Source organism: Hevea brasiliensis, chromosome 15 (assembly GCF_030052815.1).
Source record: "Hevea brasiliensis isolate MT/VB/25A 57/8 chromosome 15, ASM3005281v1, whole genome shotgun sequence".
Classification (NCBI taxonomy): domain Eukaryota; kingdom Viridiplantae; phylum Streptophyta; class Magnoliopsida; order Malpighiales; family Euphorbiaceae; genus Hevea; species Hevea brasiliensis.
Window position 1 is genome coordinate 63,981,512 of NC_079507.1, and position 136,591 is coordinate 64,118,102.

General features: G+C 32.3%; 18 protein-coding genes, 3 long non-coding RNA genes and 2 pseudogenes across 34 annotated transcripts; 15 read left to right on the top strand and 8 right to left on the bottom strand.

Annotated features, from left to right (window-relative positions):
* The first annotated feature begins 4,527 nt into the window (after positions 1-4,527).
* On the top strand, positions 4,528-6,205 carry LOC131174088 (leucine-rich repeat receptor-like kinase protein CLV1B). Its single transcript, XM_058137146.1, has 2 exons — positions 4,528-5,981; positions 6,087-6,205. The coding sequence occupies exons 1-2, from the start codon at positions 5,048-5,050 to the stop codon at positions 6,203-6,205; spliced, it is 1,053 nt and encodes a 350-aa protein (XP_057993129.1). The 5' UTR covers positions 4,528-5,047.
* Positions 6,206-7,969: 1,764 nt separating this feature from the next.
* LOC110670328 (putative receptor-like protein kinase At3g47110) lies at positions 7,970-12,828 on the top strand. Its single transcript, XM_058137296.1, has 4 exons — positions 7,970-8,624; positions 9,258-9,329; positions 10,162-12,165; positions 12,298-12,828. Exons 1-4 carry the CDS (start codon positions 8,357-8,359, stop codon positions 12,651-12,653), a joined length of 2,700 nt encoding a protein of 899 aa, XP_057993279.1. The 5' UTR covers positions 7,970-8,356; the 3' UTR covers positions 12,654-12,828.
* Positions 12,829-13,175: 347 nt separating this feature from the next.
* LOC110670335 (uncharacterized) lies at positions 13,176-16,907 on the bottom strand. 2 transcript variants are annotated; one of them, XM_058137298.1, is made up of 8 exons: positions 16,516-16,907; positions 15,492-15,608; positions 14,870-14,919; positions 14,681-14,786; positions 14,420-14,567; positions 14,174-14,313; positions 13,903-14,069; positions 13,176-13,805 (listed from the first exon to the last, which is right to left on the bottom strand). In XM_058137298.1, exons 1-8 carry the CDS (start codon positions 16,583-16,585, stop codon positions 13,512-13,514), a joined length of 1,092 nt encoding a protein of 363 aa, XP_057993281.1. In that variant the 5' UTR covers positions 16,586-16,907; the 3' UTR covers positions 13,176-13,511. The 2 variants fall into 2 exon arrangements, with proteins under 2 accessions (XP_057993281.1, XP_057993280.1); XM_058137297.1 differs by having other exon boundaries at positions 14,870-15,063.
* A 573-nt stretch (positions 16,908-17,480) lies between these two features.
* On the bottom strand, positions 17,481-26,133 carry LOC110670337 (vacuolar protein-sorting-associated protein 33 homolog; annotated as a pseudogene).
* A 999-nt stretch (positions 26,134-27,132) lies between these two features.
* LOC110670387 (V-type proton ATPase subunit D) lies at positions 27,133-31,670 on the bottom strand. 2 transcript variants are annotated; one of them, XM_021832430.2, is made up of 3 exons: positions 31,487-31,670; positions 30,909-30,980; positions 27,133-28,070 (listed from the first exon to the last, which is right to left on the bottom strand). In XM_021832430.2, the coding sequence occupies exon 3, from the start codon at positions 28,056-28,058 to the stop codon at positions 27,273-27,275; it is 786 nt and encodes a 261-aa protein (XP_021688122.2). In that variant the 5' UTR covers positions 28,059-28,070; positions 30,909-30,980; positions 31,487-31,670; the 3' UTR covers positions 27,133-27,272. The 2 variants fall into 2 exon arrangements, with proteins under 2 accessions (XP_021688122.2, XP_021688121.2); XM_021832429.2 differs by lacking the exon at positions 30,909-30,980 and having other exon boundaries at positions 31,487-31,668.
* A 2,669-nt stretch (positions 31,671-34,339) lies between these two features.
* On the top strand, positions 34,340-36,927 carry LOC110670290 (uncharacterized). Of its 3 annotated transcripts, none has more exons than XR_009144280.1 (4): positions 34,340-34,568; positions 34,647-34,794; positions 36,048-36,144; positions 36,617-36,927. XR_009144280.1 is itself a non-coding variant. In XM_021832269.2 (3 exons), exons 1-2 carry the CDS (start codon positions 34,496-34,498, stop codon positions 34,784-34,786), a joined length of 213 nt encoding a protein of 70 aa, XP_021687961.1. In that variant the 5' UTR covers positions 34,340-34,495; the 3' UTR covers positions 34,787-34,794; positions 36,048-36,371. The 3 variants fall into 3 exon arrangements, 1 of the variants encoding a protein (XP_021687961.1); XR_002497857.2 differs by lacking the exon at positions 36,617-36,927 and adding an exon at positions 36,252-36,371; XM_021832269.2 differs by lacking the exon at positions 36,617-36,927 and having other exon boundaries at positions 36,048-36,371.
* A 2,721-nt stretch (positions 36,928-39,648) lies between these two features.
* LOC110670386 (mannosyltransferase APTG1) lies at positions 39,649-45,783 on the top strand. 2 transcript variants are annotated; one of them, XM_021832425.2, is made up of 9 exons: positions 39,649-40,187; positions 40,655-40,772; positions 42,639-42,743; positions 42,907-43,196; positions 44,047-44,328; positions 44,423-44,624; positions 44,946-45,097; positions 45,199-45,361; positions 45,462-45,783. In XM_021832425.2, the coding sequence occupies exons 1-9, from the start codon at positions 39,940-39,942 to the stop codon at positions 45,540-45,542; spliced, it is 1,641 nt and encodes a 546-aa protein (XP_021688117.2). In that variant the 5' UTR covers positions 39,649-39,939; the 3' UTR covers positions 45,543-45,783. The 2 variants fall into 2 exon arrangements, with proteins under 2 accessions (XP_021688117.2, XP_021688118.2); XM_021832426.2 differs by having other exon boundaries at positions 42,910-43,196.
* Positions 45,784-46,951: 1,168 nt separating this feature from the next.
* Positions 46,952-51,846, top strand: LOC110670339 (tubby-like F-box protein 7). Of its 3 annotated transcripts, none has more exons than XM_021832342.2 (5): positions 46,952-47,457; positions 48,623-48,710; positions 49,505-49,634; positions 50,562-51,130; positions 51,390-51,846. In XM_021832342.2, coding segments are annotated over exons 1-5 (1,140 nt in total). In that variant the 5' UTR covers positions 46,952-47,106; the 3' UTR covers positions 51,392-51,846. The 3 variants fall into 3 exon arrangements, with proteins under 3 accessions (XP_021688034.2, XP_021688035.2, XP_021688033.2); XM_021832343.2 differs by having other exon boundaries at positions 46,953-47,457; positions 51,283-51,846; XM_021832341.2 differs by having other exon boundaries at positions 46,953-47,457; positions 50,562-51,846.
* A 1,022-nt stretch (positions 51,847-52,868) lies between these two features.
* Positions 52,869-54,996, bottom strand: LOC110670389 (multiprotein-bridging factor 1a). The gene is made up of 4 exons (XM_021832431.2): positions 54,655-54,996; positions 53,856-53,939; positions 53,370-53,452; positions 52,869-53,285 (listed from the first exon to the last, which is right to left on the bottom strand). The coding sequence occupies exons 1-4, from the start codon at positions 54,794-54,796 to the stop codon at positions 53,166-53,168; spliced, it is 429 nt and encodes a 142-aa protein (XP_021688123.2). The 5' UTR covers positions 54,797-54,996; the 3' UTR covers positions 52,869-53,165.
* Positions 54,997-55,448: 452 nt separating this feature from the next.
* On the bottom strand, positions 55,449-61,519 carry LOC110670343 (uncharacterized). Its single transcript, XM_058137147.1, has 6 exons — positions 60,492-61,519; positions 59,599-59,751; positions 58,299-59,284; positions 57,676-57,774; positions 55,973-56,134; positions 55,449-55,848 (listed from the first exon to the last, which is right to left on the bottom strand). Exons 1-5 carry the CDS (start codon positions 61,378-61,380, stop codon positions 56,039-56,041), a joined length of 2,223 nt encoding a protein of 740 aa, XP_057993130.1. The 5' UTR covers positions 61,381-61,519; the 3' UTR covers positions 55,449-55,848; positions 55,973-56,038.
* A 178-nt stretch (positions 61,520-61,697) lies between these two features.
* On the bottom strand, positions 61,698-67,406 carry LOC110670342 (putative disease resistance RPP13-like protein 1). 3 transcript variants are annotated; one of them, XR_002497865.2, is made up of 3 exons: positions 63,697-67,406; positions 62,972-63,121; positions 61,698-62,007 (listed from the first exon to the last, which is right to left on the bottom strand). XR_002497865.2 is itself a non-coding variant. In XM_021832349.2 (2 exons), the coding sequence occupies exon 1, from the start codon at positions 67,398-67,400 to the stop codon at positions 63,735-63,737; it is 3,666 nt and encodes a 1,221-aa protein (XP_021688041.2). In that variant the 5' UTR covers positions 67,401-67,406; the 3' UTR covers positions 62,947-63,121; positions 63,697-63,734. The 3 variants fall into 3 exon arrangements, 1 of the variants encoding a protein (XP_021688041.2); XR_002497864.2 differs by lacking the exon at positions 61,698-62,007 and adding an exon at positions 62,557-62,870; XM_021832349.2 differs by lacking the exon at positions 61,698-62,007 and having other exon boundaries at positions 62,947-63,121.
* Positions 67,407-68,252: 846 nt separating this feature from the next.
* LOC110670378 (polynucleotide 3'-phosphatase ZDP) lies at positions 68,253-76,168 on the top strand. 4 transcript variants are annotated; one of them, XM_058137318.1, is made up of 12 exons: positions 68,253-68,677; positions 70,523-70,582; positions 70,897-70,950; positions 71,081-71,140; positions 71,362-71,433; positions 71,627-71,683; positions 72,156-72,232; positions 73,305-73,386; positions 73,509-73,625; positions 74,549-74,670; positions 74,893-74,939; positions 75,947-76,168. In XM_058137318.1, the coding sequence occupies exons 1-11, from the start codon at positions 68,345-68,347 to the stop codon at positions 74,903-74,905; spliced, it is 1,047 nt and encodes a 348-aa protein (XP_057993301.1). In that variant the 5' UTR covers positions 68,253-68,344; the 3' UTR covers positions 74,906-74,939; positions 75,947-76,168. The 4 variants fall into 4 exon arrangements, with proteins under 4 accessions (XP_057993301.1, XP_057993299.1, XP_021688100.2 ...); XM_058137316.1 differs by having other exon boundaries at positions 68,254-68,677; positions 74,870-74,939; XM_021832408.2 differs by having other exon boundaries at positions 68,254-68,677; positions 70,523-70,552; positions 74,870-74,939.
* Positions 74,946-75,703, top strand: LOC131174166 (uncharacterized). The gene is made up of 2 exons (XR_009144416.1): positions 74,946-75,257; positions 75,376-75,703. It is a non-coding gene; the product is annotated as an uncharacterized LOC131174166 (long non-coding RNA).
* A 1,414-nt stretch (positions 76,169-77,582) lies between the features above and the next one.
* LOC110670348 (uncharacterized) lies at positions 77,583-79,386 on the bottom strand. Its single transcript, XM_021832378.2, has one exon. It carries the CDS (start codon positions 79,384-79,386, stop codon positions 77,659-77,661), a length of 1,728 nt encoding a protein of 575 aa, XP_021688070.2. The 3' UTR covers positions 77,583-77,658.
* Positions 79,387-79,633: 247 nt separating this feature from the next.
* LOC110670349 (uncharacterized) lies at positions 79,634-86,113 on the top strand (annotated as a pseudogene).
* Positions 86,114-87,846: 1,733 nt separating this feature from the next.
* LOC110670306 (peptide-N4-(N-acetyl-beta-glucosaminyl)asparagine amidase A-like) lies at positions 87,847-90,516 on the top strand. The gene has a single exon (XM_058137315.1). The coding sequence runs from the start codon at positions 88,147-88,149 to the stop codon at positions 90,019-90,021; it is 1,875 nt and encodes a 624-aa protein (XP_057993298.1). The 5' UTR covers positions 87,847-88,146; the 3' UTR covers positions 90,022-90,516.
* Positions 90,517-91,640: 1,124 nt separating this feature from the next.
* On the top strand, positions 91,641-94,391 carry LOC110670379 (uncharacterized). The gene is made up of 3 exons (XR_002497875.2): positions 91,641-92,736; positions 92,848-93,088; positions 93,917-94,391. It is a non-coding gene; the product is annotated as an uncharacterized LOC110670379 (long non-coding RNA).
* Positions 94,392-94,695: 304 nt separating this feature from the next.
* LOC110670299 (peptide-N4-(N-acetyl-beta-glucosaminyl)asparagine amidase A-like) lies at positions 94,696-97,012 on the top strand. The gene has a single exon (XM_021832290.2). The coding sequence runs from the start codon at positions 94,954-94,956 to the stop codon at positions 96,760-96,762; it is 1,809 nt and encodes a 602-aa protein (XP_021687982.2). The 5' UTR covers positions 94,696-94,953; the 3' UTR covers positions 96,763-97,012.
* A 5,191-nt stretch (positions 97,013-102,203) lies between these two features.
* LOC131174141 (uncharacterized) lies at positions 102,204-104,365 on the top strand. The gene is made up of 4 exons (XR_009144383.1): positions 102,204-102,402; positions 102,932-103,266; positions 103,444-103,525; positions 103,702-104,365. It is a non-coding gene; the product is annotated as an uncharacterized LOC131174141 (long non-coding RNA).
* A 6,857-nt stretch (positions 104,366-111,222) lies between these two features.
* LOC110670383 (protein LIGHT-DEPENDENT SHORT HYPOCOTYLS 7) lies at positions 111,223-113,455 on the bottom strand. The gene is made up of 2 exons (XM_021832422.2): positions 112,776-113,455; positions 111,223-111,566 (listed from the first exon to the last, which is right to left on the bottom strand). Exon 1 carries the CDS (start codon positions 113,351-113,353, stop codon positions 112,814-112,816), a length of 540 nt encoding a protein of 179 aa, XP_021688114.1. The 5' UTR covers positions 113,354-113,455; the 3' UTR covers positions 111,223-111,566; positions 112,776-112,813.
* Positions 113,456-123,884: 10,429 nt separating this feature from the next.
* On the top strand, positions 123,885-125,496 carry LOC110670285 (epidermis-specific secreted glycoprotein EP1). The gene has a single exon (XM_021832263.2). The coding sequence runs from the start codon at positions 123,998-124,000 to the stop codon at positions 125,282-125,284; it is 1,287 nt and encodes a 428-aa protein (XP_021687955.1). The 5' UTR covers positions 123,885-123,997; the 3' UTR covers positions 125,285-125,496.
* A 2,614-nt stretch (positions 125,497-128,110) lies between these two features.
* Positions 128,111-129,577, top strand: LOC110670311 (epidermis-specific secreted glycoprotein EP1-like). The gene has a single exon (XM_058136953.1). The coding sequence runs from the start codon at positions 128,138-128,140 to the stop codon at positions 129,422-129,424; it is 1,287 nt and encodes a 428-aa protein (XP_057992936.1). The 5' UTR covers positions 128,111-128,137; the 3' UTR covers positions 129,425-129,577.
* Positions 129,578-130,460: 883 nt separating this feature from the next.
* On the top strand, positions 130,461-136,234 carry LOC110670367 (uncharacterized). 2 transcript variants are annotated; one of them, XM_058136324.1, is made up of 8 exons: positions 130,461-130,783; positions 131,488-131,580; positions 131,775-131,842; positions 132,229-132,301; positions 133,625-133,737; positions 133,870-133,974; positions 134,726-134,825; positions 135,849-136,234. In XM_058136324.1, exons 2-8 carry the CDS (start codon positions 131,497-131,499, stop codon positions 136,023-136,025), a joined length of 720 nt encoding a protein of 239 aa, XP_057992307.1. In that variant the 5' UTR covers positions 130,461-130,783; positions 131,488-131,496; the 3' UTR covers positions 136,026-136,234. The 2 variants fall into 2 exon arrangements, with proteins under 2 accessions (XP_057992307.1, XP_057992306.1); XM_058136323.1 differs by lacking the exon at positions 130,461-130,783 and having other exon boundaries at positions 131,479-131,580.
* The last annotated feature ends 357 nt before the right edge of the window (positions 136,235-136,591 follow it).

Genomic DNA, 136,591 nt, shown 5'->3' on the forward strand with positions numbered 1-136,591 from the left:
TATAAGAATAAATATAAAGTTGTATTATATGATATTTTCATAAGCATTTTTATTTAATTAAATGGTATATTTTTATGAAATTATTTTGAAGAGTTGGCTTCAAAATTCAATTTATTCATTACACTCAACTAATGAATAATTACTATCCATTTTGATTGAGTGAATCTTCTAAATGAACGATATTATCATATATTATAAATATTTTATACACATCCTTCTCATAAGATTAATCTATTAGCTGAATTTGATATATTGATTTTCCATTCATCACTCAAATCAACCAAAAATAAAGAAAATCGGCAAAGATAATCATTTATCATCTTGACCCAATTTTTAATATCAATTAATTGTGCAATTTTTAATAAAAATTAAAATTTTGAACATCATTTATTTCATAGAAAATATTATTTCATATTTTCTGATATTTGAGAATATTTAAAAAAAAATTGATTAATGAAAAATATTTTTTTATTAAAAAAAATTAAATCATTCTTAAGAAAAATAACTTTTATCTAAAAATAAATTAATTTTTACTTTTTAAATTTTAAAATTTTTTTTTAAAAATAAATAAATTTATATATACATAAAATAAATAAATATTATTAATTTAATATTATAATTAAATAATAAAAAATATTTTTATAATAAATATTTTTTTAAAAATTATTTTTTACGTACATATTATTTTTTGTAAAATAAATGGCACTTTATTAATTATTTAAAATTAGAAAAATATAAAAATATCTAGATATTTTTATACAATTTGACTAATCGAGGCAGGACAAGACTTTTATATGGGAACCATATTACACTCAATTAACGAATAATATTTTTAAGAATAGTAAAAATTAATTAAAGAGTTTAAAAGATATAATAAAAATTATGAAAAAGAGAAAGAGATGAAGTTTTAATGTTCTTAGGAGGAGTAAAATTGCACTCTTTTTAATATGTTAATAATATAATATAATATGAAATAAAATTAATTTTTTTAGAATATTGAAGTATGTATATAAAAAAAATATTTTTAATTAAAAATAAACATGACATAGATTTTAACATTAATAATTTAATTTTTAATAAATATAAAAGAAAATATTTTTTATTTTATCTTAAAAAAATATATTCGGTATTTATTTCCATTTGGTAATGCGCATCTACTTTTGAAAGAGAGTTCAAATTGATGGTCGTTGCAATAAAAGGAGAAATCCATACGCAGCTTCGCTTATTTAATTTTTTTATGATTAAAAGGATATTTTTACATTAAAAGTGTGTCCAGAGTCAGTAATGTGTAATAATGAAAATATCTAGATATTTTTTTATGCACATCAGTCTAAGAATTTGTTTGTTGTACAGGCGATAACAAACAAATTAAGTCAAGAAGTTGATTGGTTGATTAGTCATACGCAATGCAGATGTTAAGCCAAGAAGTTTTTGGTTGATTGGTTGATTAGTCATACGCAATGCAAAAGATAAGATTGTAGCTATATTATAAGATTCCTTTAGCTAACACTACTAGCGCGTCAAACCTTGTCTTTGTTTTTTTCTTTTTACGGGCATATGGTGGGGCCCTGGCTTTTCTTTCAATTTTTTTTTATTTAGATATTTTATGGTGTATTTTATAGTTAAGTAAAATTATTTTGTTATAAAAAAAATAAAATAATTTAATAAAATTTTATAATTTTTATGAATTAATATTATTTTTCATAAAGTTATTAATTACAAAAAAAAATTATTAATTTAATGAAAAAATTGAACCTTTTTAACATAAAAAAAATACATATATTTTTTCAAAAAAATAATAGACAAATAATGTATAGCAAATTTTACTAAAAAATATATATATATAAAAAAATTACTCATTCATTATAGCAAATTACAGTTAAATCAAAATAATTAATTGCATTACATATAGTTCAACAGCACCAATATTTTTTTTTCTTTTATTCATAATTTTTTGATAAAATATTCCATTTAACCACTGTAATTATTAAAAAATTTTAATTTAATCTATTTTTAATTTTTTATCTAAATTAATTTAAAAGTCTCAATTTAAGTTTAATATAATTTAAAAATTAAAATTTAAGAAGTAAATTTATTGATTTATTGATTTAGATATAAAATTAGAAAGTTTAATTTTTTAATTTGAAAATTAAATTTTTAAATTTTTTTATTTAAGTCTAAAAATAAAAAAATTAATTTTTTTAATTTTTAAATAAATTAAATTAAATTAAAAATTGTGAATTAAATTAAATAAAAAATAAAAAATAATTAAATTAAAATTTTCCGATAAATGAACATGCGACTGAAGCTTAAGCCGTACTTTTTCAAAGAAATTTACTGGAAAATGTTCTGTAGCCACGGTGTCAATGCCCGTCACTTTCTCCAGTATTAATTACAGTTTCCAGACGTTTCCCATCAAACTTTGCCTCTGGATCTAATAATTTATTTTTTCCTTATATATATATAATTTTTTAAACAGACTTCCAGGACAGTGTTTTGTGTCACTTCCATGAAAGGAACCGTACGATTTCAATTTGTCTTAAAAAAAAAAAATTATACATTGAATAATGAAAGTGCTATTTTTCCTTTGGCCTTCTTATTTTACTTTTTTTTTAATTTATTTATTTCTTCCCTTTTTATTTATTTATTTATTATTTGGCCTTCTTATTTTTTATTTCTTTCCTTTTATTTTTTTTATTTTTTTCATAAAATTAAATTTATTTAATATTTGCAAAAAAATAATATTATTCAATTATTAATATACAATTCAAATAAAATCTAATTAAATTATAAATTGAGTTTTATCTTTTTTTTCTTTTCATAAATAAATACTTTAAAAACATGAATTTAAACAATTTTTTATTTAATAATAAACTGAAAATAATTAATACTATTATTATTAAAAAAATACAAATTACACTATTACATAATTAATTTCACACACATATAACATTGTAAAAATTTTTTAGGTGTTTTATTTTCCTTTTCCTTCTTATTTTAATCGATTGAACTCTCTAAATTTTTACCTTTATTTTTTGTTGTCGTAATATATAACTTTAAAATTTTATTTTAATTATTTTTAACTGTTAAATATATTTCAATCACTGTACATTATCTTTAAAGGAAAAAATATATCAAAAAAATTGCACAATAATTATAATGAATATGCAAATTAAGATGAACTTTTTTTTCCTAAAAATTATCCATAATTGTTCACTTTAACCTGCTAATTTATAAGATCATAGCACTATATTTTTTTCTGCCAAGCTATATATAAATTTTTATGTGTATGAAAAATAAAAGTAATTAAACAATTTTTGCATAAATTTTAAATAATTTTTTAAATGTATTCAAATAAAAAAAATTCATTTAATAATAATAACATAAAAATTTTGAATTAAAAAAAAAATTATACCCGCTGCATGGCGCTGACAGTGTAACTTGTATGTATATGTAGTGCTTGGCCTCCCTTGTCTAAAGAAAATCAGATGTATTGTCACCTTAATATTGACTCATCAACGACGACGACAATAATAATAATAAAGAAAATAAAAAGAAGGACAATAGGAAATAATAAATAAAAAAAAGACCTTGGAAAATTGCAGCATCCTTGGGAAAAAGGATAAGAAGACTTGAAATCCAACAAAACGACTTCATACTTATGTGAGCAAATTAAAAGTGAAAAAAAAAGGCACAATTTATTTTCTAAAGATTTTTTTCTTTTGCAGAAATTGCAAAATGGTAATATTAATTGATTTACCGTGTAATTTTTTTTTTAGCAAGAAGATCAAACATTTTTAAGTAAAATTTGAAATAAGCTTTCTTCAATTTTTGTATAAATTTCATTGATAAAAATTTGATTGGAAAGCTTGGTCTCTATGTGGATACAAATAATTTTAAAATTTTAAATATGCAAATAATTTTTCCCAGGATTGCCATTCTTCTAATTGTGACTGCGCATTTTGACCCGTTAACAATTGAATAGAATACTCGTAGAGAAAGTAAAGAAATCAATTTCCTGCAAGAACTTAAAAAATTAAAACTCAGTACAATTGAACATTTAAGATTATAGCTATAATTTATTATTTTATGAAATATTTTATTATTATTTTTAATTATTGTTACATATTGAATCACATGCATTATTATGTTTTTTCTTTGTAGATTATTTATTACTGCATGTAATTTATTTTTCTCTGAATTGAATGAAATAAATTTTGTTGGCTTCATTGGTTCAATTTTCAGGCTCTATCCTCATAAAAAATCGAATTGCTTGATGATTAAGTTATGTGTTTTTTTTATATCTCTTTACGTGTTCTTTGAATTGTAAATCAAATTTTAAATTATAATATTTAGGTTGTTAAATACATGTTTTTAAAAAATACATAAATATATGAAAAATAAATTATTTTTTTAATAAAAATACTAATATATTATTATCACAGCAGGTTTTATAGGTTTAAAGCCGGAAGACCTTCTCCTTGTTCATGCTACACGTAATATCGGGTGAGAATGAGGTTTAAAAAAATGAATCGGATGCATAGTAGAACGAATTAGAATGGAAAACAATTTTCACCCTTAATTTTGGTCTCCTCATATCCTGTGTCCGTCCCACTTGCAGTGCTCGACATCAATGAGTGACAAGTTTGGATCTTTCGATCATGGGTTTTCAGGTATAGACTCCAAAATTTTTATTTGATGCAATTATTATATATATAACAATTTAATTATAATTGGTCGTTTAATGATAGAAGCAATAATGGGACAAGATAGGAAAATGCATTTGATGCTGATTATCGAATGAAATTAAAAAATTATTTTCCTTCTTAAAATAAAATTTTTAAGCTGAAAATTATAGAGTAAAATAAATTTCAGTTCTTGGGAGGAGACTATATCTTTCCTTTCTCATAGACAAAGTCATAAGTCTTCTCCTGCCTCTATAGCTTTTTATATGGCTACATGCCAATGGTAATATAGAAACTAAAATTGTTGCACCCCAAAACAACAAAACTTGTTTCACTAGTTTGTTAGCTAAGTCTCTTCCTTCATGGGTGGCAGACCTGGACTTTCCATATCTTTCACGGTGCTTTATGTTTTGGCCTGCTTGACGATAACAAGAACCAATATCACCCCAGATTTTCATTCGAGAACGAACACAACCACCGACCAATATGCCCTTCTTGCTCTCAAAGCTCACATCGCTCGCGATCCTCGCAATTTCTTGGCGGAAAATTGGACCGCCAAAGCTTCTGTTTGCTATTGGGTTGGCGTGACTTGCGGTGCTCGCCAACAAAGAGTGACGGCGTTGGATCTTTCGTTCATGGGTCTTCGGGGCACCATCCCTCCTGAAATTGGAAAATTATCTTTCCTTTCTTCGTTCACAATCACGAACAACAGTTTTCATGGCTCTCTTCCCAGTGAATTGGCTCATTTGCCCAGGTTGAAAATCGTTGATATCGCAAACAATAACTTCAGCGGAGAAATCCCATCACTGTTCAACTTTTTGCCAAAGCTCGAAAGGTTGGTTCTTCATGGAAACAATTTCATGGGCACTCTTCCAACTTGGCTCTTCAACATTTCCACACTGAAGCATGTTAATTTGTCCCATAATCTTTTACACGGGAATATTCCAGCACCAGCAGAGTTTGGTAATATAGAGGAGATTGATGTGAGCTGGAACCAGATTTCAGGTTCCATTCCATCAACTTTCTGGAACATGTCCACGTTGCGGCATATAGACTTCCGCTACAACAGGGTGTCTGGTAGCCTTCCTGATGATTTGTGCCAAAAACTTACTCTTCTTCAGGTACTCAGAGTAGCTGCTAATGAGCTTTTTGGTCCAATTCCATCCAATTTATCTCATTGCAGAGAGCTTAATCTGCTGTCTCTTTCGAGGAACAAATTCGATGGAAGAATACCAAGGGATATCGGAAAGCTGACCAAGCTAAACCGGCTATATCTTGGCTTCAACAACCTGATAGGTATCACCGTATAATAAAAATTGCTATCCTTGCAACTTAACCTTTTTCATACACCAAGTGTAATGCTTATGGAACTTAATTTTTGTTTGATTATAATATTCACAGGAAGAATTCCAACAGATATTGCTAATTGTGCTCTGCTTACGGTCCTATATATCCCTCGTAATTACTTGAAACGTATCATTCTGCGAGTTAATTTTCATAATCTTAATTACAATGCCTAATAAAAAATGCAGTTTTTTTTTAATTATATTCAAATTTCCTAATTTTGATAATTTTATATTATTTTAAAAAATTAGTTTCAATTATATTCACTTACCAAAATTAAATAGAAATTATTAGATTATTATTTAAAAAAAATAATTTTCATTCATTTTAATAACTATTTTTTTTCATTATTTTAGACGTTTTAATTATTTGAAAATTTTTATCAAACAAGTTATTTGAAAAATTAAAAGTGATCAATTTTGACCAATTTGATTTAACTGAAATTAAAGTTATTAAATTTTGAAAACATAAAGATTTAACTTAATATAATAATTGAAAAATCATAAAAAAAAATTTACCAAGAAGTCTTGATTTACATATATATAAAAGTTTCTTTGTATACATATATTAGAAGTATTTTCAAGTCGGTTTTTGTGCACATATGGTTAACTTTATTTTCAAGTCATATCCATAGTTTTGAAGTAATTCTTTATCATACCTATTTGTCGGTATGAATATGAAAATATTGAATAGTTAAAAAAATGATTTGACTAGAGTTTGGATAAAATAAGACGAGAGAGGGATTACTGAGAAAAAGGAATATCAAATTTAGTATGTGTTTCATAATTTTTTTTTTAGTGCTGCTAATAGTTGATGGATATTCAATTAAGTGAATTAAAATATTTTAATAAATTTTAAAAAGTAGAGTTGATAACCGATAGATAATTGATATGATACTCATCAATTACAATTTATATAAACTCTATTTTTAAAAATATCTTTTATCGATGATTGATTTAATTATATTCTTTATTTAAATTATATTATTTTATTTATATAATTTAAAAATTAATATTATTAATATTGTTTGCTTCTATCTTTTTTGTTTACAATTCTTACGTCTTAATCAATGCATTGCAAATATATTAAAATATAAAATACTTATATATTATAAAAAAATACATTTTTTCACATCTAAAAACTTAGAATTTTAAGATTTTTTTTATCAACAATATAATTACTTTATCATTTTATATTTACATTTTTAAAGTTATTTAATTATTTTCTTTTTTAAAGAAATTTAATTATTTTCTTATTTTGATAATAATATATATAATATAATAAATTAATAATTATATATTTATTTTAATAATAAAATAAATAATATAATATAATAAATTTATAATTATATATTTATTTCAATAATAAAATAAATTATATAATATATACTTTTATTAATCATTATACATATAAATAATAAATTTTATTAAACACTTAATATAAATAAATTATTATCAAATATCAGTCATCAATTGACAATAACTAATATCAACTACCACAATATTTTATTTTCTTTGATTAATCAGAAATTGGATTGAATTTGAATAAATAAACTAATTTATTAATAAAAATTAAATCTCAAAAAAACAATCATTAGATTTTAAAAAACTCTCGTTACATAGCCGAGGTCGAGGAGACTAGCTGCTTAAAAATTAAAAGGAAAAAGAAAAAAAAAAGGATAAGCTCAACCTGCCTCCGCATAGCCCCATATTCAGTTGAATCTCATCTGCTATTTTATTATTTTTGGAAAAGTATACTTTTTGTGGGTTTCCTTGTTTTATTAATAGGGTCTGAATATATTTTTTTAAGAGTTTATATTATTACTAGTTTAATGGTATATAAAAATTTTTCATTTCAGTATATATTGATATTATTTAGTAATTTTTTTTAAATATTAGCGACATAATAATATTGATAGTCTCCTATTAATAAATTAGATAAGATATTAAAAAGTATATTTTTCCTTGTTATTTATTATTTTTATTCTTTATTTCAAGTGAGAGGGATTGTGAAACACTAAAAAAACTTTCAATGAGAGATTTGGAAGTGTAGTGATACATCGAATCCTAAGCATTAATTTTGTGACAGGTGAAATACCAGATGAGATCGGCCAACTAGGTAACTTGCAGTTCTTGGTTTTGGAATCAAACAACCTTACTGGCACCATTCCACCTTGGCTCTTTAACATTTCCACACTGAAGCTTGTTGATTTGTCCGATAATCTTTTATGTGGGAATATTCCAGCACCAGCAGAGTTTGGTAATATAGAGGTGATCGATGTGAGCTCGAACCAGATTTCAGGTTCCATTCCATCAACTTTCTGGAACATGTCCTCGTTGCAGCTTTTGTACTTGGGATACAACAGGCTGTCTGGTAGCCTTCCTGATGATTTGTGCCAAAGACTTACTTTTCTTCAAGTGCTCGTAGTAGCTGATAATGGGCTTTCTGGTCCCATTCCATCCCATAATTTATCTCGGTGCAGAGAGCTTAATACTCTGAATCTTTGGGATAATAAATTCGATGGAAGAATACCAAAGGATATTGGGAAACTAACCAACCTAAACTGGCTCGATCTTGGCTTCAACAACCTGATAGGTATTATCATATAAATTGCTATTCTTGCAACTTACACCTTGTTTGTTTTAATTCCAAAATATCAAATTTTGTGAGATTTAATTAAATTTATTATTTTGTGTGTTTAGTTTAGGAAAAAAAAATCAGTTTTAGAAATTCAATTTTAGAAATTGGTTATAACTAAAACTAATTTCTATCAAATGATGAAATTTGAAATTTAATTCCACCAAATTTATATAACAACATTTTATGGATTTATTTTGTTATATAAATCTTTTATATTATGAGACATGTGAATTTATTTTATATTTATTATTATATTAATAATTGGTTTATATGTTTGTTAATTGTTATAAATTTGTAAGGTATAATTTTTTTTTTCAATTTTGTAAAAAATTATAATTTTTTAATTTTACTCTTAGAGTAATTTAGAAAATGAGTATAAATGAATTTCAATTCTGAAATTATACTAAACATGAATTATATAAAATTTAATTAAATTTTATATATTAAATTATGTCATACTAAATAATGAAAATCATTTCAAATGAATTTGAAAAATTGTGATAGAATTAAGCTAAACACTATGTTAACTTTTTCATACACTTTGTCTGTAGTGTGGAACTTAACTTTTGTTTCATTATGACACCACAGGAAGAATTCCAACAGATATTGCTAACTGCACTCTGCTTGAGGTCCTATGGCTCCCTCAAAATTACTTGACAGGTATCATTCTGCTAGTTAATTCTCATTATCTTAATTATAAGGCCTAATAAAAAATGAGGTTTTTAATTATATTTAAATTTCCTAATTTTGATAATTTTATCTTACTTTAAAAAATTAGTTTCAATTATATTCACTTACCAAAATTAAATATTATATTATTATTTTTTTAAAAAAATAATTTTCATTCATTTAAATAACAAATTTTTTATTATTTTAGACATTTTAATTATCTGAAATTTTTTATTAAAAAAATTATTTGAAAAATTAAAAGTGATCAATTTTGACCAATTTGATTTAACTGAAATTTGAGTTATTAAATTTGGAAAAATTAAAGATTTAAATTAATATAACAATTAAACAATATAAAATTTTTTTTACCAAGAAGTCTCATTGCAAATATATATATATATATATATATATAGACAGAAAAAAAGCAATATCAATTTTAGGGTTTTTTTTTTCTGTCTTTGATTAACAGGAATTTAGATTGATTTTGAATAAATAAACTAATTTTATCAATAAAAATTAAATCTCAAAATACAATCATTAGTTTCAAAAACCTGATTACACAGCGGAGGTTGATGAGAGTAGCTCCTTGAAAAAACTAAAAAAAAAAAAAAAAAGATAAGCTCAACCTGAGATAAAGTTGGAGACAAGAGGCCCGATCTGCCTCCGCATAGCCCAAATTCAGTTGAATCTTATCTGGTATTTAATATTCATTTATTTGTTCTTTATTTCAATTGAGAGGGGTTGTGAAACACTGACAAAAATTTCAATGAGAGATTTGGAAGTGTCGTGGTGTATCAAATCCTAAGCATTAATTTTGTCACAGGTGAAATACCAGATGAGATTGGCCAACTTCGTTATTTGCGGTTCTTGTCGTTGGGAGCAAACAACCTTACTGGCACCATTCCATCCTCAATCTTTAATATCTCGGAATTACTAGTCATTGAACTGCCTATCAACTCTCTTTCAGGCCGTCTTCCACCAACCGTCGGCCGCTGGCTTCCAAACTTGGAAGAACTTTTTCTATGGGAAAATAAGCTTGATGGACCAATTCCCAGCTCCATCTCTAATGCTTCTATGCTTACTACCCTGCATCTGTCTTGGAACTCATTCTCTGGTGTTGTTCCTGCCGCGCTTGGCAATTTGAGACTCCTACAGCACCTCGCCTTCAAAGCGAATTTTCTGACGACTGAATCATCCACATCAGAAATGAATTTTCTGGCATCTTTGACAAATTGCAAGTATTTGAAAAACTTATGGATTTCAGAGAATCCGATAAACGGCCTCCTTCCAACTCAAATTGGGAATCTTTCTTCATCTCTAGAAATTATTTATGCAGATTTTTGCAATATCAAGGGCAGCATTCCAATGGAAATTGGGAATTTAAGCAACCTTATTGTGTTGAACCTCTCGAATAATGAGTTGACAGGACCTATACCGAAAACCATGGGGAGGATGCAGAAGCTCCAAGTTTTGCGTCTTGAAGGCAATGAATTACAAGGATCAATACCGCCTGAGCTTTGCCAATTACAAACTTTGGGCAGATTATCATTGGGAGGGAATGAGCTCTATGGACCTTTACATTCATGCTTGTCAAATCTGACTTCTCTAAGGTATCTAAACTTGAGCTCCAACAAGCTTACTTCCACCATACCCTTAAGCCTGTGGAGCCTAACATATATCCTGGAAGTGAACTTGTCATCGAACTTCATTGGCGGTTGCCTTCCATTAGAAATAAAAAATTTGAGGGTCATGACTAAGCTAGATATATCAAGGAATCAATTGTCAGGTAACATTCCATACACCATCGGAAGCCTCAGAGATCTTTTTTACCTCTCCCTGGCACATAACAAATTGCAAGAGTCTATACCTGAATCATTTGGTGGCTTGATAAGCTTGGAGTTTTTGGATCTTTCCAACAACAATCTCTCAGGAGAGATACCGAAGTCATTGGAGAAGATCTCATATCTCAAATATTTTAACGTTTCCTGCAATAGACTTCAGGGGCCAATTCCTACACAAGGACCTTTTTTGTACTTCTCAGCTCAGTCATACATGAGGAATGATGCTCTTTGTGGTGCTCCACGTCTGCAAGTCCCACATTGCAGAAATGGAAAACAACATCCGAGAGAAGTTATGCATCTACTGAATTATATTTTGCCCATTGGAGCATTGGCAGTACTACTTCTTTTGGTTATCATTTTTGCATTGACCAGATGCCAAGACAGGAATAGAAGATCTTCGGTAGAAGCAAATTTATTTCCTCTGTCCATGACATGGAGAAAAATCTCATACCAAGAACTTTCACAAGCAACTAATGGATTTGATCAAAGCAACCTGCTTGGAAGGGGAAGTTTTGGTTCTGTTTATAAAGGAACACTTTCGGATGGAATGAATGTTGCTATAAAGGTTTTCAATTTGCAACAAAATGAGGTCTGGAGGAGTTTTGATGCTGAATGTGCAGTGATGAGCAATTTTCGTCACCGAAATCTTGCCAAAATCATCAGCAGTTGCTCCAGCAACGATTTCAAAGCCTTAATACTCGATTACATGCCTAATGGAAGCTTAGAAAAATGGTTGTATTCTTACAACTATTTTTTGGATATCCAGCAGAGACTAGACATCATGATAGATGTTGCATCCGCATTGGAGTATCTTCATCATCATCAACCTGTTCCTGTAATACACTGTGATCTGAAGCCCAGCAATATTTTGCTAGATGAGGATATGGTTGCACATGTAAGTGATTTCGGTGTTGCAAAACTCCTAGGTGAAGAGGAGCAGATGATACATACAAACACTCTTGCCACAGTGGGGTATATAGCACCAGGTTTTTTCTAGTTCTATATTATACTTCATGCTCAGATTTCCTTCTTCTTCTTCTTTTTTCCCCCCTGTAGAACGATTTACAAGCTGCTTCTTTTTTTCTTTTTTTTTGATTAAATTATATTATCATGCGAAGAGTATGGAGCACAGGGGCTTGTATCTACAAAAGCTGATGTTTACAGTTATGGTATTATGCTGATGGAAGTGTTCACAAGAAAGAAGCCAACCGATGAAATTTTCAGTGATGAGATGAGCCTTAAACATTGGGTGAGTAACTCTCTGCTTCAGTCAAACTCCGAAGTTGTGGACAGTAATTTAATGGGAAGGGAGGATAAAGATTTTGCTGCCAAGGAGAAATGCATTGCATCTATCTTGAGTTTGGCTCTGGAATGTACCTCAAATTCACCTCAGCAGAGGATCAATATGGAAGATGCGGTTACTAGACTCAAGAAAATCAAATTCAGGCTTTTAGCAAATATAGAGATGACCTGAAAGTGTTAGCAAGTATATAGTTCTATAACATATTTTGTTTATTGATTTATATGCATCACAGCATCAGGAACCTTGTTTAGTAATGAATGTTTTAAGATAGCACTGATGATGTTCTGATCTTGTCTAGTTTTGTACATTATTTTTGGAGATTATTACGAGGTTAGGGATTGAACCATCTCTCTTGCATTGTTGAGGCAAGAGTTTACTAGTTGTGACCCTGCCATTGCTTCAGCGGCTTTGGGTTCCTGATGGTTACTGTTTTCATTTTGCTCTGTCTAGTTAGTGTGAGAAAGGTAGAGCCTGTTATCTTGTCATAATGAAATTTTGGATGCAAAGTTCTGATTCTAATGTTAGGCTCACGTGATACTCAAATCATCCACAGATATGGAGGGTCATCTCCTTTTTGAGTACCAATTCACGATGCAGCCATGGATCAAAAAATGAACATGGTTAGAAGGTCGAAATTTGTTTGATTTCTCCATAGAACTGTGCAAACATTTTGCCTAGTAACCAGACGACCACTTCTGGGAGCTCTGCGTCCACCTAAAACTTTATTAAGAACTGTTCATTTTTAAGAGAGTCTTGTCGACTTGGTGTGTTTCTACATACAGTGAAGACCATCTCGTCAACGAGATGGGCAAATTAAATTTCCTTCTCGCACACAGCAACCTAAGGATCAAACTGCTATGATAGATTTGTATTTCAACTCTAGGGACCACTGCAATATATCTATGTAAATAAAATGACCTAACGGCTCAAAGATGCACAACTCGCAAATTATCAAGAGATGCTTTCTGTTGAAATTATCTTGTACAAAGTAGTGCGGAATGGTTTTGTTATCGTCTGCTATATTGACTGTTAGTCCTCCTTGTTGCCAGCAACGCTGATGAGGTACTGATTCAAATGCTGGCCAAAAATCTTTGTAGAAAATGATTCAGTGGCATGCTTCCGTGCCTGTTCACCCATTCTCTTGGCAATCTGGGGATCCTGAATGAGTTTAGCCATAGGCAGAGAAAACGCTTTAGGAGTAGAATCACAAAGAAAGCCTGTCACTTCATCCTTTACTGTTTCCACAGGACCCCCACTGTTGCATGCAATAACAGGTTTATGAGCTGCCATTGCCTCCAATGGTACGATTCCAAAGTGTTCATCCTACATTCATTACAATTTATTTATTAAAAAAAAAAACCTTTTTTTTTCCATCCTCAAATATGGTAAATTTCATGAGAACATTCATCAAATCTCGCACCTTTGGCGTATAAATGACACACAGGCATTGGGAAAGAAGAGCATTTCTTTCAGCTGTTGAGCAAGATGTGACAAACTTAACTCGATGAGACACACCTTCCCTTTCAGCTAAGCTTTTAAGTTCCTCCAAGTACTCAACATTTTCTCTCAGTCGTTTGTCATATCCACCTGAAACAAGAATTTATGCAGTATAAAGTGAAGTAATGATGACTGATGAGGCTATTTTAAAGAGGCACATGCCAGTAGAACTCAGCAGCAGTAGCCAGACTTGCCTGCAATAGTCAAAGTGGCATCAGGTAGATTATGATTTTCAAGAGCATGCTTATCAAGGGTGTGAAGCATAGCAAATGCTGAAACAGCCAACTCTATGTTCTTTTTCCTTTCAAAGCGGTTGATGGACAGAAAATTCAGGCTATGCCACATGAAGAAGGAAAAATATAATGAAATAAATTATTATATGTCATTTTAAAAGCATTCCTAAAGCTAAAGATTCAAGAGATACAAAACATATCAGTTACTTATAAGAATGAGATTCATCAAACTGATCCACATTGACAGCTGGGTAAAGAACAGCAGGTTGAATTCCTCGAGAATGGAGATGATTGAATGTATTTGCAAAGGTAGATGCAGTAAATTTACTATTAACAAGTATCATATCTGCCATTCCTGCACACCCAAAAAGCAATATGACAAGAATCAGTGCTCTTGGCAAGGAAAAGGTTTGTGGTAGCAAACATATTAACATGAACAGCAGGCAACCATAGAATGAGGAAACAAACCAGTTGTAATTTCTTCTACAAAGTCAATAGGTTTTCTATATAACCTCCGAAGAAAAGTTGTGTGTTGAGCTAGTAACAGATCCGGAAAATGACAATAAAATACCACCTGTATAAATGGGACTATTGTATGAAAATCCACAAGGCCAAGAACCTTAAACAGCTATTCACATAAAGATATATAGCTGCTACCTTTGCTGATTTTTTAAGTTTCAACAGTGGGATGACAACAGAAACCTGATCTACCAGTATGACATCAAATGATGGCCACAGGAACAGCAAGCAAATAGCAACAAAAATACACCGTAAGTATGCACATACAGCATGTAAACGGTAAAATATATGCCGAGGTAGAAAAGAGCCATATACAGTAACTGGAAAGGTACCTGTACAAGTAATTGACATTAACAGGAATACAGTATGATTTCAGCCAGACACAGGATGTAAATGGTTGTAAGACAAAAGCAGAAAGAGGCACAAAGGATTTTTTTTCTTCCTCCTTTTCGGGAAGCCACAAAATACAGTAATGTAAATCAAGCAATTGCAAATTTCACTCCTATTTGACTCGTGTTTTTGTAATAATTCATTTAAAATCCCTGAATAAACAACAAATTAAAATAAAATTATTAAAAAAAATTGTACTGATATACTAAAGATTTTTTTTTTTAATGAATATCCTAAAGATATTATTGACCAACTTAAAGACTCTGATAAATAAACTAAGAACTATACTTCTAAATCCGCCAATATGCAACTTAAAAAGACAGACTTAACAAAGACTTATGGAGTGATAAACAAAATAAAAGCAATGTACCAGAAACAGTTTCCTCAAAGCATCGGTTTTTATCATGGTGAGCTGTAAAAATATGAACATTGTGGCCATGGGAGCCAAGTTCAACAGCCGCATCAACAATCAATCTTTCAGCTCCACCTAAAAATTGTTATAATGTACCAATAAAATAAGTTTGAAATTAATAGGTGATCCCTAGAAAACCTGAATACAAGAAAATTTTCATGTATGCTGTAAGAGATTGGAATTAATTGCAAATTATAATGAGAATTGTATGTTTTACCAACAATTAAGTATGACATTCAACTGAGGTAAAATTCACTAAAAATGAATAGATGTGCTATGAATATTTCAATCTAACAGTCTTGGTAACATAAAATAAAACAAGGTTTCTTCCCCATTATTGAGGGTAGAAAAATTCTTGGCTTCTGGTAGCAAATTGCAAACAAGTGACATAATTAAATGCAAAAGATGGGAGGAAGGCCTCCCTTTAATATTGATCGGAAAAAATGAAAGCTTAGTTCAGTGTTGTCATCTTTGTAAGAGAGAAGGAGGTCAGAACAGGGGCTTGATCCTCCAACAGACTGGATTAGAGAGTATATGACCAGTAGCCTACTTGGCTTACTGCACATTCCATTATGTTAGCAACAAAGTTGAAAGCAAAGTCACTGCCACAATCAACTCCGCCTATGAGACAACACCTACGACCGCCACCACTCATCTCTCCATCAACTCCAATGCCACAAACAGTCAGCCACCCACAGTGTCCGCGGAAACATAACCAAAACCATCATAAACTGATTCTTTCCGCCATGCTAGCAATAGATTCATTTCTTTCTAAAAAGAAAAATGAAAGAAAGAAAAGATTCCTACTTTTGTCCCCAAAATCCAAAAACGAACATTTCACATCACACTAAATTAACTAACAATTTCACTTCTCAAATTAAATCTGAGACCTATTTATAGTTCTTCACATCAAACTTTATCAATATCTGTATATATAAGGAGGAGGATGAAGCGAGTGAGAGAGGGTGAATGATAATATTACCTATACCAAGATCTGGGTGTATGATTGCGATATTCAATTTTGGGCTCACTTTTCTCTCCATCTTCTTCATGCTTCTATGAATTCTGCAATCAAACAATGGTCCCCCTCTTCAACTATACGTAGATTGGGCATTCAGTCAAAACAAATTGGAAGAGTTGAAGAAGTTGAAGGTACGATGTAACTGCGTTAAGAATTAGGTATTGGGGAAAAAACAAGAAGGGAACGTATAGAGGGTAGAAAAGGGTTAAGAATAAGCTTGTGTGGTGGTGGAGGAGAGTGTTGCCGTCGACGGAAGTTCTGTCGCCGCCAAGCGGGGGAGAGCAGCTCGACGCTGGGGGTAATCAAACCTTAATTTAGCATATCTCTCAACTTCAGCATTTGTAGTAACAAATCATCAAAATTTTTGGACCCCCTTATTTTCATTAAAAAATAGTAATTTATATTACTCTTTATTTAAATTGTGTAAATGTTTATTATATTTTATAAAAATAAAGAATAAAATTTTAAAAAAAATTAATTTTTTTAAATGTGATCAATAATTTTAAATAAAATAAAAAGTTAAATATAATTATTATTTATAAATAAAATGGAGTGAGTATATTATAATTAAATTCAATTAAAATTTTTAATGTGGCACGCATGTAAAACATCTTAGAAAAATATAAAAAGGTTGGTATTTAATTTTTATTTTTTTAATGAAATTAATTGTTTGTTTTTAAAATATATTATTTAATTTTTTATTTTTTTAATTTATTAACTATTTAATTTTTATTATTTAAATTATAAGAAGTGAATATTTGATAAATTTAAAATTATGAGAATTAAATAATTGCAATAATCATATTATAGGAATTGAATAATTGAGTTAAAAAAAATTACATTAAAATAATTTGATTAATAAAAAAAAATCTTTAAAATAACTAAAGAGAGCAGATAGCTCACGAATTGAAGATAGAGAGACCAGATAAAAAGAAGGTTATAGGAATATGCAACTAGAAGCAAGATTTGGAAAGTATCAGTAAACAAGAAGCAAGATTTCCCCAATCTTGGTTAAACATGTGTGACTATATGAGCAATATATGATAGCAGTGAATGTTGATGCTGGGATTTGATTGTGAACTTACTAAAAGCTTGTTATTCGTAAATTAAAATAATTAAATGATAGCGTGTTTTCCATGCAAAGGATGACTGCTAATCAGCCATGAAATCTAATAAGATGAACAAGGTTCCATTTACGAGAATTCCTTGTTAGGATGAATATACTAGGCAACCCCATGAAAGGGGAAAACTGTTTGACCACAAAATAATCTCACTTCAAAATCTCCCACTAGTGTTTTGACCCTGCCGTTAACAAGTCTGGCTTTCCAGCTCTGCTAGTCGCCGATCAATTTTCACCTCAGGATATGAAATTAAAAAGCAATTTAGAATCAAGTAATCAACCCAAATGCTCCTCGTATGCCTCTACCAAGGTATGGCCATTGACAATATTTGTTGTTCCAATAATTAAATCATATGCCATCCCTTCCTGCAAGACAAACGGTTACATAATAAATCAAGGCAAACAAACTAAAAAATCATGAAGAAAAATCAAGGCATAGACGTCGATACATAGACTTATACAAGAAATTATTAACCATGTTGCTTTTGGAAGTTCAGAACAGATTAAAGATTTGTATACCACCAAAATATTTGACATACCTGAGCGCTAAGAAATCGGAGGGCAGAAATTTCTGCAAATGTAACCCCTCCAATGAATACAACAAGTACAAGGGAGCGCCATCCATCAGCTAATCTGAAATATGTTTACTAGTGTTACAGTGATGGAAAAATAAATGAAGAACTAATGTTGCATGATACAAGTTAGAAATGAATTTGATATAAAAACTTCAAAGGGAGGATTGACACACTTAGTTCCATGAACAAAGGTTTCATGGTTCAATAACCATTACTGATAGTTCTTACTAGTCATGGGAAATGGATATTCTGAATTTATAGGGAATTTTGATAATAAGACCCACCACAATAATGGCAATATCCACAAACTAGAAATGAAAAGTTAAGCAGAACAAAAGAAAATGGAATGAATTTGGATATACCTGTCTGCAGCTTCTGAAGCCCCGTGCAATGTGTCAGAAGATGGACTGCTTAAGAATCCAACCTGCAAAAGTAGTACAAGATATTGATAGTAACAGATATCAAAACACAGAGATAAGAGAGAAGCAAGATGAGAAATTGCACCGACTCTCTTTGATTCTGAGCGTGGTCCAGGCAACAGCTTCAAAATTTCTTCCATGTGACGCCTGTAAGGTTCAATTTATCACATTTGACAAAGATGACAACACTTATAAAGTCCATAGATATATTGCAAACTTGAAAATAACAGCATTTAAATTAAAAAGAAAATGCAAAGATAAAATCATGCATCAGCAATCCCCAACATGAATTTGCACTTTGCACCGAAGGGAAAAATGAAATAATGCATGTAATTAGGCCACAAAGTAAATTAGTAACACAATTGTTGTATGTTTCTAATGATGATCTAAAAGTTGATAATAAACAGATGCTGAGAGAGAGAGAGAGAGGAGGGATGGGGAGTGGATCCATGTTGAGAAAACCAAGTAGTTTGAGACAGACGCTCAAAGGATTGAGACAAAAAATGTGAATGAATGTTTCAATCAATCATACCTTACATTCCTAAGTCATTATGTAACCAGATGCATTTAAATTAGCAAGCAAGATTTTCATGGAAAGTCACAAGGCCTAGCTGCTACATTGGCAAAATTCAGAAACATATATGAATACATGAAATAGAACACGTCAAGATCCTTGGCTAACAAAGTCAAAGAATTGACAATTCTTATAACCAAATATCAAGATATGATCAGGGTTATACTTTCGCAAGTATAAAAACTGGATTAGTATCACAATGAGGATGGAAGTCCAAATGTGCAGCAACAAACTCTCTTATATTATAAAGTATTTGAAATGTTGAAATTTAGAAATATATAAGCCTAACTAAAACCAGTAAGGATTGAATATAGAACATTACGTCTAAAACTATTAGTGGGATTCATCAGTCTACATTAGATGATTATGCTTAATGGAATGGCCTCCATCTATTACATTAAACGTGCAATGATTCAAACTTACTAATATTTCAGGGTTTTCTATGATTTTCATATATAGAAAATTGCTTGCTTTCTAAAAATATGAAAATCATAGAAAACCTTGAAATATTAGGAAGTTTGAATCATTGCATGTTTAATGTGATATATACAAGAGCAAGAGTGGAATTGTATGATTTTCATATTTTTGGCTAACAAGCAATTAACTGGCAAAAGAAAGTGCAAGAGCCAAAAACAGACATATAGAATTGAACTAACCATCCAGATCGAACAGCATGCTGAACAAGACAAATACTTAGTGGTGCATATCCAGAAAAGACATAGGGAATGTCATTTGGGCTGTTGCATATGAAATCACTTCAAAGTTAGGAGGAAAACCAACAAGAATTTAATAGGACACCCTGTTATCATTGTTAAAGTGTGCTTGAGAATTAAATGTAACCCATTTCCCAAGCTAAGATATCAAACGGCTAAACACGCTCCTTTTGCCAAACTTTGCATATGCATTCAGAAGCTAAAAAATTAAGAAGGTAAATTGATAAAGGAAAGGCATTGTTTGTTGTGGCTGGAAAAGGGGGAAGAAAAAAGAAGAATTAATTGACATGTATGAAATATAAAATGGGCTAAAAATGGCATGCCGAAGCCATACTTAATAGTTTCGAATGTATATTACAATCAACAAACACGGAAAATTTGGAAGAAAAAGAAGGAAAACACATTGATGGGAGAGTAGATCTTTTGGGTTTTTCATATTGTCAAGGAAGCCTGAGTACATTATAGGAGAAAAATTAAGTCAAACTAAATCTTATTTCTTTCTGACCACGAGATATTCATTTCAATTTTATCATCTGATGTTAGTTGTCCTTCAAAAATCACGTTATATTCCAAATTATTTTGAAAACAATTTTCTGAAATGATTTTTTAAGGAAATAGATACACGATTTAGAAACTCCTCTCATAGTAATTATGTGTTTGTGATTAATGCTTAGTTATTGTAGTTAATGTTGTTTGCACTGAGAGCATGATTAAGATTTTCCCTCACTGAATTTCCAACTTCATAAACATAATATTATTCTATTATGTTGCTGTCTAGCACATGAGTCTCCTGTAATCTCCTCAGTTGGCAGTCAAAGAGTGAGGCCCGTTTAGCTTATGCCATATGAAGCAGAACTGAAAAAGGCAAACTTACAAACATTCTAAAGTCTAAACAAGAAAACATGAACTTATTAGAAGAAACCAATTTGATGATTGAGAACTATAATACATGGCAATATCAGTATCTTCAACCACAAGTTGTAAAGCACGCTTGACTGTCAGCCAGTTGCTTTTTGTTTCCTGCGAAGTCCAGGTAATGCGCAAAGCATTCAATGATTTGACATAATCCATTTTAAATTTAATTATATATGCACACCAAAGAAACACTTGACTAAACGATACAAAAACTGCTTTTTAAGCAATCCAGCTTTTTCTAAATTATTCAAAGTTGGCATGTGCTCAAATCCATAGCTGTGGAGTAGCTCCCTCCTAAACCAGAGTACAGAAATATCAAATAAACATGATACAGTATAACTAGATAAGGTACATGATGAAATGGACAAAATCATTACACAAATCTAGAACCCAACGACTATGATGTGGATTAGGCTATGCTTGCCTCAAGTAATCAAAATGCTTTTTGGGCAACCCAGAATTTGTAACAGAAAGCAAGATGAGAAGCCACAGAACACTGACAAGAGGTTCCTGCTTATGGATTAATTCTTCAATGTGCTCAAGGCAGCTGTGCATACAGAAGCTTCTTTAGTCAATAAATCGAAATGCATAGAAGCATGTTATGAAAAGTGGAAAGGCATAACAACTCCATAAATTGACAAACTTAAAAATGAAACGCTTGGTGGTTTTAATACCAAGTTAAAAAATAAAACAAACACGTCAAAACTATAATCTCACAATACCAAATGTTTTGACCTAAGGAATAATGAAGAAACATATGATAAAATGTTTTGACCTAAGAAAGCAATTCAGATAAACATATATAGGGTACAGAAATCACTATCAGAGAAGAGCAACCAAAACAACATGCATGTAACAGGGAAATCAAACATGATTCTGTTAAGTATTAAATAACACTATGGCCTTTAGTACTCAGCCTGGAGTTTTAACACACCGCAAACTGTTGATTATCAAATAACACAGCACAATAGCAACATCGTTACACTTATTTTCCTCTTTATGCATATACAGGTTATAATGGAGTGTGATATGCATTTTATCACTTAGAAAGTTATGTTCTCAAAACTTGGAGGTAAGAGTTCAGATTAACTTACATGTCATAACTCTGAGACTCAACAATAGTATGTTCCATGTCAAGCCGTGCTAGAAAAGACAGCATGGATGTAAACGTTGACAGATGCTGTGCGAGATTTATATGCCTCTGAAACAATTAGCAACAAATTAAAATCTATGTTCATCTTAACTGCATTGGGAGATTTCATGGAAGATAGAGAGAGAGAGAAAGACAGAGAGAGAGAGAGAGTTTCAGTCATTTCTGGCAATGAGTTGAGCTTTTTAACGAAATCCTTCAACTAGGAAACTGTCTGGTTCTGCATGTTTTACATTGGCACCCAGTTAGAAATTGCACATAGAACCATTCAACTAATCCAAACTTTGACAACGAATCAATGATAAAGATAGATTACATAATCATTTCTGATTAACAGTAGCTGTATTTATAAGGTTTACATGCAGCTATAGATTGAATTGTTGGCGTAAATAATATTAAGGCTACAACATTGTTTGACTGATGTAGTTACAGGTACTTGAGTTAACAGCAATTAAGTATGAAAGACGTGCATAGGGAGTATTTAGAAGCCAAACAATGTACTAACTGTAGTTGTCATGTCTGTGTAGTCCTGCTTCATCTATGTCACTTTTGTCGAAGGACCTGCAATCATACTGCAGATGGCAACTAAGACGATAGAAATCCAAGGGAATGATCTCAACTTTAGGGACAATGAACAGATTAAGGCTTGGGGGAGAGGGGAGGAAATCAAATAAACTTTTGAACAACCTGGAATAAAATGGAATTAAAAAAGATCAACCTGGACAACAACTTCAAAATTGAGATCCCTTATCTCCTTGAACAGCTTGTTGCTGAAATTAAGACACATGCATTATATTAATATGCCAAGATAGATGTAAAAATATATATGTGATACAGTGGTAAAGAGCACGAGTTATTAGGAAGGGGAACAGAGTTTTTTTTTTATTTTTTTATTTTTTATTTTTACCGAGAAGGGAAGTGTATGGGATCGGAGGAGAAAAACTTTACCTCATTATGTTTGGAATTAAACAGGAGATAAGAGGAAAATAAGGAAGCATTTTTGTTTTGTTTGAATGGATGGGAGGGAATGGAAATTTAATTGTAAAAAGGCTAAAAATTTAATTGTTTGATAAGAAATATTCTTTTTCCTGATAAGCTAAAAGCAACAATAAGCAATATTACACATTTTAGAATGCATTTCAAGGATAGTTATATCTAGCAGCAGCCATAGTGATCTACCCAAATCTCACAATATATAGGGATCCACTGAAGAGGAAAGGCAAATAAGGAAACAAATATTATTGAATAAAATATTTCAGCCAGATACTTCATTCTACCTTGAATTAAGTGGAACTTTCATCTTTTTTCCTTCTTGTTGTTGAGTGCCCATTATTGATGCATCAAGCTCCACAGAGCCATTATTGCTGTGCAAAAACTGCAGTGGATCTATTAGAGATTGCTTACAACAAATCTGGTTAACTAGAAACAAGTATCATGCTTTTCATCCATTCAGGATGGATCATAAATGTAACACATAAAGATTCAGCTTCCAAATGATGGAAACTAAAAATCCCCAATCCTCATGCTAGAAGAGGTTCAATACCCTTACAAGTCAAGGTATGCATATCTACATAAAGATGTAATGTTAACTGCTAATCAGTTTTGGTAAACAATTAGCAATTAGTAAACTTGACTTCCATAAAGCTATTCAAAATGGAACATGGACGGTCAGGGAGACAAAAGCTTAACCCAATATTCCACAATTGTCAAATAACAAGGGATGACAACTCATGAAATCTCATTTCACGTCCCAAGATGTAATAATGTAACTCTTTCTTTAAAAGAAGTTGATCACTTTTGCATCAGATTACCTCATCCAGTAAACCTTCATATGTTAATTGAGAACGCATAGGAGTAACCATGTCCTCCTGCAGCCAAGGATTAGTAAGTTTCTCTTTTCTCATTTAATTAGAAAGAGTAGTAAAGTTGAAAAACAAAATTATCTAAACAAGCAACAACATCATAAATCTGCAAAGCATAAAAATAAATATCTCTAAACAAGAAATTAGTTTCTTTATAAGGCATATGGGACTATTGGAACCTTCCAATCTCTGTATGTAGTAACGCTAACTTGTAAGTAAAATATCAGCTATGCCAATTCACACAAGAAGCTTCAGCTTTTTTAGCTCAAGCTTCACTCGACCAAAGAGTGGATTAAGTTGTTAGCTTGCAAACTCAATTTTTTATATTCTCTACATGAAAACTTTCATGATCACAAGTTTTATATTCTCTACATGAATACCTTCATGATCACAAGTTTTACAGATGTTGCACAGAAGCAGTATATATCAGGCAACTTCTTTCTCATAATCAATATTTAAGGGCTATGGTCTGTCTTTTGGGATTATTATACAACATTGCACGCCAAGATTTCCCCCTTACACCAACATTTAATTATTGAAACTGATGCTCTCCATTGAAGATATAATGAATGTCCCATCTTCCAACTTATTATAACAGCTTAGATAGCTCATCTTGTTCAAACAAATCGCACTCTTACTAATTTTTATAGGCAAATGCAAGACTAATATTGTTTATACCTATGTGTGTGTGTGTGCCTGCAACTTTTGTCACATAATCACATACAAAGGTACAAGTTGAGAGACCACATACCTCCCTATCCAGAAGGATGAGCGTATTGATCTCTGGAATACCCATCCGAAGTAAAAAAAAAAAGTAAATAATTAGTTGGCTGCAAAGCATTTGCAAATGTACACACAACCCCAAAATAAAGAGCTAATAAGTAAAGCTAATTTGCTTAAATAGGTGTTTTGATGAACAATTACATCAGAGGAGCTGACTGGTTCTCCTGTTTGCATGTGACTAAGAATGTCAGCAACACGTGCTGATGCTTTGCCTTTGGCCCTCACATGTGGTATCACTCCAAAAGAAGACTACAAGACATAACTCTCCCATAAATACAAAAGCGTGTGACTATGGTAACCACTTTTTGATCTCAACATATTTTGTTTAAAAGAGATTGGATCCATGAAGCCATGCACACCTCAAGCTTGTGAATGGCGTTAGCAATATGCCAAAGACAGCTTGTATCACCATCAACTTGGCAATCCTGCCATCAACCAAAAAAAAAAGTTCATAAATGAGGAATGATGTTGATGAGGAGGAGGAGAAGGAAGAAAAAGAAAGAAAGAAACAAAATTCTCCCATACTTTGTTACTGAAATCAATTTCAAATGATAATAGATCCTCGTCTAAAGGAACCATGTAGAATGGGTATTCTCCTATGGTCATCAAGTGATGAACTTTCTCCTCCTCAAGCACCTGCTTGACCATAAATATTCATCACACCATCTAAGTGATGAGCGCATTTGTATTTTATGACCATAACATCAAAATCCAATGTGATCCAAACAGATTGTACCTTCTCACAAACAACCTCACGGCGAGGCACAAAACAAATATAATACTCCCTCTCAAGTCCTTTAGATGTATCATTATGAACATGTGAGCATATGCATCTCATCAAATTAAACCGAGAACAAACAAGGTAGACCACTTTGGTGCAGTTTGAACTAGGTCTGCTGAAAGATGCCTCAGTTCGACACCATCTTCCTGTTTTAAAAATAAATAAATAACAACAATATCTTGAATCATCATTAGAAATTTAGAATACAAGTTTGGATTCATCAAATCAGAAAAGGAGAAAAAAAAAAGGGATTCTTTTATTTTGAGGTATTTTCTATTGGATGCTAAAAGAAGTAAATCATTACAATTAAAAAAGACTACCCTTAGTATTGATGTCTGGATGATCAACGAAAAGGGAGCCACTAAGCTTTGGATCAATGACCAAGCACTTCTTTCCCCGAATCTATCAAAAAATCCAATCAATTCAACACTCCTTTACGATCAAATAAGTGAATAATTCATCAGCATAAATGTACTTGGGGGAAAAAAATTAATAACATTGTGATATAGATGTTCCAACCTTCCACAAAATTAGAGCTCGGCCTTGTTGTGGTAAATTTTCAAAATTTAAAAAACATTCTCTTCCTTTCAAGTTTTCAATGCAAATGACAAAAAGAAAAAAATCGCAGTGAATGGAGAATGAGCTTACGTTCTTGAGGATGTTTAGCTCTCTGTGGGACTGTTCCATGCACATACAAATCCATATAAAAATGACAAATTAAAATGTAAAAATTAAAGCAAATTATAGTTCTAATCATATGTAGCTGAATAAGTGTGGTCATCTGAGTGATTTGAGATTCAGAGGAGAGTTATCTAAGTTTGGAATCTGAGCCATTCAATTTGAAGTACAAAATGAAGCCCAATATTCGTCTCTGCAACACGGTAAGTACAGTACAGAAGCTAAACAGATAAATTTGCAAACAGTAACCACTACAAACCAAACCAAATTTAGAGAATTTATCCCAATCTAAGGGATTAGAAATGGGAAATTATTGAATCTCTCCCGAATTGACTCCCTTAAATTGGGTAATTTTTTTTGAGTCGGTGAGATCGTGAAACTCTAATAAACAACAGCGGTGCCGGCGACAGTGAGGGAGAACGGCAATGGTGAACCAAAATGGCAGGGCAGTGGTGACTCAAATGTACGAAAGTTCAATTCTTCAGTACAAATTTGTTGGTGGAGATTGAGCTAAAATGAAATTTCCTTAGCTTTATTTAGAAAAGCATTTTAATATCAATCTTTTTTTCAATTAACTGTGTTTGTATATTTATATAATTAATGTTTAAAATGTTGATTTATTATTAAATATATAATTAAATATTTTGGCTCAAAAAAGTTTAACAATTTGTTCGTCGAGTATTCCACGTAAAATCACTTGATACTGGAGTTCATGTACAGTTCCATTTTATCACATTAAGAACTAATCCAATTGTCAATTAGATAAGTTTGTTAAAATGAAACTCATAAAAGCTAAATAGCAAATGAATTCACCAGGGGAGATGGTCCAACAAATGGTAATTGACTCATAATCATGTTGCAAGCTCAACTCCAAGCACCAGATGTTACCAAAATGTACACACAAAAACATAACTTGTCCATCAAAATAAGATGAAACATTCAGCCAATGATTGGCAAACAAATTTTTCTTTCAGCATCATTGTGATGAAAGAAATAGCAAACAATAAATAGAATAATACATAAAGCTATATTTTATTGAACAATGAAAAGAAATATAAAAACTCGTCTACAATGATAGAAATCCTCATCGAGCAATAGGCCAAAGCCATACATCCTAAGAACTAACAGTAGTTAAACTAGCCTCCACATCAGAAAATTATATCCTCATCCTTCTCCATTGATGGAGACAACAAGTTGTGGGCTGATTTTAGCGATATCCCCTTCTGTAGAGAAATTTTCTCTGCAAACTGTTCCTCGGCAAACTGCTTGGCAGCAGCAAGCTGTTTCTCAATTTCCCTCTTCTTATAACCTTGTATCTTCTTCAACCTGAAGAAATCTTCCCTTTCAAGCTCATCCAACTCCCCTTTAATGTAACTAATGGTATTTTCCAATCTTGGCTTCACAACGTTCTCCAGTGCATTGACCCTACGATTAGTGGTCTTGATCGCCTCATCAAGTGTTAAAAATGATGTCTGAAGTGAAGCAAGCTCAACAAGAAGCTCAATTGCTTTGACATAAGCAGCACGGCAGGCCTGGACCTGTTGGCCACCTCGGGCCAATCCTGTGAGGTCATTCCTGGTCCCACCATCTGTGAAATACTCGAACTTAGGAAGCTTCACACCAGCAACATTCTCCTGTCGAGATCGAACCTTAAGAGATGCATTTTGGACATTCTCAAGGACAACATGCTTGATGTTTTCACCGGCAACATACTTTGCTTCAGTTAGGGCAAATGAAGAGGATTTCATGATCTCTCCCATTGATTCTTTTGTCGTGACAATCTTCTTAAGAATTTGACGGAACTGCACAGTCAAAGCATCACTCTTCTTCTTGAGAAGAGCATGACCCCTTGTAGCACCAACAAGGCGAGCTTTAACAACAGCAAGCATTGTAACAGTTGGAACTACATTCAAGCGCTGGCCTTGGCCTGACATATTTCAGAAAATCTAAACCAGAGAGAGGGAGAGAGAGTCAACAAATAAATACAATAAAAGTATAGCTTCACACTTGGATAGGAAGAAAAAGAAAGATTATTTGATCCAGTAAAAGAAAATCACTATCTTTGAAGACAAACATAAAATTTTAGCAAAATCAACATGATGACAAAGAAACGCTACACCACAACCTTATTCAATGTACACAACCATATGCGTCTTGTTTAAGTTTGTCTACAAGCTCATCAACTCGCTCATTTATAGCTTGTTTGAGGATTGATTAAAACACAAAAAAAAAGGCTTAAAACTACTAATATTTGGAGAGGTCAGAAATTAATTGCCTAAAATGAAAACTTTTACCGGAGTTTTGATTTTCTGAGTTGTAAATAAAATATTATTCATTAAGGCTCAAGAAGAGCCCACTGATTAAGGCTTGATTAATAAAACAGCCAAGTATAAGCCAAACCAGGCTCGACTTAGTCAAACCTTGAAAAACTAGGCTTGTTTGCAGCCATATCAAAATCATAAATGCATGAAACAGATAAATCTAAAATGAACCAATACCTTGTGATACAGTGAGTATTAACTCAACTCAACTAAGCCTTCATCCCAAAAATTTTTTGTCGGCTATATGGATTCTCTTTTTCCACTCTAAACGATTTTGGGTTAAATCCTCAGAAATATGTAATGCTTCTAGGTCATGTTGTACTACTCTACTCCAAGTCAGTTTAGATCTACCCCTTCTTTTCTTTCTATCCTCTAACCTAATGTGCTCTACTTGTCTAATTGGAGCCTCCGTATGTCTATACTTCACATGACCAAACCACCTCAATTTCCCTTCTCTCAACTTATCCTCAATTGGCACCACTCCTACATTTTCTCTAATACTCTCATTACGGACTTTATCTAGTCTAGTATGGCCACTCATCCACCTTAACATTTTCATCTCCGCAACTCTTATCTTAGACACATACTACTACTTCAGTACCCAACACTCACTATAATATAACATGGCCGGTCGTATGACTGTATGGTAAAATTTTCCTTTCAACTTATTGGGAATCTTGCGATCACATAAAACTCCCGTGGCACGTCTCCACTTCAACCATCCGGCTTTAATCCTATCACTAACATCCTTCTCACATCCCCCATCTACTTGAAGGACTGAGCCGAGATATTTAAAGTGATTACTTTGGGACAGTATCACTCCATCCAAACTAACTCCTTCCCTATCACCAGTTCGACCATTACTGAACCTGCAATGCATGTATTCTGTCTTCGTTCTACTTAACTTAAAGCCCTTTGACTCTAGAGTACTTCTCCAAAGCTCTAGTTTTCTATTGACTCCTTCTCGCGTCTCATCTATCAGAACTATATCATCCGCAAACATCATGCACCAAGGGATACTCTCTTGTATATATTTTGTCAATTCATCTAAAACTAATGTAAAAAGGTAAGGGCTTACGGCTGAACCTTTGATGTAATCCAACTGAGATAGAAAAATCTCTTGTGTCCCCTCTCACTGTGCGCACAATAGTAGTTGCTCATTCATACATATCTTTCAACACTTGTATGTACCTAATAGATACCCTCTTTTGTTCTAACACTCTCCATAAGACATCTCTTGGAACACTATCATAAGCCTTCTCCAAATCGATAAAAACCATGTGTAGATCTTTCTTCACATCTCTATATTTCTCCATCAAGCTTCTAATGAGAAAGATCGCTTCCATAGTTGAACGACCGGGCATGAAGTCAAATTGATTGGGAGAGATAAAAGTATCATGACGTAGTCGATGTTTCACAACTCTCTCCCATAACTTCATAGTATGGCTCATGAGTTTAATTCCCCTATAGTTTGACTAACTTTGTATGTCTCTCTTATTTTTAAAAATAGATACTAAAATACTCCTCCTCCATTTATCAGGCATTTTCTTTGAGTTTAGAATCTTATTAAACAATTTGGTTAACCATGCCACTCCCATATCTCACAAACACTTCCACACTTCAATTAGTATTACATCGGGTCCACAGGCTTTATTACCCACTTTCATTCTCTTAAATGCTTCCTTTACTTCTAAAGATCTAATCCTTCTAATATAATTCACATTCTTTTCTATTACTCTGTAGTTTATATTCATGCTATTACCATTTTGACTATTATTGAAGAGATCATCAAAATAATTTCTCCATCTTTCTTTAATGTCCTCATCTTTCACCAACACTTTTCCTTCTTTATCCTTAATGCACCTAACTTTATTGAGATCTTGACATTTTTTTTTTCTCTCCTCCTTGCTAATCTATAAATATCTTTCTCCATTTATTTAGTTCCAAGTTTCTCATATAACTTTTCAAAGATCAACTCCTTACAAGTAATCTATCAAGCACAATGAAGTTAACTGCAAAAAATCTGCTGAACTATCAATATAGCTGAAAAAATGCACCACCATTTCTCAATTATGAAACTAAGATTGCAAAAAAAAAAAAAAAAAAAAGGATTTAGAAACTTCTCCTTTTCCATTGATTTTCTCAATAACCAAAGAGGTGGTTCACTTGATACTCTTTCTGTTTTGCTGTTTTCTCAATCCAGAAAACCATCTACTGTGTATGTTTTCTCAAATTCTGCTTTCAGGAAACCATTTTTCCTTTCCCATCTTCTAGAAACTCTTGTTTTAATCACAAAATACCGTAAGTTCATATTGGAAGGAAAAATACCATCAAACTCAATAAGCTTGATACATCACTAAGCTACTATCAAGACCAAAACAAGATTTTCGCTCTTTTCATGCCAGATCAGTATACTCAAATGTGACAGATATCAAGAAAAAATTGCAAAGTTGATTTTTCCACCTTTTTGTGCCTTTACGTTGATGAATAAGTACTGATCAACCCCTTTATGTTGATGAATAAATACCAATCAACCTACAGGATAAGATCAGATTCTTTAAAACAAACAAAAAGTGCTTTCATTATTGCCAATAAGCTTTTAAAATTGCAATCTGCAATTTCATTATGACCATAAAAACTAAAAATTCATAGAGTAGAAATAAAAGTAGGTGAACAGTGAATTTATACCCATTTCACCATACTCAGCCGATCAAAAAAAGATGCAAAGAAACAAACATCTAAAACAGTCAAGCTTGCTCTTTTATAGTGGAATCACGTGAAACCTAATGAGATTACCCATAGAAACTAAAATTCAGCTAAAAGAATGAAAAGGCAATACAGTGACTCCACCAAAGGCACAAAACAAAAGGAGTGAATTTATACCCATTTCAAAGAACGAAAGAAACGAAAAATCCTCGAACAGAAGGGAAATTAGATTGTGAAATTAAATGGCAATCGACAGTGAATTTGCGAACCGATCGGAATGGGGAAAACAAAAAAAAATTAGAGTGAAGAATTATTGATTTCAGTTGAGTTTGTACCTGCAAAGAGTAAGGGCTGATTCAACTCTCCTCTATCTCCTTGATTCAACTCTCCTCTCCGTCTGGCAATGGAAACTGGTTTTTGTGTCAGCTAGTTGCTAGGACATAATTGATTTGTTCCGCAAATTATTGATAATTTTTTTTTATTGTAATTACTTGATAAATTATTAAAACCTACTGTTTGGGGTTTTTTTTTTTCATGCTATGATTTATTTTTAATATTTCTAATTTTATTGCCAAATTAAATGAATTAATTTTAGCTTAAAATTATTTTAAAATTATAAATTCTGGATTTCAAATTTTATTAATATTTTAAAAAATATAATAATTTAAAAACTAATTTCAACTAATTTACAACTATTTATAAAATCCAGCTTCATTATTACTTTTATTGCCAAATAATTCTTAATTTTCTTTTTTTACTCATAAATGATGCATTAAAATTTTAATTATTTAATTATACTATACATTTTATTCTTTCATTTTTTTTTCATAATAATATTCCTAAAATTAAATACATTCTTTTTACTTTTTAAACTATGTAAACATATGTGAAATTTATAATTTAATTCTTAAATTTTATTTTATATTATATTTTAATTTTTAAATTTTAAAAAATTAATTATTTAATTCTTAAATTTTATAATATATTATACTTTACTTCTTAAATTTTACAGTGTAATAAGTTTTAATCCCTATAATTTTAGTATATAAAAAATTTAATTCTTCTATTAATTAATAAAATTATTGTAAATATTAAAATTATAGAAAATAAATTATTTTATATATTAAAATTAAAAAATTAAACAATTTATTTATCAAAATTTATGAAATAAACTATTATATAATATAAAATTTAAACACTAAATAATTAATTTCTTAAAATTTATAGACTAAAATGTAATATAAGTGAAATTGAAGAATCAAATTATAATTTTATCTAAAAATATTAAGTTTATATAAACGATTATGGATTTATGTGAAAAATAAATTTTACAAACATCACGTTTTAAATAAGATAAGATTTAAAACTCAGATCTTAAAATCAAAACAACTAGTTTATCTAAATAATTGGTAATATTCTCTTTATTTTAGCTCTATTGTCTTTCATATATTTTATTTGCATGCAATGTAATTTATTTTTATCAAAAGTTTATTACAGAATGATAACAAAATTTATTTTAATATATAATCTAATTTTTGTTATTTTAAATTAATAATTTTAATCATAATTCAATAATTTTACTCTTAGTTATAAAATTATATTTTTTTTATCCTTTTTAATTTTAAAAAATTTAAATTAGATTATAATTTTCAAATTTTAAAAAATTTATTATACTTTAACTTATAAACTATTATATTATAAAATATTTTAATCTCTCAAAATATATATATTTATAATATAAAAATTAAATTTGTTATTTTAAAATAGTAGATATTAAAGTATTTTTATCTAAATTTCAATTTTTTTTTATAATATTAACAAAGAAATACTTCAAAGCAGGCATTTTTTTTAATATTTTATTAGTAAATAAGAATTTAAAAAAAAAAAAAAAATCTTTCAAGGCTCAACTCTAGGCACGCCCATGCTTGCAAAATTAAAATATCAATATTACTCATGAAATAATAAAATTTAAAATTTTTGGGGTATTACACAACTATTTATAAAATCCAGCTTCATTATTACTTTTATTGCCAAATAATTCTTAATTTTCTTTTTTTACTCATAAATGATGCATTAAAATTTTTAATTATTTAATTATACTATACATTTTATTCTTTCATTTTATTTCATAATAATATTCCTAAAATTAAATACATTCTTTTTACTTTTTAAACTATGTAAACATATGTGAAATTTATAATTTAATTCTTAAATTTTATTTTATATTATATTTTAATTTTTAAATTTTAAAAAATTAATTATTTAATTCTTAAATTTTATAATACATTATACTTTAATTCTTAAATTTTTAAAATTAATTATTTACTTCTTAAATTTTACCGTGTATTAAATTTTAATCTCTATAATTTTAATATATGAAAAATTTAATTCTTCTATCAATTAATAAAATTATTATAAATATTAAAATTATAAAGAATAAGTTGTTCTATATATTAAAATTAAAAAAATTAAACAATTTATTTATCAAAATTTATGAAATAAATTATTATATAATATAAAATTTAAAGACTAAATAATTAATTTCTTAAAATTTGTAGACTAAAATATAATATAAGTGAAATTCAAGAACCAAATTATAATTTTATCTAAAAATATTTAGTTTATATAAACGATTATGGATTTATATGAAAAATAAATTTTACAAACATCACGTTTTAAATAGGATAAGATTTAAAACTCAGATCTTAAAATCAAAAAAACTAGTTTATCTAAATAATTGGTAATATTCTCTTTATTTTAGCTCTATTGTCTTTCATATTTTTTATTTGCATGCAATGTAATTTATTTTTATCAAAAGTTTATTACAGAATGCTAACAAAATTTATTTTAATATATAATCTAATTTTTGTTATTTTAAATTAATAATTTTAATCATAATTCAATAATTTTAGTCTTAGTTATAAAATTATATTTTTTTTTATCCTTTTTAATTTTAAAAAATTTAAATTAGATTATAATTTTCAAATTTTAAAAAATTTATTATACTTTAACTTATATACTATTATATTATAAAATATTTTAATCTCTCAAAATATATATATTTATAAAATAAAAATTAAATTTGTTATTTTAAAATAGTAGATATTAAAGTATTTTTATCTAATTTCAATTTTTTTTATAATATTAACAAAGAAATACTTCAAAGCAGGCATTTTTTTAATATTTTATTAGTAAATAAGAATTAAAAAAAAAAAAAAATCTTTCAAGGCTCAACTCTAAAACCACGCCCATGCTTGCCTAGGAGGGCCGGAACTCGAAGCTCACTGACTTTGTTCAAAATCAGGCTTGATTTGAGCCAACTTCTCGAGAGAGAGTGAGAGGAGATGACGATAGAAGAGGCAGCAGGCCCCGCCGGACCAAAGGTTCTCCGATTGCTGTATTTCGTCGGCGCCGGATGTGAGTTATGGATGTAATTTTGTTAGATTTAGCATATATATGGTATCTAATTAAAAATTTCTTGTTAAAATTTGACAGTTATATGCACTGTGGCCATCAACAAGTGGAGAGAAGTTGAAAGGAAATCCATTCAGAAACAGCACCAACAACAATCCCACCTCCCTCCAAATTTGTTGCCCCAAAGCTCTCCAAATGCCGTTCAAAAACCCACCAAGTGATCTCTCAGGTGCTCTCTCTTTCTTTCTTTTGCAATGATTGGCGTTTGTAGCAACTGTTGTAATATTGAGGTTCGTTGTGAGGCTAGAGCTCATAGAATTGTTTCAAAGAGAAGGCTGGGATAAGAGGCCAGCTTAATTGTGCTAATAAATATTCATCTATTTTGTGGTTAAACTAGAATTTTGTCAGAATTTCTTGGCTTTTCATTTTTTTTAATTTCATATTAATTGTATTGAATTTTTTACTGAATTTGTTTTTAATTTTCAATTTGCAGACATTAGATTTCCGGTTCTGTTATGGAGGATTTTATTGAATTTTGTTCTGAATTTTATCACAAATAGACTTCAATTGACATACCAATGGCTTTCCATTCCTGTTATATTAAATAATTGGACCATGATTTTTCAATTTAAGTGGCTAGTCATTTGCAGTGCAGCTTTCCCATTGTTGGTTTTCACTTGCTTGGTTTTTTCAGCAATTGTTGGTTTTGCTTCCCTTGCATTGTGTCATGGGTGTGGGGTTGAGTTTATTTTGTCTATTTATCCCTTCATGACTTCGTTATTTTTCTATATTTTTGAGCTTGAGATAGGGCAATAACATACTTGGGGTTGTAAACAAGCGAAGCCAAGCCAAAGTACCATCACCTTCAAGTTTGGTTTGTTTGAATATTTTTCTAGCTCAAGCTTAACATCAAGCTCAAATATTGATTCAAGCTTTGTTTATTAATTTGTCAATGTAATTGGCTAAAAAAAAAGTAGATTTTTGTTCTATTTTTTATTTTAATAATTACTAAATAACATGCATTCATAGTATTTTATATTTTCAGAATTTGTTTCCAACCTAATGTGTGTTTATTGTTTACCTGTTTCTATAAATTATCAAATAAAAGATATTTCAAATAATTTTAGAAAACATTTATGTTAAAAACTAATTTCTAGATGCTTACAAGCATTCAAGTCAGAGCGTAGAAGTGGTTGAGATTTTTTATTAAGACAAATTGAGAAATCTATGATCGCCGTTAGTTTATCTAGTTTACAAATAATTAAGCTTGAATGAGTTAGCATCTTAACAAGTGGAATTTGAGATAGTAGTTTTTACTATCCTTCTCACATGGTGTTTTCTTTGTTAGCTATGTGTTTGTGACAGTGCTTATATGAGTATTATTGTGTTCAAAAACTAGCTTTATATTGGAAATTCATTGTTGATGTAAAATGATACAATATAAGAAGTCCTGACTCCTGACTGATTGAAATAACGTTACAGCTACAGGAATTAAAAACATGCTTGGATTGCAGGCTTGAGCCCCCAAATGTCAATCCTAAGAGAGAAATGCAGAACTAACTTATCAGAAATTGAAGTGGTAGGAGAATTTCTTATCTTTAAATTCAGCTCATCCATCAATGCCACCACCCTTCAAGTACATCTTTTGCTTGCTTTGTTACATATTTGCCTACTTCTATATGATAGTTGTAGCCATTGATGGAAGACTTGCTATTATGACTTGAAGAAACATGAATTTACACTTGGTGCAATCAACATTCAACCTTCCATTATCACTCTAATGTCATGTTTGGATTATTATTACTATTTTTATTATTATTATTATTATTATTATTATGCTAAAACCCATCAGTCTGTTACTGTTCATAGAGCAGTATCTTGGAATTTTTGTCCCCTCAAATTAAACTCTTTTGATGCTTCTCTGTCCATGTTTATACTTTTCCTTTCATATGTAACTTAATTTCCAGAGGCATGATGTTTCGATTTTTTTATTTTTGAGAATTCCAATTATATTTTCTGTATATTAAAGCATCCAAACATGAACATTTCAGGTATTAAACATAGATATATGCATGGGAGATAAAAATAATGTTGAATCAAACATCACTGTAAAGTTGAAGCAAAAGCCTAACCTAACCACTATTCTTCCTAGAAAGTGCAATAAGGTATTTGAACAGGGAATTATAGGCTTTATTGTCTTCTTGAGTCTGTCCTTTTATAATGTACAATAACATTTCTACTGCAAGACAGGAAAAGTTCAATTTTTATTGTATAAAAAGTTATTATTTGGGAGTTTTGGGTTGATTTCAATCTCCCAATACAGAAAATTTCCATAGAAATTGCCTACCGACATTTACGATTTCTTATTTTTCATATATCAACAGTTCATTAAAAAAAAAAAAAAAAAGCCAGCTTGTTACTTTTGCCTGTGTGTATAAATATTATAGAAGGCGATGTACTCTCAATAATACACACCCGGTTATGGGTGAACGCAATTAATTTATAGTTTAAGAAATTACCTGATCAATCTAAGTGGATTTGGTGTAACAGTGAATGCGCACGACATCCCATGGAAATGTTCAATTCATGAAGCCAATGGCTTGAAGAGAGTTTAACTTTGCACATCCAACACTCGAGGGAATTAATCTTTTGTCAGTCCTAAAATGGGGAATGGATACTCTAATTAATGCATATCTATTATATGATTAATTAATAGAATGGCACACAAATTAATAATTTCTGAGTTTCGTCACTTAACAAGCAATAAAAAGAGGAAAAAAAATTGAAGGAAAAAAAAATTAACTGCAAATGATGCATTACGATTTTACAAGGCCAAGAAGGCATTCAAGCAGATTCGATGGAGGCATGACAGATGGAAGGCAGACTATGTTTACAACTCAATTTAGCCATGCTATCAGGCAGTCATATTTGCTTTCCTATTCACTAGAGAAAAATTGATTTCCAAAAAATTAGGAATAAAAGAGCAAATATGAATTACAGCTGCCTTCCAACTGTGAGGATTTCAGACAGCATTCATGACGATGGAAGAGTCAGATTCCACAATTTAGCCAATTAATAGCTTCTAACATAGCAAAAAGAACTTGTGAAGGAAAATCTATGCATACACTTGCTCCTCTCCAAGCTCACATGTAGAAGTTGAAGACTTGAAATCTGTGCAAGAATTGAAACTATTTCAGCATTTTCTCCATATTAGGCTATACTTTGCCCTTTTTTTATTTAACTTTTTTTTTAGTCCACTAAAACAATGCTCGTTTTTTTTATCTATCCCCTCTAGTATAGATCATGGGAAATTGCAAAGACCATCGGCTGGACCAAGGCAACATCATGAAGAGGATTGTGATCATCAAGATTATCAAGAGAAAATTATTGGAGGGTGATTTTGGGAAGGTGATTGGTGATTTTGATGAGAAGGGTGGCCTTATGGTTGTTATGATTGTGCTTACAAAGGTGGAGCTGGAGTGGGCTGATGTTTCAATTGATGAAGGAAAGAAGCTGCAAGATGTTTTGGAGGAGATTGAAAGAGAGAGGGAAAGTTAAAGCTCGGAAAACTTCTTTAGAGAGCCCTGAAGATTAAATACATTTAAGCAACTATTTTTATAGATTAGCAAAAGCATTTTTCTTTTATTTCATTTGAGCAATTATTTTTATAGCTTAGTAAGAGCAATTTTCTTGTATTTCATGATAAATTTCAACAACTGTCCATGAACTTATATAGTTATAACACTACAATCCTTCAACTTTAAAATGTAATATAAAATCCTGTAAACTTGTAAATTTTGCACAGTAAAATTTCTATAACTTTCAATTACTGATTTTTAAGTTAGAAACTGACATAAACAGTTTTTGCATGGCCCTTAGTCAATATTTCCCTCTTCTCTCTTATGCAAAGTGTAAAATTATTCTCTCCACACGTGAAAAATTATTCTGTCTACAAAGAGAAAAAATGATTCAATTTATATATAACTTGAAGAGAAAAGAGAAATATTAACTAAGTTCTATACTGAAACTGATCAGGTCAGCATTTAACGAATTTTACTGTGCAAAATTTAAAAGTTGATGGAGTTTTATGTTACATTTTTTAATTAGGGACTGTAATGTTACAATTAGATAGGTTTAGAAACAATTGTCAAAATTTATCCTTGTATTTCAAACTGCTAATAAATAGCATCTACAGCACAATTAGAGGATTCCATAATTCAACATTTCTTTGTATTGGTTAATGGAAAATTGAATGTATACACAAGTAAACCGCTAGCTTCTCCTTCTTCCTCCCTATCCTCTGCCATTTGCATTCTTTGGAATTGGATAGATCAGCAAGTATTAACTCCTTTTTTGCAGCTCACAAACTATGAAGTTCTTCAATTTTCAAGCCTCATAAAGCTAATACTGTAAATTCTGCTGCAATTCCAGAGTTTTATTTAATGAATTTGGATTTTGCATGACAAAAAATTATACATAAAACAAAATGGAAATTCAAGAATTTAATTAGATATAAATTAATTTAACTAAATATGATGTACTCTATAGTTAATTGATTTGATACAAAGTAAAATTTTTTTTTTTTACAAAAAATAAGATAATTTAATATAAAATTTACAACTCATGTTGTTCTACGTTGTATTTGTTACATATAAGATTTGAGTAAATCTTTTCTTGAGTTAATTTTTGGAGTAGAATTAGATTTATTCTATTTTTTCTACAACTCATCTCATAATATTTTCATAAAATAATTTTTTTTTCATAAAGTAATTAAATATAAAAATTTCATTAACTTAATAAAAAAATAAAATTTTTTCATATAAAAAATACATATAATATTTTTTAAAAATTTAATAAATAATATTTAATAAACTCTAAACTTGTTTACATAATTTTTGTTGTTCCTATAATTTTTAACAAAATTTATCATCTCTTTAATTTAAATATTATATATATTTTATGTGAGAAAATTTTATTTTTTTTATTAAATAAATAAAATTTTTATAATTAACAACTTTACGGATATGTTTTTTACGAAAATTTTGATGTAAATTTATGTTAAATTGCATTCTACCCCGTAGAAGGACCATCCCACATAACCAAACGAGTTTTGCCCTCTTTCTCCCACTTAACCGAAAAAGGGTCACTTGTTCCTCATCCACCGCACTCGTTACTCAGGTCTACCACGTTCGCCACCGTCAATCATTGCTTCATTTCATTGATTCTTACTGCCCGCAATTACATCCCACCAACGGTTCTCCTCTTGCTCTCTCTCTCTCTCTACGTCATAGTAAAAGTTAAGGAACAAAATACCTGCTTGGTGCATTAGAGTAGATTCCGGTCTTCGTTTCTCCTGCTGCCAGTTGTGCGAAGAATGAGGCAGAGACACAGTACAGCTGAATCACCATCCGCTAAACTCACACCTCAAAACCCTGATATCTCCAAACAAGGAGGAGGAGGAGAAGAAACAAAGTCCCAGAAATCTAACATCTTTTCCTCGTCAAAGAATATCTTTGCACTGTGTCTAGCTTTTCGAATAGCAAATTCTCTGCTGATACAAACATATTTCAATCCAGATGAGCACTGGCAAGCCCTTGAAGTTGCTCATCGCATTGTATTTGGGTAAGAATTTTAACTTTCTGTTCTGTTTGGAAGATACATGCTTGATTGGTGTGTTGTTTTTTTTTTTTTTTTTTTTTTTTTTTGGGGGTGGGATGTGGGGTGTGTGTGTGTTGGTGTACATAACATTTTGAAGTAAATTTTATTTGGACAGAAAGAAGGAGTCTAAGATGTTCAGATAAGGTGTCGTTCTAAGTTCTAACCTAAACAATACAAAGCAAATAGACAAAATGAAAAATATTAGTAAATAAAAAAGTAGTGCCATCCGTTCAAGCTGAGCAACATTTAAAGATGCTTGCCTGAAAGCCTCTGAAGCACAGGCCTACAAAGACATTTCACTGAACTTTTTAACTCAATTCAATTTTGGAAGCACCGTTTTGACCCTACAACATCATGGTTTAGCCAAAATTTTATTTGAAAGTGGTGGAAATGCTTTAAAGGCGGTGATTAAGATGTGTCTAAAATGGCAGGTACGGTCACTTGACTTGGGAGTGGAAGAAGGGGATTCGTAGCTATTTGCACCCATTGGTGTTTGCTTTGCTGTTCAAAGTTCTTGCATTGTTAGGTCTTGATACTCCATGGTTTATGGTAAAATAAGCTATGTGCTTTTTGTGTTTTAATGTTTAATATGAAGTTAGCTATAGGTTCAATTTATGTGTATCTTTAAGCTTGATTAATGTAAGTTTTGCTAAAGCAATTTTCAAGAGTCTTATGGTATTTCTAATTTATTGGTATGTTTTCATTAATTGCATTTGTAGAAAGTAGTTTGAATTATCAGTTTCTGTGATGTACATTATGCTAGTATTGTCAGTAAAGTAGATTCAATAGGAAGTAAAATAAGGGCATTTAATATTTGGAAACTGGCAATATGGTGGATTGCAGCTTATTGTTTTGAACCTATCAGTGATTGAAAACAAAAATTATATACTGGAAAATTGAACTGGTGTAGATATACTATGGAATATAGAATAACTAGATTTATAGAAAAAATTGAAAGAGGAAAATGGTTATACGAGGGACTTTTGTAATGTGGAGAAGGTCTTTGCTACTTTTGCATGCTCATGCTGAACTTCAAAAGTTTCTGCTAAGAATAATACTTAGAATACTTAAAGCTAGTGGAATTTACTTTATTATGCTATTTAAAGCTAGTGCAGTTTTCTTAATCATGCTGTTTATTTTAATACAATATTGTTTGATGAAAGAAGTAATCAGGTTGTTCAACTTCACTGGTGGCATTTTCTTAGATAGTTATATGGTTTGCATACCAATAAGAATAGTATTTTGGGACATGAAGTTGCTTGTGAATTCTCAGCAGCACTTCACATCAAAAAATACTGCTTCAAATTTCTTTGGTGAATTCAGATTCATTTTATGCTTGAGATCTCTTACCTTATTGAATGATGGCTAGCAAATTGATTCATTTTGTTAAGATAATTATGTACTTGAAAGTGTGCTCTTTTTTTTAGCTATTTCTTTGTCTAATTCCTTTTTTATAAAATAGTTCAAGGATCATTCGGTCAAGCATGGTCTTGGCATGATGAATTCATGTGATTCTGAGGCCACAAACATTATTGGTCTCATGGTTTATAGCCTGCTTTTATTAGTGCCACAAAATGAAATTAAACTAGGGGATGCTTTTCATATTTATGGCCCTAGTGCAGGACCATGATCAGGTAGGCCACTGGTTCATGTCCTGCCAAGTTGATTCTGTTACTTAATGCACATTTATGCGCATGATCTAAGCTTGGGTTAGGTGGTATAGGGTGAAATTTGGCAGTGCTGTGACATGTCAAAATGAAATTTGTGATGCTGCAGCTGCATGCCACATACCCTTTGCATTTATAGTTTGCTTTTTATTAAATTGGCGTGCCCATCACCCTTATTATCATTTATAAATTTCTCTGAAAAATTGAATGCAAGTACAATTCACAAGGAATAGTGCAACAGTTGCTTTCTTTTGCATAATTCATTGTTTTCACACTATGTTCGGACCAAATGAGAATGGAATTTATTTTATTTGCAAATGCATTTTAAAAAAGAATGTATTTGTGAATGAATTCTCATGTTTTGCATCTTATTCATTTTAAAATTGTAGTCTTATTAATTTTTACTTTTGTTTTTCCAGAATTTATTTGCAAATTCTGTTAATTCTCATAGAGTTTGGCTCAAGCAAGCTTAACAAATTCCCTAGAATTAAAAATGTATAATTCCAAATGACCTCTATGCATTCCAAACATATCATGTGTGGATTTGTAAATGAATTTTTTGGAATTCATTTAAACCAAACAAGCTCTTAAGCAGATATTAGCTAGCTATTTTTTCTTTTGTTGCTTCTGAAAGTGAATAAATTTTAGGTGCATGGAATATCTGTGCTTTTTTTTGTTCCCATTCAAATACATAGTCTGTTGTTATTATTCATATGTGTACTTATATCTTTCGTCTCATGCTTTGTAGACCAAGGCTCCACGATTGCTGCAAGCACTGTTTTCTGCAGTTGGTGATTTGTACTTGTACAAACTTTCTTATGCTCTCTTCAATTATTCTGTGGCAAAATGGGCAGTATCCTTCTAATATGCATCTCTATTTCTGTGTGTATCTTTGAGTTTCAGATTAAATTATACTTGGTTTATATTTCTCTTCCATATCCTGCCTGAAGCTTCTTATCCATGATTAATACATATTAAAATGATGTTTATGAAAGATTATGCACTTAACAGTACAGCAGCTTTTCTCTCAATTATCAAACTGGTTCATTTTTTTCTGCTTCAATCGTACATTGTCCAATAGCTTGGAAGCTGTTCTTACACTGGTGGGGTTGTACCATTGGCCCTGTATGAGAGATTATCCTCATAAAATACCATTGCTTTCAAGGAAGTGGGGTTTGATTGTAGCAGCACTAGCTTGTGCAATTCGACCAACAAGTGCTATCATTTGGGTCTATGTTGGCATTCTTGAGCTTTTTGTCACTTGTGATAGACTGAGATTCATTATTCTGGAGGTGGTTCCAATTGGGTAGGTGTTAATGCATAATTTATCACTTTTTCTCTTTTTTTTGAATGTCTAACTTTGGACTTCCGATTTTCTCATACATATCTTATGATGACTTTTCCCGGCTTTTGTGTAGAATCATGGATTTAGTAATCTAGTTAATTTGATTGCACAGTTTGACAAGCCATACTCATATTTGATGAAATTAATCAAGAAATACGGGGACATAATGCCTACCAACCAATTGTAACATATAGGATAAATATAAAGAAAACTAGAAGGATTAATGCTATCCTTTAAAGACTCAATTTACAGCTCCAAAATAAATATAAAGAATCATGTAAAGACATGCAAACAGCCTTTCCAGCACAACTAGTTGCCTCTGCTTCCTAGAAAGATAAAAAAAATTGCTGCAATTTCCTGCTTAAAGAATATCAAAACAAAACTGTTAAGTTGAAGTTCCCAACTAAGCTTCTATTATCAGGCTTTTGCCCAATAATTCCTATGGGACATTTCGACCAAAACTATACTCTTCTTGAGGTTTTAAATTTGAATTTTCACGAGTTCCTTGTCTGCATCACGCCATCACTTGAACATACTTGTTATGTGAACAGTCACTGCATATTACTTTGTTGGCAAAGTGTTGCATTTAGGTACCAATACCATATATTTGTTTTTCTCTTGATTTTATTTGGTGGGGGCTAGATGTTTAGACTTTTGGGGGATCATGATTCTTTGTAGCTCAAACTAAATTTGTGTGGACTAATTCTCCTGCATGACAAGATGCTTTTTATATCAATAAATTACGGAAATTACCTGAAATCATTTGTGTGGTTATGGTATTGTTTTTCTTATATTTTGTTAATGGTATCAGGGGTTTGGTGCTTGGTCTTTCATGTTTATTGGATCGCTTGATGTATGGCTCGTGGGTCATAGTGCCTCTTAATTTTCTTAAGTTCAATTTTCTTTCCTCTGGCGGAGATTATTATGGAACTCACAAGTGGCACTGGTACTTCTCTCAGGGATTTCCTGTCATGCTCTTCACTTTCTTACCATTTGCCATAGCTGGCAGCATCAAGTCTAAATATTGGAAGCTTTCTGGTCTTATTGCATGGGTTCTAATTCTTTACAGTGTATTGGGTCACAAAGAATTCAGGTATTGTGCTGACGTTTTTTTTTTCTGCATGCAATTTTTAGTGTATCCTTGATCCAATAACTCAAGCTCATCTTCTAATTTTACCATGCTATAGGTTTGTCTTGCCTGTGCTGCCAATAGCTTTGATCTTCTCTGGTTATGCATTATCCGTTATGGCAAGACCTGATTCTCCACATGTTAAGAGGAAAGGTTCTTCAAAGTCTCATACCAAATGGCCTTCAAAAGTAGGATTCGCTGTCATCTTCTTGTTAGCAACCAATATTCCAATGGCGATCTATATGAATTTGGTTCATCAGGTATATGGAATGCCTCTTCTCTAGGCATGAAGCTGATTAGAGGCCATTTAATGTAACAGCTTCATATGGCTCATTATTTTAATGTTAAGACTTTCGAATTAAGAAAATTTTAGGATTGATTTTATTTTTGCTGTTCTTTTTATTTCCCTTTATCTGCACAATGTTATTTGTGCAAAATGGGAGAATCTTCTATTCTTACCTAGAAAGAAAGAACAGAGAGAAGATATCTGGGGGAAGAAAAACTTCAGGAAAATTTTGGTATGATACTATTCCTTTTCTTTATGGTTCTCTTTTTGTTGATACTTTCAAGCATCATGACAGAGGGGAACTGAGGATGTAATGATCTATCTATCCAAAGAAGCCCGCAATGAGAAAGTGAAGAGTATCCTATTCTTAATGCCCTGCCATGCCACACCTTACTACTCTACTCTCCATCACCATCTGCCAATGCGTTTTCTAGACTGCACACCAAGGTTTGGACTTCTTGAATTTGATTGGAGTATATTTTCTCTCTTGCTGTCTTGTGATGCAGTTATTCAAAAATTTCATTTTGGCTTGATATCTCATCCTCCAGTGAAGAGAAAGAAATCCCTGATGAGTCAGATCGTTTCATGTTCGATCCTGTTGGTTTTGCATCAGAATTGGCAAAAAACTGGTCTCTGCCGAGTCACATTGTGTTATTTGAATCTGAGGAGAGACTGTTGAAGGATTTCTTGATTGCACATTCTTTCAGAGAGGTAAGCGCAAGCTCTTACTTATGCATTGTCTATACAGTTTTCCTTCAATCCACAATGTATTTCTCTTTTTTTCTTAGCCAAGTGTATGATATAATGGCAGATAAGGAGGTTTTTCCATGCTCACTTCAAGGTTGACCGCGATCTTCAAGCATCAGTTGTTATCTATGCTTTAAAAGATTAAATTCAATTGTTTCCTGCAACAAATCTTTGTATCAGAATCTGCCTTCTGAGAATTCTCTACTTCTTTCTTTTTGGTAATTTATTTTTTTCCAATAAACCAAATTACTGTTAAAACTACTAGATTTGAACAAGTTGATATCCAAAACAGCTGAGGTGCGTCGCACTACACTAGGGGATTTTTGAAGTTGGATTTGCTGTACATTGCTATTTTCTGATAATTAGATGACTATTGTTTATTATTATTTAGTGCAGTCTTAAATTGAGATGCCACAGTCTAGAAAATGAATCATTGTTTAAAAATATTTTCATGGACAAGTTTTACTAAACAATCTGGTCTCTGCCGAGTCATGTTAGTGGACTGCATGGCCAAGAAGCCTGACCACGACGTGCGTGCCAAATATCTGGGCTAGCTTTGACTCCAAGAGGCGATGGCATTGGTGTGAATGTCATACGGACCATTTGAGCAAGTATCAGTCAGTACAAGCCCTGTAGAGTTTGTTGACAATAAAGTCATTAAAAAACATTAGAAAATGACAATTATTATTTTTTTTTTGTGTGTGAATAGAAAATAACAATTAATTATTGTCATGACAGAATCGACTGATGAAAACGAGATTTTTTAAGACGAAATTTATTGTTTTGAAAATGAAAAATCACATTACCAGCTTGTGAGACGGGCAATTTATGACCGTTACCAGCAAGAATAGAATCAGCAGCTATTACCAAAAATCTCACAAACTGGTAATTTAAGACGGAATTCTATTCTTGTTGAGTAGAGATTTTTCTTGCTTTGAAGATTATTATATTTTATTGTGGCAGCAGAGCTTAGAGAACTCGAGATGTATATTAAGAAGAAGAGAGAACGTGGCCACGTTTAAGCTGACATGCAACATGCATGGCGACACCTGTTCGCTTGAAATAAACATGCCGATTCCCTTTTAACACAGCCCGTTCGTCATCTACGCATGCAAGTAGGGGCTAAAATTGGTCGCCACCCATCAAGCCATCGTCATCCACCACCTTTAGCTCAAGGGGGAAAAAAAAAAAGAAAGAAAAAAAATATTTATGTTTTTGTAGAATTTTTAATAAGATTAATCTTAATTTTAAAAAATAATTTTAATAACATGAAGTATAAGTCACAGTAAACATTCAGCAGAAACCCGTAAAATATACGCTTTTTATTCCAAGTAAATTCAAAGCTGTACTCATAACTATAAACTCACAAGCTTGCGCTCTTCTTGTTATTATTATTATTTTTTTAATTATTTTTTTAGACTCGGTCAAATCTCCCCAACTACAACCAGCACACTACTCCCCTCGCCCCGTTCTTTTTCTCCGTCACCCCCACTCTATTTGCGCCACCTGTTCTAACACATTCTCTCTTCTCAATGCTTATCTCACAGCTCTGTCTCTCTGTTTCACGCTAACCCTCCCCTCGCCCCCACCCCCGCAACCCCTTCTCTCTCTCTCTCTGGAACACAAAATCGAGAAAAGGACCAAAAGGCGAAAACTCTCTTCGGCTCTCGGGGGAGGAAAGAAAAAACAAAGGGGAATTTATCACTCTAATGTCTCTGCGGAAATCTATTCTCTCTCGAAGGTTCTCCAAGTCGTTCAAGTCTGTTAACAATCATAAAAACGACGGTGCTGGAGGAGTGGTGGTGCCCACCGGTCTCGGTGGCGATGTATCCGGGGAGTTGTGGGCCGAGTCGGACCCTGTCGATGGCTGGGCGAGCATGTTGCCTGAATTGCTTGGGGAGATAATAAAACGAGTGGAGGAGAGCGATGATCGGTGGCCTCAGCGACAAGACGTCGTTGCTTGTGCTTGTGTCTGTAAAAAATGGAGAGAGATTACGAAGGAGATCGTTCGGTCTCCACGCAACATAGGCAGAATCACTTTTCCTTCTTGCCTTAAACAGGTCAATTTTTATACTTTGTTAAAATTTATTAGTTTTTTTTGGGAATAGTGAGTGATTGGGAATTGTGTAATGTTAGGGTTTTGATTTTTTTAGGGAATTCCCGTTTTGTGAAGTTAGTGTTTTTTTTTTTTTAATTTTTTTTATATAAATAGTGCTTGAAATATAAACCTAAATCTATCTAATTGAATTATTCTTTGATAATTAAACTATTATGTTCCATTTATGTGATTATTTTTTGATAAGTTTTCGCGGAGGAATTCTTCTAATTATATTAGTTAATTAATGATTTGCATTAGTGCTCCGGGTTATTGGAACTTTCAGGTTTGAATTTATATCTATTGTGTTTTCCCCCCGAGTGAATGATGTTTTGGTGCCTGGAGTTTGAATTTGTTCTTTTTGTTTTTTTCCTTGGTTATTTCTTTGCATATTTCTTCAGTATTGTATGTGCTGTGAATTTAATTTTGCTAGGTTCTGCAATTCATTTTCTGTGTATTAAAATATCAATAATTAGAAGATTAATTGAAAATGTGGGAAAATGAAGTTTCAGAAAATTTTGAATGTTGAAAGCAAATAATAACTTCCTTTTTTTGAGCGCAGAACAATTCTTGGAGGCCCTTGTTTATAAATTATTGGTCATCAGGAACAAAAATCTTGTTCCATTTCAGGCAGTGTAATTGTTACATGATATAAACTGCCTAGATACACAGAAAATTTTTTCCTCATTTAGAAAAAGAATTAGAGGTGTTCTTTTCTAGAAACTTGCTTTTATATGAAATTTTGTGGATTTTCTTAGATTAAGCTGAGATGTTCCTCGGGTAATACTAGATTTGCTAATAGTCAAGTTGTGCCTTCCATCGTGTAAATTTAGAATTAGAAGTTGTACATGCATAATTAACTGAGCCGAAAGGTGACTTTATTATGAGAATAATCTTTTATGCGTAATTGAAGTCTTTGCCTTGAAATGATTTCCTTTCCTTTTCTTTTCTTGATGCTGTCATTTCCTTTCCTGTTTACAGTTCCAGACAATATGAAATTATTGGCAATTAAATTGCTTAGGATTGTTCATTTAGCTTGTTGATTTATTCCTGTGACTTGATGCAATTGTTGGTCAAATTTGTCTAAAATTTTGAAATATGTGGTCCTTCTGTTTTTATTGAAAATGCAGCCAGGTCCGCGTGACTTACCTCATCAATGTCTTATAAAACGGAATAAGAAGACTTCAACGTTTTATCTCTCTCTTGCTCTTACTCCATGTAAGTAGTTATTGGTGGACTTGATTTTAGAACCAAAAGAGGAGCTTCGGGGCTTCTTCAGATTTATGCTTCTTCTGCAGCTACATTAGTTTGACATAATCATTTATGCTTAAATTTTTAGTATTAAAACTGAAAGGGAAAGGATTCATTTTGTCAAACCTTTAGATTGACCTTTGTCTATATGGTGATATGATATTTTATCACACATGGCATTCCAAAGTCAACTTGACTCATTCTAAAATTGACAATATTCAGTCTGTAAAACAAAGCTTGTTCCATTTAAGAGTCACACCTAAATATTGACTAACATGATAATTTTAAATTAAAAAGGAAAGACAATTTTTGGGATTGAGAACGGTTATGTAGCACATGAAAATTTTTTATATTAAAACTATTACTGTTAAAAGCTTTGATCTTTTTGTCTATACACAACTATTTTGTGGTGATGAGTGTAGCATCAAACACAAAATGTTCAATGGTTTGGAAAGACTGGTGATTTTATTTGGAAAGTTAATGCATGACATATCTTTTGTTAACAGTGAATTTTATAAATGTGAGAGGTTTATCATAGATTATTGAATTTATGTTTCATCTTGCATGGACTTGATTATCAAGTTTGTTATTGGCCTTCAGTTCTGTTAGCATATATATTTTATTTGTTTTCTGTTTGTCCTATGTAACTTTTGTAACGTAAGTTATTGAAGTCTGGCTCATTTGAGGTTGTATTTTATTCTTCTTCCTAGCATTAATTGAAGTCTGGCTCATTTGAGGTTGTATTTTATTCTTCTTCCTAGCATTAATGGACAAGGGAAAGTTTCTTCTAGCAGCACGGAGGTTTAGACATGGTGCTCACATAGAATATATCATCTCACTTGATGCAGAAGATCTATCCCAAGGAAGTAATTCATATGTTGGAAAATTAAGGTAAGATATACATATTGATACAGGTTAAGTTGGGAATTCTGGAAAATGCTACTCTTATTTCTGGACGTAATTTGAGATAATAAGAATCTAGATAGTTTCTTATGATTTTATTATTCTTTGTTACCTCCTTACATATTATCAATCAAACTTACCATTTTTATATTGAATTTGTAAATATTCTGTGTCTGTATGTAACATAAATCTGCTGTGTGGATTGTTTCAAACATGATGATTGCTGACATGCAATTTGCAATGTATTATGACAACTCCCTGTATTCTGTCATGGACTAGCTGTTGGGTGATTGTGATGTGTTTTCTGTGATATTACTGTGGGGCAGATGTGGCTCGACTCAATTAAGCCTTAATCCCTAAGTGGTTGGACTCAGTTTTATGGATCTGTTTCCATCTGGTTTAGGGTATGGGAGAAACATTGAAAGTAAATGGCTTCAGGTCCTAGGTTAAAATTTGTCATCATTAACTGGAAGATGATGCAAATTTGTTAGTTTTATGTCTAAGTTATAATGATACTGTAGCTATATCAGGAAACGAAAATTGGCCCACCATGGATTATATTTATGGACACTTGTGGCACCTACATGTGATTTGCTGTTTCTTTGTAGTCCATGGTGGGCTAGGTTCATGCAAGATTTTCTTTGTAGTTATGGTGGACTAGTTGCTTTGGTAGCAATGCCTAGTTTTGGTGCCGTAGAACTAATGCTATGACCTGTTCATGGTCTAAATCACCATGGTGGTTGGATTTAGCAAATCCTAGTTGTACAAATTAGTATGTAGTTGACAACAAAAGTGCAATTATTCTGTTTCTGTGCTCATCTTTTATATTTTGGGTGAGAATGAGGTGGGGGAGCATTGTTGGAGCCTTTTTTACTGTAATAAAAAAAATTTCTAATGTTCCATCAAATTTTACAGTTCGGACTTTCTTGGCACCAACTTTACAATCTACGACAGCCAGCCACCACACAGTGGTGCAAAGCCCTCAAGTAGCAGAGCTAGCCGCAGATTTGCGAGCAAACAAATAAGCCCCCAAGTTCCAGCAGGCAATTTTGAGGTTGGACAGGTCTCTTACAAATTTAACCTCTTAAAATCAAGAGGTCCCAGAAGGATGGTGTGCTCACTGAAGTGTCCACTATCACGAGAAACTATTAATGAAAAACATCTTGAAGACTCCGTGATGAAGGGACCAGAGTCTTCAGTTTCTGGCTATACAGTTTTGCGCAACAAGGCCCCGAGGTGGCATGAACATCTGCAATGCTGGTGCTTGAATTTCCATGGTCGGGTAACTGTAGCATCAGTTAAGAATTTCCAATTGGTTGCAACTGTGGACCAAAGTCAGCCAGGAGGAAAAGGAGATGAGGATACTGTCCTCCTGCAGTTTGGGAAGGTAGGAGATGATACTTTCACCATGGACTATAGGCAGCCATTGTCAGCTTTTCAGGCATTTGCAATATGCCTTACGAGCTTTGGCACAAAACTGGCATGTGAGTAGCTTATATGCTGTTATTATAATTATTGAAGTTGTGAGTTATGTTGGATGCTTTAATATGAGTAGTTCGTTTCACATCGCCTTTACGATGTTGGTTTGGTTGGAGGAAACCAATAATGTAAATGTTGTTTATTGTATTAATGACAGGACTCGAAATTATTGGTTCCCAACAATTTTACGTTTACCAAGGATGGTTTTTGTTTTCTACATTCAAGTCTCTGAAAAAAATCACTGTCAACATTCTTCATATGAAGGATTTGGGTTGTAGATGCAAGTTGGATTCTATGGAAATAGTATCCTTTACTAAACTCCTCCGATTGTGATTCTGCATTAACTTATTAGCAGTCTTGATATTTTTTTTTTTATTGCTGAAGATAAAAAATACCAGTTCTTGTACGTAGTTTTAAATGCCCGTAACCAAAGCCTTGACCACTCCATGTCCATGGATGACTATTGCAACATTTGGAAGATATCACTCAGAAATTTTGTGGAGTAGCTGCTATCTGTTAATCCCACGAACTGACTTCCGATCATAGCATGTTGCTAATGATGAGAGGGGGCTGTATTATTTAGTTGATGGTTATTAGGTTGATTCTGTTTTCATCCTTGAACTTCAAATCGTTGCTTTTGGTTCCTTTTGTAATTCCTTATCTTTTAACTGTTCTTTGTAATTCCTTTTTATTTATTGAATTTGGAGTAAATCTTTGATTATACATATTTTATTTTAAAATAATGTTTAACGATATGAAAAATTAAAAATGAAGTTATCTTCGATTCTAGTTTAAATTCTAACTGGAGTTGAATGAAAAAAACAAAAAATACCTAACGACTTTAAAAAATTGACATTTACATGAATATGTAATTTAGATCATTTAAGTCAATTAAATGTAATTTTATTCAATTAATTAAAATTGGTAACTACACTACATCGCGTACAAGAAATTTCCTCGAGTCATTTATTTACGGGCCTCTCTACCTTCTAGAAACCTAAACATATTTGTGTCAATTCTCACCCAATGTGGTTCCAAAACTCCAACAGGCTTCAATTTTATTTATTTATTTGGATTTAATTGAAACTCGAGATTTATAATTATGAAAATAATTTTAATATTAAATTAAAATTTTATTAATATGTACTTTTTTATGCATAATATAAGAAGAGAAGAAGAAAAAGAAAGAAAACAATAATATAAAAAAATAATAATAATAATGCTAGGGTTGTGGAAACATGTGATTTGAACTTCTAATGACTAGAAATGTTTAGGACGTTTAGATTCTCTGTACTAGAAATGTTTAGGACGTTTAGATTCTCTGTATTTTTTATGAATGACAGAAAATTGAAATATGCTATACATATGATGTTGTATGTTTGCACGTATGCGGGCACTGCCAATCATGCAGTTCTACAAAGAACAAAACACGTTGGCCCGAGCCCGACATTTTGTATGGATCTTTGATGCTAAACATGCACCAAAACGAGAGCAAACTTGTAAATAACTTTGATCAATAGGCTATACTTACTTTCCTTTTAGGTATAAGTAGATTGTTTCCTCGCCAATTTGCACAACTTATATCAAATTTGAGAATTGAAAGAGATGCATAACCGTGCAGGAGGTTGAAAGGGATGGTATGCGGCAAGAATCGAACCTTTCATTTCTTTTCATTTACCTTAACCTTAGCAGCATCAAACGTACTCCACCAGTAGATCTCAATAAATCATGGGCAAAACGTCATAAAAATAAACACGATACCTTGATTTAGAAAATTTAAAAGCAGTTGCTCGACCCATCTCAAACACATACAAGTGTGCAGAAACAACCGTAAACTCATGAGGACAACATCATGCACGCATGAACAAAGGCACAAATCAAATTCCAACTCAACATATCACAACTCTCCACACAAATCAAGACCATGGATTTTACATGCAAGCCATAATGATGGTAGAAAAAGTTCATTTACACCACCAATTTTAAGATCATAGACACTTTCGTTACTTTATAGCTCCCATCTGTGTTCAAAGTCACAGTTTATTTCTTCCCTCGCAGCTTCACACCAAGAGCTCTCTCCAGTTTGCCTATTATCTGTTGATTTGGAATTGCTTTTCCAGACTCGTACTCTTGTATTATCTGGGGCTTCTCATTGATCAACTGCAGGAAACAAAATTATGTTACTAAAACCTCATGCTCAGAAGATAAAAAAGTTTTTTACGAATATGAGAGAGAGAGAGAGACTTGAGCAAGTTGGGCCTGGGTAAGCTTCTTGTCCGTTCGAGCCTGCATGATGGCTTTCTTCAGTTCGCTTGGCACTCGATCGTCTGAAACAAAACAAGACAGGAGATTTAGAATACTGTCACCAGTCATCTCATGCAAAGAAATCATACATCATCTACTAATTTTTTTACATGGAAAAAATATGGAAGGTTTAACCCAGAAACACATTCTTCCACTCATTAGCATTAAGATTAATTATCACACACATAATTGTCCAGTTGATTGCATTGCTCACAATGAAACAAAAATGGAAAACCAAAAACACTTTCTCAGCACAGTGAGACAATCATATGGATGTAAAATACATCCTTTTACTGCACAGGAAGAATTACTAAAACGCATTTTTCTTCATCCATCTCAAGGTTGGACAATTAATAAACTGATTGCACATGGCCCAATACAATATACTTCATGCAAATAACAATTAAAAAAAAAAAATCTACTCACGAGTTAGGTTCTCTGTTTCTTCATCAAGCTTTCTTGTGTTTAAAGAAGTGCTGCTTGAGGCGGCTTTGTTTGTACCAGCATTTGCTGCAGAAGAAATTGAAAAACAAAAGACTTTTTAGTTTACACAAACAGGTATAAAAGGCCATGCAATAGTCTAAGCAAGCAAATGTTTAAGTAGGACACATCTTTTATTAACCATCATTCCCTTATGATTTAACTTCCACTGAGACCACAAACAGGCATAATTTGGTCATGGTCTCAGAACAGTTTAATCAATAATAAAAAAAAAGCAACCATGAAAAAGAATTCATGCTATAATACATCAAATATATATTGATTACAGTTTATCTAATTCAGAATCACCACCAAAATAAGATGTGTATTGTTTTGTTTTCTCCTATGGATATAGCACTAGGGTTTCTGAGAACATATTATTTTTCCTAGTAAAATTCGTGCTAGATATGGCTGATTAATAATTATCAGAAAAGAGTAAGAACCTCATCACAATTTTTTTTTTACCGAAAGAAAAAAAATCTAAGTAAGAAACCCTAATTCCTGGTTGGCCGCCGGCAAAAATCAATACCATAAAGAGGGGGAAAAAAAAAAGAAAGATTGCTGCCTATCATTATCAAAGCAAAAATTGAATATTAACAAATCGTTTTTCCCAAGCAAAACCACCGCGTAATCATCAACGAGAATAACAGAAATCACACAGAAAATATTTTGTCGATTTCACTGATCAGTAAAAGTAAATTAATTAATCAAACAATTAAAAAGACGAAAAAGCAAAAGGGTGTACATTTTTTTAGAGTTTCAATCTCGGCACCGGAACGGCGAGCGGCGTTGACAACCTTCTCATCCTTCTTCGCGGCGGCGTTGGGAGCCTTCTTGCGGATTACCACTGGTTCCCAGTCCTGTGTGATTGGTCCAACTCCAGACATTTCCTTTTTCTTTCTCACAAAACAATTATCTCAGATATTGATTTTTGATGATAGCTTGAGACGATATCGATTCTATCCCTTTCCTCTTCCTCGTTATATAGGGTATACGGTACGCCGCCATGAGCTTTCGGCCCTAACTAGTAATTATAACTCCAACGCCAATGGTTTGAAGCTTTTTGGTTTAGGGCCTAACACACTGATCTGATCTGAAGCCCATATGTACATATATATACATATGTGTGTATGTTGATGAAATGACATCACTGAGCTAATTTAGAAATAGCAATATGACGCTAGCCAATTCTCCTTGTATCCGTCCATTTTTCTTTCAAATCGGAGAGAAATATTTTAAATTAATGAAAAAAAATTAAAAAATATAAATTCTTTTCATTTCTATTTGCTTTTCTTATTTAATTAAAGAATCTCTTTTCTTTTTTTTTTTCTTCTCTTCTCTCCATTCTCATCGATCCAGACATAGGGGCAGTCTACTAAAAGGCTTCACATATGGTTATATTTAGTTGATTAAATAAAAAAGAAGTTTATAAAACTGTATATATTATAATTTAGCTATAACTATTCTTCCAACATTTTTGAATTTTTAAACACATGCACATGACAGATTACACACAGAAAGAGAGAGGAAAAGGAAGAGTTTGCTAGCAAAACTTCTCCTTTTGCACATCTACATTACCAGAAGGTATCCATGTAACAGAATCACGCGAATATACAGACAAACGTTTCTTCAGACTAATGCACAGAATTGAAAACCATCTGGGGTTTCTTCATGACATGAAGAAGAGGAACTATTCTTCACAGTTGAAGTTTCAGAATAGAATTCTGAAACCGTAAAACTTCTAATTAGATCAGTAATAGATTCTCACTCTCAGAGTGCCTAAATAGCCATTTCTTGCACATCAGTTTACTCGTCATTGATGCTCTTCTCAAATAACTAATTCAAACACTCTCATTCTTCCATCAGCTTACTTGTCATTCTTCCAACTGAAAGTAGAATCTCGTATGAAAATCTTCCAGCAAATCACAATGTGATCCTCCTAATATGTAGGATGCAAAAGAAAATTAGTAAACCATGGTCACAACCAGAATCAGGATCTCCAACCAAAATACTAGTGAACCACATAGGATGGAATGACTCAAAATAAATAAGAACTATCTCACCAGCGACTTTATCCTGCAACATTTACTTCTATTGCCTCTGTATGCTTCTTAATGAAAATGTTTCTGTTACCGACTGAGACCTCCCTGCACATCATCAACACCAGAATTCTCTCCTAGAATATTATACGCTTCGGTCCCAATGTCAACCTCGTTTAAGCTTGTCTGCAATGTATGTTTTATGAAACTAAGAACAAGCAACTGTAGCCAGTGATGCTGCTCAAATTTATATTATCTAAAGAATGCAATTTAATTTGGGAGAAGCAATTTTGAGAAGTGCAAAAAAGAAGTGTTGAAATGCTATGTGCTTTGGTAGGATATTCGAATAGTCTAATCCTCATCAAATTAAATAAATAAATAAAAAGAGTTCTACTGCAGAAAACAAATAACACATTATTTGAATAGTCTAATCCTCATCAAATTAAAAATGTGTTGTACAAATTATTAACCTTAACCTCACATCGTAATGCCATTTTCCTGATGAAAATCAGAATTCTCCTTTAAAGTTAATTCACTCTCATTACCACAAAAAGACCCAGCATTACCAGAATCATCATTTCCATTGCCAGCATTTCCTCTAGGCTCACCCCACAATGTCTGAGTCAAGCCATTCAAAAACTTTTGGTATTCTGTTTAAGGACCTGAGTATCAGTAAATTTGAATAGCAAGACAAAAAAAAAAAAGATGGTCCTCCATGCATTTAATTCTTTCCCGATGGAAGAGAAGAATAAAAAAGAAAGAAAGAAAGGGAGAAAGGGAAGCAGTTGGAACCCCTCCCAGATTTGATCCCCCTATCAAGTAATTATTTTGCTTTAAAAATCCCTAAACTATTCTTTTTATTAACAAAATTAGAGAACTAAGTTTCAAAAGTAAGATTCTTGACAACTAAAAATATTATTCCAAGAATAATGAAACATAATTCAAGGTACCATACAAAAAGATCCAGAACAACCATCTTGTCAAGCACTCAATTCTCTCTTCATGTGTTCCTAATCAGGTACTTTATTTCCAAGTTCTTCATTTACTTTATTGCCATCTTCTTACGCTAGAAATTTCTGAAAAAGAAAAATCCAGAAAGAGGAAAGAAAGAGTATAAGCAATGCCACATATTAAGATCTTAAACCCTCTCACAACTCCACAATGCCCCGCGATCACATATAACCTGAAATGATATGCACAATTAAAGCTGCAGGCTTTAACAAGAGAAAAATTGTTAACTGGAATTTGTTTCTTCATGTAAGTTGGAGAAAAGGAATTGTCCAAAAAAGGAGTAATAATGAAGAAGTGAGATAATAAGATGAGATAAGGTCACAGGAAAGCATTTTGCCAAAAAGGTTCCTCTCAGATATTAGAAATGTTTTGCTATAAACTATAAAAACTTTGTGTACAATTGGAACTATCACCATAGCTGATTCAGAGTATGTAATGAACAAGTGATTTCCAGTCAAATTAATCACTAATGTTACCCCCTATGCAGGTGATTGATATAAATTAGATATATTTTGGCCATGAAGCGATTTTGGTTTTTCTTTTTGCAGCTTCCTTTGACAGTATAAGCATGATCCTAGCTTTGTCTTGTTTAGGCAAAAAAAAAAAAAATGCTTGTTATATACACTCTGCATAAATCATGATGCTGCAGAATAACAAACTAACGACAAGACCCTTGGTAGCAATTAACATCTCCAGTTAAAGAAAAATCATCTCACCTCATAATCCATGACTCCCTCTTTACCTCCTTCCATATCAGAAACTCCATTGTCTAGATCTTCCACAACTTTCTTATTAGCATCTTCCTTCAAACAACTCTGAAACGCATCACAATTAAAGCACAAAAGTGCCAATTATAAAATTCCACAGTTACAGTACAATTCCATAGAACTCACAAACAAAAACACCAAATGAAAGAAAGGAAAGCCTAGCAAATCACCGTTGCACCTTATTTTCATCCAAATCACAAACCTCCTTCTCAAATCATAACCGACTCATCATTCTTACCATCAAAAGCAACCATCACTATTTGCAGAAAATATCATAAAGCTCATACTCAATCATCCTTATTCCATCCACATAACACAAATTTAACTTAAGTCCTAATTCAAAGAAAAATTATCAGCAAACACTTCATTTATGAACACACACACAAACACACTAATGCATTAATATAGACACACATACCAATACATTTTCCATCCACATTCAGCCACATTTTTTACCAAGTTAATTCATATACCATGAAAATCAAGAAAAATAATAAACAAATACGAGATGCCCAAATTTATATGCATTCACCTTGGCAAATAAATATATACAAAATTTACTGATTATGCACCAGAGTATCGCCTAAACTTGCCAAAGACTGACTGAGAGGCTCATCCTTCAACACAACCACAGGAAGTCTACCAAAATCCCATCCAAGAACCCTGCAAATAACCTGACCAAGAGCCCTATGGGCCCTTTTTCTCTTTGTTCTCAGAATTGCTATGGCATGCTGAACAAGGCCCAAACAACCCTTAAACATTTTCCCTACTTTCACTCCCATCCCTCCACAAACTAAGCAATAAAAGTCCCCAGTTTCCTGGTTTTTCTCATAAAAATCCCTCAGTTCTCGGTGTTCCACAAACAAACCGAAAAAGAACTTGTATTCGTCAGTTTCTTCAACGTCATTATCATCACCGAAAGAATCATCTCCTTCATCTTCTTCCTCGAATTTGTTATCTTCTTCACTATCCAAATCAGCCTTTTTGCCAAAGAACTCATTACAACATCTGACTATCTTCTGCTGCATTTGCATTGTGGCAATTTTGGCTTCATGAATGCCTGGAGTGAATTGGGCGGAGGGACTCGGTTTGACCTTAAAAGAAGGCCATCCAGAGCTAGAGTTAGGAGGAGAAGATGGTGGTGGAGGGTTGCTAGGCCATTCAGGACCAGGGTCGGGTTGGCGGCTGGACCCAGAACCTGAAGGGGTACTGTTCTTGGCATTTTGGTATCCGTGCTTGTTTCCCTTGGTTTTCTTGAAGGATGTGGTGTAAGATACATGGAGATTTCTTGATGGTTTGTTGTTACTGTTATGAAAAGGTTTAGGCCTAAGACGATTAGGGCTAGGATTCAAAGCTGGAGGGCCTCTGTGCCAGAGAGAGTGAAGGTAAATGACCTCATCTCTGAGCCTCTGTTCATAAGGCGTCAAGGGTTTTTCATAGGGATTCATGGCCAAGAAATTTGATTTGGGTTTTGATACAGAGGTCTGTTTCCGCCTTTGTAGTTTCTGAAAGTGAAAGCCAAAGCAACGGGAGAAACTGTGGCAGATGAGGTATCGAGCTTTTTAAGTGATGTACTAACAATTCGTAGCCATCTGGTACTTGTACTATGCTTTGTGTAGTTATCTCGTATCTAACTACTGCTTTTGCTTATACTATCACAGCCGTTCATTTTTATCAACTGCTACGTTTGTAAAATTACGTCGAAATTGATGTAATATTATCACTGCCATCTTTATTTTGCTTTTATGAACCCAATAAAATACAAGGTCTCATGTGGCTTGGTTTATTTTCCAACGGGAAAGCCCTCTGCAAGTGTCTAAAAAGCAGCCCCACTGAGTCAAAGCTCTGAAACATCATACAATCACCTATCACATGTTTCTTCCCCTCTGAATTCCTTCTTCGACTCAGCTTCATCTCCAGATTCATTAAGTGTCGGAACTGCTGAATCCAGCAATATGGCCTTTGTTCGCAAGTATAAGGGTTCTATGTTTACAGGCATAGTAACAAACTCGACTTCTGTAGTGCCTGACATTATTGCTCCCCAAGGAAAGTCTCTGTCCCAATAGGAAAAACTCCTGCAAATTGCATCAATGCATTAATTTAATTACTTTGTGATTTTGGTTTCTACATCATGTGTGTCTACTTGATATAAAACCTATAGAAAACCTTAACAACCCAAGACAGAGTAACTCAAATTTGTATACTATAGAACACTCTCTGAAAACTCTTATTAATGTTTTGATCCTTACTAGTGACTTGACCCATTTTTAGAGTTTTTATCCCATCATTTTTTTGTCCCAACAGGTGAAGAGGCAAAGAGCGTAGGGTTTTAAGGGGGAGGAGTTGGGGGTTTGGGTGGGTGATTAGAGGGTAATTTTACTGCTCCATGTCAATTTTACTACAATTATTCTGTTTGCAGCCTTGAGCTTCAACACGTTGCATATAGTGTCTTTGGTCCAGTTGGAACAGTGAGTTGAAACTTTGATTCCAATGCTGGTATCTGTTTTGCATGAACAATTTCAGGCTGCAGTTCTAATTTCTAATGTAATTACTTACAGTTCTATTGTTTTCCCGGAAATAGATAAATTATTTGACACTAATGCATTAATATAGACACACATACCAATACATTTTCCATCCACATGCAGCAACATTTTTTTACCAAGTTAATTCATATACCATGAAAATCAAGAAAAATAATAAACAAATACGAGATGCCCAAATTTATATGCATTCACCTTGGCAAATAAATATATACAAAATTTACTGATTATGCACCAGAGTATCGCCTAAACTTGCCAAAGACTGACTGAGAGGCTCATCCTTCAACACAACCACAGGAAGTCTACCAAAATCCCATCCAAGAACCCTGCAAATAACCTGACCAAGAGCCCTATGGGCCCTTTTTCTCTTTGTTCTCAGAATTGCTATGGCATGCTGAACAAGGCCCAAACAACCCTTAAACATTTTCCCTACTTTCACTCCCATCCCTCCACAAACTAAGCAATAAAAGTCCCCAGTTTCCTGGTTTTTCTCATAAAAATCCCTCAGTTCTCGGTGTTCCACAAACAAACCGAAAAAGAACTTGTATTCGTCAGTTTCTTCAACGTCATTATCATCACCGAAAGAATCATCTCCTTCATCTTCTTCCTCGAATTTGTTATCTTCTTCACTATCCAAATCAGCCTTTTTGCCAAAGAACTCATTACAACATTTGACTATCTTCTGCTGCATTTGCATTGTGGCAATTTTGGCTTCATGAATACCTGGAGTGAATTGGGCGGACGGACTCGGTTTGACCTTAAAAGAAGGCCATCCAGAGCTAGAGTTAGGAGGAGAAGATGGTCGTGGAGGGTTGATAGGCCATTCAGGACCAGGGTCGGGTTGGCGGCTGGACCCAGAACCTGAAGGGGTACTGTTCTTGGCATTTTGGTATCCGTGCTTGTTTCCCTTGGTTTTCTTGAAGGATGTGGGGTAAGATACATGGAGATTTCTTGATGGGTTGTTGTTACTGTTATGAAAAGGTTTAGGCCTAAGACGATTAGGGTTAGGATTCAAAGCTGGAGGGCCTCTGTGCCAGAGAGAGTGAAGGTAAATGACCTCATCTCTGAGCCTCTGTTCATAAGGCGTCAAGGGTTTTTCATAGGGATTCATGGCCAAGAAATTTGATTTGGGTTTTGATACAGAGTTCTGTTTCCGCCTTTGTAGTTTCTGAAAGTGAAAGCCAAAGCAACGGGAGAAACTGTGGCAGATGAGGTATCGAGCTTTTTAAGTGATGTACTAACAATTCGTAGCCATCTGGTACTTGTACTATGCTTTGTGTAGTTATCTCGTATCTAACTACTGCTTTTGCTTATACTATCACAGCCGTTCATTTTTATCAACTGCTACGTTTGTAAAATTACGTCCAAATTGATGTAAAATTATCACTGCCATCTTTATTTTGCTTTTATGAACCCAATAAAATACAAGGTCTCATGTGGCTTGGTTTATTTTCCAACCGGAAAGCCCTCTGCAAGTGTCTAAAAAGCAGCCGCACTGAGTCAAAGCTCTGAAACATCATACAATCACCTATCACATGTTTCTTCCCCTCTGAATTCCTTCTTCGACTCAGCTTCATCTCCAGATTCATTAAGAGTCGGAAATGCTGAATCCAGCAATATGGCCTTTGTTCGCAAGTATAAGGGCTCTATGTTTACAGGCATAGTAACAAACTCGACTTCTGCAGTGCCTGACATTATTGCTCCCCAAGGAAAGTCTCTGTCCCAATAGGAAAAACTCCTGCAAATTGCATCAATGCATTAATTTAATTACTTTGTGATTTTGGTTTCTACATCATGTGTGTCTACTTGATATAAAACCTATAGAAAACCTTAACAACCCAAGACAGAGTAACTCAAATTTGTATACTATAGAACACTCTCTGAAAACTCTTATTAATGTTTTGATCCTTACTAGTGACTTGACCCATTTTTAGAGTTTTTATCCCATCATTTTTTTATCCCAACAGGTGAAGAGGCAAAGAGCGTAGGGCTTTAAGGGGGAGGGGTTCGGGGTTTGGGTGGGTGATTAGAGGGTAATTTTACTGTTCCATGTCAATTTTACTACAATTATTCTGTTTGCAGCCTTGAGCTTCAACACGTTGCATATAGTGTCTTTGGTCCAGTTGGAACAGTGAGTTGAAACTTTGATTCCAATGCTGGTATTTGTTTTGCATGAACAATTTCAGGCTGCAGTTCTAATTTCTAATGTAATTACTTACAGTTCTATTGTTTTCCCGAAAATAGATAAATTATTTGATTACATTATATTTTATATTAACCGTGAAAATTAAGTTAAAATTTTGGGCATCAAATAGCTATGGGCAAGAGGCTGAATAGCTAATCTGACTATGCTATTCTTCGTTTAACATAAAAGAGAGAGAAAAAAATAGTCCGTTTCATATTCATGGCAATTACAATCTTGAATTGATCATATAGAAATGACTCAACTTCAGTGATGTTTTTCATTTGGTGCAACCAATATTTTGTCAACTGAGATATTAGTCTTAATATTGCACTACAAATTCTGCTTGGAATTGCTATAAAACTTAGGTAGCTTGGCAATAGGCAATATAAATAGGCTGCAAAACTTCATTGATTAACCTGTAAGAAAACATAGCATTAAGATGCTTGGTGGATAAATTAAGAAAAGGAAAGGATAAAAAAATATTAAAAAATGTGAAGGAACAAATCAGAATTTTTACTTGATCAGGCAGTCAACAACTGCTCAACGAGTCACCTAAATTTGGGGCTAATCTTATACAACATCTTAAGACTAAAGCTGGCGTGCCTTCAGGGCCTTGCAGACTGAAGTATCACATGAGTATAAAAAGACCTCTGCTTGATGGATCAGGCTGCAAAAAGTTAACCATTTTCAGTTGCCAGAGCTAAATGTAGAGAAGAGAACAAATACAAGCCTGCCTAATTTAAGAATGTAAAAAATTTTGGACAGATTGAATCTTGCAGCATATGCTAGTATAAATTGCCAAAAGATGCGTGAATTTTGATGCTGGTCTTCTATACTTCTGTTCACAACCTACATACAACACCACCCCCCCCGAAAAAAAAAAAAAAAAAAAAGAAAATAATAATAATAAAATAAATGACTTGACCTTCAACAGTAAAATTGCTTGTGAAACAATTCATGTAACAAAGGGTGTAGGTTTCAACGTAGTTTCAGTACAGTAATGATTCCCAATACATAGAAAAATCATGCAACTTCTAGTTCAAGATATTATTTGGGGTAGAGCTAATTTTGATGATGTTGATTGTGTCAATTATTTATTTTCTTTCATCCACAAATCTCTAAACTAATCCTATTATCATGAACACATGAATCATAAATTCATAATCTAAGCTTGTTTATCTATGACTATCTAATACACCAATAATAAGAAGCAGAATAGTTATAGAAAGGAGAAAAGAGTACCAGGAGTCGAACTCAGAAGAGGCATGACTTTGTTTAGCTCATAGCATTATCACTTCTTGGTCAATCTTTATGCAAGGAATATGAGCGATTCTGTTCCAGATTTCCTTATTCTCCTTCTGGTAGCAATATTTCAGTAAAGGGCATTTCTTTATAGATAGGTAAATTAGAGAAGCTGGAAGCCTCTCTTCTGGGAAGGACTGAAGTTGAAGACAGTTCTTGATCTTAAACTCTTGAAGAGAGGTGAGATGCTGTAGTCCATTCTTATTCAGGACTCTGAGACTCTGAAGTTGACAGATGGAAAGTGTGGTCAGAGTGGTGGGCAGCAACCCCTCCTCAGGAAAGGACTCCAAATCTTTACAACCTCCAAGACAAAATATTTTAAGAGAAGGGAGTCTCTGTAAACCCCATTTTCTCCTGTTGGCAATGAGTTTATCGCACCTTGAAATTAAAACCATATTTAAATTGGAAGGCAAACCTCCCTCAGGAAGAGATACCAATTTTGGGCAATTAGATATATACAAATCGCGAAGAGATGGGAGAAGTGTGCTCATATGCTCTGGCAGAGAGATCAAATTATTGAAATTGCATACTGAAAAAATTGTTAAGTTTGGGGCACGCAGTCCTCCTTGAGGAAACGATTGAAAGTTAGGGCACCCCCTTATTCGCAGGAAACTGAGATATGCGAGATCCCGCTGACCATCATCAGGAACTGAAAAGGATGCAAGTTGAACACAGTTCTGGACACTGAGAATTTGAAGCTCAGGGAGGAGGTCCAGTGGAAAGGAGCTAAGTAGAGAGTAATTTATGGGCCCTTTAATAATAAGCTTCTGCAGTGTTGATGGAAGTTCCTGATACATCAACTTATCACAATTTCCTGTCTCCAATTTGCGAAATGAAAGGGCCCCTAGAGTTGAAGTGCTAAGCTGCTTGCAGTTATTCAACACAAGTTTCCTTAAAGAAGGGAGGTAGCTGGGCAATGTACCAGTTAACTTGGGACAGTCTTGTAAATACAGCTGCTGTAGACGAGGGAAAGCTCCACCTTCATTTTCACTGTTCAGAGAAATCCATTCCTGCCATTCCAACATATTCTCAAATTTGAGGACTGTCAGGGATCTAAATGTCCTACTTTGAGAAGTCCTTCCATAGAACTCAGGACCTACCCTCTCGATTCCTTCACATCCTGTGATACAGAGTTCTTCAAGAGATGGCAGTTGCCCAAGGGGTGGCAAGAAGAAGCAATACTTGCAAAAGCTAAGATTCACTGATACCATGTTGGAGAATGAAGGACTTCCCAACCAATCTGGAAATCTTGTCCCACCATAAAGCTTAATTGAGAGCCTTTCCAAATTTGTGCAAGGCTGGAGATTTTCAAGCACACGTCTTTCGTTTTCTGAATCATCAAAGTTAGCACTCCATTTCAAGGATAACTCTTTAAGGTACTTCCTGTCCTTCAAATTGGCTTCCAAAGCATCCTGAATATTAACAACATTTTGCAGCTCTAAGATGTAAAGCTTGCCCTGAAGATGCTTAAATTCCTTCAAATCTCTGATGCCAAGGCCATCATGTCTGCTCACAATAAAAGTACTCAATTCTTGGAGATTTTTTAGCTTACTTATTTGTGATGGTAGCTCTCTCAAGTTTGTTTCTCCAACATAGAGCAGACGCAAATTGATTAGCCTTCCCATGTCAGTTGGCAACTCATCAAGAGAAGAACAACCAGTTAAGATCAGTGCTTGTAAATTAAGCAAATTACATAAAGAGGCAGGCAGTCTTTTGATTGAAGTGAAACTGAGATTCAGATAGCGTAGATGTTTCAAATTCCCAATTGAATTGGGCAACTCAGTAAAATTTTTGTAGTGTGAAAAAGAGATTGCACGTAAGCATCTCAGTGTTGGTATCAGATCATGTAGTACCTTATTACTTAGAAAGTGCCCACATTCTGATGCCAGCTGCAATGGCAAGAAGGTACGTAAACGCTTAGCTTCATATATTGGCTTGAATCTCATAGAGGCATCATATCGCGTTCTGGAATATGATATGTAACGAGTCTTTCTCATACTGTCATATGAATTCTCATTCCCCATTCTACAACAGAATTCTCCAGATACAAATTTGGCTAAATCATTTATTAGTTCATGCATAACAAAGTGTGACCTTTTGTAGCTTGATTGTTGGAAGAATGACCTTGACAGGAGATCCCGGAAGTATTCCTCTCCCACTTTTTCCATTCTCTTTTTTGGATTTGGTCTCTGCAGAAGATCTTCTGCCATCCATAGCCGTATTAACTTCTGCTCTCTGAACTCATAATTCTTAGGAAATATCGAGCAATAGGCAAAGCAACGCTTTAAGTGCGAGGGTAGATAATAATAGCTTAATCTTAGTGCAGGAAGAATGTTTGTCTCTTCATAGGATAAATCCCATATATTGCTCTTAAATATCATATCCCATTCCTCTACATCTGATTTAGAATGCAACAGACACCCAAGAGTTTTTGCAGCTAGAGGCAGGCCATTGCACTTCTTGGCTATTTTTTTCCCAATTACATCCAACTGTGGGCGTGCTCTAGAGTTTCTCTTGTCAAATGCATGTTTTGCAAATAACAACCAGCAATCTTCATCAGATAACTGCTGCAGATGAAGAGTTGATACAGAGCGCATGACAGAAGCAACTCTTTCATTTCGTGTTGTCACAATAATCTTACTTCCCCGCGCCACTGATTTAAATGGAATCAGCAGCGCCTCCCATTCAATATAATTCTCATTCCAAACATCGTCAAGAACAAGTAGAAATTTTCTATCTGTTAACATCTCCTTGAGTTCAAGTTGAAGAAGATTGAAGTCCTTGATACGGCTGGTCGACAAAGTGACTGCATCAAGAATTGTCTTCGTTACCCCGAATATATCATGTTCCGCTGAAACATAAATCCACACTTGAAGGTCAAATTGTTCCTTCACTCTTACATCATTGTACACCAGCTGAGCAAGGGTGGTTTTTCCTACCCCTCCCATGCCCACTATTGTAACTACACTTATATCTTCACCACAGGCATCATTCAACATCAGACGTATTAAAGCCTCTTTATCACGTTCCCTACCATAAACACCAGTTTCTTCCACCAAAGAAGAAGTTGGTAGTGTCTGCAGTGGCTTTCCTTGAACTTCTTTCAAACTAAGGACGTCTTTTTGCTTTGCAATAAATTCTAACCTGGCAAGGATCTGCTCTATATTTGATGACAACCCTTTTTCAAAAGGACTAAGAAAAGTGGATCGCCGCACCTGTCTTGTGCCACTTCGAGATTCAGCTTCTAACTTCTGTTGCAAAGCTTCAGTTGCAATCTCATCCAAGAGGTCCTCTGCATCATAGGCAGCATCTTTAAGTTCGTCGAGCCACTGCTTCACAGCAGGATATGTGATTTGCTTCGCCTCTGCATCGTTGAGCACTGCATCAACACTCAACAGAGTGATCTTCAGCTTTTGTAGCTGTATATCATTGACTTTCCTTCCCCGGAAATAGTCAACGATTTCTTGAGAAGCCAATCGATCAAACAAAACTTGAAGGAAAGCTGAGAGAAAAGCACCACCCACCAAGGCACCAGCCATGTTTTCTTCTTTGCAAATAAGCAGAAAAAGGGGGAAAAGCTCAAGGAGGTGAATGCAGGGCACGGGACGCCACAAGATATTTGCCGTGCAAAGACTTTCCAGCATGTCTTGAAGTAAATTTCACATGGAAAGCACAAGGAAAGGCTTCATAGCAAGTCAACGATGGAGATCAGATCTGGGAAAAAGTCCACAAAAATCCAAAACTCTCTAATCTATCCCATCATGGGCATCGCGTATAGCAATAAAATTCAATTAAAAGTGATAAGGAAAACATTTGCACCTCTGAATATATTTTTTATTATTTATAATTATATAATCTTTTATTATTTAAATTAATTTTAAAATTACTATAAATTTAAAATTCTTAATATACTTTTATTTAATATCTAATTAATATAAAACAAAATTTTATAAAAAATAATTAATTAAAATTAAAAAAATCATATTTTCTAAAAAATTCTTACAGAAGTTTTCAAACAACTTTTGATCAGTTTTATAAAAAACAATTCACTAAGAAATCATAAATTCAAGTTTATTTATAAGAAAATAGTAAGTTTTATATTTTGATTACCCTAAAAATTTGAAGATTTTAATTTTTATTTATAATACTATCATTTTAATATATATTTTTATTTTCTTGTTGAAGGGTTTGTTATTTTTTGATTTGCCAAACTCTTATCAACGTTCATTTATTGTAAAGCTTTAGAATAATTCATTGTCTATAAGTGAGCATGAGAAAATGGACAAATGTATTATTTATTTATTGAGGGAATTTTTGACAAATAAACTATGATTAACTGCCACAAAATATAAAAAGTCACTAATTTTAAATTAAAAACCAAGAAAATAAAATAACTTTTTAAAATTATTTTAAATATTATTAAAAAATTATTTTATTTTGTTTCAAATTTTTTTATTACACATAAAAAGTATGGTTGGCCTGTCCATTAAAAAGCATCCGGATGATAATCCCTCCACCAAATTGGCGGGAAGACGTTAAGCCCTAAACTGCCAATCACCGAAAAGCCCTTCAATCCCGGTTTTTTTTTATGCTCAAACCCACCCGAATTCCTCCTGTCCTTCCCTTCCTAATCTCTCTCTCCATCAAAACCCCAAGCAAACAACAGAAGCACTTTTTCTGTTTCTCCTTCCGAGGTTCAGCAATGCCCCCTTCTTCCAAAGCCAGAATCGTGGCTGAGTATGCGAAATCGAATCGTTCATCGTGCAAGAAGTGCTCCCAAGTGATTTCTGCTAAAGCCTTGAGGTTGGGTTTCGTCACAAGAGACTCGCGAGGGTTTGATATGACAAAATGGCACCATTTGGATTGCTTCTCAGAGACGATTGAGTCCACGGAGGCAATTGGAGGTTTTGCTTCACTCCAGGTTAGTTCTATTTGTGTGTGTGTGGCACATTTTAGGGCTTCGAAAGGGTTTTAGGGATTCTAACTTCCAAGTGTTTTGAATTGATTTCATGCTTTTCTTGTTGTTGTAATAAGAAGTAAGTGTTAGGACTTTTGTAGTTGTGCTACTATAAATATAGAAATCGAGTTGTACTTTGGGTATCAATCAAATAATACAAAGAATTCAATCTCTCTCTAAATTCTCTCTCTCTCTCTCTCTCTCCCTTTCACTCTCTCTCCCTTTCCCTCTCCCTTTCACTCTCTCTCTGTCTTTTCTTCTTCTTCTTCCTTTCTTCCCCCTTTCTTTTATTTTCTTCCCCTTTCCTCTGTTTTCTGTTTGGGTTGTGGCTCTGCCACAACAATTGGTATCAGAGCAACAAGACCCAGAGGACCCAACAATCGCAGAGATTGTGAATTTGAAGTTGGCTAAGAAAAAACAAACCATGGAAGACGCTAGGATCCAGATTCTTGCAGACCACTTGCAATCTTTGGAGCAGAGGTTTCAAGATGTGAACCAAGAAATGCATAATCTCAATCAGGAAATGCATTTCAAGATTGAGAGTCATACAAAGAGGTTGGAGAATTTGATAATAGAGACTCAGGGAAAAAGTCAAGAACAATTGAAACGCAAGTTTGATCAGTTGTTGGAGGTGATTCGAGCGCAGTCCAGGGGAAATGAACCTGTGCTTCCAACTGTTCGTCAGGTAATCTTGGAACCCAATTCGAATGTGAATGGAACTAGGGATATTTCGCCTTTACCAAATTTGGGGGTTAGAGAAGCTGGGGATTCTAGTAATGGGTTTTATCAAGTCCAAGAAGCTACTAATATTGATTCTGGATTCAAGGACGTCGATGAACAGAACTTTGAAGAAAAAATTAATTAATTGTTGCCCTTAAATCTGATGAAATTCTTGAGAATGATCATGCGGTGTTGGGTAAATTTGATTTTACTCCAAGAAACTTTACATCAGAATTTTTTCTTGGTGATGAATTTGTTCTTGATAAGGGGAGAAATGAACCAGTGAAAGGAAGTTGCGAAAGAAGCTATCAGTCTTTTGGTGTATGTGATTTGGAATTGCAATTGAATGATCATTTGACTCTTAAAGAAGATGGGTTTGAAATGTAGAGAAGGCAAAGGAACAAGATGAATCTTGTCAATATAGGACCTCTGCCATGAGGATGTTTGAAAAAATGACTAGGTTGCCTTTCTTGAAGTTGCAGTGTTCAGATTCAGCAATTTTGACAAAATAGGACATGATGGAGCAGCAGACTGCGAATTTTGTTTTTCAATCTCAGTTCGTCCTTGAGGATGAGAATGATCTTCATGGAGAGGGTAATATTAGGATTGATGTAGTTGTGCTACTATCAATATAGAAATTGAGTTTTAATGGATAACAATCAAATAATACAAAGAATTCAATCTCTCTCTAAATTCACTCTCTTTCCCTTTCTCTCTCTCTCTCTCTCAATCTCTCTGTCTCTTCTTCTTCTTCTTCTTCTTCTCTGATCTGCCTTCTTCCTTACTTGCCCCCTTTCTTATATTTTCTTCCCCCTCTCTGTTTTCTGTTTGGTTTGTGGCTCTGCCACAACGGTAAATAGTAAATGGAAATTTTGGAACAGAAAATTCCATGCTTTGCTACTTAGGACCTTAATAGGAGAAAGCATAAATTTTTAAATTTCATTTCCTTCTTTTTTTTTTTTTACTGGACTTGTGTTTCTCAGCAACCAAGCAGTTGTTTTTGGGATTCTTGCATGCGAATTTCAGTTCTATTTTCTTCTCTCTCTCTCTCTCTCTCTCTCTAACTTTTCTGTTTTATTGTTGTGTCAGACACGTGATCAGGAGGCCCTGAAGAAATTGGTGAGTGAACTTAAGAGTTCTGTGACTGACGTACGAATTAAATTTAGTGATATTATTCTCCAATGTGCTTTAGAAAAACCTTTTTTTTTGCTGTTGAACAAATCATTCTAGGACATTCATTCAATCAATCTTTTTGTGATACATCTCTGATTGCATGAAGCTGATCAACCATTTTCTACTCCAGCTTGAGAGGGATTGTTCAGACATTATATACGAGTTAGATGCATTTTCTTTTTATAATTTCTGTTTTTTCAGTGGGAGTGCAAATAGACGACATATCATGTTTGTATAATATTCCTGGGGTTTTGTGAGCATTTTCTAAGCACTATATTCTAACCTCTCAGGTTTCAAATGCAAGTAAAGATGCAATTGAAGGAAGCCCAAAAAGTTTTTCAAAGGTATTTATGGCAAATAAATATATATGTGTTATGCATATAACATCTATATGGTTATATTTTCAGCCCTGAAAATGCCTATCATTGTTCATATATTCCTCATGGCTTACATCTATTTCATAACCAAATTCAGAGGACGAATGAAAATGTGCAAGAGGTTGAACTGGAGGAAAGGAATTTTAAGAAAAATAAGGTAGGGGAATGCTTCTCTCTCTCTGAAAAAAATCCCTCTTTTTAAGTGTTTTTTTCCTGCTCTTTTTTTTTTTTAACTCTTTTATCAAAAAGTTGTTCTGTGATTTTTTAAATTTTTAGTTGATTACCTGATGACTATATGTGACTGGTAGTTTAAACTTTCCCAATACTTTTTGTTACAAAGATGGGTAATTTTCAGTTTGAATTTGTATTTGCTCCTAGTTGGCAATGGCTAATGAGGAAGGTGAGCTGGAGATAGCTTTTTCACCATCTGATATCATGGAAAAGTATAAGGTGTGATACATTCATATATTCATATTTTTCAGATGTTTTGTTCTCACATAACCTTTTGTTGTCGCATGTCTTTACCTTACTAAGAAGAGAGAAGCTATCACAGATGGTTGGTGCATGTGTGGTTTTTATCTTATAATTTTCCTTTGCAAAAGGCTCTTTTTTATTCCTATTTTATTCTTTCCTTTGGATTCAGGATGCTGTGTTATTACCTAAGTGGAAGGCATTCCAGACACTCATATTTCTTGAACGGGTAAGATATTGGCTTATTTCTAGTCAGTGCAGCCAAGACACGGGCACTCCTACCCATGCATTCATATCCTTATATATACTTGTCGTACTTCCAAAAATACATAGCTGATCCCTTACAGTTCTAAGCAGGGCCAATTAGAAAATGGAAAAATAAGAAACAGAACAATGTGTGGTAAAAATGCTTTGCTGGTTGAGTATTTCACATTGCCACTGGTGGATCTACTATGTGGGTTTTATATTTATGATTCTTTAGGTTTTTTTTATTCTAACCACTTCTGCTGGATTGTAAATTTTATTATTGTTGTTATCACTGCTGTTCTTGCTTTATAATGTAGCAGTACAGGCATTTACATTTTTGTGAACCTAGATTTGCATGATTTGCTTGGTATGCACCATTATTCTCCTCAATATGCAGATGTAACATATGAACTGTTCTGTTTTGTCTCTAAATCTTGATGTTGAACATTTTTCAGGATGATGGTCTCCATGATTCAAATAAAATTGCTGCATTTGATTTTGATGGATGTCTTGCAAAAACCTCTGTTAAGAGGTACAGATATTGCTTTTTAGGTGTTAATTATTGAAATTTTTGCTTGTTCAAGATTTCATATTTTAACTTAAAATAGAGTCTAATGCACAATTGTTCTCTATCTATAATATACACTTTAATATATTGCAGTGTGCATCATTGATATGTTATAAGCCCAAGTGGCATCTTGGGTTAGCTTGCAAGCTGTCTTACATCACTTGTGACTATGAAGGTTTTATCATTCATTGAAAAGTAATTAACCAAAAAGGATGCTAGCCATTTACCTGGTTTTAACATGCTTTACATATCATTTGCATGCTGTAGGTACAAACAATTTGTTCTTATGTGTTTGAGCAGTCAAGGCTTGTTCTTCATGTGATGTAGATATGAATCATTTGTTGTTTGCATAATCTAATTACTCCTTGTTCTCTTGGAAATGCACAACTTGTCTTTTCATCGTCTTGAACATGACTAGAAAGTTGTGTATGAAAAATGGCTTCATATGAGAGTGAAAGATTTTTAAAGTGCATGTTCTTTGGTCAATGGAGATCACATGTTCTGATGGTACTTGAGAAAATGAGTTGTCATTTGAGTGGTATATTCAAACCTCTCAATATGTTGTCATAGGTTAAAAATGCCTCATTGTTAGATGATATTGACAATGGATGGTTTCTTTTTACTCGTACTTGCCATTTGCCTACCAATCTAATCTTTTTCTTGATACATCTTTTTTCTCATCATTTGGTAAAACTCATACCCAACTGTGAGTTTGATACTGAAATTTGATATTCCATATTAAACTTGACATCAAATGTTTAATCAATAATTATATTCTGAAATTTGATATTCCATCTAATCATAGCAGAACTCTTATAGTCCTGAGTTTCTCGGTGCATTCTGTTGGACTTGATGCTATCAATTATTCTCCTGTGTTACTTCCCCAGCACTTGATCAAATTTTTGCATCTTTTAAATCTCTTACTTTCTTTGAGTGGCTGCCTCAGTTTTTACTTCTTATGCTGCAGTTGGTTGCATTATAAGTATCAGAGTTGGAGAATTTGACAGATAAACTGATCGTGTTATTTTGGTTCCAGAGTTGGTGCAGATGCGTGGTCCCTTATGTATCCCTCAATACCAGACAAACTGCAAAGCTTATATAATGATGGCTACAAGCTGGTTAGTTTATCTTCCAAAGATTTTCTGTTGTATATTTGCAAGTTTTATGATTCTGGCATCTTGTTAATAAACTTTGTGGTTAGTTTATTGATTTTTTAATTGTTAAAATTTGTCATGATGAGGTTATCTTCACAAATGAATCTAACATTGATCGCTGGAAGAACAAAAGACAGATAGCTGTGGACTCAAAAGTTGGACGCCTCAACAACTTCATTGAGCATGTGAAGGTTCCAATTCAGGTTGTTCAAACTGATGACTTTAGATGATGTTTTCTTGCAAAATCACTAATGACATACATTGCTTTCTTGAGCAGTTACTTAAATGATGCTTCTCAATTTAACTTTTTAGTTCTTTTCCTTACAAGTAATGTTAAGAACATAATTTTACTATGTAGAGATTTGTTTCAATGGTTCTCAGTATTCAAACTCTTGAAAGATTAATGCATGAATTCATTCATCTTTTCTAATCAAAAGGGCTATGGCATCTTTATAATCTCTTTTTTTGGTCTTCTGAGAGGTATGGGAGAAAAATAATCTGGTTTAGTTGACAAAATAGTTTATGCTTTCTAATTTGTTTTATTATTTTGAAAATTATTGAAACTTTGTACTCTGCCTAAATGATGTTGTTAATTTAGGCTTCCTCAACTTTTTCCTGAATCATCTCAAAATATCATAAGCTGTTCCTGATGCTAAGCTACTTCTGAATAAACTCTTGATAAGGTGCCTCTAAATGACTAAAGATGGCATGATTTGAGAGCCCTGATGTTGTGACCTGATAAATTCTCATAGGTACAAGATATCTTAAGCTCATTATGAAGAAAGCACATAAAATCAACATAAACTCATTTTGAATAAAGCACATAAAATCAAATGACTAGTTGTAGAGCAATATCTAGCCTGTGAATGTTTTTATTACACGATCCTTGAAAGTGGTACTGTGTTTTATGGATTTCTGCAGTCCATTTCAGTTATGAAAACATGCTTATGGTTGTAATTTCCTGTAGCCCTTTGCTCACCAGTTCTCGTCCTTATTGTTGCAGCCATGCATGTGTCCAGAGTGAATCTGGGAGTTCTTTGCCTTCCAGAATAGTGTCTCATCCGTCTGACTTCTCCAATATAATGTGGAAATTTTGAAATATTCTACTTTCAATGTCTTTGTGCAGGTTTTTATAGCTTGTGGGTATTCTCATGGTAACATGGAAGATCCATTTCGCAAGCCTAAACCTGGAATGTGGTGGATTATGGAGAAACATTTTAACTCTGGCATTTCAATCGATATGGATAAGTTATTTTCCACCTCATATTATTTCTTTATTATTGTGTTAAACATTTTGGCCTCATGAGATCTATAATGTCAACATGTGATGAATTAGCTGAAGTCTCATCTCTCATCAACAATCTTGTTTGACTGCTTTAATTATGTAATGACTTCATTATGACTGGAAATGATGGTGTGATGGAGGCTTCATTTTCTGAATTCGTAGTTCCTTTTATGTTGGGGATGCAGCAGGGAGAATTGATGATCATAGTGATACTGACATAAAATTTGCTCAGGTATGATTATATTTTTTGGTTATATGTACAATTATGGAGCAAAAAGTTATTAGTTATTATTGTCCTTGATTTGTGGTTTTCTTTGGTTAAATGAAATTCTTGGTATTTTGCATGATTACAGTTTTTTATTTTCCAGTGTCCTGAAAATTACACATCACCTGTCTTCAGTTCAATAAAATAGTGTCTGGTCTAGCAGCTCATAGTCTTCAGACAATATCCCATCTTTGTCCACTGTTACCACCATTTGCCTTACTCCCAGCTTAGCCACTTTCTGCTTTCTCGACATTTTATCCCAAGGCTGATGAAACTCATCTGCAGGTCTCTGTACTCTGAAATTGACTCAGTTTTGCAATGTTTTCTTTCTGTTTTATTCTGCATGGCAAGTTCTGTTCTCAATATGATGCCAAAACTACAGTTTACTTATTTTCTCATTCAGATGCCATCCATCCACTGCTACCACCATTTGCCTTACTCCGATCTTAGCCACTGTGTCTGCTTTCTTGACTTCTTATCCCAAGGCTGATGAAACTCATCTGCATAGCAAGTTCCGCATGCAAGTTTTGTTCTCAATATGATGCCAAAACTACGGTTTGCTTGTTTTCTCATTCAGATGCCAAAATCTATGGATGCGAAAATCTATGGATTGTGTTGGCATTTACATTCTCAATAGACTGTGCTTCACTTCCTGTAGGGTTAGTATAGGTCTCAAAGTTTCAATCTTTCTGGTAGAAACTGAAGAATTTTTTTTTTCTCTTTTTTTTTTTTTTAAAAAAGGCATCACTTCTCTTTCAAGGTGGCATCCATATTGAGGTGATATGGTTCTCTCTCTCTCTCATAACTGAAATTTTTCTGTCTTCACTTAGAGAGAGGTAATAAGTTAGGCCAAATTTGATTGCTGATTAAGATGTATGTTACTTTTAACATCTGCTGAGATTCAAATGCCTCTTTCTCCTCTGTGTCTCTTATTCAAACTCACCAAGTAAATAAATTTTTCCTTTCGGTTGTAGGCCATTGGATTGAAGTTCTTTGTCCCTGAGGATTACTTCGGTAAATAAAAAATCTTGGTAAGCATCTCCTGGTGGCTGGTGCACGAGTTTCTAGCAGAGGTCCAGATCAGAATTTACTCATCTATGATTGTCTGATGTATCTAATTATCATACTTCTGATTTGTTACTCGAAGTGAATCTGGATCTGATATGCTTTGGATTAATTCATATCAAGTTCACGTCTCTCACCCTTTTTTTAATCCATTGAATACAAGTGAGATCACAAGTGGTTGGATTATTTATTTATGTGGTTGGATTATTTATTTATTTATTTGGAAGGGGCAGGGGAAGCTGCAGAAGTCAGCAGAAGAAAGGAGACGAGCTCTAAAAACAGTGAAAAAAGAGAGTTTGCTCTCTCTAGATATAAGTAGAGAGAGAGATGATCGAGTTTATGATCGAGTCTGCTAGCAAGTTAAGCTTATAAACCTTTGACTGAGTAGTCTAATGGTCGAGTTTATGTCCATAGTATTCAGAGTAGTCTAGCAAGTCAAAAGTTTAAATTTTCATTTATTAAAAATTTTCATATTCTCATAATAATAATAATAATAATAATAATAATAATGAGTAATAGTACAGCATAAATAATAACTAGACTAGTGCCTTTTCAACTGGTATCTGTACAAAGCTGAAATCAGGAATTACTTAGACCAAAGTAAGTGTGCCAATGCTCCATGGCTGTATTCCCGAGATAGGCCTTCCGTCTCCACGAGTCAAAGCTGGTACATGGACATGGCATGATGCGTCACTCTCTCCACCTCCCCCTGCCTACAACCAGCAGTGGCATAAAGCCCAAAAGCTGAAAGGGAGAGGAAGGAAAATAAAAAAACAAGTGACTGGGAAGTCTCATCGAGGAAGACGACTTACGTGATCCTTCGAAGAGTGGCAAAGGATTACTGCTTTCCGCTGCAATTCAGCTCTTAATTAAGGTGCCATTCATATTAATTTTAATCCTGATTTCACTTTCCGCTTGTTACTGGTAATTTAATTATTACTTTCTATAAAAATAATTATATAAAATTATTTTAAGAATTAAAATTTAAATAAATTATAGCAAATCAAAATATTGATAATCGAATCAAATTAAAATCAAATTATACAAAAATTTCGATTTGATTTTGATTCATAAGTAAGTTCTGAATCTGGGTACCGCGGCAACAACATTCCTTTAAAAAGCAAAATATGAGATGCAAAGCTAGCAGTGAATAGAACTTTGAAGAATAATTGAGTTGTTTGTTTTTTTCTTTACCTCTGTAGCTGAGTCTGTTTACGAGTAGTTGATCGTTTTGCAAGACTACAAGTCATCTATTTGTGGTCACTTCTTTTTATATTTTGAAAAAAAGAAAAAGTGTCTGAAATTAGGTAAAATTTGTGCTTTGAAGTTTTATCATGACCAATTATTTCCAACAGTTTTGATTGGCTGGCATGTCAATGATGATTAACCAAATCTTGATCAATTTTATCAAGTCCAATTAAGACACTAACAGAAACTTTTATAGTGTAAAGGAAGATCACCTGCATTCTCTTGATGTCTCTGTTTTTGGTTGGTATAATGCTATCATTACGAGGAAAATATTACATCATTCATTTGGAACTCTGATAAAATCAAGAAAACTTAAATATTTTATTTTATTTTATTTTTTTACTGAAACTAGAAATTGAAGACACTCAACGCTTCATTCCTGCCTACCAATTTCACCATCCAAAATTGCATGCCTAGTTAAAACTATCTCCTTGACAAGGTTCCTGTAAGTGAAGGGTCTAACTGCTGCTCGCAAGAACAACTCTGGAGGAATTTTACTCCTACGAATCCTCTTCCTCCATCTGCCAATTCCTGCAACTTTCCATTCTTCTGGACTCACTTTTGCTCTAACACCTCTCAAGGCAGTTTCATCTTCATCTTTATTTTTTATCTTTTCCCGCGTTTCCATTGCCTTTAACTGCCTCTTATACAATTCAGTAGTTGTCTCTACGCTCCATCTAGCTAGATTCTCCATTGCTTCTGCACTACTCACTTCCTTCCTAAACTTCTCTTCCCAGTACTTCTCATCCTCTTCTTCATCATCTTCTTCTTCTTCATTCAAACCCCCCGCTTCAGTTTCCAATTCACCATCATCCCAGCCCTCTTCCATATCCGCGACCACATCTTCTCGATCATCACCATCGCCATCATCCTCAATCCAATCAGTGAACTCATTCTCATTACTATTATGATCATCATCATCATCTGGTGCATCACAGCCCATCTCCATTTCCTCCAACTTAGCCTTCCACTCCTTGGTATACGGATGCAACAACAGCACCGGATGGTTCATGAGCAAGAACTCCAAACACAAAGACTTCTTCTCATCGCTCAACTTCTCATATGCATTCACCACATCATCCACGAACGCCTTCCGACTCACCTTCACAATCTTACACAAGCCTTCAAAATATGTACACATTTCCACATTCCCACCATCCTCTTCATTCCTCAGCTCACACATAAAATCTCTCTCCGTTTTTGGATCCAACAATGGCGTCAAAGCCCTGAAAAAATCCACTTGAGGCTCAAACCTACATTGATAAACTGGCCTCTTGACATAGATAATATCTGGCCTAAACCAAGCAGCACACTGTGTTATCAATTCTCTAGTTTGATTCCCTAATCTAGCCATCAAATTCCACTTATCTATCCTCTGTTTACCAGCCTCCAGAACTACTTCACTCACCAATGTCCACTGCTGCCATGGCTGTTCACTTAGTCTCCATTTTGGGTGCCTAACAAACACCCAATAATGCCTAAAGCCGACATTTTTATCCAATTTTTTCAATCTCTCTCCAAAATCAACCTCCATTTCAAATTGCTCAATCTTCTCCCATTCTTCTTGGTCTCTGACTTCGCTATACATGGTTACCCGCTCATCAGTGAAACGACCTGCTATTGGATCACCAAGAACCACTCCCCGCCAGGAGTAAGGCCCGAACTCGCCGTATTTGTACCAATCATAGGGGTGTTTGAGATTCGGGTCGTCCTTATCCATGAACCTGACCATCCGGTCGTACCCGAGACCAATTAAGTTCAGCTCCTCCTCTGAGAAGTTATCGGCGTAGTTCTTGTTCGGGTTTTTCAGCCGATAAAAGAAGGACTCCGCCAGCTTGCGAGACTTCTGCCGCGCACTGCGCTTAACTTGCCGCAGGTACTCAGGGTTCCCCTCGATTCTACCCGGGGAGGTCCCTCCGGGTTTCTTCTTGCTCCGGCCGGCGAATGCACGTATTTCTCCTCGAGAAGAGGCATTCCGGCGGGAAAGCGATACAGTAGATAGCAATCGGGGTTTAAGGGTTAGGGCTTTGGGTTGGATTGGGAAGGGAGAGAACGTAGGGTTTAGGGTTCTAGAGAAGGAAAGATCTTGAGCCATCAACATTTGTCCGAATCATAGGAGAGACAGATACTCCTTTGGTCCGCTGACACAGACTTTAACAGAGAAATGGAAATCCAAATCGCTAGACGACGTCGTTCCTTCTTGATTATTTTTTGAAATCTCACAAAAACGGCGCGTTTTCAACAGCGTCGTATCATGCTTTTGCAGTCATTATTTTTTTGCGGTCATTAGATTATTCCTCTTCGCAGCAAAGCAAGAAACTGGAAAAACCCCAGTAGACGCAAAAACGATGTCGTGTAAAAGGAGTCACACAACGGAGATAGCCTGCGTAGCGTGCGAGGAGCTGGGCGACCTTGGGGCGGGAAAGGAAGGGTGGCTGGTCGAAAACCCTAACCTTCTCTGCGCTCTAGACACTCATTCCCTTGCCCTCGCAAATCGCTCTCTCATCTTAGTTACAGGTTGGGACGATGGACCACGCCTCGAGATCCGACCCGATTTGTCTCCCATCGAGTCCGAGTCCATCACCGCTCTGGAGTGGCTGGTCTTTGACGAGATTCGAGTGATTGCTGTGGGAACTTCTTGTGGGTATTTCTCGTTATATTCTTTGGATGGCCAGTTGGTTCATAGACAGGTTAGTGAGTTTGATTATCTTTCCCTGACTTTCAGCTAAAATTTGATTTATTTTATGAGAAAAATTGTTACTTTATTTCTAGTGCAGATGGTGTATCCTGGTCGGATTCTGAAAATAAGAGTCCGTGGAACTAAGAAAGATTTGACCCGTCATACATCATCCTCAGAGGAGATTTCTATTGTTATTCCTGGTGTAATTGCTCGTTTTGATGGCTCTGATATTTAGGTATATTTATTATAGTATTAAGAGTTGTAATTCGAGATAATGAGAGAATTCATCTCTGTTGTTAGATCATGATTATCAATTATGCTTCACAATCAGTGCTGAACTGGTTTCTAAATGAGACATGTTTTGTCAGATATTACTCATCTCGATTAAAGTAAGCCTTCATTCCAAAGATTTCTCTAAATGATTTTGGATAACACATTACATCATCTCTCAGAGAACACTATCAAGCTTTTCTCCAAAAAAAAAAAAAAATATGTCTTTCTTTTTTTCTCTCTATCTCCTCTCCATCTCTTAATAGAGAAAGAGATCGCCATAGTTTTGAGCACAGGGCATGAAACCAAATTGATTGAGAGAGATTATTAAAAAAAAAATAAAAAAATACTCCTCTCCATTCATTCGGCATTTTCTTTGAGTTTAGAATCTTATTAAATAATTTAGTTAATCTTAGTATATTTAACATTCTTTTTTCTATTGTTATAGTCTATATTTACGCTATTACATTTATTATTATAGAGAATCATTAAAATAAAATAATTTCTCCATCTACACTTCTTAATGCACCTAACCACCACCATCTTTCTGCAAATTAAATCATCCATCTCAAAACCTTTGTTTACTTCAAAGAAGCATTTTGACATTTCTTTTCTTGCTTGATGTAGAATATGCTGCAAGAATGGTTTCAAGAAACACATTCTCAGTTTTGGGATGAAAAGCCCAACAAGAGGGATTCCAAAGCTTTGGAAAATACATTCAAGAGATTACCTTACCAGTTATGGAATGTTAACAAATATGGGTTATGCGCTGATGCAGCCATCACTGGCATAATGCCGTCTCCTCTTATGGAAATTCAGGTGATAACATATGTTCATATACGTTGTGTGTGTGTAATCAACAGTAATGTTCTCTAATTTATCTTCTTCCCCTTGATGCAATAGTTGGATTTGAATTGTGAAAGCACCCTCATCTGTATTAGTGCCCTTTCTCTTTGTGCTTAGGTAAACACTGGTTTTCATTTTGTTCATTTACTGGTTCTATATCCTTAATATTCCCTTTTTCTTCTTATATGGTAATGCTTTGGTGATTTATCCATCATTTCTGGCATTTGAATTCAGCTACTTTTATTGTTGGACAGTCAAGTCAACCATACTATTGTGCAGTTACTATTGGAGAAGATGCTGTAATTTCAGCTTACAGGTGTGCACTCTAGTATATTCTGCTCTATGATACCCTGCTGATTTTGCACTATTACTCCTCCTTGGTCATAACTTCTTTGTAATGGTATCGCATTTACCAATTTTAATTTCAATCTGTTGAAAGACTTTCGGAAAACAGAAACAAATCTCTAGTGGGAGCTATTCTGTCAAAAGTTGTGCCTGCAACATTCTCAACAATAGCTTCGTTCTCCAAAATGATATGGCGAAGTGAACAAGCATCAACCAAAAAGTTAGAAGCAAAGCCTCAGTCATTTGCTAAAGGTGAATTTAGTTTCTTTATATTTTATTCATTTCAGTTTTTTTTTTTTTGGATGTATTATGATATTCATGCTACATGTTTGAAATATAATATTGAAAACATCTGCAAACAATGTACTCATTTAAGTAAGCATTTCTTTACCACAATTTTGCTTGGTTAATATTTCATGCAATATTCAAGTTTTCAAAGAATCTGTATATTCTAAGTGATTAGGATTCCTAAGTAATTAGGTTTCCTTGTATAGTTAGATTTCCTTGTATAGATTGATTATGTAGCATAATTTTAGGGATTTAATATTATATCAATTTCTCCATGAAATAGTAAGAGAGAATACCTTCGTAACATGGTATCAGAGCATTTCGTTCCTAACAAGATTCAAGAAAAGGTTATCTCATTAGGTCATGTTAAAATCGGAGACCAATTGGGAGATATCTTCACAAAAGCTTTGAATAGAGCTCGGGTTGACTATATCTATAACAAGTTGGGTATGATTAACAAGTTGACTATATCTATATCAATCATATATTCTAAGTGATTAGGATTCCTAAATAATTAGTTTTCCTTGACAGTTAGATTTCCTTGTACATATTGATTATGTAGCATAGTTTTACTGATTTATATTCCTAGTTAGTTAGGAAACTCTTGTATAAATATTGTATCAATTTCTCAATGAAATAATAAGAGAGAATACCTTCATAACAAATCACAATTTTTTATTAATGGAAGCTCATTTTTTCTTAATCAAGAATGGCAAACTCAATTTGGTTGACTAATTTTTATAATTATTGGGAAAGATATTAGTTATAGCTATGTTCACCTTTCTTCTATTCGTATATGATGAAAGAAAGCTACTACGTCAGACATGTTATTTGCGTGGCTTCTACAGATGATGTAATGTATCCATCGAGCTTTCTTATTCTTATATCTTGGCTTTCTTGATTATAAATTTTTTCTCACTCTTTTCCCTTTTTTTTTTATTTTCTTTGTTTCATGATGTTTGCGTATGATATAGTTCTGATAGATGAGACGCGAGAAGGAGTCAATAGAAAGCTAGAGCTTTGGAAAAGTACTGTAGAGTCAAAGGGCTTTAAGTTAAGTAGAACGAAGACAGAATACATGCATTGCAAGTTCAGTAAAGGCCGAACTGGTGATAGGAAAGGAGTTAGTTTGAATGGAGTGGTACTGTCCCAAAGTAATCACTTTAAATATCTCGGCTCAGTCCTTCAAGTAGATGGGGGATGTGAGGAGGATGTTAGTCATAGGATTAAAGCCGGATTATTGAAGTGTAGACGTGCCACGGGAGTTTTATGTGATCGTAAGATTCCCAATAAGTTGAAGAGAAATTTTTACTGTACAGCTATATGATCGGTCATGTTATATGATAGTCAGTGTTGGGCACTGAAAGAGTCATATGTTTCTAAGATAAGAATTGCGGAGATGAAAATGTTAAGGTGGATGAGTGGTCATACTAGACTAGATAAAGTTCGTAATGAGAATATTAGAGAAAAGGTAGGAGTGGTGCCAATTGAGGATAAGTTGAGAGAAGGGAGATTGAGGTGATTTGGTAATGTGAAGCGTAGACATACGGAAGCTCCAGTTAGACAAGCAGAGCACATTAGGTTAGATGATAGAAAGAAAAGAAGGGGTGGACCTAAACTGAAGGAGTGTTGGGCACTGAAGGAGTCATATGTGTCTAAGATAAGAGTTGCGGAGATGAGAATGTTAAGGTGGATGAGTGGCCATACTAGACTAGATAAAGTCCGTAACGAGAGTATTAGAGAAAAGGTAGGAGTTGTGCTAATTGAGGATAAGTTGAGAGAAGGGAGATTGAGATGGTTTGGTCACGTGAAGCGTAGATATACGGAGGCTTTAGTTAGACAAGTAGAGCACATTAGGTTAGATGATAAAAAGAAAAGAAGGGATAGACCTAAATTAACCTGGAGGAGAGTAGTACAACATGACCTAGAAGTATTACACATTTCCGAGAATTTAACCCAAAATCGTTTAGAGTAGAGAAGGAGAATTCATATAGCAGACTTCAAATTTTTGGTATAAAGGCTTAGTTGAGTTGAGTTCCTATATTTCGGTAATGATCTTATGCCTGTGTCTTGTATAATCAATTAACAAATGGTCAGTTGTTCTTCAGGATTATCATGAGAGAGAGAGAGAGAGAGAGCTTGTTTTCATCATGGCTCCATTTGTTTGATAGAAAATATTTTCCTCGAAACCGTTTTCTAGGAAAATGACTTCCTTCATAAAGTGGAAAGCACTTTCCAAACCTGTACAAACTTATTAAAAGGGAAGGGAAGGCACCTATAAGTCTATAACCATTAGTTTACCAACTATCATTGCTCATCCTTGACCATTACTGACCATTTAGTGGCTGCCTCCAGCCACTAGCAACAACCACAGTATACCCTTCTTTTGGTCTAATTTTTCTCATATTCAAGAATAAATGGATAATATGAAATTTTTATAGCTCTAAACATTTTCATAGTTTTATATATTGGGGAAGTATATTTTCCAATGAATGTAAGACGCCAAAAATTAATTTCCAATTGATTTTCAGTATTGCAATCTAACAATACAAAAATAAGTTATTTTCTTAGAAAATGATACCCTCATAAAAATCTTTTCTACAAAACAAATGGAGCCTTAAGTAAGTCGTACTTGTATAATTTATCATGAGCTCTTTGCTGTGTGTACTTGTGGTGTAAAATTATGTATGCTTAATGGCAGTCTCTGAAATCATTTATGTATTCTCTGTTCAAAACTTCTGTTGAATGATTTACTGTCACAATAATACGTGGCAGCTTCTCCTTTGACATGTTTAAGGGATCACCCAAGGAAAGGGGAAAAGCTCACACTATCACCGAGTGGAACATTGGCTGCAATAACAGATTCACTTGGTCGTATATTGCTCTTAGATACTCAAGCACTTGTGGTTGTGCGACTATGGAAGGTTTCCTCTCAGGACTCATTAAATAAAAATTTTCCAGGTTGGTAAATCTCTTCTCTAACGCTAGACATCATTTCCTTCTCAGGGATATCGTGATGCTAGCTGTTTCTTCATGGAGATGCTTGTTAAAAGGGACAATGCTGGGGCTAGCTCCTCTTATTATGAACCATCAAAGAGTGATTATTGTCTCTGTCTAGCTATTCATGCACCTTGGAAAGGAATTATTGAGGTATATTCTCTCTCTCTCTCTCTCTCTCTCTCTCTCTCTCTCCCCATTCTATCATTAGATGAGGTGTTCTTTTCTTATATTTTTCCAAATTAAAGATTTCTCTTAGTGAGGAATGCAGTTTGAGATATTATCTTTGAAATAGTTTTTGTATTAAAAACATTAACCATATTTCTATATACAGTTAAGTCAAAAATCTAAACATAAACCTAAATGAAAGCCCTATAGGAAATCTGCACTCTTTATTGCCTCCTTAGTTTTCAAATACACGCAGCCTATATGGATGCAGATCATACCCTTTCCCAGCATGGGGACCATATGGATGAAATATAATGTGCAGAGCACTGATGACTACACTTCCCATGAGATCATTTTAGATTTTATGTGTTTGTCCTTGGATTTGATGCTTCAACAATGATACAAGTCCCATAGACCTTGCCATTCATTTTTTTCCCAAATTGCTTTTTAACATTGGCTTCTAAAACCAGTCCTCATGAGACATAACCTGGCCATCTGCTGGCCACTGCTGCATGCAAGATGTTTCTGGGACTTATTTTATCAGGGATTTAGTTTTTTATTCTTATGAGGTCTAACTTGCCTCAACTGATCATCTTATTATTTAGTTCCATGTGGTAACATGATCAGTTGAGCCATGCTTATCTGTTAGTTTATTTATTTTGTATTTCCTGTTTAATACATACTTGCAGCCTCAGCCCTCACTTTCCCCACCTAAAATAATAATAATAAATAAATAAAATCCAAGTTGTTACAGCATATTCTATGCATCCAGAGTCTGGTTTGCTTGACTGTCATTCTCCTTCAAGCTGGAGAGTAGCCTTTTATTTGATAGATTATCAAATATATGCAAACTATACTTTGTGATGTTGCTTGTACTATGAATTTTCTGAGCGTGTTCAATATATGAACCTGCATATGTTTGTATTCATCGATCAATACATGCAGGTCTGGCAGATGAGAACTGGACCACGTCTTTTAACAATTCAGTGTGCCAGGGGTAGTAAGTTACTTCAGCCTACTTACAGGTTTGGATCATCGTTAGACTCTCCATATGTTCCTCTGGAATTGTTCTTGTTGAACGGAGACTCTGGTCAATTGTCAGTTTTAAACCGGTCTCTTCATTGAATCTCTATAAGACCATTCTTCGATCTTAATGTTCATTCTTTCACGTCTTTAGACATATATATACACATTTTTGCTATATAATATAGTGGATGCCTAGATGGTGTATAAATGGAAGGTGGGTTTAGAATGAATACCGCATTTAGTGATCAGAACCTTTTCTGTTTTCCCATGTTCTGGTTGGGAGAAAAACAAAAACGTGCCTTGTCAGACATCTAAGAGCAATTTCTTTCTTATTCAGAGAAATGAAAAGGTAACCGCAATGACAAAATTTGATATGTGAATTTGATATGTGAAGCACTCTGGAAAATTACTGGAACTAATAGTCCTCAAAATGAGCTGCTTCGAGTGGGAAATCCATTGAAGAATTGTTTGCCTAAACATCAATGTTCTTCCTTGGTCGCTTGCTGAAACAAATCACAATGTGTTAGCTACGAAATTTCCTCGTCTGAACAAGAAAATGAAATTGGGAAATTTGGGTTGGCAGCCATTCCAAGTTCTAACCATGGTTCAGTTCCTCATGCATGTCGAAGCTGCAAGGATTGAGTTAGTCAAGGGGAGAATTATGCCAAATTTTGAAAACTAGATCAATGTCTATGTTTATTTCGTAAATATAATTTTAAATTTTTTTTTATCAATTTTAAAATATATAATTATAAAATTTTATAATTAAATGAAATACTTAAAAATTTTAAAAAGCATTAAAAACGATATTTATAGAATTTTAATAATTAAAATAAACATTAATTAATATATTTAATATTTTCATCTGGTAAAATTATTTTTATATTAATAAAATCTTTTATGATTATAAAAATTAATAATAAGCTATGACTTCGATAATCTTGTCTTAATTCAAATTAATTCTATTTTTCTTATTTCTTTAATTTTGATATTTCCTAATTCATTGTTACATATATATATATAATAAGAATAATAGAATTAATTTGAATTAATTCAATTTTATTTAATAATTCCTCTAAAATTAATTTATTAAAATATGATTCCACTAATAGTAATAAAGATTTATTTATCAATCTTATAAAACAAATTAAAAACTTGTGAATTCATTATATATATATATATATATATATATATATATATATATATATATATATATATATATATATATATATATATATATATATATATTATGAGACATATGAACATTAAAGAAATAATTATATTACTAACCGGTGTTTGGTATGAGTTGCTAACATTCTTATATCTTAAGTGAAATTGAGTGTTAATTTTCATGGATTAAAAAAATATCTTTATTAATTGAATAATTGATATTCATTTAATTGGAGATGGTAATTTCAGCCTCTCATATGAGATTTACATGCTAATATAAATCTCCCATTTTCTTTTCTTTTTTGGAAGATAGAAAAGGGGATTCCTACTATATTTGGCCCTAATTTCATTCCATTTTAGGAAAAGGTATATTTATAATAATAAATAAAATTATAAAAAATTAAAAAAAAAATTCAGCCTTACCTAAAATGATTCCAATAAAAATAAAAGAACAATTTAAGTGATTGTTGGAGTTATTTTTATAATTAATATTCATAATTATGAAAATTAAATTTATATTTTTTTTATTTTTAAATATTATTATTTTTTAATTAAAAAAAAAAGCCAGCAAAAAATTTGCCAACAAAGCTGGCTCCTTTTTATCCAATTTTGAACTTCTCCCCCCATTTTCTTTCTCACTGGCCTTTTTTAACCCATCAATGACGACAATCTTCTTCTTCTTTTTTTTTTTTTTTTTTTTTTTCTTATCAGGAATGGTAACTGTCATTCAAGAAAAAGAGATTACAAACTATCCTCATCCAACAGAAAGGATAACTTTAGAAAAAAAAAAAAAAAAAAAAAAAGAAAACAGAGGATAACTGATCAGAGGATTTGTGCTCCACCCTGGTACAAGATTTCCAATTCTAACACAGTTTGCACATTTATGAGCTGATCAAGGAGAATGACAAATTTTAATCAAAGGATAGCTACATAAATAGCTCTTGATATCATGAATGACAACAATCTTCATTGTTATCACCCACAGCTGCCACATTTAGCTTTCTCTTTCACTCCAAATTAAAGGTAGCTCTCCTACAGATCCAACAGAAACCAACTATACAACAATCATTCATGACTGCCACTCTCTTCTCTCTCTTCCTCCTCTCCTTCCTCCTCCACCCGCTTCCCTCCACAGCCAACATTCATAAGGCCAACAGCCTCCTCAAATCAAACTTCCTTACTGAACCCTCCTCCACTCTTCCTTCCAAACCCCACAATGAGACCCCACCAACTGTTTTCTTTGAAGTAACTAAACCTATCAATGTTCCCAAGGTTAAATCTTGTGCTTACACTGTTCTCCAGCATGATTTTGGCTCTACCTATGGCAAATCTCCAGTTCTTGCAAACTACACCCCTCCCTCTCATTGCCCATCTCATCACTTCTCCAAAATTGTCCTTGAATGGAATGCAACTTGTAAAGGAAGGCAATTTGATCGCATTTTTGGGGTTTGGTTAGGCGGTGTAGAGCTTCTCAGAAGCTGCACTGCGGAGCCAAGAGCAACTGGAATTTTTTGGTCTGTGCAGAAGGACATAACAAGGTACTATTCGTTGCTTGTTAAGAATGAGACTCAAGAACTTGCTGTTTATATTGGTAATATTGTTGATAGTACCTATACTGGGGTTTACCATGTGAATATAACTCTTCATTTTTATCCTGCTGAAGAGAGAGTGAGATATAATGGGGATGGCTTAAATAATATGAAAGGTGCACATGTTTCTAAGCCTGATTTGATCTTACCCTTTTCGAGAAATCTGCCATTAAATGATGGGTTGTGGTTTGAAATTGAGAATTCGACTGCTACGCAATCTAAGGAATTTGAGATTCCTCAAAATGTGTACAGAGCTGTACTAGAGGTTTATGTTTCTTTTCATGAGAATGATGAATTTTGGTATTCAAATTATCCCAACGAGTATATCATTGCGAATAATCTTACCGGTAGCCCTGGAAATGGTCCTTTTAGGGAGGTTGTGGTTAGTCTTGATGGAGAGATTGTTGGTGCAATATGGCCTTTTACTGTAATTTATACGGGTGGGATCAATCCTCTCCTGTGGAGACCCATTACTGGCATCGGTTCATTCAATCTCCCTTCTTATGATATTGAAATAACACCACTTTTAGGGAGTTTACTGGATGGAAAGACCCATGAGTTAGGTTTTAGCGTCACCAATGCTTTGAATGTTTGGTACATTGATGCAAATTTGCATCTTTGGTTGGACCACAAGAGCACAAAAATTAAAGGGAAGGTTTCGACACATGGGAGTAAGCCTCTTGTTTTTTCTTCGGTGTCCAATTTCAATGATTTGGATGGAACATTCTTATCAACTGCAGGGAGGTTCATATCCTCAAAAGGATGGGTGAAGACCTCCTTTGGTAAGATCTCTTGCCGTTTTAGTCAACATCTCAGTTACAACAACTCAATGGAGATGGGTGAGGATGGGAATTTGCAGGTTATGAATCAGAAAATTAATTTTAATGACACTGTTTCTTTCAGAAATCTCAACTCTTCTGTTCATTTATTCAGATCAGTAAAAGACTTCAGTTTTGACTTGTACTCTAACTTTTCTGATCAAGGAAATGGCAATTCCTTTTATGAATCAAACCTTAAACTGGGATTCAATGAGAAGAAATTAAAAGATGCTGGTTTTGGATTTGGGACCAGCTCTCTAAAAAATCTGCAGAGTGGGCAGGGGTTTATCGTTGTAAAGAACAACTTGGTAGTCAGTGGACTGGGAAGTACACAGCAGGCCTACAAATATGATGATGGTAAGTTTTGCTACTTCAGGAATGTAAGCAGCTCAAACTACACCATTATTAGTGACTTGGTGAGAAATAAATGCAATAAAAATGAACAGTCTCACCTTGGTTTCGGGTTGAGTAGAAGGTGGCAATTTCCTACTCGAAGGGGTGCTCTAGCATCTGAGTTACTGAATAACAATGTAGTTTAATGATTTGGCTCGATTCTTTCTTGATAGCTTCAATGTAGGAATTCATCTTAATAGCTGCTCTAGAGGTTTCTGATATATGGGTAATCTGCAAACCAAATAAAAGTGCAGTCTCTATTTCTTTTGAAGACAACTTTGTGTATATTCTTTGTCTCTTTTCTCTCAATGATCTGCTTTCAAATGGACTGGATTTTTCTTGAGTATGAATGGGGCCGAAAATTTCCTTCTTGTTTCAGCATACATTTCCCCCAAACATGTGGAAATTTAATGGAGGTTTTGGCGTAAAGCTGAACTTCACAAATAATTTAACGTAGTAACCCGTGTTTCAGTTTAAAGCAACTGATTATTGTCTGAACTGAAGCCATTAGGCACTGTAACGATAGAATTTGGATAGTTCTCCTAGGCAATTCTTGGTGTTCTTCGGAGCATGATCTTTATAAATGCAACTGACGTTGTTAATATGCAGAAAAATTTGACTGCTCTATACTTCTGCCAATGTATCTCAATTAATGATAGTTAAATAAGTTACAAAATGCCCTTTTATGTTTGACATAACTTATACTTGAATTCTTATTTTTTAAGAAAAAAAAAATTAAATGAACATTTTTTTTATTTTAGTACATTTTAGTAAATAATATACTATAAATTTGAAAATTAAATTATATCAATGGGATGAAATTTAATTTATTTAATAAACAATAAATTTGAAATTAAATTTTAAATAAATATTGTTTATTTAATTAATTTTTAGAAAGTCCAAACAAACACAAGCTTAAGAATTAAGCTTTTAACAAGAACAGGGATAACTAATTTTGAAATGAAATATTTTTTAAATTAATATTCTAATTTACAATATCTTATGTGTGAATGATGGTTTTCTAAAATAAGATAAGAAAATTGAAGATAGAGTATAAAAACCTCCAACTCAAACTCACCAAATTAAGTGCTTGCAGTTCGTTATGATGGAAGGCCTCTTCCATCTCTTCACTACAGCTAGAGTTTCACTTTCACAATTCCCTTGGATTTTCCATTTCTTCTCCTACCCGAAAATTCCAAGTTGCTTCTACTTCTGTTATCTTCTTTTTTTCCTTTTTGAAGTTCTTGTTTATTGCTGTGATATCTCTAACCGTGCCTTTCGCTGTACTTCCTGCCCAATTTACTATGACTGGTGGTTGCTTGAACTAACTCTTTGATTCTTGGTGGAATTACATAGTGTACTTATTTCTACATGTGCATGCCAGTTTACTGTGTTGTTCCTAATTAACTGCTCCTAACCAAGTAATCTAATTTTCTATGAATAAATTTTAATAACTGTTCCTAAATTTATATAATCGTAACATTACAGTCTTTTAATTTTAAAATGTAATATAAAACTCTCTAAACTTTCAAATTTTACACAGTAAAATTCCTCTAACTTTCAATTACTGATTTTTTATTGGAAACTGATGTGAATAGCTCCCGCATCACGGTTAATCAATATTTTTCTTTCATCTTTTATGAAAAATGTAAAATTATTCTCTTTATGCATGAAAAATTATTCTGTCTATAAAGAGAAAAATGATTCAATTTACACATGACTTGAGAGAGAAAAGAAAAATACTGACTAAGCTCCATGTTGGAACTGTCCAGATCAGCATCTAACTGAAAAACTGATAATTGGAGGTTAGAGGGATTTTACTGTGCAAAATTTGAAAGTTTGTGGTGTTTTATGTTACATTTTTAATTTGAGATACCGTAATGTTACAACTAAATAAATTCAGGGATAGTTGTCAAAATTTATTCAATTTTCCATCAAGGGCCTCTGCCTGGTTTGGAGTTTCTAGAAACAGTGTGATTGAGTATTTTGGTATTTGCCCAATCTGATTTCAGTATTTCAACAGCAGCAGCTGAGATTGGTATTGTTGTTGGCGGCAGCAACAGTGACAACATAGATGGTGGAGGAAGTAAAAAAAATAAATAACAGTAAATAAAGTAATAATGACTACATAAATTTCTGTATGTAATGGAAATTTCACTAAGTAATAGTTTTTACATTGTGTAGTAGACGTTACATGCAATAGATTTTCTTCGTGCAACCAAGCAAAGTAGCGAGTCATGTAATGTTTCCACAGTTGTATTACAGTTTTGATTACATTCTAGTATTGCCTTAAGCTATTTACGGGTACTGATGCTGCTCTCCTTTGATCAATCTTTATACCTTATCGACCTGTGCCACAAGGAGAGAAAGTGAGGTCGGTGACTTATTGATCAACCACTCCGATGCTTAAGTTGGAATTTAAAGTTTGATTGAATTTGAATGAAAGAGATGATTCAATAGTGACTTTGATAGAGTCAGCTTACTTGATTTATTGTAGTTGATTCCGAGGATCTTGATATGCTCGGCGGCTGCATCCATTATTGACTTGTTCTTCCAATGCTCGGCTAGGTGTAGCTCGGGGATGTTGGGCGAGCATTCTGTCCGGCTATTGGTCGAATGTGTTCACTCATGTTAGTGCTTGTTCTGGACCTGGCCGAGCCTACGACACTCGGTCTTGTCTATCCGAGTCTGATGATGCTTGGACTGTTTAGCCTGAGCCATTTGATGCTTGGAGTGGTCACTTGTCATGACTTCTTCTCTGTTGTTGACCTCTTGACTGAATGCTTGACTTTTTGACCGGCATGTTGGCTCTTTGACTGAGTACTGGCTCGTTGACTTGGTTTTGGGACGGGCTATATCAGGTACTATTAGTTAAGTTCTTAAGGATTAATTTCTTTTTACTACTCTTATGCGAAATATAGACTTTACATTACTCTTTTTTATGTTTTTGTTGTTTGATGGGCGTGCTGCAGTTTTGGGTTTTGTTGGAGAACCTTGGACAATAGCTACATCTATAGTGGAAGAGGTACAACTCTTACATACACTACCATAAAGAGTATGTGCCATACAGCACCACATGTATTGAGTGCTCCTCTCTCATTCAACACAGGCAATATGGAGTCTGGGGCACATTGCATACAATATTTGATTCCTGGGGTGGACCAGCTACCACCTTGCATTTGGGACTGTTGGTAAAGGCCTTACATTGAAGAAGTAAGTTAGATCTGGTTCTTTTACTTTGAATAAAACTTTCTTTTATATTCTATCTTATCATGACATACAGATAACGGAACTGTTTCCTTTTAATAGTTCAACCATTTATTTCATCTTGTTAATGACATCAGATGACACTGTGAACAGTAGTGCAAATAGCACGTAAAGAATTTGAACTTCACACTTAACTTCCATAGGCATCACGCCTATGATAGTATTGCATCACAAAACTCAAAGAGGCAAAATTTCTGGAATTTTTGACTGAAAAACTAAGAAGTGAACATTACAAACATACGTATTTAGACTCAAAATTAATCCCAAACTTTCAAGACATTGGACTACAAAACTGAAACTAATAATATTATCCTAAACTAACAAGGACTCTAAATAATACTTAAAAATAAATATGAAGACTCTTAAAGACATCTGGACAGATTTTCCGGCAAAGTTGGAAATCACAATTTTTTTTATCAGGAAAAAAATTACAAAATTACTCCTGAGACTTAGAAGTTGTAAATTATTAGATCAGCAGCAAACTTATTTGAACAAGCATAAATTTATGACTTCTGAAGGACTAATAGATAATGTATGGTATTCTTCTATGAAATCTGGACCATAATTCTAAGCTTCTTGAGTCTTTGAATTTGAATTTTCTTGAGTTCCTTATCTGCATGCATTAATGTCATAATTACCTTCTAAGGACTGCCTTATCTTTTGATTTTGATAGAAATATCATATGCTTTGAACCTTTATAAGTGTACAAAAACACTGGATATGGAATTGCATTTTCTGCTTTTTAACCATACATTGGCATTTCTGAAATTGCAGATAATCCATATATGCCCTGAAACACCACTTGTTCTCTACATTAATGGAAATGGTGGCCTTGTTGAGCATATGAAAGGAACTGGAGTTGATGTGATTGTGCTAGACTGGACGATGGATATGGCAGATGATCGAAGCGTTTGCAACATTGCGTAGTGGTGGTGGGATTAGTATAAAAGGAAATGGGGACCATGCTTCACCTCTTCCTGCATTGTCCGATGAAATTCATTGGTTTGGGAAATAAATTAGAATTTTCTGATCTAACTACTTCCCCCACCATATTCAGTACTGTTGACATACGAATATTTGAATTTCACTATGTGTGAGCCAAAGCTTGCTTGTTTATAGGAATGAAGTCCTTAGTCTTCAAATCAGTTTGTTGAAAGTCTTTCTGAATTGGAAATCCTTTTTAATATTTACTTCTCTTTGTCAGTGTCATAATAATGAATATTCAATTAAAATTTTAATATTTTTTAAATATTATTGGAGCTTTTTTAATTAAAATGAAATTCTATATCAATTATATTTGTACAATAGCAAAATAATAATAATAATAATAATAATAATAATAATAATAATAAAGAATGCCAGCAAAATTCACGAACAAAGGCAGCCAGCTTCTTTTTATCTAATTTTGAACTTTTTTTTTTCTGTCTTTCCCTTTTCTTTCTCATTCACCTTTTTTTAACCCATTTATGACAACAATTTTTTTTTTCTTTTTTTAATCAGAAAATGGTAACTATCATTCAAGAAAAAGAGATTACAAACTTTCGCGGCTAACACAGAGGATAACTGATGAGGAGGATTTGTGATCCACCCTGGTACAAGATTTCCAATTCTAACACAATTTGCACATTTATTAGCTGATTTATGAGAATGACAAATTTTAATCAAAGGATAGCTTGATAAATAGCTCTTGATATCATGAATGACGGCAATCTTCCTTGTTATTTCCGACAGCTGCCACATTTTGCTTTGTCTTCACTCCATGGTTAGGTCTACTACAGATCCAACAGAAATCAACTACACAACAACCATTCATGGCTACCTCTCTCTGCTCTCTCCCCCTCCTCCTAATCTCCTTCCTCCTCCACCCTGTCCCCTCCACAGCCAACAGCCTACTCAAATCAAACCTCCTTACTGAACCCTCCTCCACTCTGGCTTCCAAACCCCTCAATGAGACCCCACCAACCGTTTACTTTGAAGTTACTAAACCTATCAATGTCCCCAATGTTAAATCTTGTGCTTACACTGTTCTCCAGCATGATTTTGGCTCTACCTATGGCAAAGCTCCAGTTCTTGCTAACTACACCCCTCCTTCTCGTTGCCTATCTCATCACTTCTCCAAAATTGTCCTTGAATGGAATGCAACTTCTAAAGGAAGGCAATTTGATCGCATTTTTGGGATTTGGTTAGGCGGTGTAGAGCTTCTCAGAAGCTGCACGGCAGAGCCTAAAGCAACCGGAATTTTTTGGTCTGTGCAGAAGGACATAACAAGGTACTATTCGTTGCTTGTTAAGAATGAGACTCAAGAACTTGCTGTTTATCTTGGTAATATTGTTGATAGTACCTACTCTGGTGTTTACCATGTCAATCTAACTATTTATTTTTATCCTCCCGAAGAGAAATTGAGCTATAATGGGGATATCTTAAATAATACGAAAGATGCGCATGGTTCTAAGGCTGATTTGGTCTTACCCTTTTCGAGAAATCTGCCATTAAACGATGGGTTGTGGTTTGAAATTGAGAATTCAACTGCTACCAAGTCCAAGGAATTTAAGATTCCTCAAAATGTGTACAGAGCTGTACTGGAGGTTTATGTTTCTTTTCATGAGAATGATGAATCTTGGTATTCAAATTATCCTAATGAGTACATTATTGCGAATAATCTTACTGGTAGCCCTGGAAATGGTCCTTTTAGGGAGGTTGTGGTTAGTCTTGATGGAGAGATTGTTGGTGCAATATGGCCTTTTACTGTAATTTATACAGGTGGGATCAATCCTCTCCTGTGGAGACCCATTACTGGCATCGGTTCATTCAATCTCCCTTCTTATGATATTGAAATAACACCATTTTTAGGGAGTTTACTGGATGGAAACACCCATGAGTTAGGTTTTAGTGTCACCAATGCTTTGAATGTTTGGTATATAGATGCAAATTTGCATCTTTGGTTGGACCATAAGAGCAGAAGAACCGAAGGGAAGGTTTTAGCACATGAGAGTAAGCCTCTTGTTTTTTCTTCGGTGTCCAATTTCAAGGATTTGGATGGAACATTCTTGTCAACTGCAGGCAGGTCCATATCCTCAAATGGATGGGTGAAGTCCTCCTTTGGGAAGGTCACTTGCTGTTTTAATCAACATCTCAGTTACAGCAACTCAATGGAGATGGGTGAAGATGGGAATTTGCAGGTTGTGAATCAGAAAATTAATTTTAATGACACTCTTTCTTTCAGAAAGCTTAACTCTTCTATTTGTTCATTCAGATCAGTAAAAGACTTCAGTTTTGACTTGTACTCTAACTTCTTTGATCAAGGAAATGGCACTTCCTTCTATAAATCAAACTTTAAACTGGGATTCAATGAGAAGAAATCAAAAGGTGCTGGTTTTGGATTTGAGACCAGCTTTCTAAAAAATCTGCAGAGTGGGCAGGGTGTTATGGTTGTAAAGAACAACTTGGTACTCAGTGGAGTGGGAAGCACACAGCAGGCCTACAAATATGATGATGGTAAGTTTTGCTACTTCAGGAATGTAAGCAGCTCAAACTACACCATTATTGCCGACTTGGTGAGAAATAAATGCAATAAAAATGAACGGTCTCGCCTTGGTTTCGGGTTTAGCAGAAGGTGGTAATTTCCTACTCGAAGGGGCGCTCTAGCATCTGAGTTACTGAATAACAATGTAGTTTAATGATTTGGCTCAATTCTTTCTTGATTGCTTCATGAAGGAATTTGTCTTAATAGCTGCTCTAGAGGTTTCTGATATAAATCTGCAAACCAGCCAAATAAAAGGGCAAGTGTGTAGCAGTCTATTTCTTTTGAAGACAACTTTGTGTATATTCTTGTCTCTTTTCTCTCAGCAATCTGCTTCCAAATGGACTGAATGGGGCTGAAAATTCTTTGTTGTTTTAGCATACATTTCTCCTAAACATGAGGAAATTTAGTAGAGGTTCTGGCGTAATGCTGAACTTCACAGATAATTTTACTCTGTAAACCGTGTTTTAGTTTTATGAGAATCCTTGTCTGCTGCTTAGAATTTGTTTGGTTGAATTTCATGTTTTATGTGTTTGATTTGAATAAAAATTAGAATTTAATAATGTGAAATTAATTATAATTAAAAATAATTACTATTAATTTAGATAAAATTTAAAATAAATTTCACATAATTTATAAAAATAATATTTTTTAAACTAAAATGTCCTTAATAAAAAAATTTCACTCAATTCTCCACTTTCTTATATTTATTAATTAAAAAAATTAACCAAATACCATTAACTATTAACAAAAAATTAAAAAGAGACGTATATATTTTAACTTGTTATTATTTTAGCTTCTTATTAATTTTTTTGTACTTACTCGCTTTCTACTTTGTAGAAAATATGCTCACTTATATAAAATGAAAAGTTTTTCACAATAAATCTCTTATATTATGAAACACTAACGTAATACCGTGCTACGAACAATGTGTGTATATATATAAAACAAAAGAGATAGAGAAAATTTATATTAGATTTAATTAGGTCATTAAATTATTATTAATTAAAAATTATTATTTTGTAATTAGAAGAATTTTAACATTGTTATTTAAAATATTAAAACTCTAAAATAGTAACAATAAACTTTGGCCAAATAAATTGATAAATGCTTTTAAATTAATAGATTTAATGGCTATATGTTATTCTTTGTTTATAATAATAATAATTATTATTATTATTAAATTATTTTAAAATAATAAAAATAAATTAATATTAAAATAAATTAAATTTTTTTAAATATATAAAAGAGAGAGAAAATTTTTAAGTACTGATTTTTCTTCAAAATAAATTCTTATTTTACTGTCATTTATGTTTTTAAATTAAAAATTATATTTAGTAATTATATATCATAGATGTTTAGGAAATACAGAAAAAATTTAATATTGACTTTTTAAAAAAAATAAAAATTAATGGATAAGTATTACTTTTAATAATTAAACATATTTAAAAGAAAATTCAATCATTAATTTTTTACAAAAATTCAAATATTTCCTTATATTTTATTCTAATTTAGAGCAGATATATTAAAGAAAATTAAATTTTCAGTTATGACAATTATTGGAGAACTATGATAATATCTATTAAATTTTGAAATTAAATGTCATGAGTTGATAAATTATCAATAATTAAATACCACTTTTTCTTTAAAATAAATGTGAGTCTTAATTTTACTAAAATTAGAAAATTTCATATCGAATGACAATTATATTTAGTAATTAATAATTTTTATTATTTAAATTTGAAAGATCAAATTAATTAAGGAGTGTATTTAGAAAATTAAATTATATAATAATTATATATTATAACTGTTTAGGATATACATAAAAAATTGTCATCAATAAAATTTAATTAAAAATTATCACTTGGTATTTTTATAAAAAAAAAATTACTTGGCATAAATGTGATAAATTTAAAATTTTATTTTCTCTTGAATTTATTTTACAACAATCTACAACACCTCTTTTTCAGGAAGTTAAAATAGAATATATATATATAAAATTAGCATACGTGTTTGTTAGGTATAATTAATAAATTATTCTAATTAATTCTTAATTTTTATTATTTTTAATTAAATTAAACTTCTCAGATAATAATAATAATAATAATAATAATAATAATAATAATAATAATAATAATAATAATAATAATAATATTAATATTAAAGTATAATAATTAAATAATTTGTCATATATATATGCCAAGTAATTTTATTAAATTTTTTTTATTAATTAATTATATAATTTCTTTAAATTATGATTAAATTATTAATTCCTTAATATTATATATATATATATATTGAAAATATATTTTCATTAAATGTGTATTAAAATAAAATAAATAAAAATAAAAAAACGTTAAAATAAATTAAAATTTATTAAATGTATAAAAATGAGAGAAATGATGAAGTATTTAATTTCATGTGAGTACTTTTATATTATAATTTAAATTATTTTATTAATTTTAAGATATATAATTCTTAAATTTTTATAATTAAATGAAATAACTAAAAATTTGAGAATCATCAAATAAGAAATTTACAAATTTATTGAAATATATCTAATAATTTTAATTAGTTAGTCATGAAAATTATGGTAACAATGATAATAATAAAGATATTTAAGAGAAAATTAAAAAGAGAATTAAATAAAAAATAGAATTAAATATTTCATAAAAAAAATAATAATTATTATAATTATAAAATATAATAATTTTATACGGTAAGTACCACATGACAAAGTTAAGAGAAATTATATTTCTATGGCAAAAAATTTTTTTTTAAATGTTATGTGGTAGCAAAAAAAAACCTTTCTTTTTTTATATATGTATATGTGAATTTATTTTATATTTATTAATATATTATTAATTGTTATAAATTTATCACGTGTAAGATTTTTTTATGGTGAAAATTATAATTTTTTTAACTTTATTTTTGAGAATAATTTAGAAAATGAGAGAAAATAAGTTTAATTATGAATATACTAAATATAAATGATATGAGATTCAATTTTTTTAAGTTATGTCAAATTAAATAGTGAAATTTATTTTAAATAAATTTTAATTAAAATTTTATAAAATTTTATGGAATATAATTAAATGTTAAGTTTTGACTATTGTCTAAGTTGAAGCCGTTAGGCTTGTTGGATCAAATACTGTAACGAAGGAGTTTGGATGGTTCTCTCCTTGGCCATTCTTGGTGTTCTGCAGAGCATCATTTTTATAAAAGCAACTGACGTTAATATGCAGGATTTTTTATTTAGTAAGGGAATTTGGAGAGTGGAGAGCTGCAAAAACTCCCATGTTTTATTATCAAATGAACCATTCTCATTTTCTGTTAAAAGAATCTAAAGAGTGAAGACTTGAATTCTTATTAAAAAAAATTAAATGAAGATTTTTTTTTTTTTAATTCTAATACATTTAATAAATAATATACAATAATTTTGAAAATTAAAATAAATGTTGTTTATTAATATCCTTAAAAAAAAATGATAACTTATAAGATAGTCTCCCACACATCTCTCTCCCTCAATTATTTTTCCATGAAAATGAATTTCACTTCTCATCCCAAAAGGTAATTTCGCATTATTCAATTCAATTTTTCTATCTATGCAGATTTTGGTTCCTGTTTAATCAGCTATACATTTTTCAGTGCTCGCAGTTCGTTATGATGGAAGACCTCTTCCATCTCTTCACTACAGCTAGCGTTTCACTTTCACAATTCCCTTCGGATTTTCCATTTCTTCTCCTCCCTAAAAATTCCTATTGCTTCTACCTCTGGTATCTTCTTTTTCAAGTTCTTGTTTATTGCAGTGATATCTCTAACAGTGCCTTTTGCTGCACTGTCTGCCCAATTACTGGTAACTGGTACCAACTTTTTGATTCTTGGTGGAATTACATAGTGTACTGCTTCTACATGTGCATGTCAATATGCTGTGTTGTTCCTAATGACTTTTCTAATTTTCCATCAAGGGGCTGGGCCTGGTTTCGAGTTTCTAGAAACAGTGTGGTTGATTATTTCAGTTTTTACCCAGTCTGATTTCAGTATTTCAATAGCAGCATCTGAGATTGTTATTGGTGTTGGTGGCAGCAGCAGTGACAACATAGATGATGGTGGTAAGGGGTTAAGGTGGTGGTGGAAGTAAAAAATAAATAGCTGTAAATAGAGTAATAATTATTACATAAATTTTTGCATGTAATGGGAATTACACTAATTAAAGTGATGGTTTTTACATAGTGTAATTGACATTACATTATAATAGATTTTCTTTGTGCAACCAAACAAAGCAGTGAGTCATGTAATGTTACTACAATTACATTACAGCTTTGATTACATTCTAGTATTCTGCCAAATATGGCCTTAAGCTATTTATGGGGTACTACTAGTTAAGTTCTTAAGGATAATTTCCTTTTATTACTCTTATGCGAAATATAGACTTTACATTACTCTTTTTTATGTTTTTGTTGTTTGATGGGCGTGCTGCAGTTTTGGGTTTTGTTGGAGCACCTTGGACTATAGCTACATATATAGTGGAAGAGGTACAACTCTTGCATACACTTCCATGAAGAGTATGTGCCATACAGCACCTCATGTATTGAGTGCTCTTCTCTCTCATTTGACACAGGCAATAGATGACTACATTGTTTTTTCAAGTGGAGTCGGGGGCATAATGCATACAAATATTTGATTCCTGGGGTGGACAGCTACCACCTAGCATTTGGGACTGCTGGACAAGGCCTTACATTGAAGAAGTAAGTTAGATCTAGTTCTTTTAATTTGTGTAAAACTTTATTTAATATTCTATCGTATCGTGACTTATGGATAATGGAGCTGTTACCTGTTAATAGTTCAACAATTCATTTCATCTTGTTAATGACATCAGTTGGCACTGTGAACAGAAGTGCAAATAGTTAGTAAAGAATTTAAGCTTGACACTTAACTTCCATACGAATCACACCAATGAGGCTATGATAGAATTGCATCATGCAACTGGAGGCAAAATTTCAGGAATTTTTATTGACTGAAAAACTAAGAAGCAGACATTACAAACATATGTATTTAGAGTGAAAATCAATCCTAAACCTTTAAGACATTGGATTACAGAACTGAAATGAATATTATTATCCTAAACCAACAACGACTCTAAATAAGACTTAATAATAAAAATGAAGACTCTTAAAGACATCTGGACAGATTTTCCAGCAAAGTTGGAAATCACAAAATTACTCCTGAGACATAGAAGTTGTAAATTATTAGATCAGCAGCAAACTTATTTGAACAAGCATAACTTTATGGCTTTTGAAGGACTAAGAGATACTGTATAGTATTGTTCTATGAAATCTGGACCCTGATTCTAAGCTTCTTGAGTCTTTGAATTTGAATTTTCTTGAGTTCCTCATCTGCATGCATGAATGTCATAGTCAACTTCTAAGGACTGCCCTGTCTTTTGATTTTGACAGAAATGTCATATGCTTTGAACTCCTTATAAGTGTACAAAACACTGGATATGGAATTGCATTTTCTGCTTTATTAGTTTGCTGATATTCCGTATGGTAAGGAGTCATTGCCCTGAAACACCACTTGTTCTCTAAATTAATGGAAATGGTGGCTCGTTGAGCATATGAAAGGAACTGGAGTTGATGTGATTGTGCTAGACTGGACAGTGGATATGGCAGATGGAAGGAAGTGTTTGCAACTTTGCGTAGTATCACCCCTTCCTGTGCTTGTCTGTTGAAATACATTGGTATGTGAAATAAATTAGAATTTTCTGATCTTACTACTTATCCCACCATATTCAGTACTGTTGACATAAGAATATTTGAATTTCAGTATATGTGAGCCAAGGCTTGCTTGTTTATAGGAATGAAGGCCTTTATTCAAATTCAGTTTGTTGAAGGTCTTTCTGAATTGAAAATCCTTTGTTACATCTACTTCTCTTGGAAAATGTCAATTGCTTGAATTAGTTTTTGTATTAGTGGCTATATACCTGGTATAACAAGAACAAAGTGATTGATAATCTCCAACATGAGTTTAATGTGTTTGATTGAGCTACTACCAAACTATATTGGGTATATTTGATAGTGCACCAAGTTCTTTTCTAGGATTGGTATATGGCTTGAGGGAAAAGCATGCTAAAACAGGATACCATTTGTGTTGATAAATCTCTATGGCTCATGGATCTTGCAGTTATAATTCTGATTTAAAAACAAAAAAAAAATTGAATTTCCATAATTCTAAATCTGATGGAATCATATGTTGTTTTCCTTTTCCAGAGTTGTGAGATGTGCTAGGCCAAGGGGACACATTCCTAATCTTGGACATAGTTGGGACTCCTGAAGAAGCTGTTGCTCATTTCTTTGAAGTTGCAAGAACTCTTCAGGATCATGCAGCAGAACGAATTGGCAGTTTGAGGAGTCATGTCAACAATTTTTTTTTTAAGAAAATGGGTGTTGAATGTGAGTTGATGCCTCGTTCATTTTTGTGACTGATTGAAGTTCATTCGAAGCCGCACAATTTTTGAGGCACTGACTGGAGCTTTGAGGTTCTGTGCCTGCATGTGCTTTGGGAGATATTCTTGCAAGTGAGATGAGAGCTTGCCATTATATTGGTTAGTGATGTCAACTTCCTTTCAATATTGCTGAGGCATCCTCTGGGATATCATGACCCAGGATTGTCTTTGCTAGCAGGGTTTCAAGTAGGATGATCTGGATATGGTCCTACCCTTGAGCATCTCTAATCCAGTCTTCAACATTTCTAATAGTAACTTCTTTTTATTGATTTTCAGATTACCAAGGTAAGGCAAAAATATTCAAGTCTCTACAGATGATGGGCTAGAAGCTCTACAATATTAAGTTTCAAAGCAAATGGTGGACTGTCTACCTTCTTTCTTAGAAGTTTGGGTCATGTATTTGTTATTATTCATTAAAGGAGTGGATTCTCGAAACATTTGAGCTAATAAATCATACTTTAGTGGGGACAATGTTTCCTTAACATGGACAAAGGGTGAACGTCACACTAATATTCCTTTTTTTCCTCTTTACAGATCAAAAGTATTGTTGACTAATGGGCATTCATCAATCTTCTCCTGATGGCGCCATCTCCATCGGCATCACCATTAGGCAAAAACTGGCCATATATACAGCGTATGCTATCAAGTCTGTCACCACCGCCACACAAGACAAAGATAGTGGTGGTCATTTTTAGATTTCATGTCAAAGTTACCCACTTTTAGGTTGGCACTTACTTTTCAAATTTTCTTTTTGATGAATTTTCTTATAGGTTCTGAATTTTAGTTGGGTTTCAACTGAACGCTTCAAACTATTTGAGCTCCTGATCTTGTCGAGATAATGTACATAAATAATGACCTAATAATTGCAGTTTGTTTGCTCTTTGTACTGAATGAGCTGGCCTTGCAGCTAATGACGGTTTTCGGTATCTCAAGATGGCATAGCATAGCATCCAATGTTGCGTCCAGAAAGAGCAAGACACAGGAAAGCTAGGAAAAGATGGTTTTCATCAACCTGCTGCATATGACCTCTCTAAAGGAGCACAAGGGAAATAATTTATCCGGATCCTAGGAAAAGATGTCCTTAAATTCTGAATACTTTGTCTCTTAATTTTCAAATTTGGCCATCCTGTTTGAGCTGTCTGTAAAGCTACAATACAGTGAAAAGTGCTATTGTTAGTAAAGCATATGTTTAAAGCAAGGGGATGGAAAACAAGTATTTCCTGTTAAATAACCTAACTTTAGATGGATGACTGTTGAGCCAGTGATATTGAGACAGACAAATGCAACATGGGTGTGAGTATCAGATTCAGGTATTGAAGTTTGAAGAAAGGATTATTACGCTTATGGTTCAGAGAATAGAGAAACAATCTTAAAATGCATTTTCAGCTGAACAATGCGGAAAATTGATTTAAACTTGCGCACCCTTTTTTTTTAGTTCATATTTCTATAGATTGGATAGGAACAAGGGACTTTGTCTGCCTGTTTTTCCAAAGGGATGATTGATTGCTGCTGCTTTTTATCAGTTGGGCATGGGTTACGCCATGGGATGTTAGGATATATTATTATTTTATAATGTCAATCATCTAATAATTATTATTATTTGGTGGATAGAAGGATTCAAATTCAACACACTACTTAATTGGCCAAAATTTATTGCAAATATATATTGTAAAAATTACAGCCGCATAAATTAAAGAAAATATAAAATATTTAAAATATTTTAATATAAATATATTTCACAACAAATTTACCATGTAAAAAAAAAAAATTACAAATATTAATTATTTTTCCAATCCTCCCCACACTCATAAATCACTTACAAACACAACACGTTGCACGGCACCCTTCTACTTACACGAGCCAAGCCCGTGTATATCACTGCACATTACAATTTTCGGTGGGCCTTGTGCATGGTGCCAACTAATTCCTCTCACTGCTGCCCACAAAGCTTCTGCTCTCGACAACAAATATGGTTATATGGCCACTCTCTTCTTCACTTTATAGCCAACTGATGGACTAAGAGAGCAAGTCCAATTTTGGACTAATTTCATATTCCTAAACTAATTAGGTTTTGACTGAATTCAAGGCAAAACTTCCCCTTTTTTCATTATTATAACTTATTAATATAAATTTATCTTCCTTTTAAATTATACTTTCTAATTATTCTTCAATTCTTAATTCAATTTGAACTTGCATTTCTGACATTATATAACATTTCAATTTTTGAATGATATATTAATTAATTAATATATCTTGTCTTTTATATCCGAAATAAAATTTTTAATTAAAAGAACAAACTTTTTCTTATAGGCTCAATCCACAACTTGATGAGGAGCATATATATTTACTTGTTAACCAACCATAAACACATTTCCATGCTGATTATTCAACCGTTCTTAAATTGAGTGAGATATGATCTCTCATCAATTTGATTTCAAACTATATATCTTATTTAATATTATCATATCAACAAAAATTGGAGAATTATCTCTGGCATTTCTGCTCCCTTCTTCGTTCACGATGATGTAGAAATGTAGAATCTGGCAAACGTGTAGCTCAGCTCAGGCTAGTGACATATTGGTCATCCAATCCTTAATTCCTGCTCTTTTTTTTTTTAATAAAATTTTTATTTATATATTACCTCGTGGGTATGTATTCTCAGTGGTATCTAGAGAAAGAAATTTTTCGTATTAATATATATTAAATTATATAATATACTTGATACAATAAAAAATAATATATTTACCATTACCAGTTAAGTTTTAAATTTAAAAAGAAGAGATTCACATATTTTCTGCAAACTTTGAGTCTTAAATTTGAAAGGATGGACTACCTGACTCTAAGTCTGTAGTGTAAACTTTTAGTATGCCTACCGCAAGGGTTTCAACTTGTCTACTTGAGTAGGTAACATGCATGCAAGACTACGTACACACAACTAGCTAGAAGTAGAAATAATCGGTTCCTCTGTCTCTGTGTACGACTTTATGGTCTCATCTTTTTACACTCAATTAATAAAAAATTTTTATTTATGAAATGACAAAGAATAGAATACAAATAGAATAATTATTCATATGAATAATTATTTTTAGATTTAGCTCTAACTTGGGATCATTGAGATGGCAACATATTCAATTGACTGCGCCAGAAATCTAAACTCTCTAGAGAAAGGGGGCTAGGCTAAATTAAAAAGGTTTCGAATATTGAGTGATTTTTCAAAATAAGGTATCCCATTCTACTATATAATAAAATATAAAATTAATTATGACAAAGAAAGAGAACACCATTATTGAAACATTATCATTCATCAAAATAATAATATAATGTTATTCATCTAATCATTTTTTATCACCTATTCATCTAATCACTCATCTTAATTATGTTTATCTTATAATTATAATAAATTAAAAAATAAATAGTAATAATAATAATAATAATTAAAAAAAGAGGGGACTATATAGCATATAATGAGAACACTGAACAAGAAAAAAAAATAGTTTTTATTTATTTTTTAAAAAATAATTTATATATAAAAAATATTTTATATAAAAACTATTTTCTAAAAAATATTTTCATAAAAATATTTTTTATTATTTAATTGTAATATTAAACTAATAATATGTATTTATATCATGTATATATAAATATTTTCACATTTTAATAAAATTGTCAAAATTTATAAAATGATCTTCTATTTTGAAAGAAAAAGTAAATTATTTTTCTTAAAAATAATTTAATTTTTTTTACTATAAAAATATTTTTTATTGACTTATTTTCTAAATACTTAAATGATAAAAAATATAAAAAAAAAATTTCAAAATAAACAAAGTCTTAATCAAAACTTTTTTTTATCAGAAAAAGGAATTTTTATTCAACAAACAGAAGTTACAAACCTATCATCAGATAACAAGGAAGTTAATGTATGAGAAGGATTCACAACCCATCCTGGAACAAGATTTTTCAATCTACCACTAACAGCAATTCAATTGGCACAACAATTAGCTAACCTAGGACAATTAGCCATAGTCAGAACTTAGGAGAAGCTTGGATGGTCTTTTGCATAATTTTCGGGCACTAGGGGTGTAAATGAGTCAAGCAGTTTGTAAGCTGCTTGAGATTTGACTCAATAAAAATCTGCTCCCTTCGGTTCATTTAAAAAATAAGTCAAGTTCGAGTTTAATTTTTAGACTCGTTATATAAATAAAGCGAGCTTAAATTTTATAGTGTTTAACTCATTAAAGCTCTTGTTTGCAAACTTACGAGTTGACTCTAGAGTAGACTTATTAAATAGACTCGTGAATAGGTACGTTTCTAAAAATATTTAAATATATTAGTTATTATATTTCATTATATTATAAATATTTACTATTTCATTTATAAATATTCTAAAATTTAAAGTTATAATATAATCAATATATAATGTATAAAATATATTTATTAAATATAGTTATTGAAAGTTTAATTTTTTTATGAAAATTAAGTTATTTTTTTATATAAGTTTTATATGAGAGTTAATCAAAATTATGTAGTTTAAATTTTATACCTTTTAACCTAAAACTCTCTACAAATGAGTCGAGCTATTCGCTGCACAATAATCAATTTGATAAAAAGTTTGGTTTAATTCGGTTCATTTAGAACTCGTTTTCTAAACAAGCCAAACTTGAGCTTATGATATTGAGCTCGAACTCAATTCAAGTTAAGCTCAAACTCAACTCGATTTTAAAAATATTTTGACGAGCTAAATTTGAACTCTTTAAAAATCAACTTGACTCGGTTCATTTACACTTTTTTTCTTTCAAAGTGGGGATGGATTTTTTTTTTTCATTTTAATTAATTTAGGATTTATGAAACGTGGATTTGCCATTCTATGCCATGGCCGACACTAACTTTTTCTTATTTCTTTTATATAAGAAATTTCTTATGTACCAAAATTTGCCTCTTGTATTACGTTTATATATATATATATATATATATATATATATATATATATATATATATATATATATATATATATATATCAGTCAATCATTACTCTAGTAGCACAATTAATAATCCATCACTTATCTCTTTGTCGAATTATATTATTATTAAAACCATTTAGTGGATTTATATTAAATTACCAAATCAAATAATTTTATGCTATGTTTGGATATCAATATTTACTATTAAAGAATAATTTAAATTTAATTTTAATATAAATTGTTGATAAATTATAGATTTTAAGTATAATCATTTTATTTGTTAAAAATTTTTAGAATAAATTTGAAATAAAATCATTTTATAAACTATTTTAAATTCAAATGTTGTTCACATTTATAAGTCTAATATATATTATAATTCTAATAATTAATTAAATAAAACATATACTTTCACTAAATTTAAATCTATATTTTAAATTTTTCCATCCAAACATAAGGTTAGTTAATTCTATTAATTTTTACTAAATTTTAGAAATTTAAACCCAATTCAATAGGTACAATAATTTGTTGGTCAAATAGAAAAGTGAAATAATTTGAGAAATGAATAGAGTTAATTAATTATAGTAATTTTGTTAGATTAATTTAATTTTTAATAAATTTATTGATTTTTATTTAATTATTAAACATAATTAATTAATTTTATTAATTTATTTTGAATTTTTTAACTGAATAAACCAAATTGAGGGATCACTAGCTAACACTAACATAGGTGGTGGTGAATGTGATAAAATATGAAGTATTATAATTTTTGCTAAAAATTCGTAAAGGAAAACTGCTCATAATAATATTTCTGGTGAAATAGTGACAACAGTAAAAAAAAATACATAAAATTCTGTTAAAATATAGTTTAATGGGCGTGTGCATACACCCTACTTAGAATTTGCATGTTAAGTAAAAAAATTTGGAAGAAGTAAAAACCAATTGAGAATGCACATCCAGAGGAAAAACAATTTTTTTTTATATATAATTTATAAGAGTTATGTAATAACTTTAAAAAAAAAGGAAAAAGAGGGCATCCCTTAATGTCAAATAAGTGTCTTACTACTGCTATGAAATATTTCAATAGTTGAAAGATTTGATTGAAAACTCATTAAAATAAAAGTAAAGTTAAAGAAAGCTTATATGTTCCTATGCCTTCTATATTGTCTGGTGACTGGATTCCATGATTATAAGATAATGGTCCTATTCATATATTCCCTTTCATTTTTATTTTAATTTATTAAACATTTGAACCATTGTTTATGAAAATCAAGTCTAATTCAATAAATAAATTAACAATTATCTAATACTATTTCACTCTAGATGTACACCTTAGATATAGTTTTGCACATTTGCATATATATGTCATTAATAATTGCCAATTTATCTAGATTAAATTTAATTATTTAATGACTGTATTAGGGCTCGATGGATGAATTTAATAAATATTTTCTTAATTTTTTTTTTGTTGTTTTGCTCTACATTATTAGGTGTTCGAAATATTATTTGTTTATAGGATAACTGTAACTACCAACTAGATTATATATGCTAAACAAGAATATAAAATGATGAACTTGTTTAAGGTAAAGAATGAATATTTAATTTTTATAATGGCTTATGGACATATGGAACATCATTTTGTACTTAATTTGAAATAATACTTACCTTGAATTATGATGTTGCATTATGTACACTTAGCTTGTTGGAGACTTAATTGGAGTTGTGTGAAGTTTAGCAGGTTTCTTTCTTTTTTAATATGGAGGATTGAGAAAATAAAATAAAATAAAATAAAGATACATATGTAGAGATTTTAGGTTATTATATATCTTTGTCTTTGCTTTGTGTTTGTGTATGCATTTCAAAAGTTTTGATTGATGAAACAAAACACCGGAAAATCAAGGAGGGTATTAAACAAGTGCAGACAAGAGAGATCAAGAAAAGCATGGGGGATGTTTTGATAAGATAACTCAAGCAATTAAGAGAGATATTTAATACATTTTGATAAGTTAATTAATTTAATTAGGTACTTATTGTCCAAGATCCAACAAAGAGAGGACATTTGCACTAGACAATTCAACAAGCATCTTACATCTTTACAGAATTTTGTCCCTAGAAGATCAATAGCTCCTACAAATTACGAGACAGTAATGGATGAAATTATGGATATGCTAGCTTTTTAGTTTCACCTACATCTATATATGATCAGCTTGATGTGTGTAGAACTTTGGAAACATAAAAGAAAGGAGGATGAAAGATAGATTATGATCAAATAAATCTACCTATAACAAACTCAAATGTCAAACAGGCTTAGTCTATTTCCGCCTAAAAATTGTAGAAATGGTAATAAAGAGTTTAAATTTTTTTTTCTTTTACAAATAATTCCAACTGGAATTCGAACTTGAGGCTTTATAGTTTTGAAAACAACTCTAGTGCTATTAAGTTAAAACTATTTGATTTAATAAAGAGTTTAATACTCAGACGTTGAAGTTGCAAAAAGGGAGAGAAAATTATAATCAATTTAATTATTTTAATATTCATGATAATTAAATAAATGGATAATAGAGATTCTAGGCATATAACCTCTAGCTATGATTCTGTAGTGATCTAAAAATGGCAAAATTAGTTCACCTAAGACCTGAATAATTCCAAAAAATATTAATTGACTATATAGGTTTGAAAGGAACCCATAAACAAGAATATCAAAATATGTAGAAAAAAGAAAAAGATTTGAAGGGACAATATATATGTTAATCAAAGGAAATTGATTAATGCAATTTTACTGATGATAGAAGTATCCAGAACGGAATCCAATGATGTATCATAAAAAACAAAGCACATTATCAAGATGATGTGGGGGCATTGCATTATATATAGGTGGGGGATGCTATTAGGACTAGTTTTCAAGGGGAAATAAATGGCTAATTAACATTTCCTAATTGCTCTCCTTTTGCTTCTATTCAAATGACCCACAGATACATACATACACACACATATATATATATATATATATATATATATATATATATATATATATATATATATATATATATATGCTATATTGATCTACTAGTGATCATCAAAGGCAAAAAAAAGAAATCAATTGAGAAAATTGAAACTAGGACATATATAGTTTCGCATCGATCGATCAATAATACATATATTCGAATAATTATAGTACATGATGATGATGATAACAAACTTGATTATGTTTGATAAGATAGTAACTAAATTAAATGGACAGAGGAGGAGAAAAATTTTACTTACCCCATTTCAACTCCTGGTTTTATCTTGACCGACTTGATGCATTTTTCTCATTTTTAGCTACAGATTACAGTGCTTCAGCCATTAGCAAAGACCAACAACTAGCTACTCAATCCACAGGGAACAGTAGATGGAGCTCCAAAATGGTAACGGTGAATGCACGACTTTTGAAAATTTGAGGGCCTGCAATGGAAGAACATTATAGATTTAAATTAATGGTATACGCACAAGATAAGGCATAATTTGGCCACAGGCAAAGCAAAAGCAAGCACTTAGATTAAAGAAATATATCTTGCATCTCATTGGAAGGATATATTTGAAAATGCAATTATTAACTTGTATATACATATGAAGTTGAAGTTTTAATTATTTGATCAATAATTGGGAGAATTTCTACAAACTCCCCTAGCTATAAGCATAGAATGTCCAGTTATGATTTCTCTCTAAGCAGACAACAAAGACAAGCAGCTGGTCCGGTGAAAAGGCCGATTACGTATAGCATTGCCAAAGAAAGGGACATTATGGCATATGATAGGAAATTTAAATAAAAATTATGAAGAGAGACAAAAAAATATTACAAAGAAGATGCAGACAAAGCAGCAAGAAAACATTTTTTTATTTTCGTGGACAGATCTTGACACAGCTAATGTTATTAGCAACATCAAACAAGCACCCCAGTATGCATAACTTGGCTGATCCTACCTGGCTATTGTTCTGTGCTCCTCATCAATCAGGATAGTTTTCTCAAAGATCCTGACAGGGATATATATATATATAATACCAATTTTTATATATGCTCAGATGTATTGAGTCCATAATTAATGGCAGGCATAAGATAGTGCAGAATCCCAAAAGAGCTTGGAATGTGATCTTGCATGAGAGGAAGAGAAGGAAGTGGTTTGGTAATTAATTGGAGAGGAGAAGAGAGAGAGAGAGAGAGAGAGCGGGAGGGTCTTTACACTATAATATATCGTAGCATCTAATTGTTGTTAAAAGATGGTTAGAGGTAAAGTGGCTAACTAGCAGCTACTGTTATATATCATGTACCTTTTCTATCTTTCTTGAAATACCCACTTTGCAAATTAGGGTTTCTAAGCACCAGGACTAGCTAGGGTTTAAAATGAAAGGAAAGAAATAGGGCAATGAAATGAAATTAATGCATTGAGTTTCTCTCAACTACACTACACAGTCCAAAAGGGAAAAAGGGAAATTAATAGCTCCCCTTTTCTTCCACCTTATAAATTTTCTTGCTCCAGGGAAATTGAACTGAATAAAAAAAAATTACCATACTTATTAATTACTTTCTAATTAGATCGGTTAGTTAGTTTCCATGCATATTGATGAGTAGATCGACGGTCTACATAGAGAAATTAACTAAATTAAATTAACTACCATAATGTTTTTCCAGGGACCACAGGAATCAATCAAGATTACTGCATGGGAAAACTTGAGCTCTGATCATCACTAGCTTTCATCGGATTCCTCTTCTTCTTTTTCTTCTTATAAGGGATCCCTCTTGCCTTCGCTTGTGAGTCCCTGACTTCTCGCAGATACACTCGAATAGCACCACTTGCAAAAGGGTTCGTCTCCGGCAAGCCACCATTTTCTTCATAAGCAGCCCTCAGCCGGCCGATGAGGGCGTCGAGGCTACCCCAAGCTTGCTTGAGAGGGCAAGTACAAGGACCTGGTGGCTCTGGCTGGCCAAAAAAAACACACCCTTGTAAGTGCACCTTGGTCTTGCCAAATTGATCCAGATAGCGAAGAAAGTCAAGCACATGGTTGGCGTTGCATTGAGATAGTGCAACTGGTGGCCTCTGGTTCCTCAAGTACTGGCCGAAAGTGTTCCAATCTCGGCGTTTCTGCGACTCGTACCTGCTCAACGGAGGTGGGTTCTGTTGATCAGTAGCATTACCACCGCCACCTGATCTTGATGAGCCTTCCGCTATATCTTTCCCTTTGCTGCTTGACATCACCAGAAACAGCCAGTTTCCCGCAGCTTAGCTTTTCTTTGATTTTTTTTTTTTTTAAGCTAAGAAAAGAAAAGAATAATTTTTTAGACCGGAGAAGAGAAGACGAAAGAAATATTGCTGAACAGAAAAAAAAAATAAAAAAAATAAAAAATAAATAAAAATCACATCATCTGGGGCTAGTGAGGAGACATGCTATGGGTCCTGTGAAAGTGCTTTAGCTTCTCTTTTTCTTGCTATCACATTATTTTTCTTCCTTTAATGGTCCTATTAGCAATAGCTAATACTTTTTTCCCATATATCTATTATTGTGTTTCCATCAACTGAGCAATCATTATCGAGTACATTAGCCTAATTGAACACCATGGTTAATTACTAGCTAGCTAGCTAGTAGCTAGCCAGTTGCCAGTTAGATTTAACCCAAGTTAGGCATTTGGTTTGGACGTTTTTACTTTATTTAGAAACCAAAATCGATGGTTCATGGGTTACCTAACCCATCCTATATCATCTTTTAGGAAGTGTGGTGATACATCTCATTCACATATCATCTCCATCTCATTTACTAAATCTTTTCCTTTAAACTTGATTATCAATATTCTAATTTTTTTTTATTTTACCAATCAAAATCTTTTAAATTAGTCTATTAAACTTAGTTAGTGAAGTTTCATATTCATATTTTTCTTGTTTATTAATTTTGTAGAGTCTTTCTCTTTATGACTCTTCTCTTATGGCCCATTTGGCTAACTCTCTATTTGAACAAAAAAAATATTTTAAATTAAGTTTTATTAGCATATCAAAACAAACAAAACTAACATGGTGATACAACAGATCTTCACTTTCCCTCTTATGATTTATATGGAACAAATAAAAATTAAGGAAAGAAAATAAAATATGAAATAAAGTTTAAAAATAGATTATAAAAATTATCAGTTTTATTTAACATTTTAAATGAAAATTTTCAAAATATGTATGCATATCCCTTATGTTCTTATAAAAGTTACCCATTTTTTTCTTCTATATATATACTTAAAAAATATATATATTTTTCTAGTAAAATCAAAGAATAATATTTATTTATTTATTAAAAAATAAAAACTTTGTGATCAAGTCATACTTGTCACACTAAGCAAGCGGATGCTTGCCGCCCACCCTTCACTTCAGTGCAATTCATGAGTCCACATGTGCATGTGTCTGCATCGCTTTATATTTTTAAATTTTTCTTACTATAATTAATATTTTTTATCCTTTTGAATTCCATATTATTCTTCTTGTATAATTAATTAAAGATTACACATAAAATTTATAATATATATCACGAAAATTTATTAAGTATATTTAATATATATATTATTTCTCATAATTACGTATAATTTATTTTTTATATTATAAAAAAACTCACTTTTATTTAAGTCGGATCACATCACATTTTATGTTCCATCAAATTTACCATTTTAATCAAACTCATTTATATATTAAACATCCATCCGAAAATCGACAAAGCTTCGAAATCTAAAATTTTTGTAATTATATTATATTTTTAATTACTTTAATAATTCTTTTTCAATTTTAAAAATTATTTATAAATTTATTTAATAATTAAAATTAAAATTGAGGATGTTTATGCATAATAACTGATTAAAAAGAAATTATTTTTTTAATTTGAGCTCATATATAATTATAATTAAAATATTATTTTTTAAAAAAATTATAAATTCAATCCATCTGACTTAATTTAATAGTTAAAAACATCTTATTTATTAAAAAAATTATAATTTCATATATATAAAATATTTCACAATTTAAAAAAAATTTTATCCCAATAAACTGCCATATAAAAACTTCTAACTTTAACTATTAAATAAATTTATAATTAATATTTAAAATTAAAAAGAATTAAACATAATTACAAAAATTATAGCATTAAGTAAATAATTTATAAGAAGGTTTCAATTTTAACTGAATGGACAACATAAAAATCACATTTAGAAAAAGGAGAACCAGCTTTCACTTCAAAAATAGTCATAAACAAGGAAAATGACCATTCTAGAAATCGTTCAAATTAGAGCTCCACAACTTTGAAAACTGATAACTCCAGTCTTACGGCTTTTTTTTTTATTAATTTTGAATAATTTTTAATATTAATTCTTTTAAAAAATTTTAAAATCTATCAATTTTAATTTTATTAGAATCGTGTTCAAATTTTAATTTTATTAGAATCGTATTCAAACTGTGAAATTCACAATTTTAAATAGAGTTTAATGAATTTTATAATATTTTTAAAAACATGTATGATTAAAACTTTAAATTTTTGGATTAAATTATTAATTATTAACCTGAAGATAATAGAGTGGACCTTAGCTACCCTCTTAAGATTTTAAATATATATTAATTGAAAACTTGTGAATGCTCAAATATTACTGTATTTATTCAGAATTGGAAGGCAATCGTGTGTCCCCTTTTGATTAAGCCTTTTTCTAATTGATAGAGACAGCCATGTAACGCTAACAATTTCTGAATATATGAGTCACTGCCATTACTAGCACCATCACTACTGCTGATAATGCTTATTGATATTAAAATCAATATCTAAATGTACTAGTGTTAGTGATGTTTTTGTTTTTCTTCTTCTGCTTTCCTCTTTTCTCTTTTCTTTTGGACTATTTATCACAACATGTTCACATACCATAGGATACATATTATATATATATATATTCTTTCAATATACTCAGATAATTCTTTCTAAAGTTAAAAAAAAATAATAAATCTTTCTTTATTATTTTTTTATATTAATTTATTGTTAAAGATATTTTCAAATTAATATTAGTGCATTAATTATCAATAAAATTAAACTGAATTGCAAATATATTAAAATTTGATATATTTATATAATTACTAACTAATAACATTGTAATTACTTATTTGGATAATTTCCTTATGGAAATCAATAAAATAAATTATTATTTTATTTTTAAAATGATAATATTTTAATATTTATTACTTATTGTATAAAATATAATTACTACAATATTGTAAGAAAATTGAAAATTGAAATTTTTGTTTCACTATGTAAATATTATAGATTATAATATTATCAATATAAAATGACAAAAATTATTAACAAATTGTAAATTTTATTAACAAATTAGGGAATCAATCAACAATATGGTACAATTATTTTTATATTATAATCGAGTTTACATAATTATAATAAAATTTGATTTAAATCCCTTATTTTAATGTTGTGTTCATATCATGTTATTGTGTCGTGTCGATATTGTCACCCCGTTCATGACATAACCAATAGAGATCTAAGGTCATGCATGCATCAAGGGAGTGACTAGTAGAATTACTTGTAGAATTTCTTCTCTCTCAAAGTTGCAGAGGGAGACTTTTCTTTCTCGTCTGCTTCTCTTGGCTTAATCGAGCCACTTATCTGGTTTTTGTTTGTTCTCCCTATCCAAAGTCGTCATTTTTTTGTCTCATCTTAATGTTCATGTGTTCTCTATTGCTGGCTTTGGGAGGAAATAGGATTTTATTTTATTGTGTTACTGTAGATCTAAAGTTACAAGAGAGAGCATTTCTTAGATATGTGGAGTGTCTATGACTTATTGGAGCAACACCTCCCGTTAATGTCGGCTGACCTTTGTCTTCTTGAAGGGTTCATACATGCTTGGAGATGGGTAACTCGAGGTTGTTGAGCAAATTTCAGTTGGTGACTATTGCCTTCCCCTCCCCCTCCAAGGCTAAAAGAGACTGAAAGGCCATGAGTGATACCCACCTCCCCCGATGATGGTGGTATGTTACTTTTGAGGTCCAACGTCGGACTGGGTTGATATCAAAGGCGGTGACTTTCGGTGAGCAGGCAGGCAGTTTTCCTGTGATACTAAGGAAGCTTCATGGTGTTGGCCTTCCAAATTGCTCTAGCTCTAGATGCCAAGAGCCAGTAGATTTAAATAGGTTTCTAGTGATTTAGTTGCTCAAATTTCTCAGGGTTTGATTTTTGAGTTGGGTCTGATTTTATAGTTTTAGTTGGTTTATGGGTTTAGGTTTCTTATATTTGCTAAGTTTGGGTTTTTACCATATTTTTAATCTTATTGAACTTCTTGCATCTTTGCCCATTAAGGCTTGTTAATACAATGCTGCAATTAAAAAAAGCTAATAATAGAGACCTAAGGTCCACATGGAACCCATTTCTGCATATTATAAATTTTTATTTTTTTAAAAAGGAAAATATAAATTTTGATGATTCTTTGAATTGTGTGATCAATCTGCTATGGGGTAATTGGCGAAGCACAAGAAGTTGTTTTCTTTGGTTAAGCTTCCATTCCGTACGCTAATGATAACTATTAAAATGACATATCAATTACATACCTTACGTATTTTTATTGATAAGAAATTTGTTGTTATCTCAATCTTTTCAAAGGTTATCTATTTCTAAAGGCTATAACTTTGTTATCCTAATAAATTGTACCCAAAAAAAAATAATAATATCTCTTGCTTTAGTATCTATATCCCATCATCATATAAAATATGAGGAGTTCAAAAGCTTAATAATCCCTTTTTTTAATATTTAACATGTTATTTTCATTAAAAAAACAAAAGATGAGGTAGAAACTAATAGAAAGATAGAGTACGAAAAAAGAGATAAATGTATAAATGGAGGAAAAAGAGACTAATTAATGAGGTGAAAATATAAAGATAATAGTATTTTAAGAATGATAAAGTGATTCATTATAATATTATAGAGATTTAATTGGATTAAATCTATTTAATTGAAACAAATTTCTTTATTTAAACATTTAATTAAAAAATTTACCAAATTAATGTCATTTCCCTTTTTTTTCTACTGAAAATTACTAATTCCAAAACCACCAAACTCTTTCTGTCTTTGTATTAAATCTCATGCCATAATCTCATTTTATTTTATAAAAATAATAAAAATATCCTTAAAAAATTTTATTTGGTTTATTTTTATCACCAAATGTAAGATCATTTTAATTTTATCTTATTTATTTTAAGTATTTTAATTAGTTGATTGGGACCTTATGACCTTTAGATATTGCATTTGACTAAGCATGAAATTTTTGGTATTTTTTAGATTAATTACCTCAAAATAAAATTTACTTACTCTTTCTTGTGGAATTAATTTTTAACATTTTTTAAACAATTTTGAAAAATAATAGTAGATTACAAATTAAATATATAAGGACCCCCACATTCTTAACTCTTCCTCCCACTCACTTTATGGCATATTCTCTCTAGATGAGTATTGATTTAAGCAAAGAGTTGCTCCCAAGTCTCATCAAGGCAAGTGTCTTGTCCCCCCACCTCCACATAAAAATTAGAATCTAGCTATATGCAAATTAAATGGGATGCTATCCTATTTTCCTTAGGTAAGACCCTTTTCTTTGTTTTTCTTTTCTTTTCTATGTATAATCACTCCCTACTTTCTGGCAAATTTGTATTGTATATAAGTGCTATATGGGTCAGAAGTGAAGCAATTATATTGGATTTTAGAGGGAAGCAACAAGGAAATTGAAGAAGTAATGGTTTCCCTTGGTGAAGCAACACCAACCATGGCAATCTTTACAATATATTGTCAAAAATCTACTTAGAAAAAAGCAGATTTGTTGGTCACAGTTGTGTGTGGTCCCTAATCCAAAGACTACCCATATCAATAATTGAAAGAAAAATCATGACATCTAACCAACTATTGCTCATCTTATGCATAATTAACCTAAATGAAACTTTTGGTGTAAAGTTTTTATTTTTAAAACAATATTTATCATTAAAAAATGCATCAACACTATGATTACTGATAAATTTATTCTTTTCTTGCTAGTGAGAGATTAAATTATTCAGGTACTCCTAGGATATAAAAGAAAGCTAAATCCAACCAAATCGAGGAAAGATTTGAGATTGGTTTAAATTTTATATTAAATTCCACACTAAAATTTGATGCACTAAATTATTGGGATTATTAAATTTCACTAGTCATATCATGTTCTTGACTTGAAGAAAATTCTGTCTTGCACAAGGCTATGCATGCCATATTTCTAACACGTGTCTAATGTTGATTGGTGTGGTTGTAAGTTGTTAAACAATTGAAGAGGGAGCAGAGAAGAAGAATTACCAGCAACAAAATCTATGGTTAAGGATCGTTTGCTTTGATGCCATTGATGCAACTTGAGAAAAAATTAGTAAGAAGAATTACAAAAGAGAAGAAGAAGAGAAAGAAGATTAAAGAATGAGAGACTGGAGAAGGAGAATAGTTATTATTCAATCACAACACACAATTTCTTTTATAGAGCCTACAATCTGTTCTGCGCCCTCTCTAACTGTTTAACGGCTTACAACCACACCAATTAACATTAGATACATATCAATTTCTTAAATTCAATCGATGTATAGCTATATTTACTTTCTAAGATATTTATTTTTAGTAATTGTTTATAATATAAAAAATTAATTAAATTTATTTATTTTATGTCTGAAATGCATAAAAAAAAAATATTGGCTGAATAACAAGAAAAGTCTTAAACTTTGATTTTAAAAAAAAAATGTTTTGGATTGCATGCATATATCTAGCTAGGGTTTTTCATAGTTGAAATTGATATCCTAAAGGGATGTTCTAAATCACAATAAAAATCAAATAAAATTGCAGATTTGAGCAATTACTCTTAAGCAACTGGTTACTCGAATTTTCAATTATAATAATTATTAGTCTCACTTCAGGCAAAGCCCAGTAGCCCAAAGACAAACTTAACTTGGCCCAATCAAGAAGATTTTGGGTTTTTATGTGAAACCCAATTACGAGAAATTATTCAGTATTTCAATAACTCGTACATCATTTCTCATATGTTAGACTTACTGTTTATATTTTAAAAAAAAATTATACATCTATGAATATAAGATACATTATTTTTTAAAAGGATTACTAATAAATTTAACTGTTTTTTTATCAAATTATGTTAAATATGCTGATTTGATCAATTTCTCTATGCTTTGCTCTTTAATTAAAGAAAAATATAAATTTTTTATAAACTTTTAATTGTTAATATTTCAAATAGAATCACATATAATCCTTGAAATTTAAAATTTTAAATATAAATTAGTTTCTAATTTTAATTTGAAATATTTTATTTTATTAAAAAAATTCAGATTTTTCTTTACTTGTTATGTAAAGTGAAATTATTAATTTTAAGATGGTAAATTTGTGAAAATTAAGATTTTGATTTTTAATGTGAAATAGGCAATCCTTTATCGTGTGGTGGCATAATCATAAGCATGACGTCAACTTTCAAAATAATAATAATAATAATAATAATGGTACAGTACTATCCTTTTCATAGCCAGCTGCGCCCGAGGGCTGCTCAAAGTACACATCTACTGAAATTTTGAACTCTTCTTGAAAAAGAGGCTCCCTTGCATGCATGTTCCTACCTAAGGCAGGCGGAGAATGAATTTGCTGAAAGGCAATCTGATGTAATCCCGATTGAATTTGATATGAATGTTATTTTTTAAATTTAAATTTATTTTAAATTTAATTATATATTATTTAAATTTATACTAATAAAATTCGATTGAATTAAATATTCGAAAGTACTACTGCCTTTGTCAAAACTAGTTATGCCGCAATACTCCCATTCTTTCAAAGTCATCAAGATTGTCTAGTGATAGCCATTACACCTCGATCCTTCTTTAACATGAGTTAACTTTGGAGACACACAGAGAGAGAGAGAGAGAGAGAGAGAGAGAGGAATGAGGGGGAGTCTCCAAAAAGGGGAGAGGGAGAGATAGAGGAGAGAAAGGGAGAGCAAAGAGAGAAGTGGAGGAGAGACAGAGAAAGAGGAGGGGATATGGATAGATTAAAATGGGGAGAGAGAGCAACAGAAATGTAAAAAGAGGGCGGGAGAAAAGGTGGATAATTTTTATAATTTACAATAATTTTAAGAGTAGTAATGTCTTTTTATATATCTCTGATAACTAATTTGAAAAGAAAAATTAACCGTATGAATTAAATTATTAATAATTCAAATCTTTATAATCAATTCATTAATTTTAATAAATTACCTAAATTAAATAATTTTTTTATCTATTTTTATCCGTTATTTTTTAGAAGTTATTTTATATATAATTATTTATTATTTTGAGAATATAAGACAATATTAATTATTATTTAAAATTTTATACTTATTGTCACAAATAAAACTGCAACACTTATATCTACTAAATCCAATAATTATTTATATAATTTTATAAAATTCATCTTAAAATCTCCCTTTATCTTTTTTAACTTTATCTTTCTTAATTAGTAGAATACCCATGCCATGCATGATATATATATATATATATATATATATATATATATATATATATATATATATATATATATATATATATATATATATATATATATATATCATGCATGGCATGTTATTCCACTAGTTAAAAGATAATATTTTTTTTTAAAGACAATATTAATTTTTTTTTATTTTATAAAACTATAACACCTATATCTACTAAATATAATAATTGTTTGTATAATTTTATAAAATTCATTTTAAAATCTCTTCCTATTTTTCTTAACTAATAAGTTTGAGATGAATTTAAATTTGAATCTTGAATGATGTGTTTGGATTTTATGTATTAGGTATTTAAATTCATTTATATAAATAATTAATTTAGTATAAAATAAATATTTTTTATAATAATATTTATAATTTTTTTATATTTTATTTAATATAAAATAAAATTTAAATATTTTATAAAATTATTAAAATTTTAAAATATAAATTATTAATAAAAATAATTTTTACATAAATTATTAATTAAAATATATAAAAATAAAAATATTATTTTAATAATAATAATTAGATTTAACATGAATAAACTATTGTATTGATTGCTGTGGTTATGATCTTGGACTTGTACCATCGGTTGATTAATTTGCCATGACGTGCACGTAAACTATTCAATTAATAATTATCTGAACATATATATATTCATATATCAAATCTTTTACGTATAAAAAAAAAAGAGAAAAAAAATATATATGCTGAAACATTTTATTTTATTATCTATTTTAATTCCCCAGCCGCCTCCACCAATGATAATTTATTGGTAAAGATGGCCCACACTCCACTCCACGCTGACAACTTGGTCCAATTGCATTTTCCATTTTTCTGCATTATTTCTCTACTAAAAATATCTCCCATTTTACTAAAATTTATGTAGGCCACAATTCATCTTCGTTTTTTTCTTACCAAGAATTTCATTTGTTTTCTTAATATATATAGAAGTTAGCAATTGTTTAAATTATCCATTTTTTTAATCACGTTATCCACAGCAACCTCAATCATTTATAAAGTGTGAAATGACATGTTGATATATTATTTTAAATGAAATATTTTTAATTTATTTTGATTCCTTAGACTAAGATTTTATGTGTTTTATTTATTCAGCTTCTTTATTAAATTATTTGCATCAGAATTAAAGATTGAGCTATAATTGTAAATGCGATTGTGAATTGATATAAATTTATTATTTATTTTAAATTATGATAAATAATAAAACTTAATTTGCTCATAAAGTATTCCTGAATTAGTTATGAATCAATTATTATTGTAACCTTTTGTTAAAGTTGATGAATTTATTCAAAGGCGTCAACATGGACAGAACAAGGCGTTTGACCAAAAGTTAAGTGGAAGCCATCTATAATTCTTTCTCTGTCTATTGATTAATTTCATATTGTCAATATACATGTGCGCCTGTGTAAATCCCTGCCTGCTACTCCTCTAACAATGCGTGACGGTGCGATTCTCCTAATTTCCCAGCATCTTTTCTTCTTTTTTAAATTGGCTCTCCTGCTGAGGTTCAAGCAACATGGTGAACAGAACTTATCCACCCTTTTCTTTAACTTTTCTTTCGTTCCCTTTTGGCAATTTGGCTTATTATATTAAACTGCACCATGTATATGTTGATAAGCCTGTTAAATACAACATGAATGTGATGGACATGGATTGTATTATAAAAATTAATTATTTTTTTTAATATTTTTAATAATAAAAGTTAATATTTTTCATAATTAATAAGTAAATTTACTCACTGGATCCAATCATAAACGTGCTGTTTCTTTTTTTATGAATATCTCTTAACAAGAAAGTTTATTCAATCCACTCTCATCGTTATACGTTACAACTCTCTATTTATAAATGAAAAGTACCAGAAACTAGGGAAAAAAATTATTACATCCAGCTTCTAAATGGGAAAGATAAGATTTCTTTATACAGTAAAGGACAGTCATTATATAAATGCAGCTAATAAAGCAGTATTCCTCTGAAAAGTAAAGGACAAATACTAATTAGACTAAAGAAATAATATTATTTTATAGCTTCTTCTTTTTGACAAAATATTGTTGCGGACGAAAGAAATAATTTTATATACAATAAAACAAATTCAACATAAAAGGAAATATCATTATAAAATTTAAAGAGAGCCCACCGCCAGCAGGTTTTAGCCCACCCTCACAATCAACTTGCAATTCAATTTGAATGACTAAAACCTCCTTCGTTTCTCTTATAAAGGGTACCTCTCTACGTTGGTTTTGTACACCAACCAGAGCCAAAAACTAGTCAACAAAGCAAAATGTTTTCTCTTCAGCAACTATTGCTCTCTCTTTGCTTATCCTTCACCGTCTTTTCCTTGATCGCTCAAGCTTCTGTTCCTCCCTCTGCCACCTTCAAATATGTCAATGAAGGTGAATTCGGGGAATATATTGTGGAGTATGGTGCAAATTACCGAGTCCTCGACCCCTTTGCCCAGCCATTTCAACTTTGCTTTTATAACACCACTCCTAATGCCTACACTCTCGCTCTGCGTATGGGTACTGTGAGGTCTGAGTCACTGATGCGTTGGGTTTGGGAAGCCAACCGTGGCAACCCAGTTGGCGAAAAGGCCACCCTTATCTTTGGAACTGAAGGAAACCTTGTCTTGGCAGATGCTAATGGCCGGATTGCTTGGCAAACCAACACTGCCAATAAAGGTGTTGTTGGGTTCAAGTTACTCTCGAATGGTAACATGGTTCTCCATGATTCTAAGGGTAGGTTTATTTGGCAGAGTTTTGATCACCCAACTGATACCCTTTTAGTGGGTCAGTCTCTCAAGCTTGGGGCTGCAACCAAGCTTGTGAGTCGAGCTTCTGAAAAACAGAACGCCGATGGTCCGTATAGTTTGGTCATGGAGGACAAGACTCTGGCCATGTATTATAAAAGCCCAAAATCCCCAAAATCATTGCTTTACTTCTCATTTTCTGAATTATTCAGTGTATTGAAGGGTCCTTTGAATCGTGTAACATTTGGCTCAGAATTATCTTTAGCATTCCAGGGTCCTAATTCCTCTTATGGTGGAACTCTCACCCTGAGAAGGCCTAAATACAACACAACTTTGTCATATCTTCGCTTGGAAATTGATGGAAACCTTAGAATCTACACTTACGAAGATAATGCAGATTGGAGTGCTTGGCAAGTGACCTACACTCTGTTTTCCGGAGACTCTTGGGAAACTGAATGCCAATTGCCTGAAAGGTGTGGGAACTTTGGTCTCTGCCAGGATGACCAATGTGTTGCTTGTCCATCACCAAAGGGCTTGCTGGGCTGGAGCAAGAATTGCCAGGCAGCAAAGGTATCATGTGGAGTGAAAGATTTTTACTACTACAAACTAGAAGGGGTTGATCACTTCAATTCCAAGTACACAAATGGAGATGGACCCATGAAGCAGGATGCTTGTAGCAGCAAATGCACCAAGGATTGCAAGTGTTTGGGTTATTTCTACCACACCCAGTCATCCAGGTGCTGGATTGCCTATGATCTCAAAACCCTGACAAAAGTTGCTAATTCCACGCATTTGGCCTTCATCAAGGCACCAAACAAGTAATTTTAGGGGGTTTGTGCGTGTGTGTGTGTGTTTTTCGATTGGAGTGGAGATTATATGTGTAACCAATAATGGGAGGGATAGGGAAGAATATGGCAAGTAATTTCTCTTTTTGCCTTCTGAAAGAGCCTGCTGTACTGAGTAATTTCTTTTTTTTTGTTTGTATTTTTTGCTGGTTTTTTGATTTTATGTTAAATTGTGCAATTTTCAGTCTATTTTTTTACGTTGATTTTATTTTATGTTATCTAATTTCATGATGTGCAAGAAATTAAAGACATTTACAGTTTTTTTATTATTTTTAGCAATATTTTGGGAATAATCTCTTTATTGCTATTGCCTGACATTACAAAATAATTATTTATTTAATAAATTTCACTTAATTAAATATATAATTAAAAGAACTTTTATTTTTATAAGAAAATATGATTAAATTTAATATAAAAAATAATATATTTTTAATCACTAAATTAAAATTTTATGAATTATTCTATTATTTTAATAATTATTTTACTTATTGCGAAATAGTATTTTGGAAAGCGTGTTTATATATATATATATAATATTTTATATTTTATATTTTAAAAAATAAATTATTTAATTTTTAATATTTAATAAAATCTATAATTTGATTACTGTTCATTTATAATTAATTGAATCATTAGTTATTATTAAAAATATAAAGACCAAAATATTAATAGTAAAATTCAAAAATTATAAAGCAAATTATATAGGAAACAATATCCTATTTTGTTTGCAATAATTTCTTGATATAAATGATTTCTATTAGATTTAAATATAAAAATTTATCATCCTAAAAGTGACTCTATTGTTATCAAGGAAAGCTTTATTTATAATATCAGTATAAAGGAAAAGCAATTAATGAACAATATAATTTTTTTTTATTATTATTTAAAGAGGTCAATGTCAATAACTTTTAATAAAAAAAATATTTTCCGTTTAAAAAAATCATGTTAAAAGTTATAAAAAAATGTAAGAAAACAGTGATATATAAATATAAACCCATGAGTTTATTAATTACTCTCAATCATCTTTGACAATTATTGCCAAAAAAAATTACGAATTCTTTTAAGCTTAACCATTTTTTATTTTTTACAATAATATTTTGGTATTTTTTTAACTGAAAATAAAAATTTTAATTATAGAATAATTATATTCCCCCTGATATTATTGTAGCAAAAAAAAATGGTCGAAATCATATTTCCCAAAAAGGTCAACGTGCTTGCAGGATAAGGATGTCTAAAAATCCCTGAGCCGCCTCGGCCAATAGTTTAGTGATAAGATGGGCCAATGCCGACGTCTTTCTCCGACCTCTTTTCATTTTCGATTCCCTGCATATTAAATGGAGTTTTTTTTTTTTTTTTATAGTAATGTAAAGTAAGGTTTAATTGATGGTAAAATATTAAAATCTCATTAAGTTGACGGTTAGAAATAGTAAAATTTTGAAACCTTAAAAAATTTACCTTCATTAATAAAATTTTCCTTCTAAATAAATTTATTACTTTAAAAATCCATTGTTTACCCTCAAAACATAGTGTTAATCTATGCTAAATTTACCTTCTAAATAAATTCAATTAATTTTTTTTACTTAATAAATTCAGAATTTTACGTTTAAATCCAAATAAATATGCTAAATTATGTTGTTCATTCAATTATCATTAAAAAATTATTGAATGTGAAATATTGACAAAGACTACAAGGGGACCATACGATTTTTGTACGACAAGCATTAAAAAATTTATGGAGATGAGACAGTGGTCTCCATGTCCGAATGCGGTGGTTTTCGTTTTCTTTGTTCATAAACTGTGGATTCTTCTTACTAGTCAATGAAGGCTGGCCTCTTTGTTTGACCAAATTTATGCATATCTTATTTATCCATAAATTTTTATTTTTATATAAATTTTTTTTAATTATACATTATTATAATATTTTATTTTAACATATTAAAAAACAAAAATGAACTATATATAATTAATACATGTTGTTCTTGAATTAAAAATTTGTCTAATTTTATTGTGGGTGTATACATATAATAATAATAATTTTTACTATTATATTAAAATTTATGAAAAAATGGCAGTCAACAACTCATTTGATATCCTTATTAAAAATTAAAAAGTAAGACTATAATTCTAACATTTTTATTGCTAAATGGTTTGTTTCTACCTAAAAAAAGATAACTTAATTTTTGTCAAATTTTAAAATAAAAAGTATTTTATTTTAATGTGTTACGTATAAAATAATATATTATATTTACGTAACTTTGTTTTAACAATAAATAATATAAAAAGGTGGCAGACAGCAAAACAGTATTGACATTTTTTTGTTGGACAATAACATTTAGTCGTGCTCATAGAATTCTTTTTATACCAAGATTTGTACAGCAGGCTGGGCTTGAAAATCATTAAATGTAGAGAATTAAAAATTTAAAATTAAAACATACAAACGATATATTATAATATTTTTTAATAAATTATATTAATTAGTAATGGTCTTTTTTAAAATGATATTATTTTATATAAAAAATTAATTAAAATCAATTTTTTTTATATGACTCATGATTAAAAAATTTAAGTGAGAAAGGCTTTTTCAATTCAGAATTAGGGTATACCATCGACTTTTAGATTTTAATTTTAATTTTAAGAGTAATTAAAATTAGCCATAAATCCAGATTTTAGATTTTCTGATTTAACCTGTGGGGCCGGGCGAAAAAGAAAGTTTAATACTCAACTTGTAATTGAACTTGAATGACTAAAAACTTCTTCTTTACTGCTATAAAAGCGACCTTGCCTGCATTGATTTCCTACGCAGCTTAGCAACTAGCCAAAAACAGCCAAAATGTTTTCCATCTCTATAGAAAAACCATTGCTCTCTCTTTGCTTCTTCTTCTCCATCTTCTCCTTCATTGCTCAAGCCTCTGTTCCTCCCTCTGCCACTTTCAAATATGTCAATGAAGGTGAATTCGGGCCCTACATTGTGGAGTATGATGCAAGTTACCGTGTCCTCGACCCCTTTGCCCATCCATTCCAACTTTGCTTTTATAATACCACCCCCAATGCCTTTACCCTTGCTCTGCGTATGGGTACTGTTAGGTCTGAGTCTATGAGGCGTTGGGTTTGGGAAGCCAACCGTGGCAACCCAGTAGGCGAAAATGCCACTCTTACCTTTGGAACTGAAGGAAATCTTGTCTTAGCTGATGCTAATGGTCGAATTGCTTGGCAAACCTACACTGCCAATAAAGGTGTTGTTGGGTTCAATCTACTCTCAAATGGTAACATGGTTCTTTATGACTCCAAGGGTACGTTCATTTGGCAAAGTTTTGATCACCCAACTGATACCCTGTTAGTAGGTCAGTCTCTTAAGCTTGGGGCCGCAACCAAGCTTGTGAGTCGAGCTTCTGAAAAGCAGAACATCAATGGTCCTTATAGTTTGGTCATGGAGGACAAGACCATGGCCATGTATTATAAAAGTCCAAATTCCCCAAATCCACTTCTTTACTTCACATTTTCGAGATTATTGGATGTAATGGCTCCTTTGCAGCAGGTGACATTTAGATCAGATTTATCCTTAGCATACCAAGGTGCAAAGTCGTCAGGAGGAACCATCACTCTGAGAAGGCCTAAATACGACACCACTTTGTCATATCTTCGCTTGGAAATTGATGGAAACCTTAGAATCTACACTTACGACGATAATGCAGATTGGAGTGCTTGGCAAGTGACCTACGCTCTGTTTTCCAGAGACTCTTGGGAAACTGAATGCCAATTGCCTGAAAGGTGTGGGAACTTTGGTCTCTGCCAGGATGAACAATGTGTTGCTTGTCCATCGCCAAAGGGGTTGCTGGGCTGGAGCAAGAATTGCCAGGCAGCAAAGGTATCATGTGGAGTGAAAGATTTTTACTACTACAAACTACAAGGTGTTGATCATTTCAATTCCAAGTACACAAATGGAGATGGACCCATGAAGCAGGATGCCTGTAGCAGCAAATGCACCAAGGATTGCAAATGTATGGGTTATTTCTACCACACCCAGTCATCCAGATGCTGGATTGCCTATGATCTCAAAACATTGACAAAAGTTGCTAATTCTACACACATGGCCTTCATCAAGGCTCCAAATAAGTAATTAGTTAAGAGCTGGGAGTTTTTTTCTTGGATTGAATAAGTAATTAGGAAAAATGGAAAATGCCTGTAATATGTCCTTTCTGACGCGGAGAATAGTGGAAAATAACAAAATTACAGAGGAGGGAAAATATCCTTTATCTTTTTGTTTTATAAATATATGTTGCTCTCCTTCCATTTCTCCAAGCAAAAGTTCATGAAATTTTTGAGTTTCAAATGGAAGATTTCTGTCCAAACTTGTCCAGGCTGATTATACATGTAGTTTTTTACCTGACAAATTAATTTTGAAAAATACATGATAATAAAAAATTTGTTTGTATAATCCTTCCATGTTAAGATTTTATCATATATATATATATATATATATATATATATATATATATATATATATATATATATATATATATTATTGCAATACATTTTGAACTCACAAGAGACACTTAGAAAACTAGCAGTCCATTTAAACAGGCCTTTTTGTTATGAGCAACTGTAGATGAATTGTATTACTCGGGGAAATGGATATAAAAAGACCAGCTGATCATATACTATCACACATATAATCACCAGAAACAGCTGCTACCAGTAAAAATTACATGGATTAAAGCAATACCAGAAACTCATAGGAAACATATATATATATATATATATATATATATATATATATATATATATAAACTTTTTTAAGAAATTGCTACATAACATTATAGAAAAAGAATTTATCATATGACATTACAGGCGATAAAATTAAACTCATCTAAAAGCTTGGCATGTGATATTTTAAAAAGATTAAAAATTACTATGTGATAAATTATTTATCAAATATGGTTAATTTAATTTTATTGCATCCACATATAATTTTTTTTTTTATCGAAAATATGTAGGAAAGAGGCAAGTATTTTAATTTAAAATTATGATTTTAATTTTATAAAATTTATTTAAAATTTTAATTATTTTAGTAGAATTTGATTTTACTTATAATAAATTGCAATTTTTTATATTATTATATTAATAATCAATCAATAAAAAAATAAAAATAACGCTGACAAAATCATAGAATTCAATAGATCTCAAGGAAAATTCATTAGAACGGTAGCACTCGTTTTCTCTGCCTTGTCGGTCCGATCGATTAGGAGAGACCACTATCCGGATCATGAGAACGAGCTCTGCAGTTTCTTTGCCGCTGCAGCCTGAGAGAAAAAGAGGGTGACAACAAGGAATACGCTGATGCTCCTCCCCTTCCTCGCTGATCTACTGCCGTGAGCCCCATCCGCCCTCTTGCGCTGCTGTCGAAATCCAAAGAAGAGAGCATTTCTTGATTGATTCAAGCTAGCTGTCCAATTTCAGAGAACTCGTTCATCCTGAGGTGATAAACTCTTCGATTTGGTTTTTGAACGTTCCGCTTGTTTTGGCTGCCTTTGCGATCCCCCCCTTTTGTGTGTGTGTGTGTGTGTATTGTTAATTTGTTAGGTTTTGGTGGTGAATTTTCTGTTCTGCGTTGTTAGTAGAGAATTGCAGTTTTGGACATCTTAAATACCTGAACCACTGTGAAGTTAAATTCCAATTTTGATAAAATCATCCTTTGATTTGAATAAGAAATATTGATTTTGTGTTTTGGCTTTGTGATTATGATAGTGAGTCTGGTCTTGTGGTTGAAGAGGGATATAGGTGTCAGTTAAATTTGATAATGAGCAGTGAATTTCATGCCGTAGAGTAGGAGGAACCAGTGACTCAGAGAGAGAGACAGAGGGGGAGAGAGATATACTTTTATCTGTCTTTCTTTCGGATTTTATATAAGGTTATTTTTGACATTTCATTGTCCTCTAACTGTAATTTGGGACCAATTTGGGAGTAGGATCATTTTGATAATGGAATAAACCTGGAAGAAGCAATCGTTTCAAATTAAAAATAGGACTAACTATGGTTTTTGACAACCTTGAGTGGGCAAGCTGTATTGGTACACCATTGCAATTTGAAACATTTAAGCATGTGTAGCACTATATCTAGCTTCATTTCGAATTTGGTATTATATGGTTGTGAAATTAATTTCTGTCTTTATCAATGCTACAGGATCTTGTTATGGGAATCAGTAAAACAGAAGTAAACTTAAGGAGGTTGCTTGCAGCTGCACCTCAGCAACAAAATAAAGCAAAACTTATACATGTATGTTCATAGATCTCAGCACTGAAGGTTTTCTTCAACAATGTTTTTATCTGGCTATATTTTATGTTGTTTTTGGCTTTTTTAAATCGAATTAGTGGTGTGAGTAAACTCAATTCTGTCATATGCATCTCCTTATTCGAGAATTTAATTGCTGGTCATTATCTGTGGATAATTTCAACAATGGAACTTTGCAGTATGTTGCTACTTTACGGGAACAATTGGAACAATTGGCTGAAGAAAGAAATCCAGATGGCTTACCTAGGTCTGTCTACTGTTTCTTAATTTCTTCTGTTGAATTTGTAATGAGTTTCTGTAGAATTTCCTGAGGGAAAATTTTTTCAAATGCCCTTTTCAAGGAAAATTGACTTGCTCTTCAAAAAAAATTTGTGAACTTTCTTTGATTGTGAGTCAGTTCGCTCTGTCCTGATTATTAGCTGTTATTGATCTAATGGGACAAAAACTCATGACAACATTTCTTTTAGGGAGTTCTGAAATGATCGGGCTGTCTCTTTGTCCTCTCTTCTTCTTATTCTTCTTTTTTTTTGTTATTTTTCCTCAATAGTGGTTGAGATTTTCATGTTTCTGCAACAGTCCCTAAACTTTGTATGCGGTGCTATTGTAACTTCTTTTTTGTTTACATTTTTACAGAGTTTCAAAGGCTAAGGTGAATGATTATTCTGAGAAGATTGAAGCCATTGCTACCAGAATAGCTGCACCATTGGTGTGTTCTATAACCTAGAAATTAAATATGTTGTATATTGTTAAAATCATTGGTGTCATTGTGAAATTCAGTGATTTTTCTAAAGTAGTTACGCTAGCAATAGATTGAATTTATGGAAGTGGATTTATATTATTTTTACAAAGTTCAAAGAGTAAGTTATCTTATTTTTAATGTTTTTCCTTCAAGTACTAAAAAACTAATGAAATATTATAGCCATTGCAATGTGGTTATCTAGGAAAGTGTAGTTTTTAATAATTGTGGTGGACAGTAGAGGAGTTGTGAAATTATATTTGGGTATTGAAGGAAACATGGGGCATCTTGGCTGATCTCACTTTTGTTGAAGAGATTTTACACAGGATCAGATATTATTGTTTGTTGAAAACTTGTCTTTGAGTAAACTTCCTTTTCTCCCCACTATGATGCCCATCTTGTTGCATCTGTTGACTTGGTAGATTGCAACAAATTAATTGGCTTAGTTTCTCTGGCTACATGTCATCCTTCATCCAGTCACTTACCCCTTTGTTCCAGTGAAAGTGTAGTGGTTGTTCTTATTGGTTCAGATATGGGATTTGTTTCATCTATTAATGCGTGCTTTTCAAAGTTGAGTTTTTTTAAGTGCTGCATTGACTGTAATGCAGATGTAAACAAGTATGTGAATTTTATAATTTTAAGTTTAATGTGAATAGTTTTTCTTATAAGCTTTGATTGGAAGTCATATGCACAAATGCCAATTTCAACTCTACAGTTTTCATGACCATAATGGGCCTTGAATGGAAAAGTTGCTTTCCAGCAATCTAGTGCTGAGAAATTTTGGTAGGACTTGAAGGCTATTGAGTTTCTCTTTAATATGGTCTCATTCTTTCTATCTTCAACTTTTCATGGGAAAAGGTTCCATTGCAGATTATTGGTCATTGTTGAAACTCAATCTAACACCTGTGGACAGCTGAATTGTCCTCAACGTTCCTGCCTTCTAATCCAGTAAATTTCATTGAGTTCTAAATTTTTTGTGTTCTGTTTTTTTTTTTTTGGGTCAATTTGAGGAGAATCTAACTTGCGTGTAACTGCCTCATGTGTATTCCCTTATGTTTTTTAAAGAACAATCACTTGTCAAATTAATTGGCATTTTTTTGGGCATGTCTCTTAGGTGTTGTGAGGGCCTTGTCTTATGACAATATACTGGTGCAAGCACACACATGCAATCATTCATTTACATCTGTACATTCATCTTGTAATGTCGCCTCCATTTGTTTCATAGCAAATTATACGTGTATTTTGTGGTAAATGTTATAATTGCTAATCGCCTTTTATATGTCTAATTCTCAGCCTCATGTTTTGGTATCTGAAAAGTCTGATGCTGGGAGTTCTGCAAAAGAAAGTCCTAAAGCAGATGGAGAAACTCACTTCCCCTCTTCTCCAGGCTTGAGAAGAAGATTTGTGTAAATGAATCTGTAGTTGTTAGAACTTGTGTGATATATGGAATCTCCCAATTTGTGGCTTTATCTTCTCCTTTCTCCCCCTCTTCCAGGTTATAATTTGTTTCCTTTTGAATCATGTCGCATATCAAACAGGTCATCGTCAAATATTGATGACAGAACTCATGACCTAAATCAGGTTCATACATCAGCGCCTGTCAAACTGGATACTGCAGCAAAAGCACACATTGAGAAGCACAGGTGCTTTATTACTGTTCATTCAGGGTACACTTGATTGTGAAATATGCATTTTAATAAAAATTTTGAAAATACAATTTCATTTGCATGTCATACTGCACAAGTTTACGTACTCCAGTGGGAATTCCACACCACACCACTTAGGCACTTACAACTATGAATTGCTATCTTCCTAGAGCTAAAGGCTGCTCATTTGCTAAAGGTGCCCTGACTATGCACCTGGGATAGTCTTCTTGAGGAGATTAGCTACCACCTTTCCATGTGGTGAATAAGCCATGATTCCAGTTTAAGCTTCTTTCTGTACCTAGAATTTTAATGGGATAAAGTGTATTCCATCAGCAAGTACTCTTATTTGACCTGACGTGGTACCTTGTGTGGCATCAGCCTGATCCTAGAGAGAGAGAGAGATATTTTTTCCCTTTGGGTTGTTTTTTGTTTTGAGGAGGGGGGGGGGGGGGGGGGGGATGGGTGTGTGGTGTGGAGTGTAAGAAAGGAAGTAGTTGGGGGGAGGAGGACAAGGCACACACCAATGTTGGCCTTCCCCCTACCTCAACTCCCTTCCTCAGATACGGTGGAAAGTCCATTGCAAATGTGAGTTTCATGTGTAATATGGTATGGTAACTGTTTCTAATCTATACTGCAAACTTGAAATGAATATAGAAAAATCATCACAATAGAGGCGTAGATATTCGAACAGAACTTGTTCACATCTTATTTCTGCAAGTTCTTATTAAATTTTTGGCTCTGGTAACAGAAAGCTTCAGGAGGATTTGACTGATGAAATGGTCGGGTTGGCACAGCAACTCAAAGAAAGTAGTCTCATGATGAGTCAGTCCCTGCAAAATACTGAAAAGGTGATGATTTTTATTATCCTATGATGCATAGTTTCATGAATTAATGTTGACAATTCATGGGAAATGCATTACTGTCTGAGGACAATGTTCAATTTTAGTGTTAATGGGTACATCTTATATTTTCTGGAGGAAGTGTTGCGCAATTTGGTGCTCCATTATTCTTTCAGTTTTGCTCATGATTAATTTTGATATGAAATGTGACTCAAAACAGATAAAAGCTCAATTTACCCCTAAACTTTTGTGCAATGTCCAATTTGACCCAAGAAGGATGGATTTTTTTTTTTTGAGAGAAACTGATTTTATTATTTCAATATTATACCCTTCCATGTCTCTTTCACATTATGCACCTCCTCCTTCAATTAGGGAGCATGAAAAAAATTTTGGCCTGGGTGGAAATACATTCCAACTATAAAGAAAAGAGAAACTCGTTTTCTATTTTCATGTTTGCTTCCTATTGTCCATCAACTCATTTTTCTTCCTTCCTGATCAAGGATGTTTGTATTCGTTGTATTTGTTATTAGTTTGCTTAAACAGAATCTGAAAGGCATTCTACATTGGCTCTGCCTACCTCTTAGGCTGTCCTACAGTCCTACTGCTCAAGTTGTCATTATTTGTTGCATCTCTGCATCTATGGCTGTGTAAACCATGCATCACCATCACTACTACAAGTTGTTAAACTGCTGCTGACAATTACAAAATTTGGCTTGTGAAAAGTAGTGGTTAAATTGTACAGTTATCATCTGGCCCATTCTCCTCGCCCCCTTCCCCCCCTCTGTCTCTCTGTGCGACGTGTTCTCACACACACTCCATCTCAGCACTCCCAGAATAAATATCTAGCATCTCAACTATCCTGAGCTCTTAGCAGAGCAGTCAACATTGTTGTGCAAGATGTGCTATATGTTTCCTGCTTGAATTAATTACACTGCGAGTCATGTTGGGTTTCTCCTGACTTTTGCTTGTCATGTGTTGTGTGATTTGATGAGTGATTTCAGTCATGGACCCTGATTGTTTGTTTGTGTGCAGATACTTGATTCTACGGAGAAGGCTGTTGAGCAGAGCTTGGCTAGCACTGGTCGTGCCAATGTACGAGCCTTGGAGGTATACTCAAAAACTTCCAAGACCACATGCTTCACATGGCTTGTGATTTTTCTAATGACATGTATTTTCATCATGGTTGTGCTCCTAATTCGTGTCACTTGAGCTGATCTTCAGTTCTTGGGATAAGCAATCTATTCCCAAGCAGTAGACATGGTAATGCTACTATCTTTCAATATGATTGTCGCATTTAACCATGTCATAATGCCTTGTAAATTTCTGGAGCTCAAGTAGCGAACTGAAAATTTTGCTTACATGCACCCGAAAAATAGTAATGAGAAGTATATTTGTTGGATACTGTTTTCTTTCTTAAATCGTGCAACTGTTGAAATTGGTTCTCAATTTATACTGTAATGAATGGACAACTAACTCAACTCAGCTCAACTCAATTAAATCTTTATTTCAAAAATTTATTGGGGTCGGCTATATGGATTCTCTTTCTCTACTTTAAACGATTTTGGGTTAAATCCTAAAAAATGTGTAATATTTTTAGTTCATGTTGTACTACTCTTCTCCAAGTCAGTTTAGGTTTATCTCTTCTTTTATTTCTATTCTCTTACCCAACATGCTCTACTTGTCTAACTAGAGCCTCCATATGTCTACACTTCATATGACCAAACTACTTCAATCTCCCTTCTCTCAACTTATCCTCAATTAGCACAACTCCTACC

What these genes read in the sequence shown, in the direction of transcription:
- LOC110670311 (XM_058136953.1), top strand. Translation starts at nt 128,138, where the DNA reads ATGTTTTCCATCTCTATAGAAAAACCATTGCTCTCTCTTTGCTTCTTC.
- LOC110670386 (XM_021832425.2), top strand. Translation starts at nt 39,940, where the DNA reads ATGAGGCAGAGACACAGTACAGCTGAATCACCATCCGCTAAACTCACA. An exon ending in TTGATACTCCATGGTTTATG is followed by an intron (nt 40,773 to 42,638) that starts GTAAAATAAGCT and finishes CATGCTTTGTAG; the next exon opens with ACCAAGGCTCCACGATTGCT. An exon ending in CTGGAGGTGGTTCCAATTGG is followed by an intron (nt 43,197 to 44,046) that starts GTAGGTGTTAAT and finishes TAATGGTATCAG; the next exon opens with GGGTTTGGTGCTTGGTCTTT.
- LOC131174088 (XM_058137146.1), top strand. Translation starts at nt 5,048, where the DNA reads ATGGGTGGCAGACCTGGACTTTCCATATCTTTCACGGTGCTTTATGTT. An exon ending in TGGCTTCAACAACCTGATAG is followed by an intron (nt 5,982 to 6,086) that starts GTATCACCGTAT and finishes TAATATTCACAG; the next exon opens with GAAGAATTCCAACAGATATT.
- LOC110670335 (XM_058137297.1), bottom strand. Translation starts at nt 16,585, where the DNA reads ATGAAGAAGATGGAGAGAAAAGTGAGCCCAAAATTGAATATCGCAATC. An exon ending in AACTTAAAAAATCAGCAAAG is followed by an intron (nt 14,787 to 14,869) that starts GTAGCAGCTATA and finishes CCATTTATACAG; the next exon opens with GTGGTATTTTATTGTCATTT. An exon ending in TGTAGAAGAAATTACAACTG is followed by an intron (nt 14,568 to 14,680) that starts GTTTGTTTCCTC and finishes TTGGGTGTGCAG; the next exon opens with GAATGGCAGATATGATACTT.
- LOC110670285 (XM_021832263.2), top strand. Translation starts at nt 123,998, where the DNA reads ATGTTTTCTCTTCAGCAACTATTGCTCTCTCTTTGCTTATCCTTCACC.
- LOC110670342 (XM_021832349.2), bottom strand. Translation starts at nt 67,400, where the DNA reads ATGCTGGAAAGTCTTTGCACGGCAAATATCTTGTGGCGTCCCGTGCCC.
- LOC110670389 (XM_021832431.2), bottom strand. Translation starts at nt 54,796, where the DNA reads ATGTCTGGAGTTGGACCAATCACACAGGACTGGGAACCAGTGGTAATC. An exon ending in GATTGAAACTCTAAAAAAAT is followed by an intron (nt 53,940 to 54,654) that starts GTACACCCTTTT and finishes TTTCTTCTGCAG; the next exon opens with CAAATGCTGGTACAAACAAA. An exon ending in AGAAACAGAGAACCTAACTC is followed by an intron (nt 53,453 to 53,855) that starts GTGAGTAGATTT and finishes GTTTTGTTTCAG; the next exon opens with ACGATCGAGTGCCAAGCGAA.
- LOC110670383 (XM_021832422.2), bottom strand. Translation starts at nt 113,353, where the DNA reads ATGTCAAGCAGCAAAGGGAAAGATATAGCGGAAGGCTCATCAAGATCA.
- LOC110670328 (XM_058137296.1), top strand. Translation starts at nt 8,357, where the DNA reads ATGTCCTCGTTGCAGCTTTTGTACTTGGGATACAACAGGCTGTCTGGT. An exon ending in TGGCTTCAACAACCTGATAG is followed by an intron (nt 8,625 to 9,257) that starts GTATTATCATAT and finishes ATGACACCACAG; the next exon opens with GAAGAATTCCAACAGATATT. An exon ending in AGTGGGGTATATAGCACCAG is followed by an intron (nt 12,166 to 12,297) that starts GTTTTTTCTAGT and finishes TATCATGCGAAG; the next exon opens with AGTATGGAGCACAGGGGCTT.
- LOC110670343 (XM_058137147.1), bottom strand. Translation starts at nt 61,380, where the DNA reads ATGAATCCCTATGAAAAACCCTTGACGCCTTATGAACAGAGGCTCAGA. An exon ending in TACTCTGGTGCATAATCAGT is followed by an intron (nt 59,752 to 60,491) that starts AAATTTTGTATA and finishes CAATAATGTCAG; the next exon opens with GCACTACAGAAGTCGAGTTT. An exon ending in ATTCAGAGGGGAAGAAACAT is followed by an intron (nt 59,285 to 59,598) that starts GTGATAGGTGAT and finishes TCACTTAAAAAG; the next exon opens with CTCGATACCTCATCTGCCAC.
- LOC110670348 (XM_021832378.2), bottom strand. Translation starts at nt 79,386, where the DNA reads ATGTTGATGGCTCAAGATCTTTCCTTCTCTAGAACCCTAAACCCTACG.
- LOC110670378 (XM_058137316.1), top strand. Translation starts at nt 68,345, where the DNA reads ATGCTCAAACCCACCCGAATTCCTCCTGTCCTTCCCTTCCTAATCTCT. An exon ending in GAGGTTTTGCTTCACTCCAG is followed by an intron (nt 68,678 to 70,522) that starts GTTAGTTCTATT and finishes TTGTTGTGTCAG; the next exon opens with ACACGTGATCAGGAGGCCCT. An exon ending in CACTCATATTTCTTGAACGG is followed by an intron (nt 71,684 to 72,155) that starts GTAAGATATTGG and finishes AACATTTTTCAG; the next exon opens with GATGATGGTCTCCATGATTC.
- LOC110670339 (XM_021832341.2), top strand. Translation starts at nt 47,107, where the DNA reads ATGTCTCTGCGGAAATCTATTCTCTCTCGAAGGTTCTCCAAGTCGTTC. An exon ending in TTCCTTCTTGCCTTAAACAG is followed by an intron (nt 47,458 to 48,622) that starts GTCAATTTTTAT and finishes TTGAAAATGCAG; the next exon opens with CCAGGTCCGCGTGACTTACC. An exon ending in CTCTCTTGCTCTTACTCCAT is followed by an intron (nt 48,711 to 49,504) that starts GTAAGTAGTTAT and finishes TCTTCTTCCTAG; the next exon opens with CATTAATGGACAAGGGAAAG.
- LOC110670299 (XM_021832290.2), top strand. Translation starts at nt 94,954, where the DNA reads ATGGCTACCTCTCTCTGCTCTCTCCCCCTCCTCCTAATCTCCTTCCTC.
- LOC110670367 (XM_058136323.1), top strand. Translation starts at nt 131,479, where the DNA reads ATGCTACAGGATCTTGTTATGGGAATCAGTAAAACAGAAGTAAACTTA. An exon ending in AATCCAGATGGCTTACCTAG is followed by an intron (nt 131,843 to 132,228) that starts GTCTGTCTACTG and finishes ACATTTTTACAG; the next exon opens with AGTTTCAAAGGCTAAGGTGA. An exon ending in CCCTGCAAAATACTGAAAAG is followed by an intron (nt 134,826 to 135,848) that starts GTGATGATTTTT and finishes GTTTGTGTGCAG; the next exon opens with ATACTTGATTCTACGGAGAA.
- LOC110670306 (XM_058137315.1), top strand. Translation starts at nt 88,147, where the DNA reads ATGACTGCCACTCTCTTCTCTCTCTTCCTCCTCTCCTTCCTCCTCCAC.
- LOC110670387 (XM_021832430.2), bottom strand. Translation starts at nt 28,058, where the DNA reads ATGTCAGGCCAAGGCCAGCGCTTGAATGTAGTTCCAACTGTTACAATG.
- LOC110670290 (XM_021832269.2), top strand. Translation starts at nt 34,496, where the DNA reads ATGACGATAGAAGAGGCAGCAGGCCCCGCCGGACCAAAGGTTCTCCGA. An exon ending in GTATTTCGTCGGCGCCGGAT is followed by an intron (nt 34,569 to 34,646) that starts GTGAGTTATGGA and finishes AAAATTTGACAG; the next exon opens with TTATATGCACTGTGGCCATC.